Here is a 143,299-nt window from a genome sequence, read left to right on the forward strand (position 1 = left end):
TGGATATTGCGTTAAGAGCTGTACACAGAAATGCAACCAAAGCCAGAAGGGAGATGATGGGTTGTCTCTAGGAGGGAGCTTTGGGGCTGGAGCGCAGCTTTGGTTTGTAACCAGTCTCACACAGCGTTTGCTCCGGATACACGCACTGGCGATGCGGCACTACTGACACTGAGCAGGAATACAGGATTTGGGTGAAGGATTTGGGCGGCTGAGGCACGGCGGCGGGCCCGGCCACTCGCTGAGGGGAAGCACCAGCTCCCTACAGGGAGCACGGAGAGCGGTGAGCGGCCTCACCCGCTCGGAGCCGCCAGGTCAGCGCGGCGGCGGCGAGGCCGGCGCGATCCGGTGACACACTCGGTCAAGCATTTCCTGTGCGGAGCCGAAGGGCCGCGTCCGAGGCCGCGGAGACATCGCGGCGGCACTGCGCCGCGCCACCCGCCGCCCGGAAAGGTGAACCGAAAGCGGCGCGGATGGAGGGCCGGGGGAGGGCGGGGGAGGCGGACCGCGGGAGGGAGGCAGGCAGGCAGGCGCGGGGCGCAGCTCGAGCTGCGGCGGGAGGAGCTGTGAGAACGCCACGGAGGCCGGACGGCGCGGGGCCGTACTCCGGCACGGCGGGAGCCGAGAGGGCTGCGGAGGTGAGGCGAGGCGAGATGCGGGCGGCGGCTGCGAGCGGCGAGCCGTCCCGTTAGCGACTCCGGGCTCCCACCGCCACGGGCGAGGAAAGTAACGGAAACTCCGTCGGGCAGCAGCGCGCACGCGCCGTCTCGCCGGCTGCGCCCCGCCGTCGGGGGGCGCGCCGGGGGCTGTAGTTCGCCGCCTCGCGGCGCCCCGGACCGCAGTGGGGTCGCGGGACTACAGCTCCCGGCAGCCCCCGCGCCGCAGCCCGGCCCGGGCGGCTCTGGTGCGTGCGGGGAGCCGCGGGGCTGCGCGGCGGGGGAGATGCGCGCGGGGCGGCTGCGGCCCTCGGGCGGGCGGCGTGCGGCGGCGCGGCAGGTGAGGGCGGGGGGCGCGAGGCGCCGGGAGCAGCGGGCGGGCAAGGAGCCGGGAGCGGGGCCGCCGTGCCGGGGAAGGGCGGAGGCGGACTCGAAAAGTTCCTGTCGCCGCGGGAGCGGCGCCGCCGCCGGCACGGCCCTGCCCGGGGGCTGCGGGCGGCCCCAGCCGGGACGGCGCTGTGTGCGGGGCCGAGGCCGCATCATCGCCGAGTGGCGGATCGCGCGGCACCCTGTCGGTGTGCTGCGGAATGCCTCTGGGTTCGCGTCCCAGGAGCGGCTCCGCGCTTCGCTTCTACCGAGCGGGCAGCGCCCGTGGGTTTCCTTCCTTAGAAGGATCCATCCCGTCCTGTGCGGTAGCGGAATGAGCTCCGTGACAGGCTTAGTGCGAGTGTGCGCCGTGTGGAAGGGCTGTGTGCGTGCACAGGCATCGCGCTTGTGGTAAATATAGGTAGCGTTCCAGCGAGGCAGGTATAGCTGAGCTTAGGCTGCGTGTTTGCACTGATTTCCCAGAGCAAACCCTCTCACGTCATACGGCTTTCCCGTTTCCTATGGTGTTGGTTAGGTATTGCTCGTTTTTGGTTCTACCCCTGAGGCTTGGTGTTTTTTGTCTTTGGTGTCTGTGAACGCAAAAGTAAGTCATCTTCAAGCAAAACTGAAGGCTTGTGAAGCTGCTTTGTTGAGAAAAGCACCTCGGTGTTACAGCTGCTGCCCTTATTCTCTTCCTGTTTATGTCCTTTGTGGGTACCCTAATTAGCATGCTCCTTAGGGCACAAGTGGCCCTTCCAGGTGTCTTTGCCAACAGTCCAGCAGCTCCTGGGTGTTTGTAGGTCCTACTTTGTAGATGCCTGTGCTGGAAATCCAAAAGGTAACAGTTTATTCTCTCTTCTGTAGCCCCATTAGGAATTTTGATTGCCGTTTCCTTCCAGTTCATGTAGCCCTGCTTCTTTATGCATCTATTAGAACACAGTAGCAGTGAGTTGTTGAGCTGTTATGTTGGTGAATAGGAGCAGTATATCATCTGTTGAATGAAGTCCTTTATCAGTTATCAGCCATAGCTCTAGTGAGAATAGAACCACAGAATAGTTTTGAGTAGGAAGGAGCCTCCCGGCCCACCCAGCCCCACCCCTGAGCCATGGGCAGGGCTGTCCCCCACCAGCTCAGCTGCCCAAGGCCCCATCCAACCCAGCCTTCAACACCTCCAGGGATGGGGTACCCACAGCTTCTCTGAGCAGCAGTGCCAGTACCTCACCAATCTCTGAGTAAATATTTTCCTTCTGACATCTAATTATTAAATCTCCCCTCGTCTAGTTTAAAACCATTCCTTCTCATCCTATCACTATCGTTCTGTGTAAAAAGTTGATTTTCTTTCTGTGAAAGTTTATACTGCATGTGATAAACTGGCACTCCTATTCAAAAATTTCATTTAATTCTTGTAAAAATGTCTCTGATTTATTTATTTTTGTTAATCATTTTTTCTTCTTCAGGGAATGAAAAATATCTAAGCTTACTAATTTTTGAGTCCCACATGGTTCTATGCTTCTTTAAAAACTGAGTGCTACATAATATCTGTGTATTTGGACCGTATACAGATAATTTTTTTCCCTTGAAGACATTGCATGGGCAATCTGAGGCTGTTTATTTTCAAGCATCTCGGTCACATTTGGCTAGAATCAAGTCCTGGTTAATTAACTTGTTTTGACTCAACTCTGCAAAAATAAGTGAGAACAGAAAGTAGTTAGAAATGTCTGACATGACCTCATACTAAAGAGTAAATATGATGGTGTTTAAACAGTTGATCCTATAGCTAAAAATCAATGCACTGCCAAATGTGCAAATGTGACTCAATTGAGATCTGCTTGGGTCCAGATATGGTTGCATGCACATGTTTTAACATTTGACTTGCCAGTGCTTGAAGTGCTGAATCAGATGGTACAGCATCTTGTAACAAGTAGTTGGTGTCTGGTCATGAAAAATCACAGAAATCCAGGATTCAGTCATGAAGTGATTGGTTTTAAAGGTTGTGGCAGAATTCCATTGTAATCAGACATGTAAGCATTAACTGTTATTTTTCAAATGAACTAATGTTCTCTTGCATGCTATGCAAATTCTCCTGTAGTTAGAGTTTGTGCTCCTGCTCCTGTTTTCTAGTTGTTTTGAATAGAAGTATTAAAATGTATCCTGAGTACGTTCTACATACAGGTTTTCTGAGCCTTGGCATTATGTTTTTTGGATGTTTCTGTGCATTTAACAAATTTGCTTCCCTACCTACGAGCAGCTCTGCATATGCCTACAGAGCAGAGCTGTGGTTTACTCCCCCCCCCTTCTTTTTTTATTGAGTTCTTTCCTGCTCTGCTAAATTTCAGTACCTGAAGGAGCCTACAGGAAAGCTGGAGAGGGACTTTTTGTAAGTGTGTGTAGTGATAGGACAAGGGAAAATGGCTTTAAGCTGAAAGAGGGTAGATTTAGACTAGATATTAGAAATAAATTCTTTACTGTGAGAGTGATGAGACACTGGAACAGGTTGCCCAGAGAGGTTGTGGATGCCCTGTCCCTGGAAGCGTTCAAGAGCAGGCTGGATGGGGCACTGAACAACCTAGAGGGAGGTGTCCCTGCCTATAGCAGGGGGGCTGGAACTAAGTGATTTTAAAGGTCCCTTCCAACCCTAACCATCCTATGGTTCTAAATTGCTGTTAATTAAAAGATGTGGTAATGTATTGGGCAGCATGAAGTCTGGTTTGTTTTGTGCATCACACAGTATAAAGAGACTTGATTTCAAGTTTTAAGTAGAAAATGTTACTAATTTATGCTGTATTTGAGCAGATGGAACTGGTGATTCTTCTGCTCGAAAGCAGAGTTGAGTTAATGGCAAAACGACTTCCTGCATTTCATGTGAAATAACTCTATCTTTTTCCCTACAGGCAGAGTACAACGTTTCAAAATGCTGGAGGTTATCTGGGTAAATTTAGAGATTACATTTAATGTGTTTGTGTCTTCAGAAATTCTGCTCCTGCATTTCATGAGCTAAAATATTTTATAAAGATGAAGTTGGATACCTTTGCTGATCTCCGAGTTGACCACGTCCTGTGAATTCAGACATCTTCTGAAGAAGGAGATTTATCAGACACGTGGACTTCTGTTGTTGCCTAAGGACACCTTTCTCTCTCTCTCTTTTTTTTTTTTTGCATTCTGAAAGACTATCTGCATGAAGATGGATTTGCATTTAGCATACAGGCTGTTGGGCTAGATGAGAGAGGACGCTGTTAATGAATGACCAACGTTTATTTCCATCTGCGTTTCCAGCTTTTTTTTTTCTTTTTTTTTTCCTTTTTTTTTTTTTTAACACAAAAATGAAGGACAAGTATAAAACAACAGAGCTGATGTATTTCTCTGGGGCCTTTATGTAAGCCCCCGTTGTCTGGACCCGGTGCTAAGGGAAAGCAGTCTGCTTCTGATCAGCTGATCGTGGCTGATCTGTGGAAAGAGAACCTTTAAATTGAAGCAACTTCCAGCTTCTGGCTTGCACATAATGAAAGGGAAGATGAACAAGTTTTACTGGTCAGGGGCATTTTGCTGAACGAAGAAAGGGAAAGTTAGATTATCCTTGTTTAATTTCAAACCAAGAACTGACCACATTTTTCTTAGAATTTGCCTACTAGGGAGATCTCGACAGTTTAAATCAAGTCAGATGTCAGCAAACGACTCTTCTCCCCCATCCTTACAGAAGTTTTCCCCGCCCACGTGTCATGCTGCTGCACCACAAACCCCAAGTTTGTCTTCGAGTCCCCTGTCGGGACTCTCCAGCCGTCTCTCCAATGGCAGTTTCAGCACGCAGAGCCTCACCAACTCCCGGGGCTCTATGCATGGGGTCTCATTCCTTCTGCAGATTGGTCTCACGCGGGAGACTGTCACCATTGAAGCTCAGGACCTGTCCCTCTCTGCTGTTAAAGACCTCGTGTGCTCTATAGTTTACCAGAAGGTATGGTATAACGGCACCGCATTCTGCTGATGGCAGTGGTTGTTTTCTAACAAGCTGCTAGGAATATCAGTGTGAAATGCACGGCGAGTCTGATACAAAGATCCCTGGTAGATGTTTGCAGTTGCACACAAAGAGATTTAGCTGACTCCCAGGATAGAAGCTTTCAATTTAAACGGAATATACCTTTCTGTTGCATTCTTGCTTGTGAAATCCAATAAAAGAAATGTAGTAGTAAGCTGCTTTCAAGGATTAGTTTTCACAGTATGGTGAATGTGTTTTTTGCTTTCAGTGACTGTCATCAGAGTTCCACTAACTTTGTCATCAAGTTTTTACTAATGTTTGTCCTTCCTCCTGCTGTTATGAGGCATTCTTGGTACAGTACAGCCAACTGTAATCAGAGGACCAATTGTGGCTACAGAAATACACTGTGAGCCTGCAGACTTGCGTGATGCTAGCTTTTGTTGTTGTTTCTAGTTAGTAATTAAAAAAAAACAATCAACCCCAAAAAAACCCAACAACAAACAAAAAAACCCACTCCACAGCTCACACTGCCCCGGCATCATTCTTCCTTATACCAAATACAGGCTCTACTCTTCTATGAGAAGCCTGTTAATGTAATGCCTACTAAGAGATGGTTGACAAAAAAAAAAAAAAAAAAAGAAATCTTACCATTTTGAAATATTGGCCAGACTGTTGCAAAATTCTGTCTCTCTGAGAATGAAATAGCGTTGATCTCATTTTGTATCCGTGCTTTATCCTTATTTATGTTAGGCAGGTTAGATACTACTAACCAACCTGAGAAACAGTTAACACCGTTTCATTCAATTAATTATGAAATAATTGCTTTCATCCCTAAAGGAAGTTGGGAATATGTTATTTTGTAGGGAATTGCTTTCTCCCTGTCCTTCACTGTAATGGTTGGCGTCTTTTGTTGATTAGTCTTACTAGGTAGTTGTTTTTCCATTAGTATTTGAGAGAAACTGAATGCAAATATTATATGAACTCTTGTTTGCATATACTTGCATATCTTTTTCCCCATCTCACAACCCATTGCATCTTCCAAATGTTTACAAATTAGTTGGCAGGCAAGTTGATTTCATAATAATTTTATGGCTTACCACAATGTGCTTCATCACGTTAGTGCCTTTCTAAACAGACAAGTTATGTGGGTCAATTTTTTTTTTTCTTCTGTATTTTTTTTTCCCCCTGTGCTACATGCGTTAGGTGCGATTTTTGCAGCCATTTTAGGGTCTTTTTCTTCCTGTGTAACTCCTTCTTGTGTGTGCATGTATCCTGTCTTCTCTCTTGAAGAAAGATGAAAACAAATATATTCACGCTTACTTTTCCTTTCTGTTCTCTAGCTCAATTTCTTGGTATGGCTTAAGGAGCTTATTACATGCTGAGCCTAATCTACTGCAAAACTGGTAAAGATTTTGGGATCAGAGTTTGCCTTTTCCCATCTGGCTTTGTTTCAGTGCATGCTCTGCAGCTGATGCTACCAGTACTCAATGAGTGCCTGCTTGCAAACAGCAAACTCATCAGGAAATGTACGGTAGATTCATCTTTCGTGAGTTGTTCTGCACCCAGTGCACAAGTGGCAATATCCTCCCTCCACCCTCTGTCTGACAGTAATATGTCCTGCCTGCATTTTATTCATAGATCTGGTGGCTGTTGCAAGCATATTGAATGTGTTAGTGCTAATATATAAATCCCTGATTTGTGTAAAAAGCTGTAAACAGTGTTCTTCTGCTGTGCATATGGCTGTCTGTTTTCTTCCAGTTGCAGACATGAAGCTATTGGGCATGCCTTTGAAATTCTGTGGTGTTAAAGCTTCCCTTTGCTCTGGCATTCTGCAGCTTGCTCATACTGTCTTTTCTTGACCAATTCCTGGTTATCACTTTTAGGATATTGTAGTTTGTTCTTGTGATAATTCTGCAGTTAGCCTGCAATTTACTGCTGCAGTTTTTTTAATGAAAAAGGACGGAGATCTTTTATATTTGGAATTGTTCATAGCTTGTCTTCTTATTTGAATGGTATTTTACTCTACTAGGATTAAACAGAAGTTTCCTTACTCATTTAAATCATATCTCAGACTCGTATTTCTCTGCCTATCTTGAACAAAACTTATTTGAGGGAGCAGTTTGGTTAGGAACTAAGCACTGTGTTTACCTAATGCATTTCACAGTGTTTTTTGTCTTACCAGTCTTAATGTGTTGGTGATGATCAGTTGTGCTTCCTGTTTCAGATGCTGCTGTTCTGTGCAGCTTGTTCAGTGTTTGCAGAAGGGTGCTTAAAAGTAGCATCAGCAGAACTGAAACTAAAGAAGCAGCAGGCATGTATTTGCAGGAGAGAGTGATGAGCAATGCAAAGATTTGATGTGTCTCACAGCTCTGTTAAATATGGCCAACATCAGGAGAGGAGCAAAACTGCTTTTTCAAGTTGAATTTGAGGATTGCTAAGTTAATGATTTTGTGTATTGGAATGCTTAAAACAAGTCCTCAGCAAAGCCTGGCTTGAGACACAATAGGGATGCTTCAGAAGATTATTGATCGTAGTCTTAATCCATCTTTTCTGCTCATTCCTTATGTAGATTGCTGTATATTGAAGTACCAGACGTACAGTTGTCAGGGAGAGTCTGAAGAAGAACCAAAGCAGGAACAGATGGGAATAGAAAGTGTGTTTAAAAGCAGAGAGCTGTCTGTAGGAGAAGTTGTAGATGGGCAGAATGTGTCCTTGCACTGTGATAAAGTGTTACAGAGACAAGCTCTCAATCTTGCGTTTAAACACTGTTTGTTCCGGATATGAAGAAGCAGAGCATGCTGCTTGCTAGTCTAAAACTAGAAGCTTACATGTGGTGATGCACCGCTGTCTGCAAGCTGAGAATTATGTAAGGCAGCATATGGTGTTATAAGAGCTTTATTTCAGTTTACTTATTTCTCCTAGTTAAAGTAAAAGCTGTAAATGAAAAACATTTTATTGTTCTGTTATTACTTTAATAGCTTGAGTATTTGCAAGGCAAGTTTTTCTTAAGCATGTCTTTACTTATGTGACTTTGAAACTTCCCTTATCTACCCTTTTTGTCGATTAACCTATATTTCACACTTTTCATTTTCAGTCATATGCAGCATCCTCTTTTACATACCTTTCTTCCAATGGCCTTGCTACGTTTTGCTCTGAAGTCAGCCACTTGTTCACCTATCTTAGGGTGTTTGCACAAAATTGTCATCGCTCTTTCTAACCGTTGCCGTCCCTTTGACTTGAGTGCTGATACGCTGCCAACCTCTACAATCTGTTTCTAATCTTCCAACCTAGGTTTTTTTTTTTTTTTTTCCACTTCACTGCACCCTCTTACAGTCAAAGGGGGGCACTTCTTCTGTCCTACTGATTAATAAACCTCCCTCTGTATTTTCATAACGTCTTGTGGCTATACTTCCTAACTCAAAAGTTAAAAATAAAACCAAAGCCAACCCAAATTTACTTTGTCACTCTTTTGCTTATCTTTCTCTGCCTTTATATTTCTAGTTTTCCATTCATGCTAGCTACTCTTGTTTCTTGTCTTTTATCTTTTTCATACTGAAATTGATTCCGCCTCGTATTTTTTGTGTCTGTGTTGGATCTTATCTTTCTGAGTTCACCTCCAAAAGTAATTTTTTCTTCTATGGTCTCTCTGTTTCAGATTGTTCTTAAATCATCTCCACTAATAATGTTTGCAATTTTGCTATCATCAAACAATCTCTTCTGTATGTTGTTTTTTTCACTTTTATCTTTGTAGTGGCCTCAAGATTCTCTCCTTTGCTAATATAAAAGTTTGAAATGCATATTTTGCATCTGTTGCTTTTATCTCAATTCCTGTTACTTCTATATTTGGTGTCTTTGAATTGCTGGGAATAGCATTTTTGTTATCCTCATTTTTGGTCATCCCACCTTGATCACTCTTTCAACTACTGAAGTAATTTTCTCTTTCACAGCATCAAATTTGCTTTTGTATTCTTATGGCTACCTAGATTTCCATCTTTCTTTATGCTTCTTTGTACTTTAATCTTTACCACTTTTCAAGTTTGGTTTTTTTTTTTTTTGGTCATCTTTTTTTCTCTGTACAGTCTTAAGGTGACATTGTTTACATTAAATTTCTTCTTATCAACGCTTTCTTATTACTGTTAATTTCCTCTTTATTTAGTGTTACAATATGTCATTTTCCCTTGTCTAAATTCAAGCTTTGAATTGTTAATAGCTACTTACAGTGTTTAACATGTACTCATTTATTTATTCAGTGCTCTGAATTGTGTAAGGTGTGGAGAACACAGTCACAGCAAGTATAGTTGCATTCAAAAGGAGTTATATTCTGCATGTTTGTGGGTCTTTCTACTGCTTGTGTGGCTTCATACTTCAACTGCATTTATAAGTGTCTTGGTTCTGGTATTCCTTGGTTGAAAATTTAAACTGAGTTGCATGTGATTGTTAGTATGCATGTGCTTTCTTGATTGTTCTGGCTCTCATTTTAATTAGTCTAAGTGAGATTTCATTTTTGATAACTGAGTTATGACTGAAGTCTGTGGATTCTTTGGAAAACAAGCCAGTTTTCTTTGAAGATGAACTACACTTGGGGGAAGGAGATAAAAGCTAAGATGTGTCCAAACATTTTGCTTTGAAAATCAGGGAAAAAAGAGCCTGACATGTAAAACATACAAATAATGCTGTTGTCTTTTCTAACCAAGTGACAATTAACTGTATGCTTGTATTATTTGTATACCAAAGAACTTCAGTTTTAATGGAACTGAACTGCAGTGGTTTAGATAGATAGTTCTTTTTAATGGCTGCCGAAGAGGGTAAAAAATGTTGTGAGAAGACCAAAACATGTGGAATGACTATGAGATGTCTTCTGAAGGTTTGGACACTGTCGTAATAGTGGGGAACTATCTAACCCGTTTGTGGCAGAGGTGTTGACTTGAAGCTTAAAATGATTTCTAAACTGTTAACAGATGTTTTACTAATAAAATACTGAGAAGTAAAAGAATCCCATTGCAAAGATCATATTACCATTGATTGACATTACTCTCAGAGTTATAGAGATCCATTTTTAGTAATTTGGTGTACTAAGAAGGTAGTAATACTGCAACCACTTTTTTTTTTTTGTTGCACCTCCAAGTTATTATTGTAATGGTTCACAGTGCTTATTTTTGAGTGGCTCTGAAATGAATCCAAACCATGCTTTGTACTCATGAGCTGTATTTGAATGTTTTTCCCTGTAGGTCTGCCTTCTTGACTTGCCATCTGCTTTCCTTGTAGGAGCTAAATAAGGCAGCAGAGTTAGAGAGCTGGGGCACAAGAGGCAAGCAGGCCTCCAATAAAATGGGGGAGGGGGCTAGGGGGGGTTAGGTGGCAAAGAGATGAAATACGTGCCGGGCAGTGGAGCATCTGCAGTGTGTTAATAGGTTTCTGTGCTGGAAAACCTAGCCAAGCAGTAGTCCAAGTGTGTCTGTACTGAGGTATCCGGAGAGGGAAGTATCTCATGCACCATGCTTGAAGCCTAGTTCTCTGTGTGATAATGTGATTTGGCACACGATTTTAAAGAGTGGGAGTGGATAGCTGCATAAGCATGCAGGAGAATGGATGAGAGTGATTTCAGTGAACGAAGAGACTTTCCAAGGTAAGGGTATTTTGCACCATTAGACTTGGGGATTAACTTCCAGTGATTTGAAGCATTTGTTTTGAGTTATGATGGGTCATGAGATACTGGATCTTGAAACAATATCCGCCTACGCTTTTCCCCAGTGTGAATTTTTGGCAACTGGTCCAGAACTTCGTAAAGTAAGTCCTGGAACTTGAACTAGAAGGATTTTTCAGTTACTGCCAAGATAGAAAGAAACCCAGTTGTATGTTGCATTTGTCTGGGGAAAAGGAACGGTGTAATGCGCTATCAATTAAAACTAGACATGTTGTAATACTTACTTTAAGCATTCGGGTGATGCCAATCGTTTTTCCCAGCATAACCCTAATAATGCAGTAGTGATAACTGTGCTAGTACTGCCCCAGTGCAAAGGACCACGTATATTCTTCATGTATGTTAATATTCGTGTACCAGAGATGAACTTGGCACAGTCCATCGCATACGTAGACTTCCCGCAAGTGATTTCCTGTAGTTAGATGCTCTTTTGGAACTGCTAGCACTGGGAACAGTCTCCCTTTTGCTTTTAGGAAACAGTGATATTGGGATTAGCAGTTTGTTTTCTGAGTGACTGTGCAGATGGTTTGGGGTTTTAGGCAAGAAAGTAATAGCTACATAATCCTGTAAAAAAAAACAGGCTTCAAAAAAACTCTGCTTTGAGTTTTGTCTTCAAGTTTACATTATGAGCTCTTAACGCATCAAAGGAGCTCGATGGTGTTCCTCCTTAACAACTTCATGTAATTGAGAGTAAGGACAGCTATAAAAGCTGTGCTGTGCTACAAAAGAGAAAAATTCGGTAGTGTGCAACTTGAGTATAGTTTAAGGTTGTGTAAACATTCTGTTAAGAGATACTACTTGAGGGGGGAAGAAACACCTCAACAGAAAAATCCCCGTGTTAATTGATGAGGTTGTTCTTGGCCAGCAGTCCACATGCATCCTGCCTGAAGTGCCAGCAGGGAATGTTGTATTCCTGCTGCTGAAGAGCAGAGCAGGGCACTGCAGGCCTGCCAGGAGCACCAAAGCTAAGCCAAGCATGTTAGGTGTGGGCTATGGTGGGCCACCTGTGCTGCTCGGGGCCAGTTGTGCAGAGGGCAGGCAGCCCGGGGCACCCAGGCCTGTGTGCGGTCTGGTAAGTGTGGTCTGAGCTCAGGCACGTGGAAGGGAATGCTCAGGGACTCTGTGCAGTAGGGTCTGTTCTTGTCTAACAGGGGAATGCAAGGGAAGGGCAGGACTTGTTTATCAGATGTGAAAGGTGTGGTTAGGGAGGACTGAATCCTGCAGTCTGCAGACAGCTGCAGGCCCAGGCAACAGGAGGCCGTGTGCTCCCAGTGGGTACAGGCACAGGGGTGCTGCACACACAGCTGTGGTCCCGCACTGAGCACTTGTGGGTGCACAAGCAGTACTAACAGCCTCATCTTTCTCCCTTTGGCAGTTCAGGATGAAGCTCTGGTAATGGCATCATGTGCGTATAAACATGCTGGGCTCAGGTGCACTGCCCAGCAGTGGCTGCTGGATCCCAGTTTTCCCAGTTGCTGGCACCTGAATACATAAGCTGCTGAGACGGCAGCCCCACTCTGGTTGTTGGTGCTTGGTTTCACTCACTCTGGTCTTTCTACTTGCTGGCAATATGGATACATAGGTATTCCAACAATTTGGCTGTACAAAACATATAGAAGTATGTTCTGAATGAAGTCTGTCTCATGCATCTGCAGCAGCTGTATGCAGACAACTTGCAATACTTGTTACCACAGAATTCTGCTAGTCTTGTTCGGCCCAGGATTGTAATTCTGCTGTTTATCAGGATGGTGTTTGTAAATAGAGGTATTATCTTTTATGGGTTCAATATTATGGTTGTGAAAACAGGCAAGTCATTTCATCTATGTGTAGGTGTACTCTTTTTTGAGAGATGAGGGCAGTAAAACATGTAACCGCAGTATCGTAAGCACTCCTAACAAACAGCTCAAAATGTCAATTTAATTAATGTAGAGCTGTTTGAGAATGTTGTTGCCAACTGTTCTAGTAGTGGATGATTTTGCTTTTTCTCTTAACGGTACTTTTATTCCATAAAAATAAACTGAGTGTAAGTGTGCAATTTACATGAAACCCAGACCTTAGTTACAGGTGCTACACTGTTGTTTACAAAATTTGGCATTCATGTTGTTGCTACTTTTGAAGGAATGTAACAGTAAATTGTGTTTTTAATGATTGCACTTGCTGTCACAAAGATGATTTGACTATCCATCTGTAGATTATACAAGAAATGCTTTTTTGTATGTGATTGTGGTCTCTAGTTACTGGGGTGGGATACCCTGCATCCAGCGTGTAGGGATGCTCTGGCAGCTGCATGATAGATTTATGGGCTTGAGGAATTAAAAAAATAGATGTATCTGTATCAAAAGAAAGGGTCTTAAATCTGTGAGATATCACAGATTTGTGATGTTATGTCCATATATTATGTCCATAACACTTGTGGTTAGTAGGGGAGTTTGTGAACTGAGAACAAAGAGGCAATAGTGCAGACCACCTCTAAATCATCAGTTGTCTGTCCTGACAGCTGAAGTTAACTACCAGTGTCAGTAAGAAGTATCACATTTATCTGCAGGCTGATAGCTTCTGTCTGTGCTAACTTTCTCTCCCTTTTGTTGGAGTTGTTAGTCAGCAAGGTGATGCAGTTGATATACTACAATTAGAAGTTGTCTTGAGGAATAAAATTGAATGCAGCATGGATGCGTTAACTTCGTGTTATTGATGCTAACATTAAATGTGATTCATGGCTGAACAGTATGTATGAGATCAAGGAGTGATACCTCAGAGCATATATTCAAATCCTGTAAATATAATGTACTTCCTTAGTAATTGAACACGGAAGGCTTTGTAGCTTTACAGAAGGGCCAGATTTACAAATATGGGGGACTGGAGGAAAATCTGTTGTGATTTGGCATAAGGGGCCATTGGTGTCCAGGCAGCAGTTGGACAATGAGCAACCCTTTTACCTTCTTGTGAGGGATGTAAAATAGCCCCTCAAGGCCTCTGCGTCCCACAGAAGCCTATTGTGAAAGTTTGTAAACGTACAGGACGTGCACACCAAAACAGAGAGGGCCACTTTAATATTTTGGATGAAACTGCTGCCGGAAAGAGGAAATTATTTTCTCTCTGAGTGGGAAGGGAGTGTGAAAACAATGGCCAGGACGGATACCTTCATTATGTGTTTGATTTGGTAGAAACAAGTCTTTGGCTACTTTAGCTGAGGATAATTGATACACCACAGCTTTCATGCAGTTTAGACTCTGCTAGTGACTATGCAAGGCCTATACTACCAAACTGTAGTCTGTTTGCTACCTAATCAATTGAAAGTTTGTCGTATGCTATTCTGTGCTTTTCCCCACACTTCCTGTCATCTGTCAAGCACTCCTGTGTGTTTATTCACACCTTGAATTTGATTGAGTTCTGTATTAAGTAAAAGGGCCAAAGAAGCTGATTGATTGATACTCATTGCTCTCCAGGGTCTACTCCTGCCCCTTTTCTCTGTGAACTGTCTGTTAATTTTTAAACTGTTTATTTTAATAAGTTAATAACATTCACCGATAGAGAGTGAAGCAAATACAGGATAAGAAAACTATTTTCAGTGAAATGTCATGAAAATATAGCATGCCATGTACTACAAAGAGTCATAGAATGGTTGGGGTTGGAAGAGGCTTTTAAGATCATCTAGTTTCAACCCTTCTGCTATAGGGAAGGACATCTCCCACTAGACCAGGTTGCTCAAAGCCTCATTCGGGCTGGCTCTGAACACCTCCAGGGTGGAACCATCCATATCTGTTTTCTATATGAATTTGGAGTATTACTCTCTGTCACTGGGATGAATTTAGTTAATATGCCTGCAAATCTAATCTGTTGTGGAATGCCAGCATGGAGCCTTTTTTGCTTGCTTCTCTAAGGAAATGTGGCAGGTGCTCCTGAGGTGTCTGGAGCAGACTGCCTGGCTGCTCAGAATATCTGTGAAGTGAGGCCTGTAGGAGGTGATAAGCTGAGTTAAAGATCTGTGTTGGTTTTCAGGTTGGCCAGACTAATTACTCATGTCAGAGATTAAAAACCCAAAGAAAAACCCCAAATGCTCCATTTCCTCAAAAATAAGTCAAGCAGATCAGGCTTCCCCCCCCACCTTTAGGACACTTAAAACACAGAAGTTCTGTAGCTATTATTAAAAGAAAAAGAAGTTCAGTTTGTGGATAGGATTAGCAAAAATCATGTGTTAATTTGAGTTTACTTTTTGTTACAGTTCCCAGAGTGTGGTTTCTTTGGCATGTATGACAAAATTCTCCTCTTCCGGCATGACCTGAACTCAGATAATATTTTGCAACGGATTACATCAGCAGAAGAGATACATGAGGGTGATCTTGTTGAGGTCGTTCTCTCTGGTAGGTATTGTTCTAACAGTGGAACAGTACTTTATTCAGTTGCTTAAAAGAAAACGAGCCCTTATGGATTATTAATATCATGCTTGCCTTGAGCTCTTTTGATTAAGTAGTCTCACACTGGGTCAGTGTTTTGGGGTGGAGATTTCCAAGAAAACTGAGTGGTACTGATGCATCAGTGCTAAGTTTTGTTGTTGTTTCATTGTTGTGTTTTAATCTTCTTTGAGTTTATTAATTGTTGAAGGTGAAATGCAGGTAGTATTCAGGATTTGCTTTTTCAATGGTGTTGGTTTTCTTTTGCTTAGATCTGACAATTTTTTCAGCCTGTAGGTTTTGCATTGACGGTTTGTATTGCTTTTAAAAGCTTCCTATTAATGCAGTTGCTAATTCATACCTGTGAGAACACAGTCTTAAGAGTTACTGCAGTGTTTGAAAACAGTTTCTTTGAAATAATGAAGTCTGTAGCAGCAGTGGTATTGACATGTAGTACCCTAACTAACCTGGATTGTACGTGCTTCAGAAAAACTCCATTGAAGTCAACTAAAAATCAGCTGTAGACCACTTGCTAGCTAAATTGCAAATAGAAGCTGAACCAATATTGAGCAGTTCTTCAAGGCTTTGAGGAGTCAGTGCCAGGCTGAGGCTGCATTCTAGAAAGACAGAAGTCTTGACTGTATTGGGGTTTATTACTTGGGTCAATAAAGTATGATTTTCAGAGTCATAAGGCTGAGTTTCTTGGCTGCAATTCAGGACCCACTGTTCTAGGCAAGTTTAGGATGTTCAGTAATTGATCATCTTGGTTTGAGCTTTTCATTGCTTCTGGTTAATGGCACACTGGGGGAAACTTTTGTGTGTATCTTCTTGACAATCTCTGACAGTTTCCTTATAAATAGAGACAGACCACGAGGATCTGAGGCATTTTGAAGACAAATAAATCTCTTTCAATAGTATTTTTTAAACTGAGACATGGAAATCTGAATGTGAAGTGTTATTATATATTGTAATCAAAGGCTAATAGCCATTAGAGGAATATAATGTTGCCATAAATTCAGTTTTTCTCATTTCAGAGAAAGAAAAGAGGACAAAAACTCATTTTAAATGTATTAGTGCTTGTTTAAGAAACAGAAGAGGTCTAGTGAAGTTTCCAGTGTTCCATGGAAACTCTATCCATAGTTCTGTTTGGACAAGTTCAATCTAATAACTTTTACTGAGAAAGTCCTGAAGAAGATAAAAGTCTAACCTGTCCTTGGGTTGAAAATTTTGTGAATTGCTAAACAGGTTGAAAATTAACTTTTTATCAGTTATTTACCTCTAAGCTGATTTTAATAAAGCTTGTATTTTTTTTTTTATTCCTTCTTGACTTAATGAGGGAGGTTTGCCTTTAAACATGAAATGGAAAAAAAAAAAGAACAAACCAACAAACTCTGAAAATTGCATGTTTTATTCCAAACTCAGACTGTTGATTAGTTGTGGCTGTCAGCCTACAGTCTGATGGATTTTTTCCTTAATAAACAAGCTTTCTGAAAATAGAGTATTCCGCACAAAATGTGTATTTAAATGTTATACAGCATAATACTCATATGTAAACAGCTCATTAGTGTTCTTTGAGTCTGGCATTTTATAACAAGAGTATGTGGAAATAATATATTGTTGATCTTCTGACAAGAACCATAACTTTCTGCAATTTTTTAAAAGCTTTGGCTACAGTTGAGGATTTCCAGATTCGTCCTCACGCGCTTTATGTGCATTCCTACAAGGCTCCTACTTTTTGTGACTACTGTGGAGAGATGCTTTGGGGTTTGGTACGACAAGGACTGAAATGTGAAGGTAAGTCTGTGATTTTTTTTTTTTGCTGTATTTTTGTTGTGGATATTTGTATCCATATTTGTATGAAAGAGGAAAATGCATCTTCTTCAAAATGGAAGCACGTAATGTTTTGTAGTGTTGGAAGTCTGCATCTGGAAACCCGAATTCTGATCCTGACTTTAATGCAAATTGTGTGTGACCTTGGGCAAACAATTGAAGAATTGTACTTGTTTCTCACTTTGAATAAATATCTAGCTGACAGACTTGTTCCTTGCACAAGGAGCACATTCTTTGGAGAGACTCCTGAAGGGAAATCCCATTGCTTATGGCCTTCATCCAGCTGGCTGCAGAACGTTCTGCAGCCTGCTGACAGGTACCAACCCTGCTCCTTGGCTCCCGTTCTCCAGAGCAAAAGAGTGATGAAAGCCTCCTGGTGGGAGGAGAAGAGAGAAGGGAGATCAGCTGCTTCAGAGTCTTATACCTTGTTTCTAGAGCTGCACTTACTGGAAATCAATAAATAAAGCCAGCAGTGCAAAAAAAAGCCTCTTCTGTGAATCACATTAAGAACACTAACTTAAGAGTGTTTAACAGAACAGTTTGTTTCTTTACCATTCGTTTGGATCCAATTTTTCAACTGCTTTATCAAAATACAGATACTATTTTTGTTACTTCAATTTTTTTTCTTCTTCTTTTTTTTTTTTTCTTCAATTTTTTGTCTGAAAAATCATTTATTTCAGGTTGTGGATTAAACTACCATAAGCGGTGTGCCTTCAAGATTCCAAATAACTGTAGTGGAGTGAGAAAAAGGCGTCTGTCTAACGTGTCTTTACCAGGAGCAGGGCTTTCAGTTCCAAGACCAGCACAAGCTGAATACACATCCTCTGCTTCTGAAGAGGTATGTAATGTAAAGGGGAAACAATTCCTCGTTTTAAAACTTTTTATCTTTGGTGAAGTAGCTAGTGTTATGCGTGGTTAAAAATGATTATGGGAGAGCTGGACTTAACCACTGTGGTGGGTTTTAGTTCATTTTTAAATCTCTGTTGAGTCCTAGACTGAGACATTTACAGATAGCTATTATTATTGTGAGAAATGGAAGGAAATGATAAGTTATGTGTTACTTTGTTCTTACTCTGTCTCTAGTGGTTATGTGAGCTATGAGAACCTTGAATTTGGGAATGATAAAATACCTTGCTGCCTTTGTAATACACATTTACTCTGTAATTACTGTATCAGTACAGAATAATTGTTTGGCTAAATCAGAACAAATTGTAAGCTTTTATCTGGGGAGAGGCGAGAATGTTCTGGTACACTGTTAAGCTTTCTGCAGAGAAAATCTTAATAAACCAACCTTATCATGGAAGGGTGCAGGGGATTAAGAGCATGCAGTAAAAGCATCACCCATACTAGTTACTTGTTATGAAGAGTATTCCGATTGCTGAGAGTTCATTGGATATACTCATGAGATAGGGCAGGCTGTTATTAGATGCACTTGTTTCATTGCCACTTTCACTAAAAGGTAAAAGGAGTCCTTCCCACTTAACTAAATTGCGTCATGGTGATCAGGTGAAGTCCTCGGTGACTGGAGAAAAGGCAATATAGCACCCATTTTTAAGAAGAGTACAAAGGATGACCCAGGGAACTGCAGTCATATTAGCTTCACCTCAGTGCTGCAGAAGGTCACAGAGCAGATCCTCCTAGAAGCTATGCTAAGGTATATGAAGAGGGGAAGGTGATAGGGATGCTTGGTTTCCAAGGGCAGGTCCTGTCTGACCAACCTTGTTGCTTTTCACAATGATGAAACTGCATCAGTGGACAAGGGGAGAGCCACTAATGCCATCTAGCTGGACTTCAGTAAGGCCTTTGATAAAGTCACACATAACATCCCTCTCTCCAAATTGGAAAGGTATGGATTTGATGAGTGGACTGATGAGTAGATGAGACATTCATTGTGATATTGTACCCAGAGAATGATGATCAGTGGCTGAACATCTTGATGGAGATCAGTGACAAGTGATGTCCCTCAGGAGTCAGTACTGGGACTTGTGCTCTTAACTTCATCAGTGATATTGGCAGTGGGATTGAGCGCACCCTCAGCAAGTTTTTGGTGGTCGACACACCAGAGTGAGAGGATGCCGTTCATAGAGACGTTCGAAGTATGAACAGTGAGCTCAGGTGAACCTCATGAGGTTCAACAAATCCAAGTGCAAGGTCCTGCACCTGGCTCTTAGCAACCCCTGATACTAGTGAAAGCTGGGGGGTGTAAGGATGAAGCACAGCCCTGCCAAAGAGGACTTGAGGGTACTAGTGGGTGGTAAGTTGGACATGAGCCAGCAGTGTGCCCTTGCAGCTGAGAAAGCTGTATCTGCATCAAAAGAAGCATGGTCAGCAGGTCGAGGGAGGTGATCCTGCCCCTCTGCTCTGTGCTGGTGAGACCTCTTCTGGAATACTGTGTCCAGATGTGAAGTCCTCAGTACGGGAGAGATGTAGACCTGTTGGAGTGCATCCAGAAGAAGGACACAGAAATGATCCAAGGGATGGAACACCTCCCCTGTGAGGACAGATTGAGAGAGCTGAGACTGTTCGCCTTGAAGAAGAGGAGGCTCTAGGGAGTCTTAATAGTGGCTTTTTAGTATCTACATGAGGTCTGATGCTGATCTGCATATGCTATTTGTGAACCTTACCAGGTTGCTCTAAAAAGCAAAAAAACCCCAACCCTGTCACGTCATCAATGAATTTTAACCTTGTTTGGGATTTTAGTTCCTGTGGAAATAAATGTTCGTACAAACTTTCCTGTGCTTCCCAAGCCTATTCCAAGTCTTTTTTTTTTTTTTTTTTTAAATAAATATTTTTTTGTCAGAGGCCTCGTGGCCAAATTTTGCTTTCTCATCTGGTCACTATCTATTCCACCTTTTCTTTTTCTTTTTTTAATGAGGTGGAAATTCGTTTGCTGCAAGTCCTATATGAATACCTTCTTTATTCTAGCGCTGCTGTCCAGAACCTAGCAAAAGGATTCCCTCCTGGAGTGGCCGTCCCATCTGGATGGAAAAGATGGTGCTTTGCAGAGTGAAGGTTCCGCACACCTTTGCTGTTCATTCTTATACTCGTCCCACCATATGTCAGTATTGCAAACGGCTGCTCAAGGGCCTTTTTCGTCAAGGAATGCAGTGTAAAGGTATGCACTTATTTTTCTTCCACAGATATGAATCAGAGCAGTATAATATTTGAAAAAAATACATTTTTTGGAAAGGATTGTGGCTCCCCTATTGGCATTATATATATTTTTATGAAAACTGAGATCTAATCACATGTGGGATGGAAACATCATAATTCAACAATAATTCTAAGCTATTAATAAAAACAGGAAATCCTTCCCTTTGTTAAATGTCTTCTACACTCATCACTAAAGACTTCAGTATCTTTTGTTGCGTTATTTTAATACAGGATAGTGATTATTATCTTTTGGAAAAAATTACAAGGATTGTATCTTTCCTGAACTAGATTAGGCTACATCAGGTGGTTTTTATTGAGCACATGTTCATGTTCATGACTTCAGCTCTCAGATTCCTCCATGCCTATCCCAGGACATAACTATGGCATTGTGCTTTTCTTCTGTCTCTTCATGACTGGATCGTACAGATTTGTTAGCTTTGTTGCAGGAAAGAAAACTAGTGGAAAATCCTAGAAGTTAATATGGTAAGGATTTTTCATGTCTTTCACACAAGTTTATCAAATGTGAATACCAAAGATCAACACGTTGGAAGAGGTCACTTAGAACAAAAAGTGTAGGCTTATATCTGTGATAACTCTCTGCTGACTAAAAATACTACTGATGGGGAGTAATTCTATTTTCCATTTTACTTTTTATTAATTTGCAGTTTTTGTAGCCTTCTCAAAGTCTGCATCCCTAACTGTTTGACTCTTCAGTCACCGTATCTCCTGGATACTCGCAGTAAATAAATAACGAAGCCTACGGAAGATGTTTTGCAGTTTTAAATTACTGACCATTTCCAGTGGTTGTGATGGCATATTCAACTGAACAAATGGGGTTGCCACTTCATTCTCAGGAAACTCTTCATAGAAAATAGTGTTTAGGTATAGAAAGTTACCTTAGAAAATATATTATGTTTGTACACAGAAGAAAAATAGGTATGTTAAGAGATACTCATTTAAGCAGCGTGGTGCTATGTATATATATATATATATCAGCAATTGATGTCAAACTATCAACACATTTTCATACTGCTTTTTCCTGTGTTTTTTTTTTTACTGTCTCCCACTGACTTTTTTTGCTCACATTCCCAAAGCTTGAGGTCTTTCAGCAGTCTTATATTTCTGAGTATCTCAGAGGCTTGGATTTCTTAATTCTCCAGGCTTGAATTTGAACTCTGAGTTGATCTTCAGGGCTAACGCTATAACTATGTTAATAAATGAAGTCAACTGGGACAAAATGGCCTGTACTCACATACAAATTTTCTTAGCCTTCCAGTCCTCAGTGGCTGTATGCAAACTGCCTCTTGGGAACAGTGTCATGGAATGCTCTAATTTATGAGCTAGACCTGGGAACTGTTTGAGACTGTGTTTTTATGGACCTTATGAGTGAGTCAATCCTAATAAGTTAGTCTTTCTAGTAGTTCCCTCATAGTATCTGAACCATCTTGTTTGTTCCAGCACTCTTCAGGCTAGTGAAATAACCATATTCCATAATACAGACTGAAAACACTGCTATAGAAAGAACGATTAGTTGGTTTTCTTGAATGCTTCCTCTTAGGCACTTGGAAAGTAAACAGGATTGTAGCTGGCCTCAGGGTTTGGCTACTTAAAATGGGAGGACAATAATTTCTTTGTGTTTAAAAGGAAAGTACAACAAGCTACTGATTAGCAAGTCAGATCTAGATCCTGTATTTTGTAATTTGGTTACTGTAATTTAATACAGATGCCACATTCCAGGGAGTCCTCAAGACCAAGTTGCATGGGACTTTGAGCAAACTAATCTAGTGAGAGATTGTCCCTGCTTGTGGCTGGTGAGGGTGGTAGAACTGTATGATCTTTCAAGTTCCTTCTCACCTAAACTGTTCCAGGGTTCTATGATAGCAGAAAGGGACTAAATTATCAGTTTCAAAACAGCAGTGAGGACAGTAGAGAGTTTAAAATTCATGATGCGGATGTGTGGTTGGAAATTATGGTGATGCTACTAACAAAGGAAATTCCTGTAATGCTATTAATGTGTGCTGGACTGTTGGATATCAAATACTGCCTACTTAAATGCAGAAATGGCACACATCCAAGTTAGTGTTCTATCTCCACATTTGACTTGATGTATCTTACTCTGTTAGTTTGCTGTCCAAAGAAATTAGGGCAGGCAGAAATGGAGCTTCATTGTTACCTGGCCAGATCTTTTATCTGAATGATAGGGGAGCTGAACTCTGAGGTTTTCTGCAAAGCATTCTTGCTCTATGTTTTAGGATTGTGATCCTAGAGCTATGATGGCTGCAAATCTTAGGCAGCAGGTGGGGAAAAATGATAGAGATTACACATTTGAAACAAGTAGCAATGGAAAAAAGGGTGTGGAGCAGACTAGAGAATGGGAAAAATTGCATCATAACAGAAAAAAATAGCTAGAAAGAAAGCTAGAGATTAGAAAACTTTTGTCCTGGAAGGAAAAGTGCTGACATAGTGCACTGGTCTGGCAAATCATCGTAAGACATTCAGACAAGATTGTCCATTTCCTTCTGGAGGTGATCTCATCAGTACTGTCTTCTAGTATGTGCAAATGTATGCATCTGAACTGAAGCTTGTGATGGAAGATGTGATAGAATGCGTCTACTTGAGTAGGAGTAAATTCTGGTATTGTGGGCTTATTTATCTTTTGTTTTAGATTGCAGATTCAATTGTCACAAACGCTGTGCATCTAAAGTACCTAAAGACTGTCTTGGAGAGGTGGTTTTCAATGGAGGTAAGATGAGAAACATGCTTTCAAGTACTGGCAAGATTTTGAGGCTTAAAAAGATCCTTCAGCTTTACACGTCCTCAACTTCGACTATTTTACATGTTTTTATTTTACCTTTCAAGTTCCTTCACTTGAGATTGCTGAGAATTAAGATTTCACTGTGAAATTTATTTTGGTGACTTCAGTTTTACTTCATCGGTGTTGGCAAGTGAAATGTGGTACAAGAGAGGCATGAGCATTCTAGAGGATCTACCTAAGGACTGTGAAGTTGATGAGGGTATTGGAGCACCTCTATGAGGAAAGGCTGGAGTTGCTTGAGGGGACACCTGGAACAGGCTGCCTAAGACTGTGTCCAGATGGCTTTTGAGTATCTCCAGGGTTGGAGACTGTACAACCCCTCTGGGGCAGCCTGTGCCAGTGCTCAGACACTCTCACAGTTAAAGTGTTCCCTGATATCCAGGTAGAGCCTCATGTGCTCTGTTTCTAGTCATGTCATTGCTTACCACAGAGCCTGGCTCTGACATCTTTGTACCCTCCCTGCGTTGATTACTATCCATTGATCAGATCATCCTAAGCCTTCTCTTTCCATGTTGAATAATCCTAGTTTTCTCAGGCTTTCCTCATAGGAGAGATGCTCCAGTCTCTGTCGTTTTGTCGTGCTTTGCTGAAAAGGAGATGTTTCCCCTCTACTCAGCCCTGTTGAAGCCACACCTGAAGTAGCATCTCCATCTGGGCTCCTCAGCGAACGAGAGATATGGATGTACTGGAGAGAGCCCAGTAAACCAGAAAATAACTTTTGTCCTTTATGTTTATATTTTAATTTATATTTTAGAAGGAATAATATTGATGGGCTGATCACTTGTAGAGCAGAGTTGCTTAGTGAAATGCAAGTTCAGGCCTTGAGAATTTCACTATGAATCTTTCAGTATGAGTGTTGTTTTGGTTGTGTTTACTTTGGTATTTAACACAAACAAGTTGATAATGTTGATTAGCATACTCTGAATCATTTAACACAATCTTGAGGATTTTTTATGTTCTGATTGCACTATGATGTTTATTTGCATAAATGTGAACTGGGGAACAATTTTTTGTCTTTTTTTTTTTTTTTTAATTATGCTCTAAAATAAAATCTGCATCCTGTGTTGCTCCCAGAACCTGCTAGCCCAGGCCAGGATTTGGACCTGCCAATGGAGGTTGATAGCAGTGAAATGAATAGTGATGGTAGTCGGGGTTTGGATGATACTGAGGAGTCCTCAACTCCAGAAGACAAAATCTTTTTTATGGATCCATCTGACCTTGATACAGACAAAGATGAAGAAGCTGTTAAAACCATCAGGTAAGTCGTAACATGAACTTTTGTGCTCTGGATTCGTCTTCCTCAGTATTCTAAAGGAAAATTTCAAGTGAAGTGTTTCTGAGTAGCCCATCTTTAAGTTGTGTATTTTTTCTTTTTTTACACAAACCTGAAATGTAAGTAAAGTAAAATAATATGTTCTCTTCTAATTGGAAAGTGCTGTGCTATGAATGTTATTAAATAGACAAAATGAAATTATCGAACCATGGTTAAAAGTGTGGCTAAAGGCAAAGATGTGGGAAAGATCTTTGTGACTTCAGCCTAATTTAATTACTAGTGTACAAGTGTTGATCTAAAAATAATTACTCTAGAGACACTTTAATACTTATATTTTAGTTTATTCTAGGCAGCCAATTGCTTTAACTAGGATGTGATTCTCTGAAGTCTTCCATCAGCTAACTTTGCCTAGAATCACAGAATGGTTAGAGCTGGAAGGGATGTTTAAACATCATCTAGTCCCTGCCTCTTGCTGTGGGTTGAGACATATTTCACTATATCAGGTTGCTCAAAGCCCTGTCCAACCTGACTTTGAACACTTCCAGTGATAGTTCCTTTAATCAAGTTTAGCCTTTTTAATTTTTATATTATCATAGGATCATAGAGCAGGCCAGGTTGGAATGGATCCCAGAGGATCCAACGTTTGTGGGAAAGAGTAGCCTAGATGTGATTATCTTTAATTGCATCTTGAAAGCCTCCACCATGTTCCTGGGGAAATTCTTATTCTGAATAGCATCATCCTGATTTTCTTAGTGTCATTCTTAAAAATAAAAGAGTAATTGTAATAGGTCAAACAAAGGTAATTTTAACCCAGTGTCTCATGGCAAATATGTAAGGAAGAGTATGAGAACAGGAAGAACATATAGCTCAGGAAGAGCAACTTTCAATGACTTGTAGCTCAAGGACTTCCTAAGTTGGAAGTAGTATCTTTTTGTGTCTACTTCTAGGTAGAATTTTTCCATTTATTAATAGCATCTGAAGCAATTCTTTTTTGGCATGTGCAATGTCTTGTGTCAGCCACTTGTACAACACTGCACTGTGTTAAAGCATCTTTATGTTTTGATTTGAAATTCTCCTCATGATTTGATTTCATGTGATTACAAATTTAACTGCTAGCACCATGTGTAGGATCTCTTGTACTAAGCAGATAAAGTGGTGGCTCACTCCATACTGAGCAGGACTGAAACCTGTATGTTAAACTAATGATTGTCAAAATGTTAGCTTATCAAATCCTTATCTCAAGAAAGTTAATACAAACGACATTGATTGAAATTTTCAGGTATCATTTGAATTAACACTCTTCTGTTTTCATAAATTGAAAGTGTGCTTTATTAGTGTAATATTATGAAATAATTCACTTGACTTAGTCAAGAGAAAATAGTAAAAATGCCAATGTTAATTACTTCTACGCTGGATTAAGATTCAAGCAGTAAATTGTTTCGAAAGGATTATTTGTGTAGGAGTCTCATTTCAGTGTGTTTCCTTTGCTTTCTCTAATGTAATACAAGTAATGCAATACTTGCATTAAAAGAGAGCTAGTGGGAGCTCAAATTTCTTATCTATCAGGGAAATAAGTTGTAAGAGAAGAGTAAATGCCTATTCTTGAAAATTTTGGGCTAGACGTATAGTACTATTAGTACTCTTATATTTTTTAGCTTAAATATTAACTGTTTTCTCTTTTTTAGTCCCTCAACAAGCAATAATATTCCTCTCATGAGGGTTGTACAGTCCATCAAGCATACAAAGAGGAAGAGCAGTACGATGGTGAAGGAAGGATGGATGGTCCACTATACTAGTAGAGACAATCTGGTCAGTGACTTTGGTTTCTTCCTACAGTAACTTAAATTATTTCTCTAAACCACTGTATTTTATTTCTGTTATCTAGATAATCTGATTTACAGTACAATCTGAAATAACTTAGCAATAGTGTTCGTGAAGAGGAAGTATGATGCAGTGGAGAAATCTTTGAGGTGATGATCTATCAGCACTTCTCAATTTAGAAAAAGAGGCATCTCTAATCAGTCTGAAATGAATAGCACGTTAAAGTTTTCAGCTGGATTTATCTTCTTCCCATTTGGAGGTTTTCTTCACCTACCTGAAAATATTAATTCTGTTATAAAATGACCAGTATTGAAACAGTCAATGCTATTCCATTGATAGAGATATTTAGTAAATTTGGTGTGTAGATACGGAAGCCTGTTATTCCTCTAGCACTTTGTTCTGTCTCATAGTAAGCATTACTGAGCACTGTTCCCCATTCCAAAACCACTATTTCTCTTCATGTTTGTGGAATAAACATTAATTGGTTTGTTTGTATTAGCTTGGATTTGTAAGCGTTTTCCACAAAGTCAACACTGTTTGTTTGCAGTGCTACTAGTAATGATCTCTTAGTTAATTGAACCTTCTAAGGCAAGTTCCTTGCAAGGTTTTGTTTTGTTTTTGTCTTGTGAAAGAAGATAAGAATAACTGGATTCCAGAGAATTATCTAATGCAAGAAAATGAATTGACTTTTCCTGATAGATGAAATGAAAGAATGAAGCAGAGAAGTTCCCACAGCTCATGCAGTCCAGTTTGTCACATTGAGAAAGGCAGCATAAATATTCCTGCATTCTTTGTCCCTGTGAAGGGCTTTGTCAGAAGAGGGAGTTTGGGAGTTTAGTTTATTTCAGTTACGTTGAAATCATAGACAGCTCAGAGTACTCCAGTATTTTCGCTTTCTGTGTTTGTCAGCTGAACAGGTGGTCTCTAAAGTACAGTTTTGTATTAACTAGTTATATTTATCACAAATCCAAATAAATATCTAACATTTCAGGTGTGATTTCAGTGTAGGCTCCTTAATAGGCACAATTATCATCTGCTATGAAAAAATTGGAGCCTGATAATAGTTAGAAGACGAGTAGTTCTAAGCAGTACTCAGGGCAGACCTGGTGTTTGGCTCTGTTTCTGTCTTTTAGCACAACCAGAACATTTTTTCCATGGATTTTATTTTTAATTTTTATTTTTTGGCATTGTCTCAGCCAGCACCTTAGTTTAGATCAATTTTTTTTTTTTTTCATCTATCAGTCGAGCTGCTATCTAGATGATAGCTACCAAAAAGGTGGTGCAAATAAAGTTTTCTGTTCCAAAGCAAGATACCTTTAGCCAAGCAAGATTTCAGAGAGCTTCCTACTGGAAGGAAGCTTCTGTATTATGTGTTACAGAATCAGCTGTATCCCTTATCCACTCTCTCTCAGCAGAGTCAAACTCTTTCTTGTTCATGTCACAGCTTGTACTTTCCATTAGTTCCAAAGAGGTTCATTCTAACAGCGTATCAGCATAATTTGTGTTGAGCCTGGATAACAAGGTGTTTCACCCAGTATAGGAGAAATTGTCATCATCTGTATTCTTATTTTTCTCATTCTGAGCCCTTCCTTTCTCAGTACAGATAGTAAGTATATTTAGAGTTCCTGAGTACCTACCAACATGTTCCTTAAACATTCCAAGCCTTCCTTGATTTATGATTTTTTAAAAAGCATATATGTTAAAAGGGTGAGTTCAGCCTTATACTTTCACCCAGTTTCCATTTGGTGCTGGCTTGAACTTTCATTCAGTTAAATCTATTCATGTCCTGGCTTTCTTCACCTACCTCCTACAGATGGTTTTAGCTTCCCTATGACTGAAATCATTTAAGCTCTGTATTAGATATAATAAGAGTGTTATTTTTCTAAGCATTGTCATGTACAGAGCTAAGGGCCTTTGATTTTTCTTGGGGGAAAAAAAAAGAGTTTCTGACTATATGAGCTTGGTGCAAGCAAGTCAGTTAGATCCATATAGGCATATGGCTTTTCAAGTCCAAATAGCTTTCAGATGATTCTCTATTTTTTAGGAATGTTCCTATGCTTAAGGTTATTAGGCAGTTATGTACCAGAAGGTATATGCCTATTATTCTCTGATGGAAAACATATTTCTCATTGATGGAGACTTCTCAAAAGTGGCTACATAATCTGTCTTGATTTTTATCTTAATTTTTCATCTTTTCCCTAAGATAGATATCCACTTGACTCTCATAATCTGCCTATCTTTTTTTTTGCCACTATGCACTTCAGCCACCTAGAATTGCAGACCTGTAGGGGTTGGAAGGGACTTCTAGAGATCATCGCATCCGACCTCCAGAATTTTCTGTTTACAAAAGAATGGAGGACTTGTTAGACTTGCTCAGTTCTTAAACCCACGTCATGTTGGTGTGAGGGCATGGAAGGAGAAATTATGGCTCCCACAATTGTTGCTAAGTGAAATAATTCAGATTTTGTGAGCACACACACACAGAGTGAAACGTGTCAGTAGTTGTTTCTTGCAGGAGATGATAACTGTTATCACCTCTGTTACTGGAAGGTAAGTGATATTTTTTTCTGGTTTGTGCAAATATGAAATGTGCAAATGTTCTATGAGCCTATTCTTGAATTAAAAAACAAAACAAAACAAAAAAAAACAAAAAAAAAAAAACCAAGCAAATAACTGTATTCCCAAAATGTGTTTTTCATGTATCCAGTCTAAGATGGAACCATAGATTAACATCATTTGATTATCTTAGTTATTTAAACAATTTCTCATTTAAATAATTGGATACCATAAGTACTTCTAATAATTCATGTTTATGTTCTGTGCATTTTGTAGAGGAAAAGACATTACTGGAGACTAGACAGCAAATGCCTCACACTATTTCAAAATGAGTCTGGAACAAAATATTACAAGGTAATTCAGGATGAGTAATAATTGTGTTGCATTTGATTTACTTAAGAGGTTTTGTATGCTTGAAATAATTGCTTCCAAATAGTATAATAAATGTTATGTTAATTCCCTATATTTTAAAGTGAAAAAGTAAGTAGTGACTGAAAGTTGCATGCCTATTTATTTCCCAACTGTGCAACTGAAATTTGCGAGCAAATTTTAGAGGGGAATTTACTGTGCAGCCTGGCATTATATGAAAGAAGCTTGGCTGTAAGCATGTTATGCTGCAAATATAGTAGTGTGTTCAGTGGTGGAATATTCAGAAAATGTCTGCAATTGTATAAACAAGATTTTTTCCCTTTCTTTTCTTTACCTTTAGGTGGGGGTCCAAATCTTGCAGTTTCTTCCTTTATAACATCTCTAAGATCAAGCCTTTTCTCTGTACACCCAGCTAAACTTGCCCAGATCCTTTTCATCCCTATCTTGACCAATGCAGTTTCTTCTTCTCAGACCTCCCTGATACTTGTATATTGCCCCGTGCATTCAAAACACAGCTGGTAAAATATGTTCCTTGCTTGTTATTCCATCCTGTCACTGCTTTTAGTCCTTGACTTGCCCCTTCACCTCTCCTTTTTTTACTGCTTAAATCTTGGATTATTTGTCTTTGCTATTAGAAACATTCACAGTTGTTATCTCTACATTTATTTGCTCTTTATCCTAATCAGCTACAGCCTCTTAACCTCATAATGCCAGCCCAGTGTTCACCTGCCTGTTCACTACTCTTGCAAGTGATGTGCACCTGTAAGCCCTTCTGTATATGTGGAATGTCTTCCTACAACTAGCTTGAACTTGCAGCTTTTCCTTCCTTCAGATCTGTTCCCTAATACAGCTTTGTTGTAGTAACAGCGTAACATTGTTCTTAAACTGACGAGGTAGAGAAATTGGAAGAAATTGTTCATATTTACATGAAAAGTAATCTTTTCCAAAGTTGATTCAGAAATGTGAAGTCATACTTTTTGGCCAGCTTGTACAACTACATCCTCTTCCTAATGTGTCTTTCTTTTTCCCTATTGTGTTCTTCTCTGGCTAAGCTGTATAATCTGTGAGTGTGGTGGGAAACAGTCATTCTGTAGTTGTGCATCACCTGTATGCTGGATGGTGGGCTGTCTTATGCTGAACATGAACGCAGTTTGCGTAGAGATTAGTGGTTGCATGCAGGGAAGTGTGGTGGGGCTCTCTAGGCATCTGTAGAGGAATTTGGAGATCTGTGGGTGGGTAATGGTTTGTCTACATTTTGACAATAGTTATGAAGCTTGGTGTTTTGCTATTTTGATATATTTGCTTTGATTTCTCTGCAAACATTTTAAGTTTTGAACAGTAGTGTGTTAAAGTATTGTATGTATTTTCATTATTTAATCTTTAATATTTTTCTTCAGGAGATTCCACTTTCAGAAATTCTCCAGGTGACTCAGCCTCGAGATTTCTCAAACATGGTGCAGGGCAGCAATCCATACTGTTTTGAGATCATCACTGATACGATGGTGTACTTTGTTGGCGAAAACAATGGCAGCAGTCACCACAGTCCTGTTCTTGCTGCCACCGGAGTTGGACTTGACGTAGCTCAGGGCTGGGAGAAAGCCATTCGTCAGGCCTTGATGCCAGTCACTCCTCAAGCTAGCGTTTGCACTGCTGCAGGACAAGGAAAAGATCACAGTAAGCAGGCAGACAAGGCACTGTTACTCGTGTTCTGAAGCTGTAAATGGTAGAGATTCCATTTCAGAAAAGTCTGTTTGTCTATCTTCTGCTGAATTAGGTCTGTAATCTTCCACAAGTTTCTAAGAAGAGGCACTCAAGTTTTATGGAGGGTGTATGAGCAAATCTCTTAATCTGTTGTAGCAGCAAGTAGTAGTAAAAAATCAGTTTGCCCACATAAATTCATACCACAGAACTTTTATCATATGAGCATTAAGAATTCACACGTAGTTGCTGGATGTTAAAGGGGACCATAGTTGAGACATTTCTAATAAACTTTTACAAACATCCCTTTCCATCAGGTTATTTATGTACGTACAAAAAAACGGATGCTTTTTGACGTTATCATCCATATTTAAAAAAAAAAAAGATCTGTAGCTAAGAAGAAAGAAGCAAGCTGGTGATGAAATAAATGTTGCTAGTGATGGAAAGAATATTTGCTGAGCTCTGAGCAGTAACATAAAATACATTTTCTTCCTTTTGTGCCTTTTTTCTCTTCTTTCTCTAGCGTAGGATCATATTCATTATCAAGACTCTGCTAGGCACATGTTGTGCTCTTTCTTTTCAGATATCTCCTTGTCCTTTGCAACAGCGATCATGCACGTTCTGTACTGACATTCATGTTTTCATTCTTCAGTTTCCTTTCATCTTCCAGATACTCTTTAATCTTCTCTTGTTTTTTTTTTGGTTTTTTTTTTTTTTCTTCTTTTTTTTTTTCTGTAGGAGATCCTGTGATTAGTTTTTATGTCTCTGGTATCTCGTTATGCGCATAAGCAGCAGTTAAGGGCATGTAAATGTTAATCTTAGGTAAAGGCACTTTCTGAAAATATAACTGTGGTCTGAAATGGTAAGCTGTAAAATGTGTGTACTCGCATTTCTAATTAACTGGAGTCAAGAAACATAGCTGTAAGAAGGTAGCTTGTAACAGGCCTTGAACCTATGTAAAATGCCACTTCTGATATACAAATATGAGTTCCAAACACCAATGTGCTGAAGCACTCTCTGTTCTTTAAAACTGAGGGCCGACTGTCCATGAGAGATATTTGAATGCAGTTACTTTTTCCAAAACCAATTTTTTACCATCCCCTGCCCCCCCCCCCCCCTTTTTTTTTTTTTTTTTTTTTTTTTTTTGAATTTGAATGAAAAATTATCAGTAGCAAGTAATAGAGCTATGGACTAGATAGAGAAGACATATTTTAGCTTGATTAGGATTGTAGGAGTATAAGAAAGGACCGTGGATCTATAGTGGCATTTCCACATTCATAGTGCAGTTGTTCTCTCAACTCTAAGAAGACCACAAACTGTAGGTCCTTACCTCTTCTTCCATCAGATGTGTCCCAAAAACCATTAAGAAAATTGGACTTACACTAAAAAAAAAAAAAAAGTAATAATTCTGTATCCTCAGATGTGTTCTCTTAAATGAGTAGACCAGAGCAGAGCATTGCTAATGCTTGAAATACTCAGAGCAGCAGGAAATGTATAGTGTCAAAATGTCCACAAGGCACCAACTAGACAGTTTATGCCGTGTTTTTGCCAGCAAGTCATTAGTAATGGGGATACTCTTCCACTCTGACTCACAGGAAAGAATCCTTTTGGATGCTTTGCCTGGTGTTTGGGATGAGATGTTTCTTTGTATGATGTTTCTGAGGTGAAATGGGGAAAGGGGAGATTAAAAGTAAAGTAAAAGTAGCCAATTACATAAGCTATTACCTGGTGTAAATTAGATGTTAAATTCTGACATTACTGTTTTCTTCATAAATGTCAGCATTTCAGCCCTTGTTTGTGTGCATGTTGGAGGCTTCAGAAAACTAATTTGGAGTAACTCAGTCCCTGAAGGGGGAAGCAGATACTTTGTGTTGTGTAGTTATCAGTGGAGAGGGGTTCAGTGTATTCCCTTAAATAGTTTCAAAAAGGATGTCTTCACTTTTTTTTCTATTTAAACTGTAGCGAGGTTGAAACAAATTGTCCTTGGTAACTTTTTTATATGCCTTCTTCTTGTTTTGCCTTGTGTTCTGTGTTACTCCAATACAGACCTGCCTGACTTCAAGCAGAAGGCAGTAGTCAGTAGACACGTGCATAGCTGTAATTCCAATTAGTATTTCAGATGCAGAGTCAGAGTCCTTTGAGAACTAATATTATTTCCTATCTTGTCTATACATTCTTTCTTTGAGATAAGGCACTGGTGACAAAAATTGGGTATGCGTTCACAGAATTGCAGGGGTTGAAAGGGGACCTCAGGAGATCATTGAGTCAAATCCCACTGCTAAAGCAGGTTCCCTACACTAGGTTGCACAGGTAGGCATCCGGATGGGTCTTAAATATCTCCTTAAAAGGAGACTCCACAATGTCATCCTTACCATAAAGCTCTTCTGCATGTTAGTACAGAACTCCTGATGTTCAAGTTTTAGACCATTACTCTTGGTTCTATTGCTGCGTACCACTGAGAAGAGTCTGGACTCATGCATTTGCTTCCCACCTCCCTTTAGATATTTATAAATATTAATGAGATCCCCTCTCCGTCTTCTTTTCCCCAGGCTGAACAGCCCCAGGTTACTCAGCCTGTCGTCACATGGGAGATGAGCCAGGCTCTTAGTCATCTTTGTGGCCCTCTGCTGGACTCCTTTTAGGAGATCCCTGTCTTTTTTGAACTGGGGAGCCCAGAACTGGACACAGTATTCTAAACATAGCCTCATGAGGGCAGAATAGATGGGGAGGATAACTTCCCTCAACCTGCTGGCCATGCTCTTTTTAATGGAGCCCAGAATGCCATTGGCCTTCTTGGCCACGAGGGCACACTGCCTGCTCATAGCCAACCTGTTGTCTACCAGGATCCCTGGGTCCTTCTCTGTAGATCTCCTCTCCAGCACATCAGCCCCTAACCTACCTATACTGAAGCATGTGGTTATTCCTTCCAAAGTGCATGACTCTACACTTGCTCTTGTTAAGGTTCCTCCCTGCCCAACACTCCAGTCTGGCCAGGTCTTGCTGAATGGCAGCATAGCCTTGCAGTGTGTCAGCCACTACTCCCAGCTTTATATCATCAGTAAGCTTGCTAAAGCACAAAGCTCTTCTGAGAGTGATAAAGGTTCTTTTCAAAATCTGTAGTCTGTAGTATGTCCTGCTTTCACCTTATAAGTGATTTTCTTTTTTTTAATTAACATAAGAAATAGTAGGTGTCTGTTTATCTGAGATGCCTGACCTCCATCTTGAAGTCAAAGGAAAAAGGTGCTTTCTGCTTCCACATGCCTTTTCTTGCCTGCTTATCTTAATGTTATTTCTATAATGAAAACCTCATGTCATCATCTGTTGCAGGCTGAAAAGAAATTGTGCACCCTTTTTTAGTACTTCTACTTGAAAATTGCGCTTCCTAGATGTGCTGTTATATTCTAAAGATTGGTAATGCTTCTACAGAACATCTGTGAAACACTTTGAAAACCTTTGTTTATATTGTGGATTTTTTTTCTGACTATCAGGTCTTGTTACCTTTTTTGCTTGATTTATTTCCTTTTCTTGTACATTACAGATTTTGTGTAGCATCAAGATATACAAAATTAATCACACACATTTGACTGTAGGGGATGTACCTAATCCTCTTATCTGTATTCTTCCCTATTACTACCAGAAATTTTTAGTAGTTTAATGAACTCTGATACAATTGCCACTCTACTATTGCTTTTGGTTCTCCAGTTCTATTTTCTATACTCTCATACTGCTCCATCATTTTTATTATCAGTGATATGACAAAAATGGACAAATAATCTCAGCAAAACTCCCTGGGTTGTTCACCTAATCAGTCTGTGAAACTTGAGTTCCACATTATGATGCTTTTGCAAAACAGCCGTAAAAATCATTCATTGGGATAAAAGTCAATGATTTTTTGCTGTCAAAGGCCTAACTTTTCTATTTTCTTATTCTGTTGTATCTTCTTCTTTATTGCAGAAGATTTATCTCTAAGCATCTCTGTTTCAAATTGCCAAGTCCAGGAGAATGTGGTGAGTCACATGCATTGTAATAAGAAATGGTGTTTATTAATCTGAGTTTTTGAAGTAATTGGTAGTAACAGTTTGTGACAGAGAAAGCAGCACTCTGGTATTTCAGCTAGACAAGACCATATTATGTACCTAACAGGAGATAGTCCACTTAATTGACACAGCTGTTAGTTTGTATTCATGTATGTCTCTGTGTATAGTGTGATTAAGTGGAACCACTTCAGGAAGTTTCTTCTTCCCTTCCCTTGAAGGCAGTGATATTACTCTTTAGTATTTTACCATGAAATTTAAATACAGCTTAGCTAGTACTAACTAATATGCTCATGAACATTTTGAGTATGCCTGATGCTTATGATTTCTCCTCTTCATGCATTAGGATATCAGCTCTGTGTACCAGATATTTGCTGATGAAGTTCTGGGTTCCGGTCAGTTTGGTATTGTATATGGAGGTAAGTAGAATCCATTATGCTTTTAACTAAGATGGAGTGTAACTGAACTTATTATTGTTGGCCTTTTTATGTTTGCTTAGCTGTATCGATAATATCTTGGTGAAGTTGATCTTGTTAAAAGTGTGGTTTGGATAACTGTGGTATGGCCTCTTTGCATTTTGATTATAGTGTTTCTTACAATTAGGGGGTTTTTTTCCTTTTTTTTTTTTTTTTTTTTTTGCACATAGAGTTCTGCATTCCTTCAAAATCACTTCAGAATACGCATTGCATTTTGACTATAATAAAACACAAAGCAGTCACTAGTCTCAGTTTGGCCTTTGTGACTTTTATTTAAATAGTGAATTAAATAGTGAATTCTATCACTGTTGTCTGTATTATACAGTGTAAGAATTATGTATTTAAAGAGGCTGTGCAGTATAGTTCTGATTTTTATGGATATCTGAAAGAAGCAGCTGAAAACAGAAGAGTACATGTTTTAGTTTGTGCTTTAGCAGTACTTTATGCAGATGATTTCACTACCAATTTTTCTCAGCAGGATAAAGTAGAGGAATTCTTTACTGAAGTCTCAGCTTTAGTCTTGGGATGTAGTTATATCACTAATTTATTAAAAAGCTTCCATTGCAACATGTGACTTATTGATGGTATTTAATCACAAAAAGAAAAACTGTTAGAAATATGTCATGAACTGGATGCCTTATTATTTTTTAAGTTTATTTCTTATAAGTCCCACATAACATATCTCCAATGTTGAGAAAGCAACAGACCGTAGATCTGGAAAGGAAGAAAAAGGGTAACTAATGATTTAAAGTAGGAGCCTTTCTGCTTCTGTCATATTGACTGTAGTCTGGAAATTCTGTGGCTATCATTCTTCTGTCTGCCAATATAGTGGGTAAATATTTTTCTCTGTTACTTCAGCACCGTCTGATGGAATCTTTGTTTGATAATCTGGTTTATATCAGCGATGCTTGAGAGGCTCCTTTGTCTCCACCCCAAGATTTCTTAAAGAATATTGTGAATTGAATTATGCTTTCTTTCTTATGAACACAATGTACATAAATACAGACAGTAGTTACATGTTTTGCCTTTCTAAGTATACTCCCTTAAGCTGCATTTTAGATAAACCTCAGGTGCATGTTTCTCATACTACAACAGAGTGACTTACATAATAAATGCTTATAAAAGGCTTTGATCATATTCGGTCTTCTCACTTAACGATGTCTTAAAACATGTAAGACATGCACAAGCAATTTCTTAAGATGAAATCATGAGCTGAATGTGCATGGGAATAGTGTAATTCTCTTTTGTTGGCTGTGCACGCTGCCTAACTGTTGCTGGTATTTTTCAATGATCTTCTGACCTTTACAGACTTACTGAAATAATTAAATCTATCAATTGAAGAAATATAGAGATGTAATTAAATTGCTTTTTCTGTTGTCTTTTTTTCCCCCCTTCTGGACAAATATTAGATATATGCAAATTGTAAGTCAAAAAGTTTATGGGCTATTGATATCCCACTGGTGTTTCTTTCTGTGAGAATAGTTTTCCCCTGCGTTTTTTATTTTGGTTCATTTTGAAGGGTCTGAATAATTGGGACACGTGTGGGAAAAAAACAATTCTTGACAGTTTTTTACTGATGCTAAACTTGCCCTGAAAACTGGGGTGGTTTTACACAGAGAAGGAATTTCAGGCTACCTTTCTGTTAATCTTTCTTTGTGTACTTTTAGCTTCTGTAGCTCAGTGTGTTGTTAGTTTGATGCTTTTGTTTTATGTTATCTGCAACCTTGTGTTTGTTTCTCGGTTTTCTTATGGTATTTCTTTGACACTTCAACATAATTAGATGTTAATTGGAGCTAGAGACATTTTCCCTAACTACTTTAGGGTTTTATTTAAACCATAGCCAGGAGCTGTGATTCCTAACATCTTGCCTAAAAATTGCTGATTTGCAACAGAAAAAAGAGACAAAGCTTCACTGATCTCTTGAGACTTGTGGCTTTATGCTTTTGCCTTTGTATAGTTTGTTTTCCGTAGGACTAATGTAATTTTAAAAAACATTTCTTTTCCAATTGCTAGTTCTGTTTGGCAACCTTGTTTAACTCTTTTGGACCTTGAGTGATTCCACTGTCTTACCTCTTCCAGTGGACGTAAGCCTGATTTTGAGCCTTTATTCATGAGGATCTTTAAGGCAAGCACACTGGTTGCTCCATGCAGCCTTCAAAAGCAATTCTCTGCCTTAACTTAAGCCATGGCCAGCAGCTCTGACTGCAGAGCAGCAGGTGAGGCTGTCAGGGTTAGTAGTGAGCTGTAGCTGGGCTCTCCATAGCCCTGTCTCTAGCTGTGATAGCAGGTAGAATCCTTTGTGTTGCTCTTTGTGCTGTAGCTGTATGTGTGTCATCCCTTCTTCTAAAATAGCTTCCAGACCTTACGTGGAGCAGATAATTACTTTCTTTTTCTTTGGCTTGGACTCACTTTATCTGTGTTAGTTTAATATTAAATGTTCTAAATTATCCAAGTCCTTTGGTGTGTCCTCCCATTAAGCTCTCTGATTCGAGTGTGAGAGAAAACAGTTTTAGAAGTTACAGGAAACCTGGGTGAGCTACCCACGTAGCTCTTGAAATGTCCTGTGTATGCAGGATGCTTCTCACTTAGCTGCTGCAGGTTACAGCAAGGTTTAATACTGGCATCATCAGCCCTATTTTTTTTTTTTTTTTCTTTCCTAAATTAGAAACTTCTAGGGCTGATGGGTGTTATGGCACATAGTTCCTCCAGACTATACTTCTGCAGACTATTAGTTATAACTTTCTGAGCACATGGAGCCCATAAAAGTATCTGCTGAAACCACTGGAGAAAATGTTGTTTATCCTCCTTCACATTTGTCTTGAATGCTGTTCTGTTTGTTAGTTTCTCTCTTGTGGTGTTTTTTGTATGTTTTTTATACAAGAAGAGAGGCAAGATTCTGAAGTAGGTAACACTTGCTAACATAGAAGTTCTTTGCACAAGGCAAAACACCTAATACTTCTAACATAGAATCATAGAATCATTTGAGTTGGAAGGGGCCCCTGTATGCCATCTAGTCCAACTTCCCTGCAGTGAGGAGGAACACCTACAGCTACAAAAGGTTGCCCAGAGCCTGCTCCAGTTTGATCCTGAATATCTCCAAGGATGTGCTGGACATGCTCCAACAGGTCCACATCTCTCCTGTACTGAGATCATCTGGAATGCAGAGCAGAGGGGCAGGTCCCTTGACCTGCTGGCCATGCTTCTTTTAATGCAGGCTGGGATACGGTTGGCTTTCTGGGCAATGAGGGCACACTGCTGGCTCATGTCCAGCTTCCCATCCATCAGTAGTGGATCCACAAGTCCTTTTCAGCAGGGCTAATGTCAACATGCTTATCTAAGCAAATGATTTAAACTTACCTACAGCCCTCCTATTGAGGTTGGTCACTTCTGGTTACTCATATACCAACTGCAGTTTTAAATACAAATAGAGTGATATTGTAGATTTGTATAGAATATAACTGTTTCTCCAAAAAGAGATTTCTGCTGTAGTTTTCTATAGCTATGAATTGCTTGTACCTCTTGATGTTTGATGTTGACTTTCTGTTCAGGGAAACATAGGAAGACCGGAAGAGATGTAGCTATCAAAGTTATTGACAAGATGAGGTTTCCAACTAAGCAGGAAAGTCAGCTTCGTAACGAAGTTGCCATTCTCCAGGTACAAAATTATTTTTGTATCATGTCTGAGTTTTCTTCATATAAGCCATTGATAACATTGCGTAATGTCTGTAAGTGCTCTGTATTGATTTCTAAATCTGCACATGTGATTTTTGAGTCTTTTTGTAGGAAGGAATCTTGTAAGTAGGGAATTGCCAAGCGTTTGATAGTGTTGATAACTTGAGGGTAGTATCTGCTGCAATAGGACATGCACCAAGGAGCTGTACTTTGGTCCCATGTCTCCCTCAGCCAGCTGGAAATTGTAGTATTTTAGGTTGTCCCTCATTACTGGCTCCCCTGTCTGAATGGTGATTTTGCATGTTCTGTACTCAAGTTACTGAGTGTATCAACTGTAAAATAATTATAGATAATCTGTGCTAAAAAAAGCCTTAATAGTGATAGTTTGTGTATTTCATGGATTATTGTATAGTTTGTGTATTTCATGGATTATTGTGTATGTTTCAAACTAATTTCTTGCCTCTGACATGTTTGTTTTTCATTTCTAACTTTCTGTTTAACTACTCTTTGATTTGTGCTACAATATTGCTGTGTAATTCAGAATATTTCATGCTGTTTTATTTTAGTGATGTACTTCTGCTACTTTGTTTTAGAATTTGCATCACCCTGGGATTGTGAACCTGGAATGTATGTTTGAAACCCCGGAACGGGTCTTTGTTGTGATGGAAAAGCTGCATGGTGACATGCTAGAGATGATTCTTTCCAGTGAGAAAAGTCGACTTCCAGAACGAATAACTAAGTTCATGGTCACTCAGGTTAGCATTCAGTCTCCCTCCTTGAGAGGAAAGGCTAGAGTTGTCTTTCATAGTTATGTGAGAATGGAGTCTGGAGAAGGATTTCCTGTGTGTGAGACAGCACAAGGAGTTGTGCATCGAATGGCAGTTGAAAAAACATGGAAATAAATTGGAATATTTTTCTGATCCTATTTCACAAGGATTAACATTATGGATATCCAAAGATGTACATCAAAACTCTAAATGTTCAAAACGGTGGAGTTAAAATAAACAAATAAAAGAAAAGAAAAGGTCATCACAAAACCATTGGTTCCAGCCTATTGACTGGAAAAGTAATGCTTGTATATATTAACTCTTCAAGGCTACACTGAAATGAATTTTATACTGCTTTCTGTATGGATTTTGATGCTTTTCATCTATTTAAATAGTTACGAAAATTTTCTTTTGTTTCTATAGATACTTGTTGCTTTGAGGAATTTACACTTCAAGAATATTGTGCACTGTGATTTAAAACCAGAAAATGTACTACTAGCATCAGCAGAGCCATTCCCTCAAGTAAGTGAAGACTAAGAAATACTCATTTCCTCACTTTGTGGTTTTTGGTGTTTTGGTGTTTTTTTGGTCTCCGTTTTGGTGCATACAGTATTTAAACGATGACAGGAATAGAACCGAGTAGCACCCTGGTTTTGCTCAGTAGCACATTTAGGAGATCAGCCAGAGATTTCTCAGCTTAAAATGCATTTCTTTTGCAGGTGAAGCTGTGTGATTTTGGCTTTGCACGTATCATTGGTGAAAAATCCTTCAGGCGCTCTGTGGTGGGGACACCTGCTTATCTTGCCCCTGAAGTGCTCAGGAGTAAAGGTTACAACCGCTCCCTAGACATGTGGTCTGTTGGAGTTATTGTCTATGTGAGCCTTAGTGGTACATTCCCATTTAACGAAGATGAGGATATAAATGATCAGATTCAAAATGCAGCATTTATGTACCCACCAAATCCTTGGAAGGAAATCTCCAGTGAAGGTAAAGAAGTGAATTTGCTTTATTAGAACATCTTTAAGCACAGATAGTGCATCCAAGTGCCTAAACCACAAGGTTCACTGAGAGATCAGTGCCAAAATCTTGAGTAGTTTGGGTTTTGTATGCCAGAATTGCTAAATGTGAGCTGGCATAGACATGGGAAAGGTGAAATGTTAAATACAGTGTCTTGGATCGTTTTCAGAAAAGAAGGAGCCAGAAGATTTAGTGGGGGAAAATCTGATGTAATGACTTGATTGCATTCATAAGGAGTGGGATAAACAACCCCAAATTCCTCACATATCCCAATGAAAAGTTAGATCTTGCCTGAGTATTTGCTGAACACTGATGTCATAAAACATACTTTGTCTAAACTATGATATAATTACAGAAATGATTCAAAGTTGAATATAGAATTTTGTTTTGTACATTAATAAGGAAAGCAAAACCTGGATCTGTATTATTCAGATCTGAACAATCTGGAAATTTATGAGGATGGTCTTCAGAACTTTCTAATGCCAACTTTGTTAATCATATAAACATGACTATATGATCACACAAACATGATTATATGATTAACACACAGGTAGGTGTGAAAGGACACCTCATAAATCACACAAATAGTGGAAGTACCTTTGTCATGTTGGAACACAGGACTATGCTCAAGCTTTATTTAAACACTTCTGAGAATTACTGAAATTTTAACAGGTAATATAATAAAGCTTTTATTGTTTCTGTCAAAGGAAAAAAAAAAACAACCAAACATCCCCATGCCTATTTTGTAGCCTAGTTTAACATAAGCAAAGCTACGTATAAAATTCAGGGGCTTGATTCACTTTAGAAGAGTTCAGTAGTGTATGCACAACTCACTTTCACTGCAGCATGCAAAAGATGTAATTAATATTTAAACAATGTATTTTCTTCTGTTTCTCATTGTTAGCCATTGATTTAATAAACAATTTGCTTCAAGTCAAGATGAGGAAACGTTTCAGTGTTGACAAATCTCTTAGTCACCCGTGGTTGCAGGTAAAATGATGTGTCTTCATCCCTATGCTTGTAATGGACAAATAACAATTGTTTGTATGAAATCCTTCACAAGCTTAGTAAAACTACTAGTAATGCTTGTGAAGAAACACTCATGGAGTATTTCTGGTTTTGGCTTAGTGTTTAACGTGCTTCATTACTCTGCCCATTTCTTTATGGCTCTCATTCCACAGGAAACATTGTTCATTCCTCTCCCCTTCCTTCTTATTCACATGATGCTAACACAGAGTTCCACTTTTCTGTCGCTTCTGAATAGAGGCAGTGATGAATGCACGGAGTCTCAATGAGAACAGTGCAGACACACAGTGTTCAGTGCTAAAGATGGCTCACAAACTAGGGGGTGCTGTAGTTTGTAGCCATTTTAGAAGAGAACTGTTTGAAATAGAATGTAGTAAGTAACTTAAAAGACATTGTACAACTTAGAAGACATTAAGGGGAAAATCCAATTAAATAAACAGTACAAACAGTACTGCAACTAGTATCACTTTATGTATGTATAGATATGAATAGTAGTACAACTAGTTTTATAATAAAACTCTCTTATCTGTCTTCTAGCAGTTTTCATGATTTCTAATGCTACAGCCTTGGGAACTAGCCTACTTAATTTGGAACCCTTCTTTTTTTGTTGTACTCTGTTTTTAAACAGTTCCTGTTGGTTTTATCTTGTTGTTATTTATATTAAAAGAGACAAATTGCCGAATTTATCTTTGGAAATATAAGGCTGCTGTTTCTTGAACTGCTTCATGAACTCTTCTCCTCCTTAGGATTATCAGACTTGGCTTGACCTCAGAGAGTTTGAAACACGCATTGGAGAGCGTTACATTACCCACGAGAGCGATGATGCACGCTGGAAGGAACATGCGTATGAACACAACCTTGAATACCCCCAGCATTTTATTATGGCTCCGAATCCAGATGACATGGAAGAGGACCCTTGATTTACTCGTATTGCTAAACTGCAGCAAAGGCCGACACTCCAGACCGAAATTGAAGATAAGTTTTGGAACAATTGTCGCTCTTTCTGAATGCTTTACATGTAGTTCAGCATACGGAGCCTCAGAGGATCCTGTGTTGACGTGGGAATAGACTGTCATCTGACAAGCTTTCCTCCAGCTCTGACCTAAACTATGAATGGCTATTGGACAGTGGGATAAGCCCGCTGGGTAACGCTGCACCCAGTTGTATGGCTGCAAAGCCATTACTGAAGTGTGATGTGTACAGATGGAATGCTTTGCATTTTTCAAGGTTTTCTTTTCTTTCTTTTTTTTTTTTTTTTTGTAGCCTACACAGTAAGAATTTTGTAATGATTTTCTAATCCCTATTTATCCCTATTTACTAGGCCATAGAGGACTGTTTTTTGTTACTTAGATACATCTCCTGTTTCTTAGGCTGTGCATTGTGAAGAGATTGTAAAAGGAAATCCGTGCAGAATACCTTAGGTAATAGAAAAACATGGCAGTTGAAGGTTGAATATGGCTTCATAGGTGAAGGAGTAATTTGCTGCTCTTAAGACAGTTGGGTATGTCTGTCTTTGCCCTAACTGAACTTTTTCCAGATACCAAAAAAGAAAGAAAAAACATGCAACTTCTTACATTCCTCTTGAAACGCTGGCTGACAATCTGAAAAGACAGTCAGAGCTGTGCTCACCCTATATTTTGTCTGGTAAAACAGAGCAATAAGCCACAGTATTGTGTTGCTCCACAAGGCTGGTGCGTGTCACTGATACACACCAAAGGCATTTTGCCTTAAAACTACATCAGTAGTGCAGAGAGCACACAAGACTTGATGTAGCTTATCCTTTCTCTCTGGAAAAAGTTTATAGCAGAAAGATGTGGAAAAATAGGGAAAAACACATGCAGCTTTCCTCTGTTTTTTGGAATAATGACGTGTTTAAATTTTCTAGTATTTTTCTAATTTTTTAAGGTTCCCTCAACTAACATCAGGAATAGTTTGTAGCTTGCTAGCTTGTATCTTAATTCTGATACGTACTTGGGTATGACAAAATCACCTGTTGCTTCCACCAGGGCAGCCAGATTGGAAGAGAAAGGGTTTTGCCTTCCTTGCAACCTTTACCTGCAGCCTCTTCTGTCCCTGTTGTGCTCAGAACTGTTTTGAGCTGAATGGAGAGTCCAAAACCACCCCCTAATTCAGTTTTTTTTGCAGATGCCCCAGTTGGATTCCCAGCTACTTACTGGACTTTGGCACAAAAGAGGAAGCAGTAATATTCTGTGGAAATGATTCCCTAGGAGCATAGTTAAAACTGACTGTATTTCAGGGAAGTTTGAGACCTTGAGTGCTAAACGCAGATGGAAGAGGGTGTTTTTTCTCCTCACCTATTAAAAAAAGTGGAAGAAAAAGATTTCCTTTTGTGTGGATCAGCTGCGTTGTGCTGCTGGAAGATGCTGGGTGGCTCTACATGTCTTTGATATGCCAAGCTACTTAAGTGCAACTGAAAATACCTTAATACTTACATAGACTTGAACTGCAAAGCTGGGGGGTGCTTTGAAGTAGGTCCTTTCTCTCCTACAAATTTCTTTTTGTGTATGTAGAGATATATTTCTTTCTTTTTTTTTTTTTTTCCCCTCTTAGTGTTGTTCAGGTAAGGAAAGAGGTGAGCAGATGTCTCCAAAGCTGTTAGATAATCACAGAATTTTACCAAGTTGTTTTGGTGCTGGGAGCTGCTTGCAGTGACAGTAAACTGGTAATAAGGTCAGTGGCAGCTGCAGAAGTATATATGGGGGCAGTCTTGAGTCCTGAACATCCCTTTACTTTTCCAGTTGCCCTTGGTATAACTGTTGTTGTTCTACAGGTATCTAAGTAAATTAAAGTACACCTAACTTTGCAGAAAAATCTTGATTGAATCTGCACAACAGTTTGCTACAGCCACCAGTAGGCAGAGTATTTCTGCCCTTCCTACCATCATGCATCCTTTCTTGTAGCACATTATTCTCAGGTTTGTGCAGAGATGAGCCTGATGGGAGTCTGTGCCACTCCTGCACTGAGGGAGATCATTCTTTCACTTTTATGCTGTCAAAGCAGTGTAAAGGAGTCTGAAAGGGGCAGAATTTGGCCCTTAACCTTGCCCTCCTGCTTTGGTGAAGTTTTGGGACTGATTCTTCTCCAAGAGGTGCTGTTGTTTTAATCTTTGGAAACAGAACAATCACCATGAAGTTGGTAGTCTAGTATTGGCTCAGGCTTGGCAAGGGAAGCAATCTTTCTTCCCCCCCTCCCACCCCCCAACTTTCACCACCCAACAGACCAAGTTTCAGTGAAGCCATTGCTATTTTCCATTCCAACTGTAATAATATAAATACAGTCTGGTTTTAAGCTTTGGATTTTAAACTTGAGTTGTCACTGTCTATTTTTTTTGTTTGTTTGTTTGTTTGTTTCAAGGGAGAAAAGAAGCCAGCTTGGTCGCTTGAAAAGCACAACACACAAGAGAGGAAGGGGTTACAGTAAGAAATAAGGCCTGACTGATGTCTCTCCCCATGAAGTCTGCTTTGTGCTGCATTAAAAAAAAATTATATTAACTATTTATTCTTAACTTGTATTAAAAAGAATGCTGTTAGCCTTTGGAGTGGTTTGCCTGATAATACATGCACACATACAGACTTATGGGGCCTGACAATAGAAGCCACAAGCTGGTAGCTGAGGAACCAAAAAAAAATCAGACATGCATTATAAGTAAACTTTTTTCGTTGAGTAGCAAAAATAGCTGAATTTCTTTATTCCCTTTTTTCTACCCTTACTGCAAACTTTGACAGCAGTAGGTTATAGTGTTTAATATCCTTACCCCTAGATGAATTAAGTTGCATTCAATATTGCTATGATGATGCTAGAAAAAAAGCTCATGTAAAATTTTATAGCCTCAAATGGACACTGTCAAGTACTTTTATATTTTTATACATCCAATTGTTTGTAAATATCCTCTGATAAGCTTGAAAATAAAATTTATTTCCCTATCAGACTTGTTCCTTGTATTTACATGAACTCTTTCTCCTGTAAACTTTTCTTAGAAGTTTCTTCATACTTTTTTGTTGGCATTAGATATACTCTGTGGTGGGAATTCTGGTAGCAGTTGCTTTCTGACAAATAACTTCTTTGCATGCTTCCTATTACCATTCTTATAAAAACTTCAAAGACGTCAAGGCATGTTGTTTTGAGTAAGTACCTCAGCTGCGTGCAGCTGACGTCTATCAGATCTTGTTTGTCACTGACAAGTTTTAACTTGATTCCTCCACACAGTATTACTCTCAGCTCTGTAGTAAGACCCCTGAAACACTGTTTATTCTCAGCTCAGTGTGCACTGATTTCTGTGTATGCAGTTCCTGATATCTACGCATGTGGTTTAAGTAGGTCAGTCAGTAAGAGCACTGTGTTGCACTACATGTGCTCTGAAAGCACTCTCTTTCAAAACATGCCTAGGCTTTGGAATGTGGGTTGGTCTGAGAAAGGTTGGTAAGAGGAAATTTGCTGGAAAAAATGTGACACTTCATCTTCCTTCAGTTTAAAGATAAATCAAAATGTTTAGTTGTTACCTTACTGCTTACTATTGCAAAACATTTAGTCCATGAAAATATAAAATGCACAGGACTTGATTGCTTTAACCTTAATTTTTTTTTTTATTTAATAGGTTGCTGCTGAAAGTTACCACTGGTACACATCTCGGTACAGTCATTGAAATTATTTGTGACTGAACTTACTTCAGTGAGAGTTCACCAAATCCAGCAACAGGTGGTAGGGGAGACTTGGATTGTGGATTATCGTTGTTGGTAGGACGTACAACTCTGTGATGAGGCAGTAAGGCAAAAAAATGAAAACAGTCTCCCATTTTCTTAGGGTTCATCAACATATCGAAGCTGTGGAGCAATTGCTCATGAGTTGCTGAGTCGCGTGAATTCTGCAGGAGCACCTAAAAAGAAAAAGAAGGGAGGCTGTAACCTTTCCTGCTTCCCTATACAATCCCTCAGACCTGCCCTTGTATCCTTCCATCTATCCTAGTGTAACAGTCTCATAATGTTCAATAGAACAGATGAGCACTGGTGGAACTCGCACAGTAAGTACATACCAAAATATGGCAGGAGTATAATGAGTTCACTTTGAGGTCTCCAAAGTAATATATATCTTATATATATATATAAGGGAGGTAACTTTATGCTACTTCACACCAACAGGTCATTCTTAACAACTTTTAATAAGAATCTGATTGTAAAGCAGCTCTCTTGCTGCTTGAGAATGCTGCCAGTGGATGAGGAGTGTGCAATATTCTGCAAACACTGCTGTACCTGCAAACACTGCTGTACCTGCAACCGGAGCTCAATCCCCATGTTTTTTAAAAACTCCCGTTGTCTTATGGGGCCCAAAGTTGCTGTTCTTCCCTCTGCCATCTTTCGAAGATAACTGAAATCAACATCTGCTGTCAAGTCTGCTGTACCTGGGGCTTTCAGTACATCGTGAAGTTTGTGATTCCGGAAACCCTGAAAAATTAAATTGCAAGATTACACTCAGTTGTATTCCTGGCTGTCAAAGATGTAAGTGTAGCAGGGGCTGAAGTTATGCTTCCTACCAGAGAGAAACCCCGAAAAGTACTGATTAAATGAGAACTCAATTACACCATTTTACAGCTGTGGCAATAGTAGAGTTTTCTGTCCAACTAATTTTTTTTTTGCACAGAACTTAATGATCCAAGGGAAAAAGAAAAGATAACTGAGTATTTTAGCATAGTATTTCTGGACATACCCGGAACGTGTCAGTCTTGGTTCCATCATGACCATAATCAGCAATCAGTGCAGCCCCACCATCCTTTTCTATACGACAAGCAAGCCTCTGGATGAGGACGCCAGCCTCAGGACATACTTCCACATGATCTCGTGTTTCTTCAGGCTAGTGCAGAGTTCAAAGACCAAAATACCTGTATTAGCAAAAAGTACAGGGCAGGAGTATTCCACACATGTCTTGTTGGGACTTATCACTGGGCACAGAGATACAGGGGCACAGTCCAGGCTACCTATAACTTGAGCTAGTTTTTGCTAATGGTCTCTTTCAATTAGAGTTTTCCAAGTTCTCAATTTCTTTCATCTCCTGTACAGCCTACTCATTGGAATGAGGCTTTGTAACAAATGAGAATACTTGCATAGAGTGGAACTGTGTTACTGTGGTAACAAAAATTAGAAATGACACTTCAGCCACGCATACACTTCAGAAAAACCTTTGTGTAAAATCTTGCAGTTGGTTTTAATCTCAATTAGTTTAAGAATCCAGTGAATTTTAGAGAGAAGAAGTCTTAGACACCTGCCATTAAAGGTCAGTATGGCACGTATACCCATTGACTACGTACAGAGGAGCCTGAGAGCCTGGCTTAGGTTATCAGCCAGTTTGAGAGGGTGATGTGACAAACACAACATAGAACTGTTTGTTGCTTGCTGCATCCATAAAACATTTAAGCCCCGATTCTGCTAAACTTGATGTACCTGTTTATTGTTGTGCTACACTTTCAAAGCACACAATGTTTAATGCTGGTGGAAGCTTTGTAAAGAAAGAACTGTAAGCTGTGCTTAGTCACTGATGGATGGAGAGGCATCATCTTCCTGCCAAAGTAACTGAGAGGCAGTATGTGACTTTCACGAGACAGTAATGACCTAATTACAAACTCTGACAGGTGTAACCTTACCTGAATAAAGTTTTCTGTTGCAGGGGTCCTGGATGGTGACAGGACAAAGCGCAGCTGGTCAGGGACTTCTGGATCTATATCAACCAACACTTCATGCCAGCCTTTCTCTGTTCTCTGTTTAATTAACCCACAGTACTCATTTTACACTCTAAAAATAGGTATGCAGTATCTTGTTTTGTTGACTGAACTACACTGCCAAGCATTTTTCAAAAGTTCTAATTAAGTACATAATGTGCTATTAATTTACTTGTTAAAAGTTACTTGTTGCTAATTGATTTCAGTAACTGCCTTTGAAAAAGCATGTGATAAAAATTAGTAGATTTGATAAGTACAGGTTGAATTAAAAGGAATAAATGGTGCCACTGAGAACAATTCTTTTGACAATTCATTGTTTAACTTACTAAAATAAAATTGTTCTAGCAATAATTTTTCATAAATATTCTGAAACTGAATCTCATCTGGACTTCATTTTGCTATTCACATTGCCAGTAGTGGTACACACAATAATGCTGAACTGGAAACCTTACTCATGTTGTGTAAGAAATGAGGGGGGGAAAAAAAAAAAAAAAGACTTGTCTAAGCAAAAAGAAGTCTTTAGATTTCTAAAGTTTTTCTTCATGCAGGAACAATTACTAACTTGACAGCTGCCAGGTGAATTAAAGCTTTATTTGTCCAAGCTTATTTAGAAACATTTCATCACCACAGCCAATGCATGTGTCTGGTTTGGTACCATCACTCTATTCTTCTCCAAAGAGAAAAGATCATTAAGCATACGGTCCCATTTATCATATTCTTGCTATACCTGAAACTTATGTATTGGCAGGGCATCCAGAAACTCATGTGCTAAGTAAAAACTGTAACCTGGAGGAAGGTTAAAAAAAAAAATCAAACATTATATTAAATCATTAATGCTTTTGTAGCAGTTTCTAATGGAAAATTAAAATTATTATTATTTTTTAAACTTCTAAAGCATTGTTAGTTAATGGCTCTGAAATAATTATTATTCCCAGCTTGGATACATTAAAGGCAACATTTCTACAGCTAGCTATAGTTTCCAGTGCATGGTTTTTGTTGTTTTTTTGTTTTGTTTTGTTTTTTTTTTTTTTGTTTTAAGATCTGTATCTCATGAAAGGACTATTACAGTTCCTGTGCCTTTATTTAGGCAAAAACAATAAATGGTTTCTAAGGTGAAGAAAAATTTGGAATATATGAAATTGGGTAGCTATCCCAAACTGAAGTTACGATTCTCATTAATAAGCTTAAGCACCTGCCTTGGATTCATACATACTAGCTCCTAATTCTTGCATGACTTCTTTCTTTTACCCACAAGGAAGGAGAGCAGAGCTGCCCTCGGTTATTGCTGTAACAGGATGTTCAAGCCCCTTACCTTGCGGTACGTCCTGAATGTCTCTGTACCAGTAAATGGGAATTCCAGTCTTGCTAATGCCTTTCATGTATGCAGATTTGTTCTCAGGGTTTGACTGCACCTTTCCTCCTGTCAGCATCTCTGCTTGGATCGCACTGAGTTTAGGACTCACTTCTACCAGATGAATAGAGACATCACATTTACTAAGTACAGAGGCAAGTTGGTTGAAGACCTGCAAAGGCAGAGAAGTTCTATAAGGTACAGTCATATTCTGTATACCTTCGAGAGCGAAGAATGAACGTGATGTGATTAAGGGTTAAGGATAAGACTGAGTTAGCTTTCATTCACTAAGACAGTCTCAGTTAAGACAACTGCATTTTGCTTCTCTAGAAGGAAAATAGAATAACAGAATATAATAAAAGCTGCTACAGTTCTAACAAAGTTGGAGGACTATAACATATAATAATAAGGACATGAAATGTTAGTCACTTTAAACCTCCTACTCTTTTAAACTAACTTTTCTAATATCTGTAGAGCGCTTAGCACTGAAAGAAAAACAGCTCTGTTTTCCCAAACAGCATAAGCAAAACATGTTCAGTATTACATATTTCCCTGTGCAGATTTTTATCATTAACACATAAATCTGAAACTTCTGAGATACTAAATCCCATTATCAGTGTGTTTTTGAATTATTAGTGTGTTAATTACTTGATAACCATGCTCCAGTATAAGAATAAGGAGGGTTAACTCAAGCAATAAACCCAGCAAGCCCCAGAAGACCCAGGGGAATCCAACACAGATTCATTCCTGCATTCTTGTCCTCTCTGCTCCCTGCTGTTGCAGGCACGGAGGCCTCACATTTATGCAAGCCTGGATAATGTATTTTTATAAATAAGCTGTCATGGAATATTCCTGCCTTCCCTGTCAAGCAGCGTTTGTGTGGTTACATGTGTGCCTGCACTGTCCTGCTGTCCATACAGAAGCCTGGGCCCTTCTCTAAACATACAGACATGCACGTTTTAGTTAGTCAATGCTGCAAATCTTGATTGCAGTGATGTGGCTACTTAAGAACATTAAACTCCAACAGCAGAACCACACTTCTTCAGATCACTGTGCAGCCAGTGAATAAGGCCAGAATTAGGGAGCATTAAAGTTAGCTTTCACCTACCCGCAGTATATCGTCTGTGAGGGTGCCCGTCCCTGGGCCCAGTTCCACCAGCTGGAACGCATTCTGCTTACCCATGGCCATCCACTCACTAACGTACCATATTCCTATTAACTGATAGAAACAACACAAAGAGATACACGTGAACTCCAGAATCTGTGGGAAGTGACACCTGCCTTCTGCCTGCTAATAGCTAAGAGTGGTAATACGTTATCTCAGAACTTACAGATGGTGTTCCAAGCTATAAACCAGAAAGGGCTTCCCAGTCTCCTGCAAAAACAAGCCACTCTCCTAGCCAAGTCCTCTTTCATAGAATCAGAGACTCATTAAGGTTGAAAAGACTGTGAAAATCATCTAGTCCAGCCACCGACCCATCCTCACGTCCCTCAGTGCCACATCCACTGTCTTTGAACACCTTCCATGGATGGTGATTTCCCCCACCTCCCTTTTTTTTCCTAATATCCAACCTGAACCTCCCCTGGCACAACTTAAGGCCACCACCTCTTATCCTATTGCTGTTACCCATAAGAAGAGGCCGACCTCACCTCACCACAACCTCCTTTCAGGCTGCTGTAGTTCTCTCCTGAATGTCCTCGTCTCCAGACTGAACCACCCCAGTTCTCTCAGCCGTGCCGAACTAACATCAGCGTTCCAGATCCCTCACACCTTCGCTGCCCTTCCCTCAGGGCCCCAATGTGCTTTTTGACCCAAAACTCAGCACGGCACTGGAGACGCAGCCTCAAATCTTTTGGGCGGACGCCTTCCAACGGAACGAAACCTAAACCTCACTGAGCGGGAAAGCGGGACACGGGGACGGCGCGTCACCTCTCCAAATATCTGGCTGATCTCCGGCGAGGTGATGAAGTCCTCTCCGACGCCGCCCCGCCGCGTGTAGTAGCCCTGCGAGGGGGAGGAGATGAGCAACGAAGGGCCGCGGCGCTCGGTTCGGCCCCCGCCCGGCCCCGCCGCACCTGCCCGGGGTTGGTGAGCGCTTCCCGCATGTACTCCGCCACCGTCACCGGCCCGGTGGCGCGCAACTTCAGCAGCAGATGCCGCAGCACTCCGCCGCTCCCCGCCGCCTCCTCCTGGCCCCCCTTGCACGAACGGAGCCGCGTCGCCAACGGAGCCAGGAGAGAGGAGAGGAGCCAACGGCGGCCGGCGAGGCGCGGGGCCGCGGCCAGGAGCGCACGGCACGCCTGCGGCGGCGGCATGATGGGCTGCGGCACCGCCGGCCGCTCCTCCGCGCCGGAAGCGGGCGCTGCGCCTGCGTCGCCGAGCCGCCTTCCTGCGGGCTGCCATGGCGGCGCTGGGGGACTGGGGCGTGAGGCGGCGGCCGGAGGAGGCGGACGGCTACGAACTGGATGAAGATGATGACGACGACGACGGCGGCGGTGGAGGTCCCGATGGGTTCACGCTGGACGAGGTGCTCCGCCTCGGCGGCACCAAGGTGAGGGGAGGCGGGAGGGAGAGGGAGAGAGAGCGCGTGGGCCCGCGTGCAAGCCGCGTGTAACCGCCTCGCTGCCGCCCGCAGCAAGACTTCCTCATGCTGTGCGCCGTGGACGAGGCGGAGGAGATGGTGGACGGCGGCAAGAAAGGTGCCATCGACGATCTGAAGGAGGGGGAGCTGGAGGCCTTCATCGGCTCTTTGGGGCTTGGCAAGTATGCGAAGAGCTGCCTGGGTGAGGAGGAGGAGGAAGAGGAGGAGGAGAAGAAAAAGGGCAGCAAAGAGAAAGAGAAGACCCCAAAGAAAGAGAAAAGCAAGAAGGAGAAAAGCAAGGAGAGAAGCAAGAAAGAAACAATTTCTTCTTCATCAGAAGGGAGAAAGGAAAAAAAAGCCGAAGAGCAAGTGAGTGGTAGAAAAGACAGCAAGAAGAAGCTAGCACGCCAGCAGCAGTCAGTACAGAAGGAGAGGCTGGAAGAGGACTTCACATTTCATGCTAGGGAGGTGATACTGGTCAAACCTGGCGGCAAGTGGTACGACCTGGAGTACACCGGTGAGACTTCTGCTGAGCCACAGGATCCAGCCCTCCTGTCCCAGTACAAGGCCTTGGCCCAAAAGCTGTACCAGCACGAGACTGAGCTGTACAAGAACAAGACGGAGTATCAGAAGGGAGCCTCGTCGGCGTGGATGAAAACCGTTGTGTCGTCGGGCACCCTCGCTGACAGGATGGCAGCCATGACCCTCCTCATTCAGGACAGCGCTGTCCACAGTCTCCACTTTGTTGAGAACTTGGTGAACCTCGTAAAGAAGAAGGGCAGCAGGCAACAGAGCCTCATGGCTCTGGATACTTTCAGAGAGCTTCTCCTTTCAGATCTCTTACCGGATACTCGCAAGCTGTGGTCTTTCTCACAGCGCCCATTTAACAACATAGAGAAAATGTCGAGTGGCAACAGAGATTCAAGGGACAGACGGCTGATACTGTGGTACTTTGAGCACCAGCTGAAGCTGCAGGTGGCAGAGTTTGTGCAGACCTTGGAAATACTGAGCCATGATTCCCTGACGGCAACAAAAACCCGAGCGCTGGCAGCTGCCCACGAGCTTCTCTGCAACAAACCTGAACAGGAGAAATTTCTGCTTGTTCAGCTGGTAAATAAACTTGGAGACCCTCAGAACAAAATAGCCACCAAAGCCTCTTACCTTCTAGAGACTTTACTTCACAAGCATCCAAATATGAAAGGAGTGGTGTGTAGTGAGGTGGAGAGACTTTTGTACCGCACAAACATCAGTGCAAAGACTCAGTATTATGCCATGTGCTTTTTAAATCAGATAGTCCTCAGTCATGAAGAAACTCCATTGGCCAACAAGCTGATATCTTTGTATTTCTGTTTTTTTCGGAACTGCATTAAGAAAAAAGATGTTGAATCCAAAATGCTCAGCGCTCTTCTTAGCGGGGTAAACAGAGCTTACCCTTACGCTGAGGTTGGTGATGAGAAAGTGAAAGAACAGATGAACACCTTGTTTAAAGTTCTGCACCTTGTGAACTTCAGTACCAGTGTCCAGGCCTTGATGTTGCTGTTCCAGGTTATGGACTCCCAGCAGACTGTATCCGATAGGTACTACGCAGCGCTGTATAAGTAAGTGACACGTTTGGATATTTGGTGAAAGCTTAACTGCCATTAAGATTTTGCAAACTTTGTGTCCCACTGAATAAACATTTCTGATGTTTACTATGGGCTAGAAAATAACATACATAATTTTTTTTTTTTTAACTTAACATGGGGATAAGAGGACAGTGGGCGGCTGTGAGAACGTGCCTTTGCACTGTTTTCTGGTTTTAACTCCAGATACGTTTTAATACTATTTGATAATTACTTATTCTGAAATCACTTTTACAGACAGTGTGTTTTAGTGGTGTAATAGCCTAAAATCCTGTTGTCTGTTTTTCGTAAGGGAGGAAAGCCCTATGTCTACATGATCCTTAGGTGACTTAATTTGTTGGGTTGGGAAAACTCGTGTTCTAAAAGAATCTCCTTTTTGATCCTAGGTGATTATTTAGACACTTGGTAGGTTCCGTACAGGCTTCTGGTTAGTTGATACTGATTTTATAAAGGGAGCTCGGGTTCCCCAAGACCATGCAATGCATTTTGAGGCCTTCTGTACCACATAGTGTCAGAAAAAAAGTGAATAGAAAGTGGACTTGCTGACACAGGTTATCTGGCCTGATTGTGAAGCCTGACAGTTGCCAACCATTTTCTTTCTACTTTTTCGGTTATCTGAATAGGTCAGATTAGTTTCTCACTTGTATGTCCTCAATTTTTAAACTTCTGTGTTGAACTCAGTTTTAAATATATGTATATATATTTATATTTATTTCATTTACTGATACAGGGTTTTTTTTTTAATGTTAATAGTTTGTTATGGACTTGCAGATATTACAAAGCTGTTGACATTTTCAACATTGTTCATAATGGTTTGTTCTACTGGAGAACAAGCTGTGACTGTACCTCTGGATACCTGTCTGAAAAATGTGGATAGTAGTTTTTGATTAATTCTCCTTTGTTTTCTACAGGAAGCTTCTGGATCCTGGTTTAGCAGCCTGCTCAAAGCCATCCATGTTTCTTAACCTTGTCTATAAATCTCTGAAGGCAGACGTGGTGTTGCGGCGAGTGAAGGCCTTCGTGAAGAGGTTGCTTCAGGTCACTACTGGACAGACACCACCCTTCATTTGTGGAACCCTGTACCTTCTGTCTGAGCTTCTGAAAGTAAAACCAGGCCTGAGGGTCCAGTTACAGGATCACGTGGTATGACTACTTTATTCCGTAGGGCTAAGAGAGATGTTCACCTTTCCCTAACCTATTTCTCTTTGTGAATAATTCTTCGTATCTGGAAAGGACTGTCCTGTAAAATGGAATTCTTAAGAGATTTTGTTAATATCTGATTTTTATGTGGCAAAAAGTACTTCAACAATTACAGCTGCATTAAAAATCTGCAAAGATGTTGTCTGCATTCCTAGCAGGTCCTACAGCCTTCATTCATGGAGGAAGTTCTTTTGCTAAATGCTGTGTAAGTAAGCAGATAAATGCTCCAGTCCAAAAAGTTTTGTCAGAACATGGCCTTTTTCTTTATGCAGTCTCTGAAGTATAACCAGGCAGTATTTAAATAATATATTATTTTCTTTCATCAAATGAGGACGGACTTTTGCACTGACGACTGTATAACTGTATGACTGCAAAGTTCAATTGTAGTCTTGTATTGTGGCCAAAAATATATGTTGTCTAAACATGCTGATTCTTCAGAAGTATGTGGATTTTTCTAACAAATTGTAATAAAACTGAAAAAGAAAAGCTGTTCACAAACATTTTCTGTATTATTTAGGAGTCTGATGAAGAAGAGTGCTTTAAGGATCAAGAAGAGGTTGAAGAGAGTGAAGAAACATTTGTGGATGCAGACAAAGTAGAGAGGGAAGAGAGGAGCGCAACAGAAAATTCTGCTAAAACTAATCATCTGAGTTCAGCAGCCTCATGGGTGCATCATGAGAATATGGGAGGTAAATTAGCAAGAAAATGTAATGCATTCAAGTCCTAACATTCAGTAACAGTGGCATACTGATCAAGACTGGTAAAATTAATTAGAACATAATTTTAGTTTTTCAAATTGAAGTTTGATTCAAAGCAATCAGAATCATTTTTTTTCCTCTTTCTGTTAGCTCAGCAATAGTGAAGAGACTGTATTCATCTTTTAGCTGTTTTCTCTAACAGGTTAGTGTGTTTGTGCCCAAGTCATAAACAAACTGGATTTTTTTTCTTCCAACTTGAAAGACATTCAGAGTAACGTAGCCATTGTCAGGATGTGTGTAGGTGCATATTCAGTTGAGCATTGATAGAACAACCAACTTATCTAGCTCTGAGCCTGCTTCTAGCTTTGCTCTTTCCTGATGGCCTTTTCACAGAGTCATAGAATTATCAGTCTGGAAAAGATGTTCAAGGTCATCAAGTTCAAGCCATCCATCTGACCCACCAAGTCCCATCACTAAACTGTATACTGTAGTGCCACATCCACATGTCTCTTAAATACCTCCAGGGATGGGGCCTGTACCACATCTGGGCAGCCCATTTCAGCACATGACCACCCTCTGAAGAAATTATTTCTGATGTCCAATTCAAACCTCTGACACAATGCAAGGCCATTTCCTCATGTGCCATCGCTTTTCACCTGAGAAAAGAAACCAACATCCTCCTACCTGCACACTCCTTTCAGGCAGTGTTGAGGTCTCCATTCAATCTCTTGTTCTCCAGACTCAACAGCCCAAGTTCCCTCAGCCACTCCTTGTAACTCTTATTTTCTGGTCCCTTCATCTGCTGCGTTGCTCTTCTCTGCAAACTCATGAGCAACTCAGTATCTTGATAGTGAGGGTCCCAAAACTGATCATAGTATTCAAGGTGTGGTCTGACCAATGCTGTGTACAAGAGGACAGTATTTCCCTTCTGGAACAGAGAAGGAGTTTTCAAGGGCTTTCCTGAAAGCAAGTAGGAACTCACCTGGTCATACTGTGGGCTTCTGGATTTAATCTCTGTCTGCTACTGGATGAATCTGTGGTCTGTCTAGCAAAGAATGATGAACAGCATTACTGCCACGGTGAAATGAAGATAATACTCTCCTGAGTTTTTTTTGAGGAAATGTAATAGTCTTCTTCTATCTCTACTGTCCCCCAGGGAAAAAGAATGGGGTCTCCTATGATCCTTTGCACCGAAGTCCTTTATACTGTGGTGCTGAAAGTACAAGCCTTTGGGAACTGAAGAAGGTAAAGCATCCTCCTGCTAGTGCATACTGTGTTTCTTAGTGTGGTCCTTGTATAAAGAAAAGAAAATTAATTTTGTTATTTCTGGAGTGGTTACCTCAGTCACATGACAAAAAGTTAAAGGTCACACTGCTCAGCTCTAAGGCTGTATGTGCTGTGTTTGATGGTGTTATTCCAGAGTAGGAATAGTAATTTTGTAGTGGAGATTGATGTATGATCTTTTTTAGACTTTTGAATCTTTGCTTTCATTAATGAAGCCTTTTGGTGTTTAGTTAAATAAAACTATAGTCGTGGATACTTTTGGTTAATGCTAACAAAAAATTAGAACTTGACATTCTTTAGTTGTTCTGGAGCAGAGCCCCAGTACATGCTTGTGTGTTGTTTGGTGAATTGCAGAGTGGTCTTCAAATACAGTGTTGTCAGAAGCCTATGGCAACATGAAAAACGATGGCATTTATTTTTGAAGTAGAAATGAAGAAATGTTTTTGTTTTTCAGCTTTCTGAACATTTTCATCCGTCTGTGGCTCTCTTTGCAAAAACAATTCTAGAAGTAAGTATTTTTACCTGTCTAGCTGTGATTTTTATTAGCTATCTTTTGCCATTAAAAACAGCATAAAGCCTTATTGCACTCTGCAGGTTGCTAGAAGTTCTGCAACACTGTGAGTAACATGCACTCAAAGACAAAGCTTTTCACTGAATTAGTGCTTTATCTAAATGAGACTGTTCACAGAAGGAAATAACTGGGTTGAAAAGTGCATATTATGTGATCCTTAGACTTGTTTTAGATTTTGGTCTGTCTGCATAAAGTGTTTTATTTCTGATGTGAGAGGGCTCTGTTTTTGGAACACAACTTTTACTTCTTAAAATACTGTGATGATATCATGCACAAGTGCCTACTTAGAATTTTTACTTTCTTTTACATATTTGGTATTCAAGTTGCACTGACTATTAACTTAGTAGTTGCAAATGTAGTTGCAAATGAATCGCTGTCAATAAAAATGTTTCTCTTTTAGCACAGTGCATGGCAAGGCAGTTCATCACTGAAATGAAGTGAGGGAGGTGCTTTTTGAAGAAAACAGTGAGATTCCAAGAGTAAAAGCATGAAGGAGCGGGTTAACTTGTCAGGCTTAAATGATGAGATATCCCCAAATCTTTATTGTTGTTTGATGGACCATTTGAGCCTCTAACTATATGTTGCTGTCTTTTGAAAATGAAGATCATAAACATTTTCTTATTTCAGGGAAATCACATTCAGTACTCCGGTGACCCTTTGCAAGATTTCACATTAATGAGATTCTTGGATCGCTTTGTGTACAGAAATCCCAAACTCCACAAAGGCAAAGGTGAACTTCTTTGCATTTGATTTTGATTGTTGATGGTGAAACTCTCAGATTGTTAACGACCTACGCTTGTCAAATATTTGGAGGGCACATGGTGCACCAGAGGAGTGACATCAGTCTGCAGGGCTGTGTGAAAGATATCTGTAATTTAGAACCAGCTGCTAGCCACATAGTGTTGCCTCTTTATCAGAGTTTCAATAACTGCCAAGGTAGCAGGAATAAATGTAGGGGAGTGTAATGACTGAGCACAGAATAATCAAGGTTGGAATGCATCTGTGGAGATCATTTAGTCCAACTCCCCTGCTTAAGCAGGCTGCCCACGACCATATCCAGGTGGCTTTTGAAGATGACATTTACAGAGGGAGAATGCACAGCCTCTATGGACAGCCTGTGCCAGTACTCAGCCAATCTCACAGTAAAAAGTGCTTCCTGATGTTCAGATGAGTACAAACCCCATTTCCTCACCTTTTCCCCGGACCCTTCTGAAAATAACCTGACTTTATCTTCTTTGTACATTCCCTTCAGATATTTGTGCACATTGATGAGATTCTCCCTTAAGTCTGTTCCAGGCTAAATAATCCCATTTCTCGTGGCCCTTCTTCACAGGAGAGATGCTCTCATCCTTTCATTTTTAAGGCCCTTTCCTGGGCTCTCTGTAGAATGCACATCTCTTGTACCGGGGGCCCAGAACTGGGCACAGCCCTTCAGGCATAACTTCACCAGGACTGAACAGAGGGAGAGGATCCCTTGCCTTGGCATGTTGTAACACTCTTCCTAATGCAGTTAATATTGATTGTCTTTGAGGCAAGGGCGCATTGCTGGTTCCTGGTCAACCTGCTGTCTCTCAGGGCCTTTTCTGCCAAGTTGCTTTCCAGCTGGGTGACCCCCTACATATATATTAATTTCTGGGGTAGTATCTCCCCAGTTGCAGAACTTCCTGCAGTTCTCTTTGCTGAACAGCATGTTTTACAGCCTGTCAGGATCCCTCTGGATGGCAGCCATTCCTCTCAGCTTTGTATAAGTTCTAATAAAGTAGAACTTTTTTACTAAAGTAGTGTTTCTGATTTATGTTCTGCTACAGAGAACACCAGCAGTGTGGTAATGCAGCGGAAGAAGAAGCAGTTCATGACAGATATACGAAATCTGGCAGGTAGGCTGGCCTCCTTTCTTTTAACATTATGATTGAGAAACTGTTCTTTTGAAGTTAAAAAAGAAAAAAGTCTTGGCTGATGGTTGTGAACATCCATCCTCTGTTCTATGCTGTTTCTGTTGTCTCAGTCACTGTCTATTTGAGTAGAAAAACAGTTTATCTTCTGCTGTACCACTGCTTAGCTTTAGTCAACAAATCTTTTCAATACCTTTTCTCCTTGTATTTTCCCTCTAGTTGTCAATTATTTTCTCATAGCAATTCCTTTTTATTAGGCAGTGCATCATCAACCTTACACTTTCTCCTTGCCATTAGAAAATGTATAACAGCATAGTACAGAGTGCCTGAAAACAGCTTGCCTTTTTGTCTACTGTGCTATTTCTGCTATCGCCTGCATGTATTTTCTGTATTTTCTCATGCTAAATTACCTTTTTTTTTTTTCCAGCATCTCATACAAGGTGATAAATTCGCTGGGTAGAGAGTAAATTTTGCAGTCTTGTGTAAAAAGTTTAGAACATTGTTACAGATTGGCTTGTAGCTGGCAGTGTGACACCTTGGGGGCAAAAATGCTGCTAAAAAACATAAACAGCCTTAGCGTTTCTTCTGGCTAATTTCAATTTTATTTAGAAGAGCAATTTGTTAGGCTATTAATTTTAGAGATACTATGTTTACAAAATAGTAAGTTTCCTGCTCAAATATATGCCATTTTAATGTCTGGCATCGTAGTTTTTTTTGCTCTATGAGATTTCTAAAAATGTACCTAGAGTTATATAAAAATCTTTAAATGTAAGCTGCTCTATTACTAGTTAATGCAGTAGTAGTATGCAGTTAATGAATTTGTTTCCAAACTATCATATGATCCCATTAATTCTGCTTAATATAATTGAAAAGTGACTTACAATCTTGGAAAATGGATTTATGTAACAATGTAAATCGTACTAAGCTCTTTCCTTAGATTATGTGGATTACTTCAAACAGTGCCACAGCTGTGGCTTTTAGGATTGGTGTTCAGCATCTCTTCTGTTCTTCCTTTGGTAGGTAACTACCTGCCTACAGAAAAAAGCTGGGTTTTGCCCCAGTCTTTACAGTGATTATGGGCAAGGTTTGATGGTAAGAACCAGCAGTTAAAAGCAGGATAAAATTTCAGACTTGTTCCTTGAGCATAGAAGAGGTACCGTAATCTGTGGTGAAGCCCCTAACATTCCCACAGGTGTACTTCCTGTAACTTTAGATCTGATGTGTTAAGCAGGAGCTTTATTAATACAGATTAACTGTTATGCCCTTAGTGATGTATGTTTTTCTGGCCATGAAAGCTTAAATAATTCTTATCTAGAATGCATTTGAGGATGTAATTTGTTATTGCATTCTTTAGTTTATTGTTATTTGAAGGAACAAACTGAACACTTAACACAAGTTGAGGAAATAAAGTATTTTACAAGTGAAATGTCCAAAATAGGATTTATATATTATAGGTAGGCACTGCTGAGGCATGAAGAACTGAGGTTGCAAATCCTCTGATACCTTCTACTATTCATTTGAACAGTTGTTTTGTATGCTGATCCCTTTTCAGAAACGAACCTTTGTCACTTAGGAAATATTACCATGTATGTCCACTGAGATAAGCAGTAGCACGTTCTTCTGAGGAGAGGGAGGAAAGTGAAAGACACGAGAGGGAAAGCTTCTTCACAGGGCCAATCGTTGATACCCTAATTGATCTGGTGCTGCAGATGTCATACTTTGCCCTGTTTCCTCAGAAATGGTGGTAGAGTAGGGCTGGATCCATTCTTCAGCATGCTTGATTGGCTTCTGGTACATGGCTGTCATTTCAGCTGCATTGCTTCTTACTGCCAGGGCTGCTGGGCAGTAGCAGTTCTGCTGTTCCAGTGAATGAGAGCTGGCTTACATTATTTCCTACTTTTTTTTTTATAAATAAGAATTAAAATAAAACGAAACAAAAAGTATCCCTGGGGTAGGTGACTGCAAAACCTCACTTGTTGGCATGTAAATTAGGACCTGGCTGAGTTTTTCCAAGGGGCCTTGCTCACAGCTAGTTATCAGTATATCCAAAGAACTGTTGATTTGAAGTTTGTGATGAATTCACTTTATGCAACAGACAGCACTGAGCACAGTGCTTCTGTCTGTGCTGCTGTTTAACCACTTGTGACACCACTGAGAAGAATAACAGTCATTTCAACTTGAAGTAAAATCAGTTCTTTTTGGCTTTTGCAGTCAATAGTAAGGAATTCCTTGCCAGAGATGAAAGCAAAATCCCAGTGGATGAATTATTTTTTCACAGGTAATGAAATATTTATGAACATTCATTTTAAGAGTTCTTTAATGCAATGCCTTCAAAAAAAAAGTTACATCTAATAAGTATTTGCTAGTGTTCCATGTGCTTGCAAGTTTTAATTAATTTGAATGACTTGTGATGACAGTTTCCTTAGAACATAATTTCAGAATTTATCAAAAGGAAAGAATATCATGAATGAAAGCAGTCAGTGCTTGGAAACTATACATCAAATAATAATATTGTTATGATAAATACACCTAAACTCTGGGTGATAATGAATGGCTCATGGGTTGTAATTCTTAAGTATCAGAGGTAGAATTAATATAACTTAGTTGGTAGATTGTGGGGTTTTTTTCGGTCTGGGGAAGAGGAAGCTGAGGGGAGGCCTTATTGTGCATTTCAAATATCTGAAAGGTGATTGCAGTGAGGATGGGGTTGGTCTCTTCTCACTGGTGACAGGTGACAGGATGAGGGGAAATGGCCTCAAGTCGTGCCAGGGTAAGTTTAGGTTGGATATCAGGAAAAACTTCTTTACAGAAAGGGTTGTTAAGCACTGGAATAGGCTCCCCAGGGAGGTGGTGGAGTCACCATCCCTGGATGTGTTTAAAAACCATTTGGCTGTGGTGCTCAGGGACATGATTTAGTGGAGGGTTGTTAGATTCAGGGTAGTATGGTTAGGTTGTGGTTGGACTTGGTGATCTTTAAGGCCTTTTCCAACCTGAGCCATTCTATGATTCTAAGTTGAACTTAATTGACACTTTCCAGATCTACACATCTTCCTTTTGCCCTTTTATAAATTCACTATGTTCAAAATGATTTCTAGCACCTCTGTGGAATTGTATTGTTTTAATCTTACAGTAGTGACTTACAGCTCAAAAAAGAAAGCAAATACGAATCTCTGTTCTGGGATGTGTTTGAAATAGTTAATTTACTCTTTTCAATTGGAAAAATACACAGTTGAATCCATCTGCTGGGTTGTTTTTTTACTTTTTTTTTTTTTTTTTTAAATCTTATAAAGAATTACCTGTAGCTTTGTGCCTGAAAGTAATATGCTGTTTCAGATTTTATACAAAGTTTGATAAAACAAGAGAGAAACACAGGCGCCAGGAGGATGAAGAAAGTGTAGAAGATGTGGATGATGATGAGTTTGAAAGAGCATTGGGTAAAGTTGCATTTTTCCTTGTAGAAACTATCCTGGTATTTCCTGCTTTTACAAATTATTAATGTATCCTTTTTGTATAAAATAATCTGGTACATGAATGTGAAAGTGGAAGAAAATTGACTTTTCAATTCCTGTTCTATGCTACTGTATTTAACAATACAGCTTGTTTAGCTCAAGTAGGAAATTTTGGGTGTTTGAGTGTAAACAAACTGGCACAGATCTGTTGCTGCTTCTTTGTTCATTTCCAAGTGTAGCCTGAGAATGAAATAACATTTTCTTGTAGCCTGTTCTTTTTTTACTGCCTGATCTTTTTAAACCTTCCTTAGAGATTCTGTCATCATTCCTAACATCTCTCATGAGATGAGTTGTTCAGTTGGGGCCTTGGCAAACTTCTAACCTGGAAATTAGCCAACAGATCAGCTGTCAGGACATTCATTTGCAGTATCCTAATAGAGTTTTTGTCTGACTTGGATGTTGTCTGATGCCGATCAAAAATTATATTCTGGAAAAAGAAAACTGTCATTATTATTTAGAGATCTATCTATCTGTTTTCATTGTGTTTTATTTATTTTTCTTCAGAAAAATTCCAGTTATTTTAAAGTAACTGTTTTGTGGATGATTTTTCTGTGGGAGTATGAACCGTTTAATATCAGGTCCCGCTGCTGTTGATGCAGATCATATAAGTTGTTCAGGAAAACAATATTTAATATTTTGCAATAACTTCATAATTTTTGTTTGGCACTTTGTAGTAAAAAGTATTTTTTTCCCCAGATGCATTTGAAGCTGATGATAGTGCCGCTGGGGTTAGCCAGGATGACCTTGATTTTGCGGGGTAAGACTTCAAATCAGTTCTTTCATCTTTCAGCTTATCATTTTTGCAGCAAAAAAAGAAAAAAGGCAGTGGCAGTTAAATGCTGGGTAGTGCTGCTTTTCTGCATCCCTCAGAATGGAGCATTGTGATTCAATGGTGCTTACAGGACCTTTGCTTGGAGCATGAGACCTGTAGTATTTTATCTGTACAATGCAGTAACCCGGTAAACAAGGTGTAATCCTACTTGGTTTTCATTGTCTCTGGTTTCTGTTTGGGAATTACCATGTACAGAAGGAAACAAAATGAGGCATAGTTGTGCTGCTGCTGTTAGGACTGGTTGTAACTGGACCTAACTCAGGGAATAAACTGGGGTCCAGAATCACAGAGCTCAGTTTTCAGGAAGTAAGCAGTTAATTAGTGATTGATTAACCTCTTCTTTTAGTTAAAGTATCTTCAGTATACCCTTAAAATCAGCATAGAATATTCTTTTTAAAAATTGAAATAAGAATTAAAGTTTAAACTCTTACTGAAATGTTTCTGTGAGCCAGGTGGGTGGGAGTGAAAAATAAGAGGAGACTTAAAACAACAACTAAGCATCTAGCATCTAAAGAGCTGCATTTACTTTCAGTGGAAAAAAAGAAGAGGTTCTAATACAGAGATCAAACATACTATGTGGTTTTTATGGAAAAGACTTTCTGATAAGGAGCAAAGACACCTGGAAAGACTCAGTTTATTTTAGAATAGGATTGTCTCCAAAACTTCTTAACATTACTGAGTTTTTAACTGAGTTCCATACCTGCGTGCATAATACTTTTATTATATTTATTATTAATGTATTTACAGAATTTGCTGTGATGTTTTACTTTTCTACCATATTGTTCACAGGTAGATGGATGTTATCTGGCAAACTGTATTCTACCATATGATGTGTTAAACCTGTTATGTATTTTTTTAGTAATATAAAAAAGAAAAGCAACGGAAGTAAGAAAAGCAGAAGTGAGGAATCCGGTGCTGACTGGGAGGATTCTGATGATGAAGATGAGTTCAGTGACCTGGATGATGAGGAAGTCTCCTTAGGAAGCATGGAGGAAGATGATTTTGAAGAGGATATGAATGAGGAAGGAGGCGTATTTATGGATGTGTCTGATGATGATAACAGCCCAGGTGAAGTAACATTTAATATAAAAACAACAACAAAAACAAAAAGAAAAATCTTTTAAAATAGGTTATTTAATTTGCAATTACATATTTAAATTAATATTTGGTTATCTGGGCGTAAGGTTTGGATTTTAAGTGAAGAAATGTTTCTCTTGTCGATCAATAATTCAGAAAAGCAACATTTTCTGCACAGTCCATGAGATGAAAACGGGAGTTATACATGAAGTTCAACAGCTTGCATACAACACGTGTTTTGATGCTAAAAGCATTGGCAGAACAAAAGCAGCTTTGTAATGGCTACAGTACACAAGCATATGAAAAGATTTCAGAGGAAAAAAAATCTGTTCCTAACATTTTTATTTCTTTAGGTTAGTTAATGTTAATTTTTAGATGAGGTAACTTTCTACATTACTGGCTTGCAAATAACAGCTTACTCTTCCAATGCAGCTGTGCACCTCTATTTTTATTACCTCTGTAACAGTAATTGATTGTTGCACCTTTATGCCTTTATTGTCTTTTGAACTGAAAAGCATGGGTTACTCAGAATGTACTTTCTGTAGCTGGCAAAGCACAAATTAATGGAGTATTTCAAATAATAACTTAAGGTCACAGGACTATGATTGAAGATTGAGCAGATAAATTACTCATACAGCTATTAATACATGAATCTTTAATAAGACTGTTATTTCATCATACTTAAGCAGACAATCAAAGTTTACATAATGTCCTAGCCTTCATATGTTAAATATCTTATTTTCTCACCTCATTAATATTTGGTGCTTTGTGAAAAAAAGCATAAAGGCACATCACCGAGCAGTTCTTAATTTTATGGCTTTAAGAAATCAAGGTTCAGTTGTGTCCACTGCGTTTTAAACTTTGAAGATTCAGATCATTGAGATAGATTTATGTCTAAATAGATATTTGTATAGTGTGCTTTAAGTACATGCAGAAGGTGTGGGAATGAGGAACTCATTTATTATTTTTTTCTGTCAGACCTTAACAGCGACAATCAATTGAAGTCTATCAGTAAAAAGACCAAGAGAAAGAAAGATATGAATTTTATGGGATCATGTGAAGGTAAGGAAGTATTTCAATTTGAGAAGGCCTAATACAAACAGGAAAAATTGTAACAAGAAGAGTCCAGCACAGTAGATTTGTGGATCATGATTCAGATTTCAATAAACCATAGAAGAAAAGGAATTGGTTTTAGCCTTGTCCTCTAAGCAGTGTGGCCTAATTCAGAATGATGATCTGCTCTTGAAGGGCTGGGGATCAAAGGAAGTGTATTTGAAGAATGGAGTTGTACTAGCAGAGTAGCTTGTGGGTTTGCATTTGCTACTAATACACACTGTGTAGATTTATCCTATTTAGCTTCTGCTGGAAAACTTTTCCCCCCCCTCTTTTTAGGGGAGGTGGTGAATAAAGTTTTCTAACAGATTATTTTAGGTGATCTTATTAAATTTGAAAAACAAAACAAACAAACAGAACCAACAAAACTATTTATAACACCTCTGTAGTAGTGTTACTGTGAATTTGAATTTCTGTCTCATAAGAATCGTACTTCTTGTTTGAAGGATCCAGCCAAGGAAAGAAGAGAAAACTCAAAGATGCCAAAATACTGGCAGCTGCTGAAGAGGTAAGTTAGATCAGTGCCCAGGAAAAGAAAAAAAAGTTCAAGCATTTTACATGCTTCTTTGTAGTAAAATAAGAAAATTTCTGTTTTTTAAAGATTGGCTATCTGCTGGATGAAAATGCTGGGTCCAAGTTTGACAATATTGGAATGAATGCCATGGCTAACAGAGACAATGCAAGTAAGTACATGCTATGGAGAGCAGGTAGTTGTAGTGCTCTTCTGCTTCTTTCTCTTTAGATTCTGTACTTGAAGTTTTGTGATATACTCTTAAGTGTGGTACAAATAAGGTTAGCAAGAACACAGGAGGGAAAGTAGCTCAATGTAATTAAAAGATGATGTAGTATTTTTCAGTTAAAAGATGTGCAATGCTAATATTAATTGTAACAATTGGACTTGATGAGGCTTCAGAAAAGAGGTGGCTTTTTTTTCTCCTTTCACACTGTAAATAAAAATTGACGGTGTGCCATCTGTCGAGCTTTCATATGAATTTTGCTCTCATCAAGAGTATCATGGATCCTTGTGAAGGGAAGATAGCATGGCTATCTTTACCTACCTACTGGAAATGCTTCCTCATGATATTGATGAAGCAAAAGTAATTTGTCAGAAATAACACTGATGAATTAAATGTGTATTTCTTTGAATAGTCAGTCCTTTGTAGGGCCTTTACAAGCCTTTCTGATGTCACCTGAAAAAAATAAAAATGTACTGCATACTTGTACAGGAGAGCATGTGGCATTTAAAAAAAAGAAAAGAAAATCAATGTTAAGAGCGGTCTTAAACCCCAAGATTCTGAGATAGTAGGGTGTGTATTGTGAAGAAAACAGTTCTCTGGTGTCAAAAAAAGCAGTTTGCATTTTATTAATGTTTATAAATAAATTAGTCAAGTCTCAACTTCTACATGATTTATCTGTATTCCATATGATGTCCATCAGCTGCTGACTTCTTATCTTCCATCTTTCCTCTTTCCAGATATCAAGCAAATCAAGTGGGAAGTAGAGCGTGACAGGTGGCTTCACAATAGGGATGTGAAAAGCATCATCAAAAGGAAAAAACAGTTCAGGCATACAGGGCTGAAAAAGAAGAACAGAGGCAAGAAATCAAAAAGATGAGCTGGGCATCATAATGTAGGCATTTTTACAATAACTACGGCAAAATAATTATTCTCTTTATCAGCCTGTCTTACTTTAATTCTTGCTGCTTAACCATGCCATTTGGTCATTCTCCCTTATGCCGTGAATTCCAGACCACTCATTGGATTTGTAATAAACTGAAAAACAGGAAAATCTGTTAGCTGTAACTTAGTGATTTTATGGTTAGTCTGTTTGGTCACAGAGCCCTGCAGTTCTGAGGTCTCCATCCAGCACTTCAGACACACTTACATGTAACAACAAACACTTCTGCAATCTCTCCTGGTGTAGTTTTAAGCAATGATACAATCTGTTTTATATGTAAGATGCAAGAGAAGCTTCAGCCATCTTTCCAAAGCCAGCAAAGACAAACCTACCTTCCAGAATTGATGGAAACCTCTTCTGCATTGTGTATCTGAAGTCTGACAAGAAAGATAAGTCATAGTTACTTATGATATTTTAAGAGAAATAATTAAATACTCTATTTTTCTTATTACTTTTACATAAGTTTGTCCTAGCTCTTTGTTACAGGTTGTTGAATACTGTGATCCACATTTTTTTAAATCATATCAGAAACATATTGAGGCTCCTCCTGTGTGCAGCTCAGATGAGTGTTTTCTGAGCTTCCTCACACTAGTGGTAACTGCATTACAAGCTGCACACTCAAACAAAGCTGAATGAAGCACAGCAGACTGACTTTTGAAGGACTTATTAGGAAACTGTTTCCTGACACAGCCTCGGTGTTCAATGAATCCTTTAGGCAGCTTGACTGAACCAACAGAAAATCATGAAATGATAGTTTAATGCTGTTGTAATGATTTGCAGCAGTCTGTCGAACTTCTAAGCGCTACTGTTAGTGCAAAGTGATGAAAGCCTTACTCTGAGCACAGCAAGCCAATGCCTGAGCTCACTACACCATGCAGAACTACAAGTGAAGAACTTCTACAAGGGCGTGTCAGAACGAAGATACAGTACAGAAAGGGGTAGGTGGTGTTCCATTGGAAGTGGGTCTAAAATGACTCTCCTGCTGAAACGGGGAGCTGGTGCCTCACAGCCCCTGCAGCAGGTGCCTTTGGGATCGTGCTGACCCTAGGGTGGCAGGGCTGGCTGCCATCTGCAGGGGCGCAGGCCTGTTACAGCACTGCTGAGTCTTGCAGGGCCCCAAGTGCAAAACGAGGCGGCTGCAGCACAGATGGAGCTTCTTTGTATAACTAAGCTGGTGCACGGGTTACTTGTGTGTTCCCTAAGCAGTGAATCAGAAGCATGAGAGGCTTCGGGGACTGACATTACGTCATTGGAAGCTGACCCTGGCTGCCCTCTGCACTTGCCAGCTGGGTCTGCTCTCATCTGGAAAACGTCAAATCACAACGCCTGTGAGACCGAGCGGTGAACCTGAGGATCCCTCCAGGGGCTGCAGAGCAGATGCCTGAAACAGGATTTATCGAATCCTGCCTCATCTGACGGCTACTTCCCCTCAACTACGACAAAGCACAAGACCCCGTTCCGGCATCAGGTAACTTGCGCTGATCTTTGCCGCCAAAAACCCAAACTCGTGCAGAATAAACGCGGCCGTGGTGCAGCGCAATCCCCGGCTCCTGTGGCACCCCGCCCGGCCGCCCCGCCGCACCTCGGCTGCGGTCCATGGCGCGGTAGAGCAGCAGCGCGCCGCCCAGCCCGGCCACCTCCAACGCCACCAGCCCCGCCACCAGCCGCCTCCTCATGGCCGCCGCAGCCCCCGGGCCGCGCTTCCGGTAGCGCATGTACAGGCTGCGCACGCGCAGTCAGCCCGCCCCGCCGCATGAGGCTGCGGTACCTCCGCATCGGCTGCTGCCGCCTGCGCCTGGACGGGTGGTAAGTGAGCTAGGCGGCGTGGCAGCGGTGTGTTTGAACGGCCTCAGTCAGAAGGGGCCCACAAGGACCGTGGAGTCCAATCCCTGTCTTAACACAGCATGGCACCAAATCTAAACGCCGTGTTCGAGAGCGTTGTCCAAACACTGCTTGTACTCTGACACTCGGGGCCGCAGCCCTGCGCATCCCGTTCCGTGCCCACCGCCCTCTGGTGCAGATCCTGTCCCCGACTCCCAGCCGCCCCTCCCCTGACGCAGCTCCATGCCGTTCCCTCAGCCCTGTCGCTGTCACACAGAGCAGAGCTCAGCGCTGCCCTGCGCTCCCTGTGAGGAGCTGCAGCCGCCATCGGGCCTCCCCTCAGCTCCTCTGCTCTGGACTGAACAAACCCAGGAGCCTCAGCTGCTCCTCAGACATCTTCTGCTCCAGACCCTTCACCATCTATGTGGCGTTCCTTTTGGACACTCTACTAGGTTTATGTCTTGCAGCGTGGCACCTAAAACAGCCCTCAGTGCTGGAGGTGAGGCCTCAGGGTGCAGAACAGGACAAGATACGCCCTTTCCTCGCCTGGTGGCAGTGCTGTGCTGGTACACTGCAGGGTGCAGTTGGCCCTTTGGGGCTGATAGAGCACACTGCTGACTCCTATTCTGCTCGTCACCAACCAGAACCTCCCCCCTCATCCCTTTCTGTGGGACTGCTCTCCAAACTCTCATCCCCCAACTTGTCCATAGATCCAAGGTTGTCCCATCCGAGGTGTAGAACTCTGCACTTGCTCTTGTTAAAGGTCCTGTGGTTCGTGACAAGCTGAATACAAGTCAGCAGTCTACTCCTCTGTCAAGACCTCTTTGCAAGGCCTCTCTGCCCCAGTTTGGTGTCATCTTCAAACTTCCTTAGTATACCTTCAAGTCCTTTATCCAAATCACTGAAGAGAACTGCCCCTAAAAAGAAGCCTTAAGGAAGCCCACCAATGACTGCCTGTCAGCCCAATGTATCCTGATTATTACAATCCTTTGAGCCAACCTATTAGCCAGTTGTTCACTCATCACGTTACACTTTAGTCTAGGTGTGTCCTCCCCATTTTGTCCAATAGGGTGCTGTGAGAAACAGTATTTTGCTGAAATTGAAAACGAATTATACCAAGTGGCTTCCATTGGTCGACTATATGGGTAATGTTGCAAAAGGAAATTAATTTTCTTCAGTTCAACTCTCGTGCTGCTCAGCCCAACGGAGGAGCTGCTCTGCCCCTCCTGAACCAGCCCTGTGCCCCTCTGCATGTCCCAGCAGGGAAAATCGTGGCAGATATATAAGACTGCCAATCATTAAAAAGGGACAAGGGTCATTTTTTAATGAGTCCTTTTTTAATGAGTGTGTTGGAAAAGCCTGCACTACGCCATAGCTCAGTGTTTAATTGTCCTTTTTAACATAAAAAATACATTTAAAGGCAGTGGGTAGCTACAGTGATATTTTGAAACCAAAATGGTAGCACCGCTTCCTTCTCTGTATTGTTCTTTCTGTTCTATGGTTTTGATTTCATTGTTTTTTGTTACTTGTTACCTGTTTCTCTTATCTGAGGTTGAGTTTATTGCCAAAATCTCTCTTTTTTAAATTCTTAAATTTTTATTAGGCACATTTTTTTTCTGAGGCTTTTTTTCGTATTAATGTTATGTAAGATTGAATTTAATATCTTGCTGCGTTTTCTTACAGAGCAATTCTTTCCCAATTCAGTATTCTCTGGTGGCTGAGCTCACTAGTATTACTTGCTCTACTTGTTCTCACTGGGATTTGTTCCTGAAGTAATTTCTCCTTAGCCAATTATGGATAGGCAACATCAACCCTGTTTTCATTTTCAGAAAGGTGAGAAGGGAGAAGGGAAAGAAATGATCAAATTCTTAGGTTTGTTTGTTTTGGGTTTTTTTTTTTTTAGGTGTGGGGAAGGGGAGATGTGGAAATATCACCAACAATTTCTGGTCCGCCCCTTAAAAATGTATATTTAAAGGCACTTAATGGCATTAGACCAGTAGTTTCATGTCCCAGCAGAAGTTGGTAACCATGGCTGAGGAGAATAAAGCTTTTGTAGATGAACTAAATAAAGCACTGGCAAAGTCTGAAGGGTTTACCCTGAAGGACATGCTGTTCTCCTACCAGGGGACTCCTTATCCAGTCACAGTGTGCAGCACAGAGACATTCCAAGCCCTGGAGAACCTGGAAGCCAGAAGAGATGATATGGTGCTGGTGTCTTACCCCAAATGCGGTGAATACATTATAAATTACTTTCTGTTGTCTATGGTACAGTAACTAATTAGCTGACACAGTAAGAAGGAAAATAACAAATTAATTATGGTTTTATGTTGTGTGAGGATTATGGGCATTTCTGTTACAAGCAGAGGCAGCAGGTTTTTTCCCTGCTATATTTAATTATGTGATCTGTTCCACTGGTTTTTAGCATGATGTATGCTTCTGAAAGGATGAAATGTTTTAGCAATCAAACTATTTTGTGAGAGTAAAGACTATAGTTTTTATTTATCAGTGGAGCAAGATACCTCTGCCAGTGTGATAAATTGCATTCTGAAAAGAATATTACTAATATAATGTAGTGTAATGTGCAGAAGCAATGAAGTTTTACGCATTAGACTCGCAAGGAGTAGGATGTGGCAGTGTGCAGCATCTGTACTTGTAAGATAATAATAATTTTCTTGGCATTGTATTTACTATCATTATTCTATTTTGCTTTGTGATTGCATTGTGATATATATATATTATGTTATAATATATTATTCTATATGTTATTACATATATATTATATTATTATATTATAGCATACTGGCATTAAAAATCTTGTAGTCAGAGGTCAGAAGAAAGGAAGAAAGGTGCAATAGAAGTGGTGAGGGTAAAAAAAACCACTCTACAACCAACCAACCTACCAGCTAACTGATTTTGATCAGTGTTGTGCCTTGTATGGCACGTTTACTTACAAAGAAGGGCCGGGTTTTGATAACGAAGGAAGCTCTTTCTAAGCCTATGTTTCTACTTTGAGACGCAAGTAGCAGAAGCTAGGGGCTGCTGAGAGAGCATGGGTCCAGAGGAGGAATTCAATGCACTAACACAGCTGATGTGCTCACATTGAGCTCTAATAGGAAAGTCCTTAGCCAAAATCTCACGCAGCAAAGTGAAGAGCATGGTCAGTTCCTATGGTTTTATTTTGCTTAGTTCTGATCTGAAAATAAACTGTCGTGCGTTTAGGCACTGAAGAAGTAAGCTGTGGTGTTTGTAGTAAATATATGCTAGCTGTGATACAGAACATTGAGCCAAGAGAAGGAAAGGGCACACAAAAGTACAAAAGGAGGGAGGTGACACAGCAAGTGAAATACACATCTTTGTTTTTGACTTTGATTCTGTTGGCTTTGTGTCCAGGGTTTGGCTGGAACTTATAAAGATAGGCTATAGGCAGAGCTTGGCTTTGATTTCTCATAGAGTTTGGCAGATGTGGAGTTGTAGTACTGCCTGCATCTGAGGTCTGATGGCTGGCTTCCTCTGCCAGCTTCACAGATATTTTCCATGTCAGGCCAAACTCTATGGTCATACATAATTTTTAGATGATTATGAATATGTTTGATGGCCCTTCAAAACTTTAATGTTGTCCTCATTCCTTTTACTTACTGAGGATTATGAAGGATAAGTTACAATAAAGTTTTGCTATATGTAGCATTTCCCCAAGATCTCGTGTGTGCAGTGGGGAGGAAAACTCAGACTGATGCAGAGAGACACATTTGTGAGGTGGGGCTGAGGATGGTTGAGAAGCCAAGAGGGGATTTAGAGGCCAGGCATTTTAGGTTTATCAGTTGTAGATTTTTGTTAAAATAAAATCAGCTTTTGTGCGCATTCAGCTTATAGTGGGCAGCTGAAGACATGGGTTTAATGACTCTTAATGATTTCAACTCTGTTTTTTGTGTAAACAGGAGATTGGGATAAATCTCATGCATAATTAAATGTCTTTTATTTATACAACACCAAATACCTTACGGTTTCTATATATGTAGATGTATTACAAAGCACTGTATGATGTGTACAAATTGCATACGCATTATTGTATGACACAATCCTGAGCCACTTCATGTAACACAGGGTGGAAGACCTGCTTTCTGGGAATAACTTTCTGAAGTTGAGGTTAAAGCTGAAAGCGTGAGGTTAAAGCTGTTTGCATCCTGTGTGTGTGCTAGTGCCTCTGTCAGCTGCATTCATGGGGGACTGGTGACACACAGGAGGCTGAGGCAGCTCTCTGCAGCCACAGCTCCATGGCCTCAGTGGGAAGCCCTGCAAGTGCATCTCCGCAAGGCCTTTGGAGGATGCTGTGGTCTGTGGTGAACACACCGTTCCCTCAGTCTGTCCCATCAGCTGTCATTGGGGCATCCATAGAGTTCTGGAAAACCTGAGGGCAACACAAAGCAGCTGCAGGAGGGCATGGAGCAGGGAGGAAAGTGTGCTGCTCCAGCAGGTCTGGCACCCAGCCCATCATGCATGGTAGGTCTTCACTGCAAGATGGGTTCCAATGGGAAAGATGCAGGTGTCTGGTGGGCTGCAGCTCCTCTAGCCCTTCTTCTGGCAGTCATTTTGTGGAGAAAGCAACAGGCACAGCGTGGGACAAGTGCTGCTGGTAATGCTGAATAGATGGCTCTTTTTCATCCTCTACTCAGTGCAGGGAGAGGGGCAGAAAATTCTGACAGATGAATGAAACTCCTTGTTCGTTCCTTCCTACTCCTACTTGGACACTTTCCAAGTGTTTCTCTGTAAATGACAGGAAAGCTGCCTTTATTGTCTGTCACTGATTGTTTTATGATATATTAAAAATACGCAACATATTGTTGTGTCAATTCTACTCCTGATGCTTTCCACATATCATTTGTAAGTGAGCCAAGAAGGTCACAGTTAAGAAGCTGTTGAGGATCTTGTTGACAGAAAGCATTAATTTGTTTATAGTCATTTGAGAGCTTTAATTTATTTCAATCTGTAATTTGATGACTATTATTGTCTATTATGCTGAATTAAGCCATGTAATGAGAAGGCTCTGAGATCTTACATAAACCTCTCATATGTTTTGTTTTGTTCTCTGGATTTCTTGATCCAGGTGTGAATTGGCTTATCCAGATTTTAAATGATTTGATATTTACAACTATTCGGAGTAAACCTGTAAGCACAGAGCTACCATTTATTGAATGTGGAGATCCAGATAAATATCAGGTTAGTGAAAAGAACCTACTTCAAGTCTGTAGTTTTCTCTCCTGCACCCCCGCAAGCAAGTTATTAAAATGAAGTCATGTAGCAAGTAAAGATATTTCTCCTGAGAGGGTAAAAAAGGATAATCTTGGATGAGTAATGCCTTTTGATTAGGAGCTGCTTCACGCAGGCGACTCATGCTGGCAGATTGTTGCTGCACCCATGTAATAAACCTGTTCTCACTTATTGTTCTGTTTATTTCTAAAGAGGATGAAGCAGATTCCATCTCCAAGGATTTTGGCAACACATCTGAATTATGATTTCCTCCCGAAGTCTATTTTCAAGAACAAAGCCAAGGTGGACTTTTTTTTTTTTTTTTTTTTTTTTTTTTTTTTTAAATCCTTCTTCCTCCTAAGAACAAGCCTAATTTCATTGGCAGCACTAACATGCATGAATATCATCTGGGGCTACATCCTTTTCTTGCACCCTAGCAAATGTCATTGAGGGAAAAGAACTTGGAACTGGAACAAGTTGCCCAGGGAGGTTGTGGATGCCCCATCCCTGGAGGCATCCAAGGCCAGGCTGGATGTGGCTCTGAGCAGCCTGGTCTGGTGGTTGATGGCCCTGCACATAGCAAGGGGGCTGAAACTCGATGATCATTGTGGTCCTTTTCAACCCAGGCCATTCTGTGATTATATGACCTCTGGACTGTCTTAGCACAAAAAACATTAGTGGTACATAAACGAAGAACAGATCTAGAAGCTGTCACAGTGCTCAAAAAATGGTTGAAGTGTCAAGCTCTCCTATGCTACTCTTATCTACATATAGCCATGGTAAGAATTAATGTGACAGCAGTACCTCTTGAGACCCTGACTGTCTCCATACAGAATTACATTTAAAAAATTTCAATATTTCTGGTTCCAAGTCACTCAGCAACAAAAGGTACATAGCAGTTAGAAAATGTACCACAAATGAAGGGAGGAACTAGTTAAGGAATGCGGGTTTTAGCCATGTTCTATGAGTATTTTTTTCCTGTTTTATGTATAGCTTGTTCACAGAAGTGTTTACTGTCTCCAAGGATTGCAGTTTCTTAGGATTTCAAATACATTGTTGCCATGCTTTGAAAAACTGGAGATGATTGTAGCAGCTGTGGTTTCCTGAAGAAGAGTGAAATGGAGCTTTTCCTACCAGTGAATGGTTCTTTCACATTTCCCAGGTTTGGGGTAGTTAAGAGATAGTTTTCCATAACAGTACTACAGTTTTTCCAACTACTCCTTCCTACAGTTGCTTCAGGGCTATAGGCAAATCTTAGGAGTGGTTACAAGGCCTTTATTATGACATGTTATAAACTTGTTCTCTATGCCTTACCTAACAATGAAAATATTTTGTGGTCCCTGCTAAGTTATTGATTGCAGAATGTTTGGTTTTACTGTCATTTTGGTTGCCAGGGGAAATAAATGATCTAAAGTTGTTGATCTCTTTCTCCTGCTCCAGATACTAGTGTTGTTTCGAAACCCTAAAGATACAGCTGTTTCATTTTTTCATTTCCACAAGAATGTGCCAAGTGTCCCCAGTTACAGCTCCTGGGATGAGTTCTTCTCAGAGTTCATGAATGGGAAAGGTATGGTAATAGTTACTGAATGTAGCTGAAGAAACAACAGAAGAAAATATTTGAAAACATCTAAATGGGACTAGTGGGAAAACAGCTGTGTCATAATTAATTCACTGGTGGCCATACCTCATGATAAAGGAGACAGCTAAATGCAAAAATGGGGAGAAAGCCCAAAAGATACTTTGCTTCTGGATATTTTGCTCTTGCAAGCAAGGGAAGTTGCCTGGCAGCTTGGTAATGGCACTGGGATAAAATCCTGTCAGTTAGTAATGGAGGCAGTGCTACAGATCTGAAATGATGGCAATGGAATGACTGTTTGTTGTGTTCCCATATACGAGGCCACAAACCCTCTAAGGAACTTAGATTTTAGATTAAGAATGATGTTTAGCTTTGGCTCTTAAGAGAAATCTTTAATGACAGTGGAGGAGAAGAACATGGGAAGTACATGTTCCTGTGTGGAAGCCACCTACCTACAAAAGTCCAATGGAAGTCTCTATTGTTCTGATATGCAGTATGGTACCACCTAAAGGACAGACTGTTCTATTTTTCTTCATGGACGTAACTGGTGAGCCACAGAGAGCAATCCTTCAGTCAGAGGGAAATAAGCACACAGCAGTAAAAAGGGATCACACTGATGCTTTTTTCTCTTCACAGTTGGCTGGGGATCTTATTTTGACCATGCAGTCACCTGGAACAAACACATTGACGATGAGAACACTATGATTGTAATGTATGAAGACCTGAAAGAGGTAAAGCAGTCACTATGTACTTATGGTCAAGACACATCTGAACCCATTTCCTGAAAACTGCTGAAATCAGAAGCAAATAGCACAGGTTTGTGAAAGCAAAATCAAGTATCCATTTAGGAACGAATTGAATCTGGCTATATAAAAACTGAGCTCAAGTGTAACATACAAAATGTACTGTGAAGGAAGATGGTGTTAGTAGGTGATGGCCATGTGTGTCCCGAGTGGGTCGGTCCTTTTTTAGAGGAAGCACATAATATGATCCCCTCTCGCTGCATTGTTTTCAGAATCTGGCTTCTGGTGTAAAGCAAATAGCAGAATTCTTTGGATTCTTCCCAACAACAGAGCAGATCCAGTCCATTGCAGACAGGGCTACTTTCCAGGCAGTGAAGAACAAGGCTCAGGAGACTCATGGTGCTGTTGGCACAGTTCTTTTCCGCAAAGGTAAATTTGTTTACAGCAAATAAGCAGCATATTTTGCAAGGTTCGTGAATGGTAGTGCTGCATCTTGGACAAATGGATTTGGATGAGTAAGTGATTAATTTTTATGCATAATTTTCGGGGTTGGAACTTAGGAAACACTGCTGGTGCTTCAGAATGCTATCAACTGATTTCATCATAAGTGCCAGTATCATTCAGAAAAGCCCTGCAAAATGTGGTTAGCAGAAGTGCCTTCCAGGTAGCACACCCTTCGGTCACGGCTTGCAGCAAGCACCAATTAAAGCAAAGAGTTTTGTTTTGGCTTCTGTGACTACTGAGGTTAGCCTGGCACTTGATCTGCAAAGTATCTCCAAAGATTTTTCTTCTTGGATTTCCTAAATAACCTTTGTGGTTGCCTAGGAACCTCACTCAATTTGTTGAATCCAGATGCTCTACAGGTTGAGCCATGCCTTTTAGCTGTGGCTAGCACTAGAGCTGTAGACCCAGAATACCTCAGCAGTGAACTCCCCCAAAATCTAGATCACAAGTAGACTGCAGCTTAGGGTAGTGTCTGGTTGTGCACACTACTCTCTCACAGTTAAAAGCCACATCTTTGAATTTTTTGAGTTCTTTTCATAGCTGCTGATCATCTTTTACAGACATCTGCAACAGCATAAGGCAAAAGGCAGACCAGTAGCTTCCCATGTCCCACTTCTGTTCACATTCTCTTAAGGACACTGAAAGTAAAGATGCAGAGTGTATTCCTTGATCAGATTCTTTTTTTAAAGTGGATTATCCTGAAATATAACAAGAGGCATGAAGTTTTAAACCATACTCCCTTGTCCTTACATTCAAGGCTATTGTTTCACTTTTCTTTATATTCCAGGTGTTGTTGGGGACTGGAAAAATCTTTTCACTGAAGCTCAGAATCAGGAAATGGATGCCAAATTCAAAGTATGCTTAGAAGGAACCAAGCTGGGAGCAAAGCTAAAATATGATGTGTACTGCAAGGCCTGAGCTTCTGTTAAGGAGAAGTCTAACATCTAGGCTGCATTTTGTTCACTTTCATGTAATCAAAGAGAAATTAGAACAATATCTGATCTGAAATTTAAAAAAATCTGTGTAATTTGCAAACATGTTTGTGCTGCCTTGCACAAGCAATCCTCATTCTTACAGTTACAGTGTCATTGACTTGACTGATTTCTCTTGGCTAAAAATCAGTTTTAAAAAACATGATTTTGTGTGAAATTTATATGCAGTAGTTGAACCTGCTGAAATCACTGGAAATGTGTTCGGTAAGTTGGAAGTGACCTTCCATGAGATTTTTTAAGCCAATCATTAGGTGTCTTCTTGATTTTCAGATTTGGAAATGTGTAGTATTTCGGTTTAAAGTGAAATTTCAGAATGTTTTTTTTGTTGTTGTTGTTGTTATCACTTTCTCTGTAAGTTAGAAAGTTTCCACCTCTTTTGGCATGAATATTTTTCATTGCTTTGGAATAAAAAACGATGAATGTTAGTGGAAGTTCTAACTCTGAGCAATTGAAGGAATTATCCGGGCAGAAGTTGCTCATGGAGGCTGGAGTGAGGATTGAAGAGCAAAGTAAACCAAACACTAAACCAAACCAAGTCAGAATGAATTGTTTTAATACCAAACAAGTGAAGTTGATGAAGCTTTTCGAACTAATCCCAAGATCCGTATAAGTGGAAAATACAGCTGTGTTCCTTATGTGTTTGCTTCAGCTGTAATAGGCCCTACTGGAACAGTAGGTTAATGTCATTGCTAAGAAACATATAAAAGGAAATTCAAAAGATTCTGATTGAAGATGATGTTGAAAAAGGAATACCAATCTCTAGTAAAGCAGGTTGCATGAATTGCTTGACCAATAACAGCCAGTCTACCTGTTTAAATCTTTTTCCATTTTTTTTCCATCTTTTTCCATTTAAGATTTTTCTGAAGTATTCCAGGACAGTTAAAGAGAAAATTCTGTATCAAGATGCTAAATAGACTACTTATATGTTTTTACACCTTTAGATCAGCAAGATTATTTAAGCTAAGGTTGCTTAGCCATGTGAAGTAATATTTTATAGATGACATTCTTACATTAATAATCTGCAGCCACTTCTCAGCACATTCAGTCAGTGATTACCAGCCAAGAATGAGCATTAAAGCATATTGAATTGACTGTTGAGTGTGAGGGGCAGCTGATTTGTTTGCAGCTATGAGTTTTAGTTTCTGTTCTGTTAAAAATGAAAGCACATCTGAAATCTAAATGTCATGTCACTAGAGAAGGAGAGAATTTTTACCTTCCTCAAACACATTCAGAATGGAAAAGCACTGTGAAATGTTTTCAGATGGTGGCATTGAAGGTCAAACCCAATAGCCCGTAGTGTTCACGGCTTTGAGAGCAGCTAAACAAAAAAAAAACAAACCACCAAAACACATCCCAACAGAAAAATTAAACTCCTCATTGTGGAAAATCACCACTCATATATTCTATTCTTTCAGCCATATGCATAGACAACAGTTTTGGTTCTACATTTTCCATTTATATTTTGTATTATATATATGTGTTCCCCTTTATACTTGTTCTTATGGAACTTGTAGTAAAACTTTAAGTGGTATTTTAACACAGAGTATGTCTTTCATTTGCCTTTCACAGAAGAAAATTTTCACTCCCTGACTACAGGCTTTGACTTTATTATTATTATTATTATTATTTTATTTTATTTTATTTTATTTTTGTGACTTGTTTTGCACTTACATTTTCTAACAGTTGTAAGTATTTATAGTATCTATATTATAGTAACTGGTAAATGCTGCTCTATTAGTACTTCTGTCATCTCCATTTCCCTTATGAGCTGCTCAATAACAAACATAAAGCAGGAAAGGATATTAAAATTATCTTGAAAAAGAGAAGTTCAACGTCTTCTTGGAAAAGAGAAGCATAAATGTCTCTTTCTAATGCTCCCTTGTGTGTGTTCAGGGTGTCAATAACCCAGTGGAAAAGAATTCTGTTCCTGAATTGTAATAAAGGTACAATGGGATCAAAGCAGACAGAACTGAGCTCAATTTTCTCATTTAAACATGCACACATTTTATATTGCAGCATTATGCAGTACATTAATTGGAAAGATAATTAATGTAGAATTACAATAGAAGTGCTCTAAAAGTACAAAGCGCATATGACATCCACAGGAACATCAAATAATTCTTTTCTGAGGGTATGCTGGTTATTAGAATGGATGCCAAATGGATTTTTAATGAAGGGGGATGTGAAACAAATCATACCAATCTCATAATAGCAAATGCCTGGACTTGTATCTAATGTTGTCTCTTTAGGAAAAGCCCTAACACCGATCTCTATTTTGGCTGAAAGATCACCTTTAGTGGGGAACAACACCTTCTGTTCTACTCTTAACATTCTGCAAAGCTTGGCAACATCCACAAAAAGTGCTGAAACGAGACTGGTCAGTGGTTGTTCTGAATGTTAATGTTGTCAGGATTGATGCAAAGGAGAGAAATAGAAAACAACATAATGAACGACAGCATACTCTATCAGCGCTATGTCTGAGCACCTTGCAGAAGCGCTCTGGTAAAATGTTGTTTACATTCGGATACTTATAGAAATGGATACAGTTATGATGATTTGTAGTCACACTTTTTATTTGTAGATTGGATAATATGAAGCAATTGCCAATGTAATAGTGTATAGATGGTTAGTATTGACACAGTCTAGATTATGCCTACTTATGTCAGCCAGAGCCAGCTAGAATTGAGGTTCTAGATATGGTACTGGGACTGGATTACCAGCTGCTTAGAGAGCAAGACTTGGTTTGGGAGCTCTGGGTAAGAATGATGGCAGAAGGTATCACTGCTGACAGTGTCACATGAGGAGAGGGTGCTGTCACACAGCCACCTAAGAAAGCATCAAGGTGTACCCCTATCACTCTTCTCTCCTTGTGGCTCTTCTCCTTGCCACAATCAGTGAAAACCAGATCTTTGTTCAAACTGAAAGGCAGAGTGAGCAACAAAGTGACCATTTGGACTCTCTGCCCTCCCTCCTTTCTTTACAAAGCTGTAAAGATGATGGAATAAAAATACGGTATGGAGATCAGGAAGGGCCTACCATGGTGTGTGTTTGATCTTCTGGTGCCAGGTGTTTGGCACTGTCTGGCTTTGCAGCCAATTTAGGGTCAGCTGGTGCTGGGAGTGGGCTGAGTATCAGCTTGTCCCTTCTCCCAGCTGCCTGAAAATGTAACAGTAGAAATGTGTAAGTGCTGTGCTTAGTCTTACAAATACTCAGTTTACATCTGAATGGAAAGTTTTCCGTAAGATCGTTTGGCTTCTGCAAATCCTTTAGAAGCTTAAGGAAGATAGAAAAATATTCTTCGACTTGGCTCAAAATGTGAAGCAGGCAGGAAATGAAAGAAAGCTCTGAAACTAGTGTCTTGGGAGGTTTGTGTACTTGTGAATAATGTAAGCTTATTGGCATATGCATGTTGAGTCTCCAGTGAGTTCCCTGCTGTTTTGCATTTACAAGCCAATGAAGCTGTTTTCATTACTACAACGCTCATTAGCATTCCCCCAGCAGGTAAATAAGTCATAGATTCGTTACTGTGTATTTCTGCTGTATCCATAGGCAAAATATTTCTATTCAGAGGAAAAAATAAAATACAAGATAATCCACATTAGCCATGTGCCCCAAAAAGTAAAAACAAAAGCAACAACAAAACCCTACTGAAAACAAGCAGCCCCCCAAAAGGAGCAGTTACGAAGAAAAAGGAAGGATGTATCTTTTCACAAAGCACAGAGAGTGACTGGAATAGCTGCTGCAGATTTCCAGACTTTTTTCTTTTGTTCTTTATACAAGTACTGATCCTGTGTACGCTTTTTCTTTTCTTTTCTTTTTTTTTTTTTCTCCCCCAACACACTCCACTATCTTCTTCCTGTTGGCGTAGAATTATTTTTGTTTTTTGATTGTTAGTTGTTTAGCGAACTGTTTTCTACCTTTTGTTTTGTTTTATTCTGGCAAGCTACAGGGTTTGTCTTCACTTGCTACTTGCAGGCTTCTGAGCAGCTGTCTTTCTAGTGGCTTTGGCACCAGATGCATTGTCACTGTTTACCCCACAGATTTACCCCAGTGTTGCTGAGCTGAGATGTTGCTTGGTGGAGCCTGCCTCTGCCGAGATTCCATTTAGCAGCCATCCAGACCTCTACATGAAACAGGTTCAAGAGGATGGGAAGTTATCTGGAGTAGGAAATAGGGAAGTGACAGAGATTGGGCTGCCCTGTGCTCAGCTGCCCTGAGCTGAAGTTGAGGCCTAGACGCCCAGCAGCGCCACCTCAGACTTGAGCCCTGTGGCCATCACCGCCCCCAAGCGAAGGTTGTGGAAGGAAAAAAGTTCACTTCTCCTCAGGAAAGTGGAAAAGCAGGGTGAAGGAGCAGAGGACTGCAACTGCAGCCCAGGTGTGCACGCAGGGCAGCTGGAGCTGAGGGCTGGTGGTGTGCACCTGTTGGCTGGGGGAGGGGAGGATCGTGCTCTCCTGGGCTGTCTGGTGGATGCTGCGTGGGCTGCTCTTAAAGGTAAGATAAACTGTTCTTCTCTAATATTTGAAAAATATTGTTCAGCTCTCAGACCGCACTGGGGCAAATATGCGGGGGAATCAGTTCCTTGTGACTTAGTCCTGTCAGGCAGGCTCTGGTGTCTGCGGTCATGGTGTGGCGGTGGAACAGGGCCTCCTACCTGCCGTGCACATGTGATGGGTGCGTTCCTGCACAGCCAGAGGCATGCAGAGCAAAAAGCATTTTGAGTGCCATCTTTAACACTACAGAACCTCTGCGGGGAAACAAATGTGTTTGAGTGCTGTGGCTTGTTCAGTCTTCCACACAGCAGAGAATAACGCTCGGGGTGGAGCTGTAAACAAGGCAATAAACAATCTTCTTCAGTTATCAACTATGAATTTCTCTGTGGTATATAATTGCTTTGCAAGCATTTTATGCCTCTCCGGCCCCTGTGCCCTGTCTACTGTCATTCTAAATAAGATCTGAAGCACAGGAGATAGAGAGCGTATTTTGTTTCTGAATGATTTCAAAGTTTCAGTGCAATGCAAGATGGGCCCTCTAGGGCTCTCTCTTGTTGCATTTTTCACTGACAGTGTTTTGAATAGTTTACAAAATAGGGCCGTACAAGTGCTTTGTCCATAAATGAATTGTGTGCTGAAAGCCCAAGGGCATGGAAAGAGAAGAAAAATGCATTAATACAAAAAGACAACTATGTAATGTAGTACACTAGGTATCATTATTAACTGCTGTAAATACAAAGCTATTTGCCAGCATGAGAGACTCTCCAGAATAGCAATAATGGAAGCAGCTCGCATTTGTTTCAGAAGGAAACCTGTTCAAAGTTCAGAATTGAGTCAAAGCTATTGAAGGTAAAAGTAAGAAAAGAGACAGTGTTAACTTGGGTACGGTGATGCGGTTGCTGCTGTTTTGTAGTACAAAAGTGAAGATGAATGCTGGTGTACCAAAGAAGAACGTACATCAAAAGAATCAATATGGCAAATTGCATTTATTGAGTAGGAAACAGTTCAGCTTGAATAAAAAAAAGAGAAATCAAACCAAATGTGGCATCTGATTACAAAAGCATGAACATAAATACAGAATGAAATGAAACAAAAAAAAAACCCAAAGTTAGACTATGATCCCTTTGGGCCAATTGAATTCCTCTTGCCTACCTGCCCACGGATTAAATTTGCATTAAATTTGCATTCATTTACATAAATGAACATGAAATTCTGTTTTATGATACAGAGGCTTCCAGCACATCTCTCTCGGTGTTGAGGAGGACAAGGACACAAGCAGTAATGAATTCTGTGTTCTGTAATTGGCTGCATCCTGCTCTTTGCCTCTGTAACCCACATGTGGCAGCACAGTTCTTTGCTGCTGCATCCTCTGCACGTTGTATGGCCAGCCCACTGTCTCCTGAGCCAGTGATGGGGAGTGCTTCCTCGGCATAGGAACTATTGAGACGCTAGAGAAGTTTTGAAATGAGCATAAGGAGAGGAAAGGAACTTAGAAAGAAACATATCTACTTCCTCCCCCCCTCCCCCCCTTCAAATAAGGTAATAACCTTTGACGCCTGCTCATTACAGCCCTGTAGAAGTGACACTTTCTTATTTTGCATCTCTGGAGCCTAAAGGGAGAGGTGGATGCCAAAACCCAAGAAGCGCTTTCAGGCTGTGTGTTCCAGCTTCCCATCTGTGCCTGTCTCTAGGAAGGTGTTTTTGCAGATATGCTGTGTTTTGCAGACTTTTCCAATAGTTAGCTGAAGCTGTCTGCTCTCCCTCTGTCTCTCTCATTCAGTGTACTGGATAATAGTAACCTTGTTCTTGGGTATTTACTTCTCATTCTCTGCATGCGAAGATCCAGCTTGCCTTGCTGGGTTGTTTGGTTCGTAGGTTGATTGCTCTGAACTTCCAGTTGCTCACCTTGAGGTGTCTATCAGAGCTCTTTCAGTGCATGCTTTGTTTAGACCTTCGGTTTGGGTCAGTAGCCCTGTGTAATCTTGCAAGGGCAAGCAGCCCTCAGGCATTTATGCTGAGGTGGTGTGGTTACGGTGCTTTGCAAAGGAGCTGTCCTGACTTGTTCTGGGGCAGGGAAAGTGCATTGGATTGCACTGAAAACCTGGTGCCTTTTTCTGTGAGCTCTGGGGGGATCACACCAGCTCTGTCTTCCCATTGCTACTTCTATGATTCATTCTATGATTCTATGACAGTCTTTGGCCTAGGGACAGTGCTGGGGGGAGCTGCCCTTGCTGCATGTAGTGGAACCCTGATTCCTGGCTGGTCCAGAGCCCAAGTGCAGATCCTCTGGGTGAGGATCTGCGAGAGCTGATCAATGTGACCTGGGGGAAAGCTAGGGTAACTCAGGTGACTAGCCTCAAGCCAAAACATGGCATCTTGAGGGTGAACATTGGGTATGCATGTGTTGCAATGAGCCTACTGCTGGGGACACTGGGAAAATAAATTCGCAAACGGATCTGATTTTGAAAGAGTCTGGAAGATGGTGGCTGTTATTTGTGTATTTCAATATTGATTCATGCAGTCACTAATCTTTTTAATGGGAAATCTGAGTCTAATTTGATTGCATTCTGGGATGATTATATAAAAATTGCTTTCTTTTAGAAGTGTTTTTTTAGAATCAAATGAAATATTACACTGCTGAGTTTTGCAGACTTTCGCGAACTTTATAAGAACATAATGGTTAGTTGGCATTTAATTATGCATGTAACTAATCCAAAGCAATGCTGGATTTTATAAAGATAATTGGTAAGTTGTCATGTTGGTGGTTGCTCTAAACAGCTTCCTAGCATTTAGAGGACAAAAGAAATTGCACATAAATAATAGGTTATTAGAAATAAATTGGTACGCATTTATTCATAGCATCAGAAATGGCCAATTCAGCTCACAATGGAATTCTTCAGAAAACTACAGCCATGTTATTTGCATAAAATAACATCTGAAATTTACAATTGGCTTTGTTTCCCATCTGTAATGTCTTACGTAATTACTGCAGCAGTCTGCTTTTGAAGAAATCCATTACAATTTGAATTGTGTTCATTCTGCTGCTGTGAGTAATTGGCCATATATTCAGTAAAATGAATTTGTTGTTTTGACCCTTTAAATCTGAGTAAGCCATCCTAAGGGAATAGGCTCTTGACATCTTTGTAGCCATCTTCTTTCTATAAAACTTTCATCCTATAAAACCCTTTGCAGGAGAATGGCATACAATTTATCCTCTAATTAGGAGCTATTTAAGAATGGGGAGAAATTTTAGACCAGAATTTTCCTTTAGTGAGCTTAGCTGAACGGTGTGGATTGTTGCAATAGCAACAATAACAAAACCCACTTCCCCCCAACCTTCTTTGGACTGTAGATGTTAAATTAAACATAGGAGAAGAGCTGTGCCACATTCTGCTGTTGGGTAAATGCTCTCCTTAGAAATAGTATCAGTCTTCTGGGATAAGTTTAGCCTTTTTAGTGTTTGTGTGTGTTGAAACATGCTCCCAGCCCTTTTTATCAAGGGGAGCAGGCAGGAATTCATGTTGGGCTCCCTTTTTTTGTGTATCATGGAACAGTCAGATCGTTGAGGAGCTGGCGCCGCTTTAGTCATTAGGTATTACTTTCGTTCTATCCATCTGATTATGAAGTTCAGTAAGAATTAATATCTGAGAAGATCTGTCAGACCTTTGGTGATGGAGCACTGGAACAGGCTGCCCAGAGAGGCTGTGGAGTCTCCCTTTCTGAAGATATTCAATACCCACTTGGATGCTTTCCTGTGCGACCCACTCTAAGGAACTGCTTTAGCAAGGGGTCAGACTCTATGATCTCCAGTGATCCCTTCCAACTCCAATGATTCTGTGATTCTGTGAAGATGCCCTTGAGCAAAACATAACATGACCATGCCCTGTAAGCATTAAGGCATGCGTGACGCTGTTTGTGTGACAGAGCACGGAGTGAAAAGAAAGAGTCCAACATATTTTAACACTGTTACAGGGCAGAGATGCTGATTTAAAGGGAAAATCCTGAGGGACGACAAATTGTCTTTAGTTTTGTGCATAATTTTGTCACTTTTCGTCTGAGCGCAGTAGTCCTGGCAATGAAACCTGTCAGCATTTATGTATCATCAATGGTTACACGGTACTGGACTGGATGGGATGTACTGGACTTCTCAGTTGTTCTTTGTATTGCTTTCCCTAAAATATGGATTCAGATTCTCAGGGATTTAGGTGGTGCCCTGATGCCAGGCTTTTTTTCATTCCAACCTCTGCTGTCCAACCCACAAACCAGAAATGAAGCAGTCTTCACCTTTCTGCTTACTTAACTGCAGTGATTATATTAGTTTTCCACTCTTGTCTTTCTGGGATACCCCACAAGGAATTATATCCCAAATTTTAATTCCTTCTTTGGAGGTCAAACCCACGTCTCCCAAGAGAGAATGAAAGTGCCAAGTTGTAGGTGCCTGTGATATAAGGGAACTTAGTGACTCACCAATTGAAGCTCTTGTACTTAGCTAAAACAATTAAAATTAATTGGGTAAGACAGTGGGAACACGACATTGTCTGTGCCAATTTACATGCTTTTGGGAGATGTGAGGTGAGGGGCTGAAACATTAGGAAAGGAGTGGAAAATTACTGTGTCTCTTGTATTATGCATAGTACATTAATCACTGATCTCTGCATTCTGCTGTGCTGTGCGTGGTGTGCAGAGCAGTCCAATGGGTGCAGGCAGCTTAGTGCATGCCTACCAGGCAGGCATGCGAGCTCAGAGGTCCTCAGGGAGGCTGAGGAATGTCCTCCTGCTAATCTTTGCAGATTTAGACATGGGAGAATGGAAATATATCGGCATGTGGGCATGAAAACAATATGAATCTTTAGTTAAATGGAAATTTATACTCACAGAGTAAAGCTTATCTGGACAAGCTCATCTAACTCTAGCTGGATGTGACAACAATACCCTGTCTCTGTCACCTTGATGTCCCTCAGGACCAGCAGCAGGACTGCTGAGAAATACATGGCAAAGAAGAGAGGCTGGATCAGCTTGAGGAAACAAAAATTTTGACAGAGGAGTGGTAGGACAATGTAGCTGAGGGTTGCTAAAAAATTCTGTACAATTGCACCTTCCTGTCTATCTGTCCTGTGACTTTCAGCCTCCAGTGTGACTTGCCTGTACCATATCTGAAGAATCATCTGAAGAATCCCATTCTCTCATGCGTGTGACAGCACAGCATTGCATTACGGCTGCCTTGTCCCCTGGCTCCTTGTCAGCTTCAGTACACATAAAGCAGTATGAAAAATATAGGAAAATAGGTGGTTTGTTTGCTAGCACTTTGCTGCTGGGGCCTAGAAGGAGAAAGTGTGGATGATCTGTATTTCACAGTGTAACTTCTAGCATATACTGTCCTTACAATGTGTTCTGGACAGAGGAGCTCCAGGACATGCCAGCATCTCTCAGCACACAACATCCCTGGCAACACCAATATCCCAGGTTCCAGTTTCTAAACCATCTTCTTGTTCTTTCTGTTGTTTACACAAAACATTCAGAAACAATTTGTGTAGAATTATTACTTGTGTAAACTTCTCATGATCAGTCCTACTAATCCCCAGATAAAAGCTGGAACTGCTGTGGAGCTGCTTATTGACCAGCTAAATAACAATTTATCTCCAGTATTGAGTTCACTGATTTTTGGTCTTTACCACTAATGAAGTTTGACAACACTTTAGTTGTAGGGGGATTTTAGGATTTATACTGGTGTTACAAGATTAATGCTAAGAACTAGCTAATTATATTACACAGCTTTCTGTTGCAAATTTGTTTGAAATTTTGCTTCTGTAAAAGGTAATGCTCTGAACCTAGTTTGTCCTCAGTGTTCATTTGGAATCAAAAGTAACTTTAATTTTAACTTTCTCCTGATAAAATGCTTCCATTGATTTCTTTAGTACCTAAAGCCCTGCTTTAAGAAAAAAGCACTTAAACACTTGTTTGAATCAATCCTATTCAGAAAAACATGTGAAACAGGCTTAGTTTAAGGTCCCCAGTAGACCACATGGATTTCTTACTGCATTATGAAGTGCTTAAGTCTATTAATCATGGTCTTTATTATCCTTCATCTACCATTCCCCTTAGTCTCTGGTTGATAAAAATGCTCTCTTCAGATAAGTCTTTTTTTCAAAGGTGGGCTAACTCCAAACTCCCCCAATGAATTGTTGTCTAGACTGCTCTCCTTGAAGATAAGCGTGCCTCCTCCTCTTCTCACCTTTTTTGCTTTGGGTTCCCTTGTCTCAAGGGCTGCAGCTGTTCTGGTGGGTCCTGGATGGAAGTAGCCACAGCTGCTCATCATCTGATGATGCCTTCCAAAGCATTATGCAGGCTGAAGGCTTACTACCAAAGAATGCCTCTTGTTTCTGACAACATCCTGTAAAAATATTGTATGCTCTGCACACGAGGCATTGTTGAACTGCAGCCATACCATTAATTTTCAAAAACGTATTCTGTCTGTGATGTAATGTTACCCGAATTGTGGTGTACCAAATCCTTATTTAGGAAAGAAATCCAAATGCTGGATCCCCTAAGATGTGGGCATACTTATATCTGGGAATTGGGCTGTCCTGTTCTAGAGATTGTGACCAGCCGAAAAATGTAGATCCAGAATTTTAACCATGCTCTTTAACAAGGAATGTTTGGAATTAGGTTCAGGTTTGGGCACCAGTTCCTCAAGAGCCTCTTTGCCAGGGTGTGGTATTACTAGCCTAATAACTTCTCTTATCTGAGAAACATGGAGACAGTTAATAAAATATCAATAGAAGCATTTTTCTTGTGGAGCATCACAGAACATTAAGGAGAAAAATGCAGAATGGGGGAAAAATGTTTCACTGGCTGAGGTGCTTCCACAGCAGCAGAATGCTTGGTGCAGTGGGAATCAGCTTTCTTCTTCAGGTGAAACCACAGTGTAACTGGAAAGGAGCAAAGATCTTTAATTTTTTCCTCCTTGTTTTAGTGGATTATTATAAAAGCTTGCCCTCCAGCTTTCTGTACAAAATGCCAACATCCACCTTCTGAGAAGTTTTCCATACTTACATACGTGCCACAGTGGGAAGCAGTAACATCTGCTGTGTTCTCCCATCTCTACATGAGCTACTTATAGAGTAAGTTTGATCTGTACTGATTCTTTTTTATTTTTATTATTACTAATCTTACTGAATGCCCTACAGCCATAATATATGGCTGACCTTTAGGATCAAATTCTCATCTCACTGCAGATCTAATGAAAGTCTTTTCCATCCCTTGGATTTTAATACCATATGAGACAATGTTGATGGAGACAGAAACTTCTACTTCTGTTGCTTATCTTCAGAAGATATTTTTTTTGCTTTTTCAGGAATATAGGAATTGTCCCTTCAGGATTACTCCTGTGGTCAGGATACTTTAGGGTTTGGGGAATTTATAAAACCTGCAGGAGAGAGTTCTATTGAAAGCTTCAGTCTAACCCTTAGTAGTGTAATGACCCAAAGATTGGCTTTGTAGCACCAAAACGGTTCAGATATTGTTACATTTTGTTTCTATCAGTTTATATAGTTTGAATCATCTTTTCATTAGGACAAATATAAATGGGTTTCACTTCAGATTGCTTATCTAAGTGTTTTGTAACTCTGTAAAAGTATGAGCTGTGTCTGTGACACAGGGGATCAGCGGTCATCAAGGGCTCAAATGTAGCTTTGATACAGCCATTGTGTGTGCTGCCAAACGTCAAGGACTACAACATGTGTACAGAAGGGTATGTGTTCTTTTGAACAAGATAAGGATCGCAAGAACAGTTCATTTACTGGTGAAGTGTAAAAGCCCTGGTGATCTTTTGAAACTGAGTGCAATTGAACTCCAGTATTCATTGAAGCTTCTAAACATCTCAGTGTTTTGGGAAGTACTCTTATCTTCTGGCATTATGTGGTATATTAAGCAATAGCAAGCATTTTGGTTATGTATTTAAAAATACCTGTGATAGAATGTGGAATGTATATTCATACATTTCTCTGGACTTCGTGGGATACTAAGAACACTCTGAGAGTGGTTGTTCCAGGCTGCAAACTTCCTTCTGATTGCAAACTCAGTCTTTGTCTTTCTCCCCACTGTGTCTTTGATCCCAGTAGCTTGTAACACTTCTTATGTATATTTTCTAGAACATATCTTGAGGACCCATCTTCTCTCTGCCAGTGTTCTGTGGAAAAGCCACTGTATGGCACACTGCCTGAGATCTTGAAAACAGTGGCTGCCCCTCTCTTTCATACTATTGGCTTGTGGATGCTCTTTACAGCTCTGCCATGTGTCTTAGTTTCAGTTGGGTTGGAATTGTTTTCTTCAAAGTGGTATGATGCTGTGTTTTGATTCTAGAACAAGAACAATGTTGATAACACACATTTACTTCAATATTTGTTTAAATTAGTAGCAAAATACGAAGTAGATTCTGAAAACTGTCTTTTAACAGTATTTTTTTTTACATATGTCAAAATCTATAATACAAGGGTCTGAGCCTTGTTTGACTCAAGTCTTTATTCCTTTGGTTAATACAAGTCATGTGCTTTGTCCATAGCTAACATATGACTCTGAGTCACCTTCCTTTGCTATTTCTTTGCTTTGATCTTTTGGGATGCCTGCAAGCTGTTCTGGCTCCTTTGCCCATAGAGAAGGTTTATGGAGAAACTTGAATAGAGACAGGTACTAGGGAAAGTTATGTACTAACTGCTGATATTTGGAACCAGTATGAGAAGGTTATTTCCCTTTTGGAGATGTGTATTGTAATTATTTCCATGTATAACTTTCATTAGATCTCAAAGAAGGCAGAGGCATTGCATCCCTTTTAAACCTTTTTAAACAGTAACCTTAATATGGGCCATTACTCTTCTGAATTCCCTGGCAGATGTTTAGGCTGACAAATGCCTCAAAAGGCATTTTTTTTTAATTACTGACGTGCTGGCATTTGTTCCATGATTAAGTAAATCAGTGGATGCTTAATAGACCAATGTGAGCAGTTTTCACCTCACCGATTAGCATGGGTAACCACAGTTGCCATTTGCTCAATTTTTATGGGTGTGTTTTTTCTTAGGCAATCTGACTAATAGCAAGGGATAGCTATATAGCTATATAATAATATAGCTTTATAGTATATATATATATATATTTATATATATATATATATATATATAAAGGCTATATAATAGCCTTTAGGATGCTGCAAGTGCCCTCCCTTTATCTGCTCAGGAGAGCTGCTAGGATCACCTTTTATTCCTTGTAAAGTGTGAGTTGCATTGGTGTTAGCTGGAGATGCTGGGTGAAGTGCAAAAAGCTGCTAACCCAGACCCCTGCCTCTTGCATTGAAGATGAGCCATGAGAAGTGGATTTGTGCAACATGTATTGTAATCCTGATTTTTTTATGTGTCTCAAGCAAATTGTTTCTTCTTTTGTACTTTAATTTTCTTGGAGCTGCAAGCAGACTGTTTCTTATTCAGAGGCACAACAGGTACAGCTTTATTCAAGCTCTCATCCTCTGGGCAAAGCCTCTAGATTGGGCTTCTGGAAGCTCATCTAACTCACTGGGTAAGCTAATCTGTGGCTCCTGAGATGCTTCTACCAAGCCAGGGCAGCCCTGTCTTGTCAAACATTGCACGCCTGCAGGGTTTCAGGTTTGATCCAAAACCATATGGGACTCTTTTCAATAATCCCATTGAGCTTTGGATCAGGAATTTAATGCTTTGTGGGATGTTTTCAGAGTGGAAAACCTGCAGTCATTTCTGGTGTGTACTCTTAAGCTTCTGACAGATTCCTGTTTACAGGTTTTGCATTTTAATGATTTATAAATTTGTAAAATGGAAGCACAATTATTTAGGTTTCCTGGGGATGCAGTCCTAGACACACCTGGTCTGATTAGAGGTTTAATTTCTCTCCCAAGTTCAAGTATAAAGTCCTTTTAACTCTCTGGGGAGATAGAACAAAAATGGTTGTGAAGTACTGAGCAGGGCCAATTACAGAAGTGAAAGAGTATTGTTGGATGGCTGTGAAGTCTGCAAAGCACTGCTACAGATACAGAGTAAGATGGTTCAGAGGTTCTGTATCAATCTATCTACATAACAGACTTGTTAGATCATGAGAAGCAATTTTGAGGCATGCAGTTTTGCAGACTTAAGTGTAGATAAAAAAATTTTTGCATGTGAATCGTTTTGTTTTCCTCTTTGCTGCAGGGTTTCTCCAGTTAATCTCCGAGTGATTCTACTGCAACTCAACTGTGTTTACTGTGTTAGTGGCCCTACAAGTCTGGGGACTTCCCTCACAGCTCAAGGCTCTTTCTACAGAAAGGTAGTAGAGACAAGGCCTGGTGCAAGTCAGAATTTGTGCTTGAGGTTGGGCATCTAGGATTCAAGGAGCTGAATTTACCCAATTTTTCAGCACAAAATCCAAAATATGGACTTTGTCTGAAAGATCAGTTACCAGAACTGAAAAAGAAGTCATTTGTGAGTAAAGTACAGTTGAAAACAAATTCCACTCTGTGTTTTCGCAAAGAGTAAGCCACAAGAAACAATTTAGTTAATCTTTGTTGTATGGTTTGGATTAGGCCCTGAGCCAATAACACTTGTTATTTTTCGGAATCTTTCTCTTACAGTACCAAAATGCATCACAAATTTGAACTCAAAATGGCAAAAATAAAATGGTATTCAGAGAAGCAGAAAAACGAAAGGAAAGTAATATGAAGTTCAGTTAGTTCTAAATGAATTTATTTTTCCAGGTCAGTGAAATAATTTCACCATCTCATAGTCTTTGATAAAAATTATTCTTGAGAAGTTTTTATATTTATGAGGGGCGGGGAGGGAGTAACCTAAGTACCTACAGCTGTTGCTGTTGGCTTTGTGGGCACCATGAGTTTTCTCAGGTGATAATTATAGATCTTTTCAATACTTTTTTTTTTTTGTTTAAAAGGCAGACAGGTGATCTTTTTCTTTCCACACATTTTACTTTTTTTTGGTATTTATTTATTTCTGTAGAATATCTGTGTTCCTACTGAAGTGCCCAAATTATGGGAAGCAAGGATAGCAAACTAGAAATGTGCACGGTGATGTGAAATCAAACTCTATAACCACAGAGTAGTTATAAAGTAGTTATAGTAGTTATCAAGTAGTTATAAAGGTGTGTTTAATCAGCTCTGCACACGTGCTGGATGCAGGGGGGGATATTCCTACCTAGCCTGCATAGTGGAGGGCAAGAAAGACACAGACTTAAAGAGCAAGCTGCTTACATATGCATTCGATGTCCAAGAAAAGGCTGGGTTATTACAATGAGTTCCCAAAATGATTGACATTCCCCCCTCAGCTCTTTTACACGCACGTATCTCTTGGTGGTCTTTCCAACGAAGGTCATCATGTTATTTTCTTGGGCTTGGGTTAGGATGGAGGACACTTGCCTGGCTCTGGTTGGTTCTCTCATTGGCCACAAATCCATTCACCAATCTGCTGCTTCTTTGTTAATTTGTGGTTGTACTGTCCAAGCCTGCTACCTTGCACTCCAAAGATAGGATAACTAACCATGTTACTTGAAAAATAACCCACTGTCTGCACTAATTGTCTGAGTCTGGAGAAAAGCATCTCTTATCAGCAGCGAGAACCTGCCTTAGCAAGGGCAAATCTGCAGCTGCCAATTCAACACCTCATGAAGGCACATAACTTTTAACCTAATTTACTCTCCTTGATTCAATCAAATGAGCTGTGTGTGCACATAACTGACCTATGTATGAGAACTGTTGAGTCACTGACTGAACCACTAATTGATCACCTGAGGAAAGAACTGAGTCAGCTGTGCAAGCAAGGTGAAGGAGATTCACTTGTGTGACTGGAAGACCTAGACCCCATGTAAGGGCTGAGTGCCACCAGGGAAGGATTTCTTTCTGGAGATCCCTTTTCTGTGGAGTCTTTCTTGTGAACCTAGAGTTTTGGATACAGGTGAGCGTTCCTTCCCTGCTTGTTTCTTCTCCTGTTTTCCCCATGATAATCTTTCCAGCTGTAACACCAACTGTACCACCCTATAAAAGATTTCTCTGCTGAGTGCTTACGAAAAGCTCATTAGTTATTCTTGACATTTTGGTGTGATGAGCTTCCTCAAACAAATTTTAAATTAGCCCTCATTGCCTGGAAGACATTAGAGAGTGCTAAATATTGACAGTAATTGCCTTGTCAAATAGTCTAGAATAACAAGACATCAGATAAACAACTTTTCATTGTTGCATCTGTGTTATTGTATTACTGTACTCACTGCCTTTCATTTTGAGCCTTTTCAGTGTGATGACTTAGACACGACTCTATTTTGATAATTTGCCCTCATTCTGACTTTTTATATATTTTAAATATATAAATATATTTTATATATTTTATATTTAATATTTTTTATATTTTATGTATTTAAAGTAAAAACCCTACTGTCTAACTTTCCCTCACCTGAGTTTCTGAATGACATTACAGCTCCAGTAGTGGAGTCTGCTGGCTTCCACTCAGTCTGGTCTTCCCTGAGTTCTGTTCAACATATAAGTTAAAATAACATTTCCTAGCCATCGTGTGTCTCTGCCACTGAGTTTTATTTTTGAGAGTCATTTGGTTTTGAGAAAAATGCCTTTTTTTTTTCTTTTTTTTTTTTCTAATTCTATAACAAAACTACTGTGTGCCTGCAGCCTAGGATTTGGCAAAGAGTCAGTATACAGGTCAGTGATTCCTTTTGTTTTCTCCCTGTAACTCTAGTCATGTTTGCTGTCTTCCATGCACAGCAGAGTTTTAGATGGGAGGTACATTTTTGGAGATGCCTGTGTGGAGTCTCCCAACCTCCCACTATCTGAGACAAACACAGGCAGACTACAGGATAAATACTGTCATTCTACAGCTCTCATGGTATCCTATGACTCAGGTACATAGCCAGCACCACACATATGCAGCCACTCGGACTTCCCAGTGCTGACATTGCTGGATGATTCAGATCTCTCTGTATTGAGTGGATTCTGGTGTGTTTTAAACTTAAAGGCTTTTTCCTGGCTGTTTTTTTCTCCTCTTGATGATTCTCTCCCACTGTTACCCTTCACTGTCTCCCTGCAATATCTTTAGTAGCTGTATGATTGGAAAATTATGGCCATGTAAAAATTTTCTTTAGTTAAAGTTAATAATAGCGAATGTTTATCTGCTGAGTCTTCAAATCTGAATATGTTTGCTTGAAAATCTTCTGTTTTTTCGCAGTTGCACTTGCGTATAGTACACTGTGTGTGTGTGTGTGTGTATGTATATATGTATAAAGATTTAGAAGTTGTGTCTCTCTTATGCTGCCTGTTACAAATTGGTTTGACTTTTGCCATCCAGGTTGGAACAGGTGTGAGTTTTGCTGGTGAATCAGAATGGGGCTGGGAGATTTAAGCAGAACCAGGCGAGTGCCCTCGTGAGTTATATGTAAAGATGATCACTAGATGGCAACGTTACATAGCTGAAAGGACCCGTACACTCTTGTTCCAAATGCAGTTATCTGCAGATAAAATGGTTCCTTTCACTCATGTTGTTCAGCCAGGACGGAAGATTTCCATGAGCCTGCTGTAGCTTACACATCCTATCTCAGGGATTAGATGACTATGTAGAGACCTCCTGTTAATCATTCTCAGGTGGCTTAAGGACGGGCCATTCTGTAACATAATCCAGTGACAAGCTCAGCTGTACTTAGTGTTCCCTGGGTAATGGCTTGCATTTTGGATAAACATCCTTTTAGAATGCTATTTTAAAAATAAAACAGGCTGTTCATTCTTTGTTTCCTAATTACAATGTGCTTCTAAAGTTGTAATGATATCTGACAACTCTAAGCATAGTTTTAGATAGAGGGCTTACCCACTGATGATTTGCCCACTCTGCGGTTGTAAAACAGAATATGATTTCTCATGTAACTCTTTTAGAGGATGACATGAGCAAAGTGCTTTCTAGGTTCTACAAGTAAACAAATTGAAGATGAATAGCGTGCAAGACTCATTCTTAAACTCTGATGTGATAATGTAACAAATTGTATGTGCCAGAAAGAGTGAACGTTATCTCCAGCAGAAGCCTTGTGCTGAAAGTAGTGCAATGTGGATTTCTTGGGAAGTGTGTGTTGGAGGGATTAGAGGCCAAGTATGCACCAAGATCTCTTTATCATGGATTGATGTGAACTTTTGTCCAGAGATGCTGGTGAGTGTCACAAGTTGTACCAAGCAGAAACTTACTGGGGCCAAAAGTCTGTCCCTGAGGCTTCTCAGTGTGCTAGGTATCTTCAACTCCTGCACTGATGCTTTCCAGAGATGAGGACACAGAATCTCTTTGAAATGTTTAAATACAGTATTAGAGGAACAGATTACAGACGTTTCTAGTGAAGGCATGGGAAAATATTTCTTAACTGTAACAGAACAAAATGAGATAGTTCATTTGTGGGTTAAGTATAGTATGGAGGTTGAAGGCTCACCAGTAGCAAACGAAAATCATAAAATAGTGCTTTTTGGTAAATTTCATGAGGGTGATGATCCCAAAGACACGAAGTTCTTTGTTCCAGATTTACTATATTACACAGATATTTTTTTCTGCAAAGTGGAAATTAACGGACTGGAAGACCACACATATGCACTAGGTTGTTAGAAGTTAGGGTATCCTGGTATCAATAGTAAGTGCAAGATGTTTCTCATAAGCTATTTCAGCTATAGACAGAAGAAGATTAGTGCTCTGTTGACGCTCCTCTCTGATACTTGTACACATTCTGATCATCCCATCTTCCATGAAGACAGACTCAGATTAGAATGGGTTGGTACAGCCACAGAAGGTTCAGGAAGAGACTACAAATTTTGTTGCTTAACCAGAAAAATGAAGGCTGAGAAACTGAGTGTTTAGGGGAAATGCTGACAGGGGGACAAGGGGAGAGAAGCTGAAGAATCACATTAGTAAAAGAGCAAGTGTGTGTAAGCTAGGTGTACATTCTGGCTACAAAGTGATTTTTGCTGTTGGGGCAGGGAGGTCTAAATTCACTTCTGATTGGCACATTGCAGCTAAGAGAAATTTGACATGTTTTTCTTGAGTGGATTTTGGGGCCTGTTTGAGAAAACTGATCTTGTCAGCTCCTATTTAGTTGCTTGTGTTTGAGGAATGAATATTTGATGATCTGCAGAATAATCATGCAGTAACAGATTATACTCTGGCTCTGTATGAGCTTGATTTGGAAAGAATTGTATGCTAGATAGCTCAGAGCACTGCTGTTCTTGTGACACCTGTTGTTTGCAGGACTGCTGGGGGAATATTTTTTAATAGCAGTATTGACTAAGTCTTGATATGGGGATTTCAAAAGCAGAGCTCCACCTATCTCCTGATAATCCTACTAGCATGGACTTAATCTTTCCTCTTATCTCTGCAAAGCTGAAGACCTCCTGTCAGCAATGGAAGCTGCCTGTTTTTTAAAAAAATGAAGATTAAAAGGGCAAGATTTAAATCTCCATTTTCGCTTCGCTCCAGTGATCTGGGGCAGAAAGAAACTGGTCTGAGACTTGCCAGGTGGAACGGAGAATGCCAGGACTTCTGTATTTCTTACCCAGATCTTCAGGTCTGTGTGGCAGCTCTCCTTGTGTTGTCTGACTTATACACCTGAAAAGGCAAGGTTTGATGTGCACTTCACAGCCTAAGACAAGATGATAACATCAAATCGTTGCTGCTGTTTTACCTTTCTGGTGATCCCGAAATCCACAGTCAGGAAAAACTCCTCACCTCGTGTGAGGAGGGAGATGAGAAAGGAAGGGAGGCATTTTACGTTCCCATATTTTTAGCGTATCGCAGCTAAGTAGTGGGAATTCCAGGCACGTAGGCACAAGATTTCAGTGTTTGTCCGTTCATGGGAATCCACGCGGTTTTGCACAGACCTCCACCAGGAGGAGCCACAAGCCCGCAGAAGGCTCAGCCTTCTGTGCGATGCTGTCACTGCGGCACCGCTCAGGGCCGCCTCGGCTTGAAGTGTAATTAGTTCCGAGGAAGAGTGTTATCAGCCTACTCTTTGGGGAGCCGTAGCGTGTAAACACTTATTAAAATATTATTTTGGGGTCATAATTCTGTCACGAGTCAAACTTGACAGATGCAGATAGAAGAAGAGGTTATCTCTGCACGGGGACTGTTTGTGTTTCCTTCAGAAGATTTACATCAAGTGATGCATTTCCCTTCAGTCTGTGAGATCGTGGGAGGGTAGAGGACACTCCTGTACATTAAGAAAGTGCATTGCCTTTTACACTGGATAGGATGTAGGCAGCATGGATTCTTATAAGCAAGATTTTCCTTTTGATAGCTTCAGTAAGGAAAGTAGTAGGCATTAATTGACATAGACGTCAGGTCTTCCCCCCCCCCCCCCCCCCCTTCTCTCTTTGAAAACTGCTGCTCAGCAGCTTTTAAGTTAATGTATCAGGAAGGACAAAGGAAATGTGTTTTCAGCTTTGTGATGTTCCAAATGTTTGCTGTGAAACTGAATGGATTGCTTCATGCCTGTCCCTCAGTTTCCTTTCAGTAGGGAAAGGGCATTGCTTTCTGTTCCAAAGCAGAGCTCTTTCTGTGGAAAGGTCTCCCATGTACTGACTCACATGAGAGAGATATGGCTACCTATGTGTTCAGAGAATATCCTGGGATGCATTAGTCATCTTTGAGTTTTGTAATTGGGGAATGACTCCAGTGGCACTGCTGACACAAGCCTACCCAGAGCAAAGGCAGATTGGTAATTGCTTTGGGGCTATCTGCCTCTGACTCTGGTGGGTGCAGTCTGACAAAGAGGATTCTGCTGAACACTGTTCTGCTGGGTTTTGCAGAAAAATGTACTCCCTTGGACAGGGTGGCTTGGAAAGATGGCAGGGTGATGGCCACATAGCTTCTTACTTTCCCCTCTCCTGTTTCATCTGTTCTACGATGTTAGTGGCAGAATTCCCCCAGATATCAACAGGATTGGGATCAAAATCTTTGAGTCTTTTATTTTTTCCTTTTCTGATTGAATCACATTTAGAACGTGAGTGGGAATTGAAGCGCAACCTTCTAAAATCACCTTCCGCTCCTGTTGCCAGATGAATGCACAAATATACTTCAGAAGAAGGGAACCAACGTGTTCTTAAAGCCTTACTTTTATCTTTCTGTTGCACATTGCTGAACCAAATGTCCTGAGGTAGTTGACTTCACTTAGAAGCCTAATTCTCATCTCACTAAACTTTTATTCTGGGGTGGTGCTGGTAGCCACTATTTGGTCTTGCTCACATAAGTTTTACAACAATGTGTCTGCACTGGCAACAGCAATGCTTCTGCTGATTTGGAGGGATGGCTGAGCTGGTTCCAGGAGATCTCAATGGTCACAGGACCTGCTGATATCAGTGTTGCTGTTCCTGGACACAGATGCCCTCTGGGGAAAGGATATGCAGCTGTTCATCACTGCTAAGTGAACACACAGAGTATAGCATTTTCATTTATATCTGCTTAAAACTGTGCTCTCTTTCTCAGTGCTCATTAACAGTGATAACATCATCTGATTGTACCAGCATGATCTGGTCTTCTGTGATTGATTAAATGCAAAGGTAAATTTGAGCCATTAAATTAGTTGAAGTACTTTCTTACAAGTAGACCATGGAAAGTAGAAATAATTGCTATCACACAGAACACCACAGGGATCTCTGCCCTTTACCTCTGTTGAGGCTTAAATATGTTGTGGCATTTTGTTTTCTCCGTGGCTCTGTAATGAAGAAGGATTAGTTTGTGGTTATGGAAAGCAGCACCGTGTGGGTATGTGTCAAGGGATTTGTGCTGCACCTTGGCTGCTTCTATCAGACTCCCTGCTTCTGTTGAGATAAGCATCTTTGCCCCTGCTCCCCATCTGTAAAATGAAGCGAATGTGACTTTATGGTTGCCTGGGGACACCGAGAAGTTCAGTACAACGTTAAAAGCCGATAATGACCACCAGCAAGGAGCCTCTGGAGAGGGATTATACCAAACAGTTAGTTCAGCTCAGTAGAAAAAAAACTAAGTCCCTCTATATTCTTAAAAATGAGTAGGAGCTTGTGCTGCAGGGATTGTGGAATTTGAATATTGAAGAAATACAAGGCTGGATTTGGAGGTGGTTCCCCTTTGCGCATCCAGAAATGAAGAGTTTTTGGCTGCCCAGGGCTAGAGATAGAACACAGGCACTTCTGTAGGGCATTGACTCAAAAATCAGTCTTTGATTTCTCTGGAGAGTTTACAGAGATGTCTGCCTTGGGATTTTTTTTTGGGAGAGCAGCCTGTGTGTTTCTACTGAACTTAGGAGAAGGATTTTTACTTTCCTTTTTCTTAGTGTATACTTGCTCATTTACAAACTTAGTTCTCTTTGAGTTCCTCTGCCCTGCTGGAACAAGTCTCCAAGCCCTGTCCTCTTATAATCTTTCCAGCTGCAGTGTAAGCATTACTAATCACTTTTTGGATTCTCATACTGATGTGCCATATAAAACCAGAAATCCTCACTGTGCAGAGACGATGGACTCACATCTGTAATTGGTGCACTTTAAACTAGCAACTAAGATTAAATGTTGTATGAACGGCTCAAGGATGCCTTTTTGTGACTAGTGGAAAAAGAATGATTTGGAGTCTATGAGAAAGCTCTTTCATGGACAGGTAAAGAGCTTCAATTGTACTTGTTGTGGGTTTTTTTTTTTTTTTTTTTTTTTTTTTTTTTTTTTGAGATTTGTGGAGAGCTGTTAGTTTGTGAGGGTGAGGTGTCCCCCTTCCCCTGCCAAGTTCCCTGCCATCAGCCAGACAAGTGTAGCATTTGGGCTGCATTTCAATACCTGGAATCCTGTGATGTAGATGAGGTTAACTTCCCTCTTCCCCCTCACTTGTGTCTTGCTCCAGTAGTATTGGTATTTCCTTCAAATCCAACTCTGCTTTTCATAGATATCTGAAATGTCTGTTTGCTGAGCTATGCAAAGAACATAAGAGTGGGTCCTCTCGTTCTGAAGCCTATTCCAAATTGAGGTGCTTGTGTTCTTTGCAAGCCCAATTCATTTCAGTTCCTTCTGGAAAATCTCAGTGGGATAAGACAGCATCATGCAGTGTTCAGTCAGATTTCCTTAGTGATGTCTCTTTCATCTTGTCCAGACAAATAACAAGACTAGGTTTGTGGTTTAGTCTTGAAAGGCAATAAAAATGAGCTCAAGCCATCTTGCTTCTGCTGTGTAAATGTTAGCCTGTTTGTTTCAGAATCAGATATTTTTCTCTTTTCTGGCCATTGGTGGTGCTGATGCATGGGAGAAGAGCAGTAACTTGCATTTTGTAAGCAGTGTTGTTAGTGTGGAGCGGTGACTAAAACAAAGATGGCTATTCAAGTATATAATAAATTAGGCAAGCTGACATGGATGATAAGATAAAAATAGATAGTATGAAGTTGTGCTTACTAGGGCAGTTTCTCCAGAAGCGTAATCAAGTAGCTGATTTTCCTGCCAGTCCATTCTTCAGTCCCTCCCTCCCTTCCTCCTCTGTATTTTTCTGTCTTCTCTCTAGCTGAATTTTTGTGTGCTTCCTTTTGACCCTGCAGCCTTGAATCCTAAAGACCAATCTTTTGGGGAGTGGCTATTATTTAAAATGAAGGGATAACCCTGTAAATAGAGCTTGATTTATTGTTCGTTGAATGCAGAGCCAAAGGAGCCATTTTGACTAATACCTGCTGAGGACCCAGTGCCGAAAGTCTCATGTCAAATTTTTGAGTTCACCTGAGCTACTTCTGCAGACTCTTCTCTCTCAAAAGGTGCTGACATGAAGCATGCTACTGGAGCAGGAGACTGTGGACACTGAAGTGCACTTAGAAGATGTTTATTTGAAACCTGTGATTATTTTGAAGATGCATTTGAAGCAAATGCTTCTTTTCAGCTAGGGCAGGGAGATGCAGTGCAGGAGTGTATGGTAGCTGTTGAGTCATGGCCTGAACCACTGATTGAGCACCTGGGGAAAGGACCTGGTCAGCACTGGGAGCACAGGTGAAGGCAATTCAGCTGTGTGTCTGGAAGGGGTGGAGCCTGGCTGCACCTCTCCTAGACCTCATTTAAGGGCTGACTGCCGCTGGGGAAGGATCTCTGGTTGGAGATTCCTCCCTTGTGGAGTCTTTCCTGTGAGCCTAGATCTTCAGAGGTGGGTGAGCATTTTTCCTTTGTAACGCCATTCCATCCACGCTGGTCTCTTTGCTGTTATGCTCCTCTATCGCCTTTCCACCATGTAAATCTTCTCAATTGTAACAAGAAGTGAGACTTCTGCTGACCTTCAGCTGCGTCCCCACTGCCATCCAGCAGCTGCCACGCACTCAGGATGGAGCAACGGTATTAAATGCTTCTTACTTTTAGGAAGGACTGGATGGGGAAAGCCTGTGTGCTTCTTGAGCCTTTATGATCTTACGCTTCCTTGTTCTCCCTGGCTGGCACAACTGAGAGTGTAATGCCAGATTTGTGAGAGGAATGCACTATAAGCCTTGAGGCTCTGAGGAAAAAGGAGGTATAGCATGACTTCAGTTTTCTTACAGGTTTCTGGCTTCATAAGACTCTTACCATTTATTTTTTCGTGTGAATGTTAGAGTTGTAGTACAGTGGAGATCACCCATCTGTGACTATAGTTTTGCTGCCTGATTGTGACACTACCCTCTTACCTCTTGTTTTCTTTAAAAATAAGAAAGGTTACAGTTGGGAGCCTGAGAATTTTTTTCCTTTTAAGAGGGAAGTCAGGTCTTCCCTCTAAGGAAACACCTGGAAAATTAACATTTACTGGTGTGCCAAATTAGTTCCTTTGAAACAGTGAGGTGAGGAAGGTTGCTAAATCAAAGGCTCAAAGAGGATTTCTTCAGCTCAGTGAAATATCTGCATGGCTAGCAGCAACTCCCTCCCCTTTCAGGTAGCTCTGAGGGCAAGATCAGCATTTTGTTTTGTATCGATCACTTCTCCCCACTCACGAGACTTATTCTGGACTGATTTAAAGTCCTGAATGCCAGCAGTAAAATGAAGCCTAGAAAGGTTTGAACGGAGTAATAGTGAAAGAAAGGTTCAACGTTTGGCTGGGCCAAATGTAGCCTTGGTGTTGCTGCTTTGAAGTTTCATACCCAAATACGGAGTGCAATCTAGTGTGCATCTCTGCGTATCTTTGTGTGTTGGTTTGAATGTAGTCTTTTCTAAATAAGAAATACCTGTCCACTAGATGTGTTTACTCCAGTTCAGCTGTCAATTTCCTCAGGAAGGTTTGGGACTGGGAAATGATTTGGACTTTGAATCTTGTGCTTCTGATCTCCCGGACAGATCTTACCATATCTGTTTGGTATTCATGGCTCTTACTTGGGAACCACAAGTAGGAGATGAATAAAAAGGAGGCAACCTTTGCAGTTATGTTGTGTCAACCTCTCAGCACACTGTCTTGAATAATTACAGTTGATGTTTTAAGAACACAAACCACTCTCTCAAGCTTTTGTATTCTGTACTGGGAGATGAGGGAGAGCCTGGAACAAGAGGCTAGAACATTATCTACAGAGCTACCAACACTTCATTTACTTCTTGTGTGATTTAAGATTTATACAAATAAACAAAATGGAACCTTATTGACAAGAAATATGATTTGTATTAAACAGGTCATTAAGCAAGGCAGCTGCCTAGTGCTGAGGCCTGATTAATGCTTTTGTATAAAGATTTGCCACGCTCTGCTCTTCCAGTGCTATTATAGTTTTGCATATTTTAAAAGGCAAGATGCCATGCTGATTATGTCTGTTCTGCTTCATCTTTTACCCATTAGGTATAACCTAGTGTGCTCAGTAAGAAAATGTGTAGTTCAATAAGAATACCATCTTCCGGTGCCCTTTTAATATTTTAGGAGGAATTAGAGATGTTAAATGCTTGACTTTGATGGGGCCTGTAAGCTCCTACACTGCTCCATAATGGGAAAATTATATTCATTCATTTGGTGGAACTTTATCTGGGACCCTCAGCCCTCAGTTTTGCATCTGGTATTCCAGTGTGATACAGGGCAGCTTGTAGGGGTTTGACTGCAAAACAATGTGTGTAGCTCAGGCATCATCTTTTTCATAGAAGGAAATTTACTAATCTGAAACTGCCAGGTTGTGGAGAAGGTTCTATATTCATTTTATAACGTTTCTTATTATTTCTTTTTATTGTTATTATTGGAGGAAAGTCCTGTAGGGTTTAGATGTGACATGAATGTCAGCTTTCTTCTAATGAAGAGCTTTACAGGATGATTGCTTTCTGCACTCAAACCCATGGCAGAAGTAAGCCTAAGGAAAAAGAATAGTGTATTTTGTAACTATCCTATAGTCTCTCACAGTCACCCATGGAGAAACTAGAGTAGGCAGTCTCTCTTGATTATGGAAGATGGATGGGCCCATGGCAAGACTTCTGTTACCAGATTTCAAATTCAGTACCAGTTTTTACCTCTGGGTTTGAGCTATTTAGAGTGGGTTTAATTTCAAGTGCCAAATGATGGTTGTAGGGAAATAGGACATTTTTGCTATTGAAAGAAGTATATCAGGAAGTTTCATGAAATACTTGCTCTCCTCATTACCTAAGCAGGTAGAGCAAACAATCCTGTTGTTGTGTATTCCAACACTGGACATTTAGCACTGCGTCAATGGCAGAAGAGACTGGGAGGCTGTGTTCTGTGGTTCTTCCTTAAGAAAAGATGAGAGATTAGCTTCAAGTCTTAATACCCTGATTATATTTCCTCAAATTAAAGAAGTTAATCTATTTTAATCTCACTGCCTTCATCTTAGCCCTATTAATTCAAGAAGACTGTATGTGTCTTCAGAAGTTGGGGAAATATATTTGGTAGAAGGAAACTTATTTTGCATTTCCAGTTGATGTTATTTTTGATGGTCATCGGATCATTTCTGCTTATCTTGATTTGTTGCATTAGAAAGTACCTGCAGCATCTGGAAGTGCTTCTGAGGCTGAATTCCTCTGATTCCTGACAATTCCTGCAGGATTGGTAAAGCTGCCAGAAATTTGCTTTTTGTTCTTATAAAGTGAAGTTGCGCAAGGAAAAGGCACAACATAAGTAGATCAGCTGTGCAACTCGAGGAGAAGCTGTTACTCTAATCAGGATGAAAATGTGCTAGGAATAAAATCTGGCCTCTTGATTCTGCCTGTGTAATGTTTCACATCCATCCACAAGCAATGAAGAAATCTTCCTCAAGACAAGTCTAAATGTTCATCCTATTAAAAGCTATTTCTGCTGGTGCTTTATGATCCAGGGAAAGATTCAGGCAGCTTCTAATGTGATGGAAAGGACAGTGGTTTCCAATTCCTCTGTGTTTAGTGACTGTGGTCTGTTTTGTGATAGACTATGTGTCAGATAAGACTTCAATATGCAATGCATGTAAATAGTGATGTTGACATTTCAAATCTTATGAGTACTTGACTTTGGTAATTCAACATAGCTGGAAAGGAGTGATCTGCAGGAACAAGGAGATAAGGAGGAAGTGATGGTCTGTATAAAGGAAGGATCAGTTCAGAAGCCTGTGGCAACTGTGAAGGTGAAAGAGGAAGAAGCAAAGTCAACTACTTTGTAATGTTCTCTCTTCCCTGCATTTATTGTCTCCCATTTCTAAAGTACACAACTTGGATGTGTTAATTCCTGCCATAAGCACTAGGTTAGTTTGCTGGAGTACAAGTCTTGTGTGAATGACCAAGCAGCACATTCTGTCTCTGCAGGGCATATTTTTTAGTGCAGTGTTTTGGGGAAAAGAAGGTGCAATTAGGACTAACCTATTAACTATAATGGCTCTTGATATATCATGCTGACTGCAGACCCCTGTGGGGGTCAGGGCATTGCCAGTTAGCTTACATCTGTCCAGCAACAGTGTTCTCTTTGATCTCTTAAGTCTAATCTAATTTTATTTGTAAGTAAAGCTGGAAAGTGTAGTCTGAAAGAGATAAATGAAAATGTTACAAAATAGCCCTGATGTGGCCCTGAATTTGGTATTGTAATTGCTGGAGGATATATTTTTTTGATGCTGTATTTTCTGCAATAAAGTGACCTAAAACTTGCCAGCAAAGGTGGCATAACTCGAGCTGCTGGGTGCTAACAATTCTCTCAAGTAATAAAAGAGATGTCTTCTGAAAGAGAGCGTGCACTGCGACTTGGGGACAGGCATTTTATATGATAATATCCCAGTATTTTATTCATGGCTGAGCTAGTAAGGATGTAGATGGAATAAAACAAAAGGTAGGTCCTTTGCAGTGAGTCAGAAGAACTGCTGCGGAGTCAGATGGAAACAGCAGGAAAAGTCAGCATGCCTTAGTTGTGGTCACTTGGCAGACAAGGTGTTTTTCACTGCAAGTTAACTCCTCTTTTAAAGGAAGTTTTGCATTATCAGAATCATAGAGTATCTAAATAATATTATTTAAAGATTACCTTGCAGAGAGAGTTTTCCTTTGCTTCAATTTGTCCCTGAGCAGAAGGCAATCTGAAGTTAATGTAGCATGTCTGGTAGGGAAGCTTCCTTCTGTGGATACATGGAGAGTGAACTGTTTAGCTGGGCTCCAAAAGCAGTAAAAGGAAGCAAATGCTCCAGAACTTGTCATCATCAGGGACTGCCATAAAAGTAAATTCACTTCTCCTGAAGCTATCGCGCGTGAGACTGGTAAGGAAAAACTATTGCTCACTGAGTGCAACACTAACAAATGGGTTGAAACAATTATTGTTTTTCTTGCTATTATTTATTGTGTTTACAGGAGAAGGGAATGGCTACGTGGTCACATTGTGTTACAATGATTACTGAATTGGTTTCTGTTGATGAAAATGGCACTGCTTGGTGTGCTGGGGGCTCCTGCACCATGACCAAAGGCATGGTTATGAGCACTCTAAAAGCATTTGTTTGACAAATATCAGTAATCATTTGAAATCAATATATCAGAGTATACGAAAGTTGAAGAGTTTTTCTAACCAGTTACAGACAAACACAGAATGGGACACTCAGGGTATTTTTTTTCCAGGTTGCAGAAACTTGGGCCACAGGCCAAACATGCGTTTATTCTTTTTAGTGGGTTTAATGGTATTTCTTGTCATTATGCTATGTTTGCCTTGCCCCTTTTCTCACATTTAGAGTATTGCTAATCAAGGTCTTCATTGAGTTATAATGATTGTTTTTAAAATAGTAACAGTAATTATATTATTTAGTATGGTAGTAGTTTGCGAATAAACAAAAAAGGGGAATTGGGAAATGCAAGAAAAACTGTTCAGAGGAGTAATTGTGCAGCAAGATAAGCAGCGTGAGAACCAAGGGCACTTCTAGAAGAAGGAACAGATTACAACTCTGGATAAACACCCACATACGTGATTAAGGAGTATTTGTAGAATACTCTGACATGTAAAGGTGAATGGGAAAGTTGCAAGGGTGGGTGGGAAAGCTTTAAAAAAACAAAACAAAAAGAAAACAACAACTTGTGAAGGTATGTGAGTGATGTGAGGACTGGAAATAAAGGATTTGAATAATGGAAAAAAAAAAAAACCATCACTTCCACAGTGCACCACCTTATGTGCAGGGAGCACTTTGATTTTTTTGGCTAGTGGACCTTTGATCCTGCTGCTGTATACTGAATGTATTGTGGCTTAGGATTCTGTGCTGCTTGCTTCCCAGCTACCATGCATCAGAATGGTATTCACTTTGCTGTGTAATACCTTCACAATGTTTCTTTCAATGTTTCTGAACTTGTTTTTTTTTTTTTTTTTCATTGCTATTTATTTTTAAACACATCTTCTACATCGTCATCTAATTTCCTTGTGGTTAGGGAGGCTCTCCTGTGACTCCACCGAGCCTGGGAGCCAGGCATAGTGCTCTGCTTTCTTTTGCACCAGGAGTCAGTGCCGGGGAGACCATTTACCACAGCATACCCTGGATGTTTTTGTGCAGGAAACTGAACGGAGGGGTAGTTGTGGCTTTATGTATACTTTTTTTCTCTAAACCATTGGACATGGTGTGCTTCTGTTTTAGATTTCTGGACATTGATCTCAGAAAAGAATGGAGTGAGATGGGTCCATCTAATTTCTTTATTTATGAAGGAACACAAGTACAGAGCTTGTGCTTATTAGAAATGAAATAATGGCATGTACTTTTAAACTACATTCTATGAGACAAGAGTGAGCCACAGTGGCATGTGCAGGATGTTCAGCCTGGAGCTGAATCTGCAGGGAGTACTGCAGGGGGGGATCATCCAGCAGCTGAGAAGGGAAGGTGCTGTGCCATGGCACTTGCCAGTAACTGAGCTGGAAACCTGGCAGGGCTTGATGTTCTCATTCACCAGCACTAGGTAGATGTAAATTTCCCATGCTTTTTTGACGTGAGACAGATAATTTTTTGTCCAATTTCTAAAGTACTGGACAGAATGACATCCTGAAAGGGAGCATCAGGACAGTGTTACAGTGTCTTGTACTGTAAAATGCAGTTACCAGGTGTTATGTGGGATGGCCAGTGATGCAACAACTATTTGAGGTCAGGTTGCTGCTGCTTCCATGTGAGCTATTTGCTTTAATGTAGCTTGAGTCTGTAGCCAACCTGTCTTCTTGTGTTTGCTCTATTTCTTGCCTGCCTACTCTTGCCCAGCAGCAATGTGGCTGAGTGAGACTGATCAGATGCTCAGTGGTGGTGCTGGCTGCCTGGGCTGCCAGTTCAGAATGGGACTGTCTTTTGTGAAGGGCACAATGTAACTCCCAAACTAGAAATCATATACTGTAGTTTTGGTCAGCTTTTCAGTGGCTTTATGCAGTGAATGAGAACGTGTGTGCGCTATACACGTGCCTGTGAAGTCAAGCAGAGGAAGGCTTTGAAAAAAAAACTGACTGATAAAAGCTCAGGAACAATACCAACTGATAACAAAATTAAACATTTCTGAAGTGAAATAGCTTTGGAAATATATCTGAGAAATATTTTGGAAAGTGCTTTGAAATATTTATTATGTTTCCCAAGACAGACTGAGAAGAAATAAAATTATTTTTGATGAAACAAATTGATCTCTCGTCGCTAGACGTTTTCTTCCTCCAGAAACTGATGAATTTAACATTGCGTTAGCTTTTGCAAATGTCACACGAAATAAATGAGGAGAACAACTTGGGAGAAAAGCTGTAATCAATCACAGGGTACCGCAGTTCTCTCTTCTCTGTTGCTCATCTTCCCAGAAAGCAATTTGAGGAGTGGAAGATGGTGAGTATACAGAAAATAAAAACAAATACCTCTTCCTCTTTGAGAAGGTCTGTTAAGTTGGTCAACAACAGTCGTCTTCCTGTAAAAGAGAATTTAGATGCTACAGAGTAGTTTAAATTTTTCTAGAAACATCTTTCAACTTATTCAAATAAGCACGAGTAGGAGTGGTGTTTAAATGGCCCTTTTTGTGAACTGTTAACTTGTAAAGCAGAACAAAAGTAATGGAGAAAGAAGCAAAATAAGCACATGTTATGAAAAGAAGCCAACATTTAAGATGACAACTTGAGGTCAGACTATATGATCAAAATAACCTTAAACCAACTTCTGTTATACTGCGAAACTTTGCTCTCATGTCTTCCAGGAATGGTTCCATTGACTGTACCACACATGCAGTGTGATCTCCATCAGGGTGATCTGCTCTGTAACCTTCCCTGGCACCAAAGTCAGGCTGACAGGCCTGGATCCTCCTTATAAACCTTTTTGTAGGTGGGAGTCATGCTGTAAAGTCTCCAATCCCCTGAGATCTCTGTGGTTGACCAAGAGCACTGACAGGTGGTGGGAAGTGGATTGGCCTCATTTATGGAACTGGAATCACCTCTGCCAGCCCTCTCAGCATCCTTGGGTGGATTCCATCTGACCGCATGGGTTTGTGATGGTTCAAGTGGAATAGTAGTCTCTAACTGTTGTCAGCTGAATTTTGGGGAGTTCATTCTGTTCTCCATCCCAGACTTCCAGATCAGGAGGTAGAGTACCCTGAGGATAAGGATAACCGGTCTGACTTTTAAAGACAAGTGTAAAGAAGGCATTGAGAACTTCAGCCTTTTCATTATCCTCAGCGGTCATGTTCCCCACCGCGTCCAGTAAAGGATGGAGATTCTTCTTAGTCCTTTTCTTGCTGTTTGTAAAGAAATGTTTTGTTCTCTTTTTATACAGTGATCAGATTAAGTTTGAGGTGGGCTTCTGCCTTTCTTATTTTCTCTCTTCATATCTTAGTAAATTCTTAGTATTCTCCCCAAGTTGCTCATTCTTCCATAGCAGGCAGACTTTTTTTCTCCCTTTTTCCCATCTCTCTTTTTCTTTGTTATCTTTTCATCAACTGCAGCCTTTGGAAGTCTGCTCTTTGATAGAGAGATGGGAAGGATGCTGCTGTTAGGACAGCTGCCATCTGCATCTGTATGCAGTCCGCGTTGTTGACTTGACCATCAGTGTGGTTCATTAGATGATCTTTTCTCTGTGTTTTTGCATCAAGCACGAGAGCTGCTGTAATATATCTTTGACTGCTTTAAACATACCAGAGTACTGGGTCAATAAAGAAGTCAGAAAACATCTGTAAGCAAGGAAAATTCCAGTGAATGTTATTTTCTTAGCTACGGCTGCTGGCAGTGTTGTCAGGGGCTTGCTCTGTGTTCTGCTGTCACTTGCAATATGCTCAGTTATGTAAGGATCTTCATGTTCTGTAATGATCCAAGACCTTCTGTATCACTCTCCACTGATCTGAAAAATAAGCAATTTCAGAGGAGTTGTCATCAAAGCTGGGAAAAGCTTCTGAACAGTGGAATTTCTTTTTTTTAAAAAAAATTTCCTACATAACCCCTCTGTCTGAAGCACTGGGAGAGCTAAGTGAATTCAGTAGACAGCTTCAAACAATATCATACCACAACGCTGAGTTCTTCTGCTGTGACCTTTCTTTTTCAGAAAGTTTTTCTTTTATTTTCTGGTTCAGATCACAACATGGGCACATGAAAGCACCAAGGGTAATGGCTAGCAAGACTTCTAAATTTTAGATTCATAGAAAGAGTTAGAGTGCAGGACTTCTGCTGAAACTGTCAGATGAGATGAAGTGGAAATGTGGATAAATTCTTTTCCCTAGAAACTGTGTAACAATCTTTGGGTGACAAATCTTAAACTACCCTTACTGAGCTTGGTGACAAAGATGACCAGAGAGCACATACTAGAGATCACACGTCTTAATGATTTTCCATGCATGTTCTTCTATAAGTTGTAGAAAATGGCATCAGGAGTTTAAAGCTTTTTGTATGCTTGATGTCAAGACATCATTTCATCTATAGGTTTTGTATCAGCACTGATCTGAGAAACTGTCCTCAGTCAGCATGGCCTAACAAACCAGGTGTTGCCTATAAGACATCTACAAAGTGTGAAGGCAGAGAAGTTCTAACTAAATTAAAAACATGAAGGGCATTCTGCAGGCATCAGGATAAATAGCTTCTGTTTATGTGCAGATGTGCTTGTGTGCACTTGGTTTTGATTTGGAAGCATTAAATACATTTTAGAACGCAAAAGGCTGGGCTAATAGAGCAGATGCTGAGAAAGAATTACGTCTGGGAGAAGTCAGTCACAAAGACCATTAATAAGCTGCATCATAAACTGTTTTCTGACCTTATATGAGAACTGGCATTGCTTCCTTCTAGCTTGCATTTTTGTTTATAGTAACTTGTGTTACAATAGCTGAGATTTTCTTTTAACACTTTAGAAATTTTGTATTCTTGTTCAGAGTGATCTGTGTAAATTTATCTCTATAAAAATTCTTCCTGACTGATGTCTAGATGAAATGCATGTGCTTCTACTAATATACTGGGGTTAGTGTTTATTTTTCATAGAAGAAGATTTTTCTTCCTTGTTATCTGGTTAACTCTTCTGTGTGTTTAGTATTTATCTACCTTTTCAAGGAGTTACAGGCATGAACAGTACTTTTTCTTAGGATGCTTATTTCCACAATTGCTTTTATTTGTATCTGTGCTTCCCATTTTGATGAAGTCCTATGATATCCAAATGTCTCAGCATCTCCAAATCTGTTGCCGTATTCCCCTCTGAGTAACAGCTTACTGCTCCAAACAAGGTCCCTTAGGTATTACTTTTCCTTCTTTTATCCTATTCCATCTTCTTTCTCCATACTTTTTTTTTTTTTTTCCCCACCTGGAATCATAGAATCATAGAATGGCCTGGGTTGAAAAGGACCACAGTGATCATGTGGTTTCAACCCCCCTGCCATGTGCAGGGTTGCCAACCACCATCACTCTCTTGTTCTTAATGTCCTTGCAATCTGCTTACCTGTTGTGTGTGTGGCCATCCTTTGATTGCATAAGGTAGGTTTTACTACTTACTGCATAAGGTGAGTTTTACCATTCAGAAATATGTAACACAGATATGTATGTATACACATACGTGTAGCATAACCTGCATGGAACTGCTTCCTCTGAACTGTCCATCTTCTCTGAGCATCTGCCATGCATTTTTTGCACTGAAGGCTTGTTAGCTCTGGTACCTTGAGTTCCTTTCCAGCTTCCCCAATTTTTTTTCTATCGTTTAAGAGAGATACCAATATCTGCTATTTCCTTTTCACATCTTCGTTCTGAATTCCTGTGTGTCTTGATGCTCGTCTTCTCATCTCTTGCTGTTCGTTTCAGCTTCTAGAGATTTGTTAACTTTCCAATTCCCACCTAATGCTATATGTGTTGTTTTATTATTGAGGATACTCTCTTTCCGTAGTCATGGTTTTACCTGCAAAGACTCTCACTGTTACATATGCCCACTTTTATGTTTTATGCATTTGCTACTGACAAAATGACTCCATCTATCTGCTCTTTAATACGCCGATTTTGTTGTTATTGAGTAACCTCAGCAGTAAAACAACAAGAACTATCTTGTATTTGGAGCTTCAGCAACTGGGAACTGCCTTTCTGTATTTCTGGGTCACTTGTTTGTGCATCATCTCTATGACCTTTTCCTTCTTGTATTTTTTTCTTCCTCTCTTAGCCTATGATCTTCTCTCTCTAACCAGTTTTTAACCTTGTAAATCCATTTGAGGCTGAAGCTGTTATATCGTACTTGTGCCTCTTCAAATACATTACCATATAACATCTATAACATCTTTATCCCTGCAATACAGCAAAGTACAGCATAAACACATGCACTCTTTCCAAACATTCTGTGTGCAGTCACATCCAGAGGGAAATACTATGACTATCAAACAGCTCACAACTGCCATGAACAAAATAACAGTATGCATAAGTGCAGTGTGTAATGCTGAACACCACAGAGGGAATTCTAGTGGAAAGTATGTATCTACAGAGAGTGGAGATGCTAAATTCATCAAAAGTGTTGAGAGACACAATAGAGACCCAGCCTGTGCCTATTACTTGCTTTGTAGAGATGCTATATCCTATTAGGAGTACTGGGGGATAAAACCTTTGAACTCTTAAGATGAGAAAAATAGATCTGATGAAAAGCTTAACATAGGTATATAACATACTTCTTGAATTAAATTAGATGCAAAACATAAAGCTACACTTTAATGGTGCTCCTTCATGTGATAATCAGTCCCACACTGGTTGCTTGATGATGAAAGCTGAAAAAGAGAGGAGTTAGAGTTATTTAGAAGAATGCAAGCATTAAAGGAGGAAACTGTATATCACTGAAATTTTAGGCCCTGGCCTTTGAAGTATTACTCATTATTATAACTACACTGTGTGAATTACTTCAGTCATGCTGAAGTTTCATGCTTAATTTTTAGCAAGTGCGAAAACCTTTGCATGTCAGTTCAGGGCTGACTGAAATATGGTGTGAGGATCTAGTTCTAGGGCAGCACGCAGAAGGAGCAAGGGGCAGTCAGTCATCCTAAAATACAATGCATGTGTAAATCCTACACTTCTGTCCTTGTTATAATACCTGTTGATGAGATTCTCATTAACCAGTGTTGAAAATCTTTCCACAAACACAGTGCTGCTGGGTTCTGTCCTGGTAAGTTTTAGCTTTTTTTTTTTTTTTTTTTTTAAGATAAAATGAGTACAACAGACAAATTAGATGATGGAACGTGGTCAGTTAAGTAAGTTTAAAACATCAGAACAGTGCAGACCAAGAACAAAGATATGCTGCTGGTTCTGTAATGCTCAGCAGGGTCTTAACCTCTGACAAGACAAACTGGTAAGAGTGGGAAAGAAGCGGAGACTTCATGAGACCAATATAGACCTGCACTGAAGTCATAGTACAGGCTCCAGCGTTCAGATGCTAATTAAACCATGTTGGCTCTCTATAAGGGTAAAAACAAACAAACAAAAAAAAAAAAAAGAAAAAAAGAAAAAAAGGGGGGACCACAGTAATTTTTGGCTTTTTAAAATGATTGGACTTCATAGCAAACTTTCTCCCTCTGGGATGCTGTTTCTCTGTTTTTCTGAGCGTTTCTGTTTTGCAGAAGGGAGGACTTCTCATTCAGAAAGGTTCAGTGTGTGTTTTACAAAAGTTTAGAACAGTTGCTAGTGTACTCTTGATTATTTAAAATGAAGTGAGAATTTCTTCTTAAAAACAAGCTATTGACAGCTCAGGGAAATTTTATACCATTTAAATTCATGTATTTGGAAAACAAAATTCTTGAAAATCTATGCAAGTGTAGAGAACAGCTGAGATAGGCAGCAGCACAGGGTTGCAAAAAATTTACCCAAGGGGGTCTAAACTGTAAGTATTTGATAAACAACAAATGAAGTGAGGCACAATAAATAGAAACAGCACCTGGAGGAATGCCTGAGGAATCACAAAAAAGCCCCAACAAAGCAAAGCAGGTTAGATGATGAATTTTAACAGCAATGTCTGGATCATTTTTTTTTTTTTTTTTTTTTTTTTCCCCCCACCTATTTGATTCTCGTGTTTTCATATTGCAAATTATGTTGACAATGCTTAGGTTTTGTAGGATTACACTTCTCCAGGTGTGCATTTAGAATATCACTGTTAAGGATCTTATTTAAAACCATAATGATCTGAAATCCTTAGCTGCTGAACCGCTCATTTCTTATTGAAGCAAACAGAAATTGTAAGTTTTTATCACCTTTTTGTGTGTAAATCCTAAGATTGTGTTTGGTTTTCTTTGGTCTTAATGTGGAAAAATCCCTTAATTAAATGTATGAGAATGGGTGGCTAGGGTAGAATGTTAAGAAAGAAACACAAAAAGCAGAACAAAAAACTGGCACGTGGAAGAGCTTGGATGTAAAGGAGATATGAGAAATTGTGGAGAAGAAATTTAAAGTATTCCAAATATGATAAAAGCAGGAAACTAAAACGTTGAGGGAATGGTGAGACTTGAAGTTCAGGAAGAGTTTAAGAAGCAAAGAGGTTATAGGAACAGAAAAGCATATAGGAGGAGAGACCGTAGCTCAACTCAGATACCTGTCTTTAGGACTTACTGAGTCAGAAAAGCAAATAGCTTGTGCTACTCTAGAATAGATAGAGAAATGGAATTTCAATGCTAAATATTTTTTCTTGTTAATATCAACAGAGTTCATTCAACATGGAAAAAAATAATAATCTATTGCAGAAATAACCTAAGTTGAATGTCTTGAAGGTTTTGTGTGGTTGCTACTGCCTTCAGTTTCTTCAAGCGATACCCTTCTGGATCTGAGACATTTCAATTCAAGATCATGAATGTTTCCCAGTGTTGTTTTTTACGGGCTGTATCTACTAGATGCTTCTTACAGGACAATTGATTGTCTTCTCGAAGGTGCGTCTTCACCTGCTTAGCAGTCTGTAGCCTTTCTCCAGTGCTCTTCTGTCCTGATTGCTCATATGTCACAAATATTGATTTATGCTTTAGGTATGTCTTAGGAATGCAGATGTTTAGGAATGGCTAGAGAAAAAGTCACCAGGAGTCAGCAAAGTTTTAAGTAGCTTATAATGGAGTGCTGTGCCAGAAAGGCCCACTCTCTACAGTGTTGATTTTTGTATTTCAGGCAAGGGAACAAATAGACTGTTTTTCATTTGCAGACTTGGATTTGCAAGCCCTGAAACTGTTGAAAGTTCCTCCTGAAGAAATCTGTGGTGGATAGGTTTATGCTGCTTCTCTGCATAGGCAGCCTAATGGAGATGTTTTCATGCTGTGTTTTCATCTGCTTTAATATTAGATTGCTAAAGTCATTTAAAGCAAGACTGCTTTAATATTAGCAAGGCAGGAACAAATCTTGTCTGTGATATGACGCTTGTATATGATGCAGTGCAGGCTTTGGCTGATGTAAGAAGAAAATACTTTCTTTGAAATAAAGAAGATTGAGCTTATAGCTACTTATTTTATTTGCATTTAAAAAAACCAGTTCTGGATGAAATGTTTTTCAAAATAGAACTCAAATCCTTTTCATTCTAAGATAGATTTCTTCTTCACCTTCTCTGATGGCCTGAGGGAATGTGTTTAGGTTTTGGGCTCTGAAAACAAAAGCAACTTTGTTTTTTGATAATTAGTTGAATTTCTGCATGGATCAGTTTGATGGAAGTTTGTTTCTACCCTCATTCTTATGGAAGTCTCTGTGCTGTAAACCACCCAAGAATTTTCTAAGTGACTGTCATTGGTATTGGTGCATGTAGTATCTCGTCCTGGACTATTCCTGTAGGAGGGAGAAATGAAGGTAATGATAGTGTTCTGCTGCTTTCACAGAATCCTAAAATTCTTTAGTCAAGCTCTGATCAGATGTAAACTTCTATAGATTCAGTTGGTTGTGTCTAACCAAAAGAAACGTATTGGTGGAAAATCATGTACTGCTGCATTTTTATTACAGTGGCACATTACTGGATCAGAAGCAGCATTTTGCCAATTCCAGACTCTTTTTTGCCCTTGGTTTTTAACTTGAAGTTTTCCTTTTTCATGTGTCTGAACGTATCCCATGGTGGTTCTTATGTTTGCTTGCAGCAATGCCTAACTCGTTCAGTTCTCTGCTTTATTCTTGTTGTAGAATGATGGAACGCACACTGACTGGAAAACAGTGTCTTGTGTATTTAGTTAAACAGGGAACGTGTTGAGACTGTAGTAACTTGCCATCTATGCTGTTCTGTTAACATCTGAGGATTTTCCATTTTGCAAAGGCACAATTGTCCTCGTAACTGACTTTTGGTATAAACACATGATGCATGAGGCTCGCAGAGTAGATGATGATGGCAAAATGTCTGCTTAGTGGGATGAGGACTTAATCATTTTTAATCATTTAGAATCTCCAGGATGGCAGCAAGGTGATTTCTCCATATACCCCAAAACAGCTTTGCTTAGAACTGACTTTTTTATTTTCGGTTTTCAACATGCCATCTCTTTATTAGGATGCCTCACTTACAAGAGTGGAATCCCTCAGGGTTTTCAAATGGTTTTGGGAGTTGAAAATTATGAGTCCTTCTCAGTGTTTTTACTGAATTAAATGCTGGATGCATAAAATGGACATTGAGCACCTGCAATCCCCTTTGAGAATGCTAGATTTCAGAATTTTGGGAGGCTTACATTCAGAAAACTAAGTCCGTTATCAACAGTAGCATGTGAAAATGTTGTCTTTTGTTAAAAGCAGACAAGAAAACCTGCAAAATTATTTGCAGGCATAATAGTTAAGCCTTGTAATTGCTGCAAATTTATTCATCAGAACTACCCTTGACACGCATGAAAGTGTCAGTGGATAAATTAGTTGGAGAACACAGGGAAAACATCTGGGAAAGAACTGCTAGATTCAGATCCATTTGTGGTGCCATGGGATTACGGAACTGTTAAGGGAATACTTACTGAATCTTTCATGATTGTAATTGAGGGCTGGGGAGACCCCCTCCCCTGTGTGCCATTAAACATTCAATACTGTCAAACTCTGTATTAGGAACATAAAAGCTGTGAGGAAAACACTTCATTTAGTGGGATCACTTCTCATAGTAATTTTCCTATCTTTTCTATTCCCAGAAACAATTATACTACATAGCCTGTGGAAACATTATTGGCCTTTCTGAAATAAAACCCTTATGTTTGAGTGATATATTTTTTCATAGGCACCTGGGTAAGGTAGAGATACAGTGAAGCAAATAAAGGAAAGAGAAAAGTGACCAAACATGGAACTGAGTAGGCCTCTCTTGATTAAGTGCTTTGCAAACTTCCAGGGCAAGTCTGCTGCTGTTTGCTTCTTGACAGTTAAAAACAAACAAAAAAAAATTGGCAAGAATAAATGCAAAGGTCTTGAATTGATTGACAGGGAAGCCATTGCTTACCTAGGAAGTTCAATGCAGTGAAAATAGTGGAAGTGAACTCTGGGTTGTAGTCTTTGTACTTAGGTTCCTGAGCTGCTTTTATCTGAAAATGTCATTTTTGATAAATAGTACCCATTGTATATTGGGAACAATCATGGTAGTTGGGGAAATTGAAGACAGTGAGCCTCGAAGAAGGAAAAAATATTGAAAAGAAACTTTAATTATGTTGGATTCAGTTTTAGAGATGGAAAATAGCACCATTATCTATCAGGTAGTTGACCATCCATCATTTCTTTTCATCCACACTCACCACTAGAACATTTGAAATGCATGGTCAAAATGCCAAAGAGACACAGTTACAAATATCCCTTGGAACATTTAGGAAATGAAAAGAGTGGGTTATATATTTTTTTAACTCCCTTCTAAGATCCACTAAAACAAATGGCTTCTTATTAGATCCAGTTGGTATTGTACTATTAGTTTAAGTTGCCCAAACTTTGTGTCTCAAAGTACAACTAGTACAACTTCCACTTCAGGTAGACAAATCCTATGTAATAAAAGATTTAGACCTTTATAGGGTTTTAGATGTGATTAATTGTACTTGGGTCTGAAAACTTGCCCAACAATAACAAATTTTTAAACAGCAGTGGTTTAGCTTTAGGTTGGTGGTTGTTAAGACAGTTTCCAAGTTAAGAATACATTCCTAGTCTTTGGCATTTAATTTTTTGTATTATTATTATTATTATTGCCTAAAACCATGGGCATGTCTTGTCTGACCAATCTAGTTGCCTTCTGTGATGGTGTGTCAGTGAACAAAGGAAGAATCACTAATATCATCTGTCTGGACTTCAATAAGGTTGTTGACAGTATCTCCCATAACATCCTTCTCTCCAAATTGGAAAAGTATAGATTTGATGGGTGGACCATTCAATGGATGAGGAACTGGTTGTATTATCATGTCCAGAGAATAGTGGTCAATGTTGGAACCCAGCTTTCCTCACTTTTCATAAATATTAGAGCATAATTCATGCACTGTGCACTGATAAACACAAAATCATCTGCAGACATCTCTGAGCATTATAAACAGAAAATACTGACTATCCTGGGAATATTCAGATTTGATTCATTAATTGGCCCATAGAGGATGTGGAAAGAAGAAAACACCTTAGAAAATGCAGAATAATCTGGATGTGTCTAAAATGTTTAATCAAAGTATTTGAAAAGAGAAAGTTTGGTTAAAAAAAAAAATATCACTGAGCAGCCAGCTTAAACGTGGCTCTGGTGAATTATTAAAAACGTTGCTCTAAACTACAATATTTTTAATAGCCACGATGTTGCTACTATGGATGTGCTGATAATTGCTGTTCTGTAAAACTGTCAGACAGGAACAGAAATGAAAAACAAGAGAGAAAGATTGAGTGGCACAAACAACCCACTTAGATCTCACCTGGTTAATAACCTTGAAAAAGTTGTTGGAAACAAAATTGAGATTCAATTATATTTAATGAGTAAGAAATGATTACGGACATTCATTGTTCTTTTGGTGTAGAGAGTGGAGAGATTTGTGGACCACGAAAATAAGTAGTTCTGTGATTAGCATGGATGTTATCCACAATAAAATCTGAGCACTACAAATCTATTATCACATCTTTTCTTTGTCACTTGAGAGTTGTGTGCAGTACCTCAACGTGTGGTTGTCAATCTTTGGACTGTGACAAAGCATTGGTGTTTTTGCTTTGAGTAAATCCTACTGTAAATGTTCATGTTTCCGAGGGTGGTGAAAAAGAACTTTATTTCATTATTATAAGTAAACAGAAAATTTGGTGCTCGGAAATCCTTGGAAGTCACGTAAAAGTGAGGTCATATGCAGGTGATTCATAAGTGCACAGCTTTGTTTAATTTTGTTGACTAATACTGAAGAATGACTTTTTAAAAATTTTTAAATTTTTTTTTATTTGCCAGCAGTTAAAACCCCACATCCTTTTCTGTTGGTATGCTCTCTGGCCTCTTCCTCCCCTCCCTCTGACCCCCAGTCTGTCCCTATATCCAGGTTTACCCCATCCCAGGTGCATCCTCTTGTGATTGCTTCATCTGTTAAGATCTCTCTGCAAAGCCTCTCTACCCTCAAGAGAGTCAACAGCCCCTCTTTATTTATTGTTATCTGCAAACTTACTTAATGTGAATTCAAGTCCCATGTCTAGATAATTTGTAAAAATGTTAAAGAGAACTTGCTCCAAAATGCAGCTCTGCAGAGCCTCAAAAGAGACTGCCTGCCATCCTGGTGCAAGCCCATTTACTGTAATCCTTTATTTCTGACCTGTCAGCTAGTTGTTTACCCATTACGTTTTGTATTTGTCTACCTTTATGCTGGGCATTCCCCTTGGACATGTCAGAGGGCCCTTTAGATCAAGCTTAGTCTCACAATCAACATTAAAATGTAGACAGGAGGAAGAAGCTGCTTTCCTTTACATTGTTGTTTTCCACTAAGTAACTTACTACTTCATTTCCTTATGAGAGTCAATGCGTATTTACAGCTTTTTAAGTGGGTGTTTCAGTTAAATGACTTCTGTGCCTCGCCATTGTATTTTTCAAAGTGGTCAGGAATGAAGACAAGGTATTTTTTTTTTTTTTTGTAAGTGTTTTGCAGGAAAATTAGAAGGGCAAGAAAACAAATGGGTTCACTGACAGCATTAGTGCCTCCATTTCGTGTACAGATTGCTTATAATCCATCTAGGCTCTTGTATTTAGGAATTATTTGTTCCAGAAGTTGTAGCTGAAGGACCTGATACTGGAAGTGAAAAGGCTGAAGATAAACTTTTATTGAAAACAGAAATGTGACTGAAGTCTTGGTAAATCTTCATTTTTTCCATTTTCTCCTGATGGTGCTAGAAGAGTAGAATAGATTGCCTTTATGCAGTTTTTTTTCTCTAAAATCGAGAAGATATTTTTCCCTACTTAAAAGGGGGTAAAAAAATATTATGTATCATTGAGTACAAGGTCTAAATTGTGTAAATGTGGAGAAAGAACCTCTACTGGACTGCCAGGATCACAATATACTAGGTCAGAATCAGTTTCTGGAGAGACCCACCAAAGTGACTGCAGTAGCACTGGACTAGACATTCACGTAGGTACACTTGAAGTTTACATGTTCTTATTGGCAATGGTGTATAGGAAAATGTTTGAATTAATGTCTGTAAAAACCATTCAGTGATACAGTGCCGCATAGGAAATCTGCAGATTGTCTACAGTGATGCTGTGGGAGTCTCTAATAACAAAAGCTGTGATAAACTCAAGATGAAAAACACGTTAGCCAGTGGTTAGTCTCCCCTTGTGTACCAAGTCATTTAATTATAAAAGACAATCAGGTTGTTGAAAGACCGTGCTAGACTTTTGGACTTTATTCCAATCATCTTGTTCTTGTGCTTAGGAATAGCTTTCATAAGGACTCGTTCCATGATTTTCCTAGGAATCAAGGTGAGGCTGATCACCCCATAGTTCTTCAGATCTTTCTCCTTGCACTTTTGTAGTTGATAATTTTTTTTTTTTGATCTCTTATACGTGAGGTGTGACTTTCCTCTCAAGACCTCCTGGGAAATATATAAATAGTTATCAACTTATATAAAATGTGTTTTGTTTTGGATGAGCCTTTGAGTACTGAGATGTGGTTTTGAGATCTTGGATTAATTCTTGATTTGAACTTCATTTGACTCCTTATTTCAATAATGTTACTGGGAAAGACCCAGAAAACATCATCATATAATTAGTCCAAAGAAGAGAAATCAACAGAAAGATGGAGAACGCTTGAGAAGTGTCTTTCATTTTTTCATTCCTTGGAAGTAAGATGCAGTTATTCTTTGATTTAGTTTGTAAATCAATAACCTCTGGCCCCAGACAGTTAATTTTATTCTATGCCAAAATGTTGACAACCTCATTTTAATTTTATTTTGGTCTACGTGCCTTACTCTTTATGAATTTTCCAGTATATAGTTCTCTTGCCTACTGTGAACCATTGACTTTATGGTGATACCTGCTATCATTACATCAGAGATTTAAACCAACAATGACGAAATACTAGCCTTACAGGGCCTGCCAGAAGAAAGTCTAATTACATCATTAAAATTGCTGACTGTCACTGGGAACTTATAGACAAGCATTTTCCAATATAGCTTTTAAAGAGGTTGTCTCTAAATAAGAGCTTCCCATTTTATAGCTTGCAATGGTACAGTGCCTTGTGATCTTTACATACTGTTTAGAGATATAATAAGTAAAATATATAAGAAGCAAGAGAAAAAAATCTTCTAATCCCTTCTTGTTTAAGCAGCAAATGTACTTTTCCTGAGAAACTGCAAGACTTCCTTTCTTAGAGCAAACCTCGGATAATTTTCAGTCATTTTATGGTTAAATTTGGCTTAGTTATGGTTTAGCACATATTAACAGATTTCTCATGTAACATTCACACCTAAAATGTTTCTGTTGGATAGGCCAGACTCATTAGAAGGTAATTAGTTTTGTTGCTCTTCTCTTTAAACACTGGCACAATATTTTTTTCCTCCTTCCTTCATGCTACTATCTTCCTTAGTTCCATGTGAACTTTCATCATGTTCTAATTGTGATGCTTCATCACAGACTATCCTCAGGCAAATATCAACAAAGTGTAGGTACTACAGATAATTTAGTGAACCTGAGCCTGATAGGTAAAAAACCCATGATTTCTTAAATTAAGTGATGGAGAAGGACTTTCAAAGCAATTACAGAAAGTAAAGTTACTATTCCTGGATTTCTTGAGAACAGGGAAAAGAAGTGATCAAAGTGAGAGTTTGAGAGCCCTGTGAGGGATTTGGCAGTGGTCTGAGAAATGGCTAAGGGTAAGAGAAAAGTTAAACAGAAAGTAGCTCAGAGTTAGGTCAAGTAGGATGGATAAAAAGAGAGACAGCAGTATCCTAAAGTTCCCAGTGACAACGTGTTTGAAACCAGCCTGCCTCTGATCCATTCCCTGTCTGGCCGAGAGGACCAGGAGTTGCAGTGCAGATTTTTCTGTTGTAACTACAGTAACTCCTGGTCACAATTACTTCTTCCTTCCAGCTCTACGAAAAGTTTTAGCCTCACTAGAAGTATGTGATTACTGACTGAGCCTGTTGGGTAGAAGAGCTATGTTTGTTCTTGTTAATATCATGGTACAAAGAGCTACAAAACATATTTTGTTTTCTATACTAAATCTTTTTGTTTGGCCATTGGGCAAAAATGATCAAAACCTGAGATGATAAATGTACTGTTCTGTGAGGACAGGACTTTTCTAGCTTGTTTCTCATAGTGAGCTGAGGTAGCCCATCAAACTATGATACTAGTGGGAAAGTTGGCTAAGCAAAATGGAGCCCACCAAACCTGGCAGGCTGAAAGTCTGGTAGATTGCCAGGCTGTTGGAACAGGAAAGCGAGCAGTCTGCATGCTGACTATCAGGCTACTTGCCTTGCCTGCCTGAAAACATTATCAGCTACGTTAATATGTCCTTGCAGAGCTTTTTGGTTCTGTAAAATTATGTTTCTTAGAGATGAAACACAGTCAGAAAGATTTCTGCCAGTTCTACACTTTTTCAAGGGATAGATCAGTCATAGAGAAATCACAAAGCTGTTTTTTCTTTTTTTTTTTTTGGGGGGGGGAGTGGACTCTGGTACTTGTTTTGCAACTGAGATATAGGATGATGTATCATGTTTCAATTAGCAGTTAAATCTGGCTAGCACAGCCGTTAGCTTTAATCAACTTTTCAATCGATTCAGTCAGAAATATACAAGATATGATCATCTTCTTATAAACATCAATCTGAATTCATCCACGGAAATAGACAAATTATAAAAAATGCTTGCTAATCATCATTAATTGTAAATGCTTCCAGAAAGATCCTAAACAAGCAAATGTTTGGCACTAACAGTAGTGCCAGCAAATCAGAAATTGACAATGCTTTTTGAGCAGACAAATCACCAAAGAGAAACTCTTTTCGTAGTCTAATGACTAGGAAAGATTAAAAAAAGAAAAAAGAGAAAGAAAGAAAGAAAGAAAGGAAGAAAGAAATTTGGACATTCTAGAGAGACTCCACAACCTTGCCTAGGTATCTAGGACCATCTCTCCAAAATCTGGAGAACCTAGGATACCGTAAAGAGCCCAGGAGTACTTAAGCTCCAGCACACTTGGATCTGCTATGGTAACGTTCTTCACTTCTCTTTTCTGTACCACATCATTTCTCCTGCTGTGGAGAAAGGCATGATGCCACACCACCCAGCTTTACTTTCCCACAACACGGGGGAATTATCTAATAGGTTAGCTGCATACATCTGAGATAAAAGTGCTTCAGTATCCAAATCTGCTTAGTTTACACGATGTCAGTTGGCTTTATATCATAAATGTTGGATAAGGTAATCCTCACGTTGCTTGTTGAAAAGGGAAACGGGCGATAATCTTATGAGATAATAACAGATCATTCAGCGTGCTGGCTAGTGGCACGCAATCTTACACCAACACGAACACTTCCGTAGGTTGCAACGAGTGTGAGAGAGCTTGAACAAAAACACTGTTAGAATCTCTTCATGATACGTGACTGAGTGCTGCTTCCAGTCTGTACTCCAAATAAATGTTTCTTCACACGTTTTATTATGTACTGCATTTAATAGCTGTGTATCCCCAGTTCTCTCTCTACTTGTATGGAATAGTCCAGTGAGTATATAATCACCAGTAATACCTGACAGATGTCTGAACTTTGCTAGTGCAATAAAAACAGTAGCATGCATAATGGACTTCTGGATAGCCCCATCTCAAATTGCAGCTATGAGATGCTCTATAAAAGGACCAGCTGCCAGTCTGCCAGAGAAGGAAAGCTTTAACTTGGAGCACATCAGAAAAATGCTACCATGATTCCTTTACTAGCTTGTAACTGGATCCCAGATGTGCTTCAAGAAAGGCTGGATTTGAATTGTAGCCAGGAGAGTAGGTTAATGGGAGGAAAGCCAAGGTGTATGTAGCCAGGGACAGGATAGTCTGTTTTCTATGCCTTGCAATCCTATATTCCCCAGCATTGAAAAAAAGACACATTTGACTGGCTGCTAACATGCAGATCTTTCAGTCAGGAAGCACACCTGAATTTTTAACAACATATGAATGCTTCCTAGCCATTAAAAAAGCTGTTTGTGTATGTATGTATGTGTATGTATATATATATATATGTGTGTGTGTGTGTGTGTGTATACACACACACGTAGTTAAGGTAAGTTTTCAGATCTGCTTTCTAGACAAGCAAAGAAAATAATGTCTTTTTTTTTTTTTTGTGATTCATTGTAAAGACATTTTCTGCAAACACTGAAATGAAAGCAACACTATGTTCAGTAAAAAGAAAGGCTTAAATCAAAATTTAAGTCCTAAAACCTGAAAGCATGAAAGAATTTTATTTCAAAATCCAATCTGATCTATCCTTACAGTTTGGATTTATTGCTAATTGAAGCAATAGTTAATTAAATCCTTGGCAAGCAGTGCAGGAAAAACAGATGATGTTAAAGCCACTGTGATAAATTTTAAGAAAAGATGTCTAAAATCCAGTGGTAAGCAACCTTAACCTTCAGAAAGTTAGTGCGGATACTATTGTATGGGCAGACATTTTCGTTTTTAGAATGGACGCACTGAAAGGTTTAAAGCTGGGGAAAGCTTCCCCTATTCTGAGAAACACCTTAGAGGCACAACAGTGTTTAATACATTGCTAGGAGGTACTTGACATTGATGTCTAAAAGTGAATGAGCTTGAAGGGCTGTGGGGGACAATTAATCTGAAAAGGTTGAAATTTTGTGTGACTCTCCATGGTGGAGTGCTTCTGTAGGAAGAGAATAGGAAGAAACATTTCAGTACGGGTAGAGATTTGTTATCCTCGAATCCTTTGAGCATCTGCATGACTCTTTGTCCTGGACAAGGCAGCTGTTTGGCTGTTGCTATCGGCATGCCTATTCTTCAATGAAAATGTGTCCTTTGATTTGCAGTGCAGTAAATAGCTTATCGATGTGTGGCTTGGAATTTTTAACTCATTGCGGTTGTTGCGCCATCAAAGCTAAATGGACATTTCGAATCAGTGAGTACTGATTTGACAAAAGAAACTGAATGTGGTATTATTACTAGCAAAGACATTATAGCGTTAGTCACCTTCTACTTCCTGATGTTTTAGTGTCACTTTCAATGACAGATAATGAGGAATGGGAGAAAATAACATACTGCTGCCAGCATAGTTCATTGGGTTATCTGATCCCAATATTAACAACTGTGCTCAGACCATTAATATCAGTATTTTCCCACAGCTCCATGGTGGCAAGGCAGCTGAGGTATTGCCAGCTCTTTTTTCATAGTGACAACTGCAGCTAAATGCAGCTTCTCGAGTCCTCCTGTGGAACACAGGCTTGTCAAAGATAACCGATGCAGCAGGAACTGCCCTCTGTATTCTGTATAATTGTTTTGTTCTTTTCAGCTGTAATATATTTTAGGAAGCCGAAGCTATAATTTTTTTTGGATTTGCATCTCACAACTATAAGCTCTTTTAAGTTTAAAGGCTCATAGGAGCCTTCTCATAAGTTGATTTTTTGGAGTGTAATTTAATATATTACCTAATGATTTTCTTTTCCTGGCAAATTAGTCAGCTGCTGCGTACTTAGTTGCTTGTTTTCACAAGCTTGCAAGAGTTTATTTGTTTCTGATACACCTATACTGATCTCAAATGTACTTGAAAATTGCTGTGGGGAGGAGACTAGGCAAAAACCCACGTTATGTCTCTCTATCTTCTCTATTTTTTCTTTTACAGGGAATATTGCAAATGCTTATCTAAACCTGACTAATTAGAATTTCCTAGTGTGGTTAAGAGTGTAGCCAATGTAAAATATGAAGGACAGTCTTCAGAATATATATTTGTGTGAGCAGCAAAAGGCAGTGGGGATGACTATGGCAGCAGGCCTGAAAGTTTCCAGCTATCTACAGAGAGAAGACAGCATGCCAAGCATGTAAGCAGCATGTTCCTACTGCACAGCTATGTATGCTCCAGTTCTTGAAAGATGGTGCCTATTGCAATGCCAAAGCAACAGTGAAGTAGTAACTTTATTATCCTTCTGTCTCAGAAGGAGCCACTCACGAGGAAGTCCCATGTTTAGAAACAAACTGATTAAGAAGAAAATTAAATTTTAAACCTAAATTTTTAACTGTATTTTCCAGTATTTAGCTGCATGACAGTTGAGTAATCAGGATTTGGTAGCATTTGCTCTTCATTTCTTGCTGTGTTTCTTGTTTGGAGATTGTTATGTATCATCTGGTAACAGATGATAACCTGGGCTTCATGTATTAGGCAGGGAGAAACACTCTGATCTGCCTTATCGTATATTTTGGAGGTGTACAATTTTTTTCTTTTCTCTTTGCTTTTCAGGCAGTTTTGAAAACATGAACTTTGATTCTACCCTTTAAAGAAATCAAAGTTTGTGTATTCTCATAGGTGAGATACATGGAGATTTTTAGCACCGTGAGATAACTTCTAGTCATTTTGTGGTTTTTACTGCATCTGTTTTATCTTATATTCACTTGTACTTCTTTTTCAGGATAGGTTATCTATAATGCAGTAACATCTAGCTTTTTAATTCTCTTTCATGTATGGCCATTTGGGAAGTATCTCTTGTGTTATACTTTTGGAAGTATGTTCTGTTGTGATTTTGTAGGAAGCCTTCCATGCAGCAATCACTACACTTTCTTCCAAAGTTTAATTGAAGTATTTGATCTTCTACATATGATGTTTTACTTCCTCAGAAAAGTTTCAGACTCTGCAAAGGTGAACTGTGATCCATTACTGGATACTAAGTCTTCTGGGCTTCTGGACTCTGTGGGAAACTGGGCAGGGAAGTAATTATGGTAGCAAGTGTGACTTGTGATGTAAATGCCATTTATTGAAGCAATCTCTCAGGATGAAGGCACAGCAGAAGTCAACGGTGCATGAACAAATAGGTCTTTGATATCAGTAGCAAACCTTCCCCAAGATGAATCAAGTAAAGGCACATGCTGCAACAGTAATGCATAAGTCACTGCTCCCTTGCCAAATTCTTTGCCCTGTACAGATTCTATAAGCACTCTTTTGTTCAGACAGTTCATTGACAGGACTCACAATTCAGACATAAAAATGATCATAGTGTATTTGTAAATCCTCTAGAGTAATAAATCACTGACTAACTTATATCATAGCTTTGTGGAGGAGAAAGATTATATGGTAGCAGAAACAGTAAGTAGGGCTTGACAACGAGGATGGAATTAGCAGGTCTTGTGGTCAAGATGCCATGTCATTTTTGTTGAACAGTGCATCTTAAACAAAAAATACTTAATATTTCTTTCATAGGTGCCAATGAATAATCTTCTTGTTTATTCAACTTTGTGTCTCTGGTATACAGTAGAGAAAAAGCACAAGTGGTAAACACTGAGTAGTTACACTTCTAGTCCAAGGTCTAAAATGCATATTGTACATGGAGAAATATAATCTTGTGCACTACTGCACAAGTAAACTTGCACTAGTATGTGACTAGAATCCATATTTGGTGTCTCAGTATAGCACTAAATCCTAAATTTATATTCTTGAATTAGGCTTGCTATTGTAGCTATGCAGAACATGTTTTTGTTCTGTTTTTGACTTTCACTCAGTTTCAAATGGTCTAGGCACAAATGTGATGATCCTCTCAGCAGTGCCCAACAGGCTTTTGCAAGTGTGAGTCAAAGATCATAACTGGATGCAGTGACAAAATCGCAATAGTGTATAGCTTAGGGTAAGCAATATAAATACCTGGATGTTCATACATCAGCTTCAGATCTTTGGAGTTCTACAGATTTTTCACTTTAAGTAATTGTGCAGCAAATACATAGCTAAGAAGCAGCAAATTGTGTCACACAAATTAAGTCAAAATGTCTTGGTGGACCTTTTGTAATAATATTTGAGTATTCTGAGTTTTTACTGCTGTTGGAGACATTTGATATCGAAACAAAATGAGTTTGCCAGCACGAAGTTCTGTTTGGTAAAGTTTGGTTTCTACCTCTCTGCAAACATACTGTGTACGCTGCCCTGCAAGGCAAGGCTAGGGCTGTACAACAGGTTTGAGAAACCTGTCCCAGTTGGATTTGGACTTTACACACTGATTATTGAGAAACATGCCTGCCATTCTTTGAAAAGAGTTGGGCATGGAAGAAAGTCCGTGCCATATATTCGTTTAAAATGGATAAATCCATCAAGTGTGGTAAAATGCTTTGCAATTGCACACTTATGTAGTAAAGCACAAAATCAACGGTAAGTGACATCTCCATGTATTCTGCAAATACTGATTTTGTATTTTTCATAGAAATACATGAAATGCAGGTGCTTGGCTTTGGTTTGCTCTCTTAAATATGTGCAGACGCACGATTTTTGGCTTTTTGCATTTATCGGCAAGACCATTTTGAAACTTCAGTTTAACAGAAATGTTACTCTGGATTGTTTTTAGAGAATTAAGATGCAGACAGTAGGTTGGGATACAACGAGTGGGTTTCTATTGTATGAATAAAACACTAGATTGGATCTTGTTTCTATGAACAGACCCTTTACACAGCATTATTTTGTCAGCACTGTCATAGTCACTGACATTACAGTTTGTTACAGTAGTGTGCAATATTGCTGGAGCTTTGCAGACAGATATCTATGCCTGCATTGCATCATCACTGTATCATGTGTAGCATACCTTTATACAGAACACTAAATTCAGCAATTGTGCTGTGTCAAAACCCATGTTCATGTACAGCAAACCAAGCATAGAAACTGGCTCCTCAGATCATTCAGTGCTTGTAATTAATTAGCCTTTAAAGAAGAGTAAATGAGTTCAGGAAATGCTGAGACTGTAGAGCCAGAATCCAACCTTAATAAATCATCTCTGTCTCCTGATTTAGGAAGAAATACCACTGTTGTTAATACAGTGTGCATTGGAATATTTATGTACAAAGTTAAGAGTTGTGCCTGGAACAGTGGGTGTACTTGCCTGTTTGTTAAGAGGAAGCAATGTACCATGCTCTAGCAAAGTGTTCTTTTTTGTTGTTTGTTTGTTTCTTGCAGTGTTTATGCCAAAATTACTTTGCAGGACAACCAGAGTCATCTGCAATGTGTGCTGCAGATCAGAGCAGTTAACTGGTTTTCCCTGTAAGTGCTGCAGTTTGCAGAACTCATGCTTTGTTGTTTGTAGTGTTGGCATTTTCCATAAGCAGTGCTTTGCACTGTGGCATCTATCTGGATACCTAGCTTGGGCAATGCTTCATGTTATATAACCTATCCCTTTCCCTTCTGCTGTTGCTGCTGTTGATTTTAGTCTGAGTGACTAAGCAATTTTCAATATAAGATGTAACTTTAAGATAAATTTTGAAGCATTTTATTTTCCATTTTTCCTAGTTTATATATGACAGTGATATTGGCAGGGCAGAAGCATCTTGTTTTTCAAATTTCCTGAGTTTTATCTTAGACTGATGAAATTTATAGAGCCTGGTTGTAGAATTTACCTTGCAAATAAAATGTCCTTAAAATGTACATGTAAGTACATGCAAGTAAAGCAAGAGGGAATGTTTACAACGCATACTGAGCTTTGGTTTCAGAGCAGTCTAAGTAGAGCATGGTTCCTCTCCTCAGGGAGGTAATTGTCACTAAATCTAAGTATATAGCTTTGCAAAGATTCTATCTCAAGCAGGAGATACGAATAGCAGACTCTATAAATTTGCAAGGGTGACTCAGACTTTGCCCGGGCAAAGCAAACCAGGTGAACCTGAGCTTTATTATACAATAAGATGGTCTCCACATATCTCAGTTTTTGGATCCCCACTCAAGTTTGTTTCTTAAAGCTTTGCTAGGGCTGAGATATTCCAGAATAACTGGAATTACCTGGAATACTTTACTGAGATTCCTCCTTCCTGCTTAAGGCAAAGATAAAGTGAAAGTTTTGGAGATAAACTACACTGACAACAATTGAATCTCTGAAATGAAAGTGAGTGGAAAAAAAAGACCCAGTGTAAAAGAATATGTTCATATTAAAATAGTGAATTCTACTTGATTAATAGGATTTCAGTTTGGAAAAATAGTGCTGCTTCCTAAGTTAATTAGAGCAGTCAGCAACTTGCAGTTAAAATGCTTCACCATTGTGCTAGAAAGATCCATTCTGTGAGCAACTTTTCAATTGCCTGAAAATGATGGATACATTCATTCTAAAGAGCATGTACAAGGAAAGAAGTTAGTATGGTTGAATTGCTTGAACGTTACTTCTTATCATCAACGTTAATTTACTAAGATTGGAAGACAAAAAATTCCATAGCTCATTCTGAAGAAAAAATAATTTGCTAGGCTGCAGAACTGTATCAATCACAAATCTTCATTCTGTATTCCTTACTCAGTACAAAACATAATATGCAAGTTTGAATATGTTGATTTTTGAAGTAAATACTTCGGAGAACTTCCCACTTAACTTCTCTGCACCTCCCCCTGCCTGGAAAACAACTTTTAAATTTTGTATTGCTGACTTGCATTTTCTGGTAGCACTCTTGAGATTTCCAATTTTTTTTTTTTAATGTGTGTGCTTTGGAGCAGCAGTACAAAAGAAGTAAAAAAAGCCATGCTTATAGCTATGCATGCACCACAGACCTATCTACTTCTTCCATCTGTGGAATTTGAATATTGTTGGAAATGTGAGAATCATTCACAAGGTGAGTTTTCTGGGAAGTGGTGTAATACTGTCCAATTTCTGATACAATAAGTATATGTGACAGGATTCCAATAAGAACAATCAGAAAATTAAAATACTGCAATTTCCAAGTGCATTTGTAGATTTCTCAGTTTCAACATGCAGTGTGGGACTGGAAACACTGCAATTGCAGAATTTAAAGCTAAGATATTTTCTGTTCGAAGAACAACAAATAGAACTGCGCAAAAAAAAAATACTGCATTTGTAACGTACGCGTCAGCTCACAGTAAAATAATCATTATTTAAAAAAAAAATTAGGGATAGAATGCTAACCTGTTTCGAACTTAATTTGCAAAACTGTCAGAGTTCAGACGAATGCAATGATTCTAGGTGTTAACATGCCAATAAAGCAGGAAAGTGTGCAGGTAGGGCAGTTAATGTGGTTTTGTTTTGAAGTGTAAATTATTATCAATGCCAAATCTATTTCACACTTTGCTCATTTTTCTCTTTTCAAATTTGGGCCTCCTGGCAATATGGTATGCAAGGATAGATGTTTGTTGCATCATAACCTAGGAATGAACTTTCCTGTTCATTCCTCCTCCCCCCCAGAAGCACTTTGCCTAAGGAGTAATCACATGAATCAGTAAGATTTCTCACTCAGCACAAGCACTGTGGGCAGAGCTGGACTCTAAATTAAATGTACGTCTTCATTCTTCTGCCCATTTCCTCTCCTGGTGTTGTTCCACTGACACACTAATAGCATCAAACCTGCATGCCTGATATAAGTTCTAGTTCTGATATTACTAGAAGGATGAAAATACTATCTTTAAAACCCACGGAGTCTTTTCCTCATCCTTTGTGAAGCAGCAATTAAATAAATTTGCAAAAAGGAAAAATCTTTTGCAACATCATTCAAAAAAAAAAAAAAAAAAAAAGGAAAAATGAGATGTAGGTCTAGAATATATCTATTGTAGAACCAGTTGCTTCATGTTTCATTTTTGCTAGTAGGATAATATGAAAGCCATCCTGCACAGCAGTAATGACAGATCATATGAAGCTTTCATTCAGTTCTAAGCTGATTTGGGCTGTGATTACACGGTTGTTGTTGTCTTGGGCATGGAAATGATTTAGAAAGAAAAGGATCATGCTAGCTATCTAGTAATCCCTCCCTAGTTCTAGACAGTAACTGAAGTGCTAGCAGAAATGTGTGTTATTCTATGAATTTGTTGTGTGTATTTCTTGCATTTCTAATTATAAAAGTACCGAACAATGTGTGAGAAAAATCACCTTTCTGGTATTTGAGTAGCAGCACAGAGAGCTCTATATTGTCCAGGCTTAATGGATAAACACTGCCTGTTTGGATTTGTCCTCAACTGCATTTATCTGATGGGAACTGTTTGCAGGACTGAGTTCTTACTTGTATCCATCCTGCATTAGTGTGCTTAAAGTATTGTGAAGAAACTATCTGAACCTCATAGGATATAGCTACTGGACTAGATTTTTACAATACAAATTTGTGCAAATCTATAGAGATGAGCATTGCTGGATTAGGTGGAAACCACTGACATTTTTGATGTGGCTGAAATCTGATCCTTTGATGTTTAAACCCAACAGTACCAAACTCTATAAGATCTGATAAACTGTATTTCTGGTGTAGAGAAGTCATCTTTACTCCAGAGCTGGTACTTCTGGGATTCCTCATCAAGAGCCAAAGAAAACACTAATTAACACTTAATATTACCAACATCAAAATAAACACCTTTGGAAAGAAAAGTCTGTTAGTAATTTCTTGTCTTTGCAAACTTAGCTATGTTTTTGTTGCTGGATGGAATATATATTTTGAGACATGTATTTTACTGATTTCTAGAAACCACAGTCAGTGTTTTGTTTCACATTGCATTGGGGAGTTTATTCAGTTGATTAAAGTTTTTCTCATTTACATTTATATCACTTCTGCAGTAACAGCTTTGTCATGGTTATATTATCATTATTACAATTCAACCTTATATTAAAAAAGAATCTCACAACTCTATACTCCTTTCTACCTAATATATCCTATGATCATAGCTTTATATTTTCTCTCTCTGTTACTACAAAACCAGTTCCTGTTTTCCAGTTAATACTGACTGGGATAACCCTTCTGAGTCAAAAGTGAGCAAGCCAATGCATTGTCCTGCCCATAATTATTTTCTCAATGCCAAGAGGCAAAACTCCTAATTAAGTGGGACACTTAGCATTTATATTCTTCTGCCTGCAGTGTACAGAGCATTAAGAAAGTCAGCACTTTTTAATGTGAAGAAGCTGGCCTGGCTGCAGTATTGAGGTTGCAGCCTGCTCAGAGGAATGGCATGGACAGGCTGCTTTTTAGTCAATCATGTCAGAACAACCAATGGTTACTGGCTTCTGTGTTGGACTGTAGGCATCCTCAGTGCATACATCAGATGTATATAATGGTTTTCTTTTCATGTACAAGCCTTTTCAGTCCTACATCAGTGCAATGCTTTAAAATAGATGTTCTAAGTCAGAACAACTCACTGAGTCCTGGAAAGCTAGTGATGAAGAACTTGAGTCCCCCTTCTTCATCTTTCCTTTTAAGAATGCTCTCTAAATAGTTAGGTACCTAGCCATGCAGGCTTGAAATCTCACCTTTGGAGGCGTGACATTCCTGGTCCTTCTGAAATCTATAAGGCTTTTTCCACAGGTTTCACTGAAAAGAGTTCTGATTCGCAAAGTTGTCAAACCAAGAAGAAAAAGGATTAGCATTCACATGCTAATTGCATACAATATTTTACTAAAAGGCAGTGAAAAGTAAATGAATGGGTCCTACGAAAAGAATAGTTGAGTAACTGCTAAATGTAATTAATCTGTAAAAGAGGTTGAAAAAAGTGAAAATAATTACTGAATAACAGTTTCTTTCAGAAATGTTAAATATCTAAAATTTGGAGCTTCCTAATAAAGCAAGTCATGTAATTGGTGAGGTCTCCTGATTTTGCTTGTGTGTTTGAAAATAAAGGCAATAAAGGCACTCTCTACTGAGACCAAAAATGTAATAGCCAAATCAGGATCAGGCTCCTCACAGGTAGAAGACTCCTCTATCAGCCACTAACAGTCAGTAGCATTACTTTCTCAGAATGAATGAATGTAAGATTTGTCCAGGAGCCATCTTAGTCAATATCTCATTATATGTTTACAGGTACTGCATTTCGTTTGTATGCTCTCCACACCAAATCATTTTTTGTAGCACGACATTCACAGGCATGTAAAGAATCATTGGACCTCAGCTGACTGAAATAGGAATTCTAATCTGCTCACAAAATCCAAACAGAGAGGGACAATGTTGGGCATATATAGATGGTGATAGGATTTGCTCTGTATATTGTGGGATCAGAGAAAATTTGTGGAGCTCCAGTGAACTTCATAACTAGAAAACAGAAAGAACACAACATTTTTAATTTGTATAAAATGTCACAAGATGGAATTAACCTTGGTTTACATCACTTGAGTGCATAGTCTAAAAGATTTATAGTTAGTATGATACTAACTATTGCAGAATTGATGAAATATCGATCATCTAAAGAGTACAATTTAGAATAATCTGTCAGACTATTCTCCTGTTAAACCTTTTCTGATGTGTGTTGTAAATATTGCTTTGTAAGTACTTACTGTTAAAAGAAAATACTCTGATGAGAGAGTAAATAATGTAAGTTCAGAAGTAGATAGAAGGTAAGAATAGTTCACACCTATTGTTTTATTGCTAAACCTAGCTATTCTAACAAGTGATGATAGGACAAGGGGGAATGGTTTTAAACTAAGACAGAGGAGGTTTAGGTTAGCTATTAGGAGGATGTTTTTCACACAGGGGGTAGTGATGCACTGGAACAGGTTGCCCAAGGAGGTTGTGGTTGCCCCATCTCTGGAGGCATTCAAGGCCAGACTGGATGTGGCTCTGGACAGCTTGGTCTGGTGGTTGGTGACCCTAGCAGGGGGGTTGAAAGTAAATGATCATTGTGGTCCTTTTCAACCCAGGCTATTCTGTGATTCTATGAAGTCAGTATGTGGTGCTAGAGAACCTGGAGGGTAGAACTGTCCCAGAGAGGTGAGAAACAGACTCACTTCCTAAAGAGTGACTTCGAGCCAAATTTATGATATTCTGTCAATGAGCAATTCTCACACAGGTCTGCTGTCTCCACAGCTCCTTTGTAATCCCTGTGTTGGCCATCTGTGATAATGAACCCCAGGGTACACCTCATTGCAGACTTATTCTAACTTAGTGTATTTTTGCAGTAGTGAATCTATTACATGAATAATGGAAGAAATCTGCAGAGGACTTACTGAGAGAAGTGCACCAGAAAGATTATGTTACCTCCTCTGGTGATGGCTTATCTTTTGCTTTCAGTTATTGAGGGCAGCACAGTGTATTCGGAAACACTAGATTTAAGATGGTCAAAGTCTGTGAATTTGTAATAGTCCCCAGTTGTGTTTTTTGTTTTTTTTTTTGCATCCTCACAAGCAGCTTTCTCTAGTAATTATCCATCTTCCACTCCCTTCTTTCTTACTATGTTTTGTCCTGCCCTCAAGCAGAACTAAATCAATACATAGAGCTGAAGTTTATTAATTTACTACAGCATAATTCTCTATTTGGCTCTCTGTTTGTGATATCCTTACACTATTGAGACCTTATTATACTTCAAAATCATCTTTAGAAATCCCTCTGTCTTATAAAATAGTTAAAACTGAACTGTGGTAGAAACAATCCAAATACCTATTCAACAGTCTCTAAATAAAAAATTGTGGAACTTTTTTTTTTAGTCAATTTACTTTTTTACTAGCTTGAATATTCAATCAATTTTATCAGGCATTTTTGATGAAATCTCTCCAAACACATTTGTATGCATTCTTATGAGAAGTTTGGAATTTGATTTTGCACTGAAAACATGGAAAAAACTTTTGAAGTGGAATTTTAACTAACTGAGAGTATCACACATGCTGGTACTGCTGGAGTAGTTATAGAACAGAATGGTTTGAATTGAAAGGGATCCCAAAGATCATCTAGTTCCAACACCCCTGCACTGGCAGGACTGCCATCCACCAACTCAGACTGCACAGGACCCCATCCAACCTGGCCTTGCACACCTCCAGGGATGGGGTACCTGCAGCTTCTCTGGGCAGCCTGTGACAGTGCTCACTGCCCTCTCAGTGAAGAGTTTCTTCTTAACGTCTAATCTGATTTTCCTCTTTTTTTATTTTAAAACCATTCCCCTTATCCTAATGCTGTCACGTGGTATAAAAACTCAGTCTTCTTCGTGCTTATAAGGGACCCTCATGTACTGGAAGGCCACAATGAGATCTGCCCAGAGCCTTCTCTTTTCCAAGCTAAACAAACTCAATTCCCTAAACCTTTCTTTGTAAGAGAGGTGCTCCAGCCCTTTGATCATCTTTGTGACCCTTTGTACTCACACCAGCAGCTCTGCATCTTTTTTGTGCTTGGTGCCCCAGACCTGGATGTGGGTATAGATGAGACCTCACAGGAGTATAGTAGAGGGGGACAATCTCCTCCCTTGCCCTGCTGGCCATCCATCTTTTGATGCAGCCTAGAATTCAGTTGGTCACCTGGGCTGCTAGCATACACTGTTGGCTCACACCAACTTTTCATTGGTCAGCCCCCCAAGTCCTTCTCCACAGGGCTGCTCTCAAGAAATTCTTCTCTCATTCTATACGCATATCTGGGATTGCCCTAAACAAATTGCATCACCTTGCTCTTGACATTGTTGAATCTCATTAGGTTAATGTGGGCCCAATTTTCAAGCCTCTTTAGGTCCTTCTGGATGGCTTCCCTTCTTTCTTTTGTATCAGCTGCACCGCTCAACTTGTCATCAACAAACTTGCCGGTCTAAACATGGAGCTGTTGATCACAGCCCTACATCTAACCAATTGCTTATCCTCTAAATAGTCCACCCTTCAAATCCATTTCTCCCCAGTTTAGAGATGAAGATGTGGTGTGGGAACATGAAATGAAAAATAACAGAGTGATAACTCATTAATCATAGAAATCTACAATTTTTATTGTTGTAATAGAACCAGAAGCATGTTAATAGTCTATTAGCATTACAGTTCTCGTTTTCACTTATTCATATGTGACCTTTCCAAGTTTATGAGAAGAAATACCAGGCATTTATTTTGATCCAGGAATTGCAACAAATCCACACATTTTTACAAACTGAGCCTGAGCATCTGAGAGGGAAATGCCTGCTTCTACAGTTGGAAAATGAGTGTAATGGTTTATACAGAATAAAGTGTAGACTTTCCTGTTGTGCTGTTAAATTCTTGTCTAAAAAACCCCACAAGACTATTTTGGCATTACTACCATGAGGGCCTGGTGTTGGTAAAACATTATGCATTGCTCTATTGCTTCTCATTCAGCAGAGTAGTTATATGAGGCACTTCTATTTTGTGACACAGTACTTCTCCCACAGCAGTGCAGTATTTTTTAATTTAGTGTAGTTAGTGTAGCTTGTACATTCCAAGAAATCATTCTTTAAAATTCGGCGCAGCTTGATATTGCACAGTGAAAATGGTTTCCAGTTAGTCTTAAAGCACCATTTGATTTCAGGATTGGTATAGGCATGCCACTGAATAACATACTTTTAACTACACCTGCAGAGATTTTATGTGTTGATGCTGCCTATTGTGACAGAACTAAAAAACCTCTCAACATTCAACAGAGACTTACAGTGAGTTATTTTATTCTTTTTGTATCTGAAGAGAAACAGAGGATTTTATGTTGAATTAAAATATGTCTGAAGGGCAAAAATATGAAATAGTGCTTTACTGAAGCACTGTTTCCAAGGTCACAGCTTTTTTTTAAAGAAACTTTTGCAAAAAGAAATATTTCATCTTTCTGCTTTTCTCTTCTGTAAAGAAAAGAAGAAAGTTTTAATTTCCTAAATTCTACATTTCAAAATATACACAATGCAAGAGAATAATATATTTTATTTTTTTAATAATTTAAAATGAATACTGACTGATGTATAAGTTAAGTGTTTGGAAGAAAAATACATTGTTTCAATGGAGTAATAAATTATACTAAAAGGAGGTTATTTTTCTTCTTTTATATTTATAGAATAAAAAAAAAGGACCTAGCTATCCTCCATTTCAGGCTTTTTTAATGTCAGTGTAAAAGATATGTGTGACATTACTCTTATAATCATAAAAAGAGAGGCTATTAAAATGAAATTAGAAATGCTGATGAATAGTATTTGGATAAAATGAGAAACTTTTCTAATGGATTTTTGTAAAATTTTAATGAGTTAAACATTTTATAAAGAGACAGTTCTGTTATAAAAGTTGAAAGTTGAAATAAGATAGAATTACATTCATGTACTTGATTTCAAATATGGTATGATGGAATGCATACCTTTTGTATTTGGTATATTAAAAGAAGTACCATTATCAACTGAGAATGTGATTTCATATGTTATTAAAAGGGTAAAAGGGAAATTGCTTAAACTTTGATTTTAAACATGTGGGTAAGATGATACTGTGATGCAGTGGAGACTCAAAATCATTTAAGAAAAGCAAAGTGATGAATAAATGACTTGACCAATAAAGGAATATGTTTTACTGGAAAATTAAAACCAAACTTTAAAAATAGATTAACTATTATAAAATGTAATGCAGTTTAATGTACAAAAAAGATTAATTTTCTTCAATTTGGCCAGCAATGTATGGATTAATTCTTTTACATTAACAAAACTTTACTGAAGTCTGGATATATTTGCAAATATAATACTTCAGGAATATTAGGAACTAAAGAACAAATAGATCTCTTAGAGAACTCAGTTTGGAAGGCTACATATCCACAGTCTTCCTGGAATAGCAAGTTGTTCTACCACTATAGCCTACCAGAAGTGTTCAGCTATTAACAGTGAGGTGGTCTCACTACTCGTAATCTCCAGCAAAAAAAGCATTTACACAGTATCCTGGATACTGGTATCCAGGTCCTGAATAAGAAATATCTTAAAGTTGGGGATACTTGAATTTGTAAATAAGTGTACAGATACTGCCTGAACAATGATGCAAGTTTGGACAAGACATGAAACAGATGCATGCTCCATCCTCATTGGTAAATCAGTACCTGTCAGGGAAGAAGGAAGGTAAATTGCTGAAGTTCTACATTCAGTTTCAGAATACTTCCATGAACTTGGCAAAAATACCAATGGTCTATTTATCCTATGATATATCAACAATCGTCTACAAACAAATGTAGAGAAAGGAAGCTTTCTGATGAATGGGAAGTATACTCTTGATATCTGTATGTTTACACTGATTGTCTGAACAGACAGAAGTTCAAATGGAATTCTGCAGTGCTTGGCATACAAAGAACTGAGCAATCGTGATTTCATTGGGAGGCAGAGGTATGCAGTGCCTCAGTAAGTCAAAGCATTTGTAAGAAGTATCTGGAATAAGGAATAAAAACCTAGCAATAGTACTGTCTTTATAGTTGGACCAACTATACATGTCACTGACTATGGGTTTTTTCATCATAAAGCCTTAAGATTCTTAGATTATATGTCCATTAACATGATGATGTGTTTTGTTTTTGAAGGCTAAGTATGTCTAAATATAAATACATCCATATAAATGTATTTTCTGACAGGTACCTCAGCTTGAGATTCGTATTTTATGAACGCTGAGCTAGAAAGTAATATTAATTTTTGTTCATACTATGAGGAAAGCTAAGCATATCACTAATGTTTCTGTCATGGATTAAGCCATTGTTATCACCATAAGATAAAATCTGTTGTAATAAAATTTAGCATGCCCTATATGTGAGCAGAAGCTAAGGTGAAATGCAGTTGAAGATGTATATTGTGTCTGGTACCAGCTGCGCATACAAAGGGACCTGTTGCACAAAAAAAGACTTGGTAAGAGTTTTATGGGTGTGTTAGACTGTATCCTACACACATTTTTTGCCATTTTTGTCTGCTCAAATACTTATTCTTTAAAATTGGAGTACAACAACAGCTAGGCACTCAATATTTTATCTATTAGGTTTCAGTGAATACTCTATCCGCTACGTAATTCCAAAAAGGTGATTCTTCATTACCCCCCACGTACAATTTATTCTGTTTTTCAATTTGTCCTTTGTTTTTACATAAAATTCTTCCAAATGAACGTATCCTACACAGATCATAATCAGTTCCATTTGGGCAAGAGACAGGAGCTCCCAGTATTATTTTTCTCTCTTGTATGATATTTTTAGATCCTGTAAGTTTCAGAGTATAAACAGTCCTCTTAGAATCATGTTGCTCAGAGAAACACCTTTACTATGAGGACATGGTGCCAGTATATGCACTAGGTGTTCTCTTTTGCAGTTACTGAGCATGCATTGGGATAAGAAGCCTTGTGACTGTGAACAGGGCCGTGTTAAGGGCTATGTTTTGTTTCCAGCTTGATATTAATTTCCCATGTGGTCCCTACTTGTCTTCCATGTCACTATGTGTTTCCTGATAGGCAAATAGAATTAGGCTTCATTTTTCTTTCTCTCTCTCTCTGTCTCTCTCTTTTTCTTTCCTTTATTTTATTCTTACTTAAATGTAAGTGCTTTTGCCTCTTGCAATATGATCGTTCAGAGTGTAGGATATTGAGCTGTTAGGAAGAGCATATGATAGTGTTTGCCTAAGACCATCAGAATGGTGTTCTTAAGTACATATTGCTGTATTGGGTCAAGATTTTATAATGTTTATTATATGGGGCATTCAAGAGTCATACCTTAAATTACTCAACTGTAAATGACTTTATGCCATTGCTATTGGTGTTGACAATATCTTTTTATGGCATAAAAATTTTTGTCATTTTTACTGATATGTAGATGTGATAATGAGAGCCTTCCATAGCGTTCTAACATTTGTCTTGCTGGGCAAAGCAATTATAACGTAGTATAGGAGTTAAGAACTTCAAATAGCTTAGCAAGTTCATTGGAGAAATAATTTCTTAGTAAAAGGGCAAATGGAAAGAAAGACTGGAAAAAATTACAAACATAATTAAAGAAAAAGTGTGAGGAGAGAAGCTGAAACGTCAAAAAGAGATGAATTCCTCTTTAGCTACAGCTAACTTTTTTCTCTGTCTATCTTCCCTTGTTTTCCCACCTCCTCAGTTTATTCCTCATTTCTCTTCTATGCTGTGACCTTTAATTTTTTCCATTTTCCCTTATCAATTGAGATTCTCAGTGCAGAATCTTTCTAGCATTTAAGAAAAAAACATAATGCTATTTTAAAACTAGTGTTGCTA

The 143,299-nt window shown here is 39.5% G+C and overlaps 4 protein-coding genes and 1 long non-coding RNA gene across 13 annotated transcripts; 3 read left to right on the forward strand and 2 right to left on the reverse strand.

Moving 5' to 3' along the window:
• Positions 1-349: 349 nt before the first annotated feature.
• On the forward strand, positions 350-44,193 carry PRKD3 (protein kinase D3). Of its 4 annotated transcripts, none has more exons than XM_052699798.1 (19): positions 350-450; positions 3,911-4,968; positions 14,913-15,051; positions 16,744-16,875; positions 17,592-17,749; positions 19,837-20,026; positions 22,730-22,807; positions 23,954-24,137; positions 25,838-25,961; positions 28,806-28,883; positions 30,296-30,572; positions 34,551-34,603; positions 34,977-35,049; positions 38,655-38,761; positions 39,372-39,533; positions 39,969-40,067; positions 40,265-40,532; positions 41,467-41,552; positions 42,335-44,193. In XM_052699798.1, exons 2-19 carry the CDS (start codon positions 4,678-4,680, stop codon positions 42,506-42,508), a joined length of 2,673 nt encoding a protein of 890 aa, XP_052555758.1. In that variant the 5' UTR covers positions 350-450; positions 3,911-4,677; the 3' UTR covers positions 42,509-44,193. The 4 variants fall into 4 exon arrangements, with proteins under 4 accessions (XP_052555758.1, XP_052555777.1, XP_052555768.1 ...); XM_052699817.1 differs by lacking the exon at positions 350-450 and adding an exon at positions 613-635; XM_052699808.1 differs by lacking the exon at positions 350-450 and adding an exon at positions 917-993.
• Positions 44,194-46,172: 1,979 nt separating this feature from the next.
• On the reverse strand, positions 46,173-52,010 carry NDUFAF7 (NADH:ubiquinone oxidoreductase complex assembly factor 7). Its single transcript, XM_052699898.1, has 9 exons — positions 51,743-52,010; positions 51,597-51,671; positions 50,775-50,885; positions 49,628-49,838; positions 49,043-49,101; positions 48,241-48,354; positions 47,310-47,453; positions 46,874-47,047; positions 46,173-46,482 (listed from the first exon to the last, which is right to left on the reverse strand). Exons 1-9 carry the CDS (start codon positions 51,980-51,982, stop codon positions 46,270-46,272), a joined length of 1,341 nt encoding a protein of 446 aa, XP_052555858.1. The 5' UTR covers positions 51,983-52,010; the 3' UTR covers positions 46,173-46,269.
• A 27-nt stretch (positions 52,011-52,037) lies between these two features.
• On the forward strand, positions 52,038-67,836 carry CEBPZ (CCAAT enhancer binding protein zeta). The gene is made up of 16 exons (XM_052699786.1): positions 52,038-52,218; positions 52,303-53,846; positions 54,782-55,013; positions 55,588-55,759; positions 56,925-57,013; positions 57,507-57,560; positions 58,251-58,353; positions 59,432-59,500; positions 61,727-61,793; positions 62,849-62,949; positions 63,721-63,781; positions 64,716-64,924; positions 65,912-65,995; positions 66,493-66,554; positions 66,648-66,729; positions 67,521-67,836. Exons 1-16 carry the CDS (start codon positions 52,069-52,071, stop codon positions 67,658-67,660), a joined length of 3,219 nt encoding a protein of 1,072 aa, XP_052555746.1. The 5' UTR covers positions 52,038-52,068; the 3' UTR covers positions 67,661-67,836.
• Positions 67,388-69,423, reverse strand: LOC128088961 (uncharacterized). The gene is made up of 4 exons (XR_008210425.1): positions 69,306-69,423; positions 68,056-68,100; positions 67,735-67,818; positions 67,388-67,621 (listed from the first exon to the last, which is right to left on the reverse strand). It is a non-coding gene; the product is annotated as an uncharacterized LOC128088961 (long non-coding RNA).
• On the forward strand, positions 67,951-80,144 carry SULT6B1 (sulfotransferase family 6B member 1). 6 transcript variants are annotated; one of them, XM_052699873.1, is made up of 8 exons: positions 67,951-69,191; positions 71,228-71,377; positions 74,646-74,758; positions 75,002-75,091; positions 76,229-76,355; positions 77,001-77,095; positions 77,380-77,536; positions 78,399-80,144. In XM_052699873.1, exons 2-8 carry the CDS (start codon positions 71,338-71,340, stop codon positions 78,527-78,529), a joined length of 753 nt encoding a protein of 250 aa, XP_052555833.1. In that variant the 5' UTR covers positions 67,951-69,191; positions 71,228-71,337; the 3' UTR covers positions 78,530-80,144. The 6 variants fall into 6 exon arrangements, with proteins under 6 accessions (XP_052555833.1, XP_052555815.1, XP_052555842.1 ...); XM_052699882.1 differs by lacking the exon at positions 67,951-69,191 and adding an exon at positions 69,478-69,533; XM_052699890.1 differs by lacking the exon at positions 67,951-69,191 and adding an exon at positions 69,478-69,529.
• Positions 80,145-143,299: the final 63,155 nt, after the last annotated feature.

This window comes from Tympanuchus pallidicinctus, unplaced genomic scaffold (genome assembly GCF_026119805.1).
Source record: "Tympanuchus pallidicinctus isolate F22 unplaced genomic scaffold, pur_lepc_1.0 scaffold1, whole genome shotgun sequence".
NCBI lineage: Eukaryota > Metazoa > Chordata > Aves > Galliformes > Phasianidae > Tympanuchus > Tympanuchus pallidicinctus.

Bases quoted from the DNA above. Each gene is read 5' to 3' on its own strand.
- NDUFAF7 (XM_052699898.1), bottom strand. From the start codon at position 51,982: ATGCCGCCGCCGCAGGCGTGCCGTGCGCTCCTGGCCGCGGCCCCGCGC. The intron at 48,355-49,042 runs GTATAGCAAGAA...TTAATTAAACAG, and splicing joins TGCCAATACATAAGTTTCAG to AGAACAGAGAAAGGCTGGCA. The intron at 47,454-48,240 runs GTAAGGTTACAC...ACTCTGCACTAG, and splicing joins CAACAGAAAACTTTATTCAG to CCTGAAGAAACACGAGATCA.
- PRKD3 (XM_052699798.1), top strand. From the start codon at position 4,678: ATGTCAGCAAACGACTCTTCTCCCCCATCCTTACAGAAGTTTTCCCCG. The intron at 20,027-22,729 runs GTATGCACTTAT...CTTTTGTTTTAG, and splicing joins TCAAGGAATGCAGTGTAAAG to ATTGCAGATTCAATTGTCAC. The intron at 28,884-30,295 runs GTAATTCAGGAT...ATTTTTCTTCAG, and splicing joins CTGGAACAAAATATTACAAG to GAGATTCCACTTTCAGAAAT.
- SULT6B1 (XM_052699846.1), top strand. From the start codon at position 69,788: ATGCCGTTCCCTCAGCCCTGTCGCTGTCACACAGAGCAGAGCTCAGCG. The intron at 74,759-75,001 runs GTTAGTGAAAAG...TTATTTCTAAAG, and splicing joins GAGATCCAGATAAATATCAG to AGGATGAAGCAGATTCCATC. The intron at 77,096-77,379 runs GTAAAGCAGTCA...CATTGTTTTCAG, and splicing joins TGTATGAAGACCTGAAAGAG to AATCTGGCTTCTGGTGTAAA.
- CEBPZ (XM_052699786.1), top strand. From the start codon at position 52,069: ATGGCGGCGCTGGGGGACTGGGGCGTGAGGCGGCGGCCGGAGGAGGCG. The intron at 58,354-59,431 runs GTGAACTTCTTT...GTTCTGCTACAG, and splicing joins CAAACTCCACAAAGGCAAAG to AGAACACCAGCAGTGTGGTA. The intron at 62,950-63,720 runs GTAAAGTTGCAT...TTTTTTCCCCAG, and splicing joins TGAGTTTGAAAGAGCATTGG to ATGCATTTGAAGCTGATGAT.